The 144,179-nt window shown below is 40.5% G+C and overlaps 4 protein-coding genes across 5 annotated transcripts; 1 reads left to right on the forward strand and 3 right to left on the reverse strand.

Moving 5' to 3' along the window:
* Positions 1-4,343: 4,343 nt before the first annotated feature.
* On the reverse strand, positions 4,344-29,565 carry LOC130084340 (zinc finger MYM-type protein 4-like). Its single transcript, XM_056249706.1, has 26 exons — positions 29,266-29,565; positions 29,116-29,168; positions 28,846-29,010; positions 27,913-27,985; positions 27,576-27,795; positions 26,497-26,626; positions 20,118-20,333; positions 19,886-20,036; positions 19,685-19,800; positions 19,364-19,588; positions 15,884-16,034; positions 14,580-14,755; positions 14,307-14,472; positions 14,072-14,212; positions 13,464-13,501; positions 13,064-13,208; positions 12,870-12,976; positions 12,181-12,352; positions 11,753-11,959; positions 10,730-10,833; positions 7,230-7,383; positions 6,834-6,985; positions 6,634-6,748; positions 6,311-6,550; positions 6,100-6,226; positions 4,344-5,198 (listed from the first exon to the last, which is right to left on the reverse strand). The coding sequence occupies exons 1-26, from the start codon at positions 29,561-29,563 to the stop codon at positions 4,982-4,984; spliced, it is 4,059 nt and encodes a 1,352-aa protein (XP_056105681.1). The 5' UTR covers positions 29,564-29,565; the 3' UTR covers positions 4,344-4,981.
* A 10,868-nt stretch (positions 29,566-40,433) lies between these two features.
* Positions 40,434-46,364, forward strand: LOC130084202 (uncharacterized). Its single transcript, XM_056249434.1, has 2 exons — positions 40,434-43,993; positions 44,081-46,364. Exons 1-2 carry the CDS (start codon positions 40,434-40,436, stop codon positions 46,362-46,364), a joined length of 5,844 nt encoding a protein of 1,947 aa, XP_056105409.1.
* Positions 46,365-54,962: 8,598 nt separating this feature from the next.
* LOC130084215 (uncharacterized) lies at positions 54,963-62,851 on the reverse strand. Its single transcript, XM_056249447.1, has 2 exons — positions 62,402-62,851; positions 54,963-55,524 (listed from the first exon to the last, which is right to left on the reverse strand). The coding sequence occupies exons 1-2, from the start codon at positions 62,605-62,607 to the stop codon at positions 54,966-54,968; spliced, it is 765 nt and encodes a 254-aa protein (XP_056105422.1). The 5' UTR covers positions 62,608-62,851; the 3' UTR covers positions 54,963-54,965.
* Positions 62,852-63,608: 757 nt separating this feature from the next.
* On the reverse strand, positions 63,609-98,235 carry sfpq (splicing factor proline/glutamine-rich). 2 transcript variants are annotated; one of them, XM_056249708.1, is made up of 11 exons: positions 97,482-98,235; positions 96,800-96,988; positions 96,417-96,718; positions 96,212-96,307; positions 95,877-96,073; positions 95,675-95,759; positions 95,480-95,594; positions 95,339-95,387; positions 87,884-87,993; positions 65,261-65,476; positions 63,609-63,695 (listed from the first exon to the last, which is right to left on the reverse strand). In XM_056249708.1, exons 1-10 carry the CDS (start codon positions 98,073-98,075, stop codon positions 65,450-65,452), a joined length of 1,764 nt encoding a protein of 587 aa, XP_056105683.1. In that variant the 5' UTR covers positions 98,076-98,235; the 3' UTR covers positions 63,609-63,695; positions 65,261-65,449. The 2 variants fall into 2 exon arrangements, with proteins under 2 accessions (XP_056105683.1, XP_056105682.1); XM_056249707.1 differs by lacking the exons at positions 63,609-63,695; positions 65,261-65,476 and adding an exon at positions 82,092-82,593.
* Between the last annotated feature and the right edge of the window lie 45,944 nt (positions 98,236-144,179).

Below are 144,179 nucleotides of genomic sequence, written 5' to 3' on the forward strand. Positions count from 1 at the left end.
ACAGGGCAATGTACAGCGGCATAAATCATAACAGTGTGTAGAGTGTACATAGACACGGCGTCAGTTGCATCACACGACAACTGTGAATATGCACTGCGTAGTAATCAGAATAGCCATTTGCACTGAAGGACACAGGGCAATATATAATGGCATAAATCATTACACATAACAGTGAGATGCATGTACGTAACACAGCGTCAGTTGCATCGCGCCACAACTGTGAATACGTAGTAATCAGAATAGCTATTTTCACTGAAGGATACAGGGCAATATACAACGGCAAAATTCATAACACATAGTGTGCAGTGTGTACATAAACACAGCGTCAGTTGCATCGCACAACAACTGTGAATACGTACTGCATAGTAAGCAGAATAGCCATTTGCACTGAAAATTACAGGGCAATATATAATGGCATAAATCCCAACACATAACATTGTGTAGTGTGTACGTAACACAGCGTCAGTTGCATCCCACAACAACTGTGAATACGTAGAAATCAGAATAGCCATTTGCACTGAAGGATACAGGACAACAACAAGAAAATTCATAACGCAGTGTACAGTGTGTACGTAACACAGCGTCAGTTGCATCGCACGACTGTGAATACGTAGTAATCGGAATAGCCATTTGCACTGAAGGATACAGGAACAGGGCAATATATAATGGCATAAATCACACACAACAGTGTGTAGTGTGTACGTAACACAGCGTCCGTTGCATCGCAACAACTGTGAATACGTAGTAATCAGAATAGCCAGTTGCACTGAAGGGTACAGTACAGGGCAATATTGTGGCATAAGCATAACACACACATATCAGTGTACATAAACACAGCGTCAGTGGCATCGCACAACTGTGAATACATAGATGAATCAGAATAGCCAGTTGCACTGAAGGATACAGGGCAATTTATAGCGGCATGAATCATGAACACATATCAGTGTCTAGAGTGCACGTAAACACAGCGTCATTTCATCGCACAACAACTGTGAATACGTGGTAATCAGAATAGCCATTTGCACTGAAGAAACAGGGCAACATATAACGGCGCAAATCTTAACACATATCAGTGTGCAGTGTGAACATAAACACAGCGTCAGTGGCATAGCGACAACAACTGTGAATACGTGGTTAAATCAGAATGGCCAGTTGCACTGAAGGATACAGGGCAGCCTGAAGACAAAGCTGTAAGCTGTGCACCTCCATTACCAGACTGGGGCGTCTAAAGGCAAGCCAGGGAAGGACCCACGTCTGGCGCGGCGCTCTCCGTAGCCTGTGTCGCCACATTCCCGGTCCCGCCCTCTGCCAACGGTGAAGATCCGGTTCATTCGGGTTCGAACCGTTTTGGGGGCTGTAGCCGAATTTAGGCGGGACGAGGTACCGACGAAGAGAGACATCGAGGAAGGCTGGACCGTAATAGAGACTTCATAGCATCACACTTTCACGCCTTTAGACACAGAGCCATGGCCTTGCCTCGTCTCTCGGACACGTCTTGCGCATGACTTACCATAGGACATCGTGGAAGACGGAGTCTTTCTTGAAGTAGCCTGGCTGAGATACCGGGCTAAAGAAAAATAATAAAAGTATTCTTTTCGACGAAGCCTACGCGTCGAGTCCTTCTAGCGAGCCCGCGAAAAGGACTGGAGAGGCGACGGGCAGGTTAAAATTTATCTGCTGCGAGAGCCGGGATCGAACACGGGTCTCTCGCGCGAAGGCTTCGGGTTCCGCCACAGGGGAGAACGACTGTCAACTCGTCTTTGGGCGGGAGAGGGCCCACCAGCGGCCGCTGGCGGCAGTGGGCCTCATCCCTGCTGATGCCCGGGTTTATTCCCCTGTGGGCGCACACTGGTAGACCTGCACATGCCTGTCGACCGTGAGTGCGGCCTCGGTACGGTAGATCCTTGTTTGGGTAGAGCGAGTCAATAGGACCCGTACATATCTGGCATGTAGCAGCCATCGGATGCGGGGAGGAAACATGGTGAGTATCCTCTATTGCAACTTCCACGATGACTTCAGATAAGACTTCTAGTGTGAAGTAAGAGATTGTGACGTAATTGTCGCACCCATGCTATTTATACTGCCCGCGGACCGGTCAGCATTTGCATGTTTTGCATCAATTGGCCAGCTGTCTCCAGCTGGCATTAGCCTATAAGATTTCAGTGAAAATGGAGAAGGGAGGAGTTCCCCATATACGTCAGTATGACGTAATGTCGAAGTGACCGCCTTGAAAGGGAACTTTGCCAGTGTCCAGACAGTTTAATAAGAAGATATTTTATACATAAAGTCAACTTCGCGTATACAGGCAGAAGCCATCTTTGAAAAACAGTCTCTACCAGTCGATCAAATTCACACATTACCTCCAAATTATCAGCAACAGGTATTTCGGCTCTTGGTACAGCACTTTTCTTGAGGTGATTTCTTCTGGGAGGGTTTGAGGCTCTTCTGGATAAGATGAAGTCGTCCCTGTCGAAATGGTTACTGCAGACGCGGTAGTCCATCTCTCGAAGCGTTTCTACCGGTGTTTCGACATAAACGTGTAATACGACCAGCCACTGCTTCAACATATCACTATTGTGCAGAGGAAGTCTGTGAAAACTTTCCGGATTGTAGCGTTTCATTTTCTTATCGCAGCCGGGGAAAGCACAAACACGAACCATTTTCTTCTCTTCAGTACACGTAGCCTACTGTTCGCGCTCACCTTATCACAACTTATAGCTCGTTCACATCTCACCAGCGCACTTGGATCGGCGTTCGTAGATCGACTGGTAGAGACTGGTAAAGATGGCTTCTGCCTGTATACGCGAAGTTGACTGTATGTATAACATATCTTCTTATTAAACTGTCTGGACACTGACAAAGTTCTCAATGCTTCGGTTTGAAGGTAGGGACCCTCATTATGCTACCGTGTTAGTGTGGGGCTATTTTGAGCCTTGTTAGTGGTATTAACAAGCGATTTTTATTTGTCATTACTTTATGCCCTATACACTAGCGTTATTGGCTAAACTGTTTTTTAGAGATAAAACTATTTACATTCGATAATCATGAAAACAAATCTCAGATAACGGTTGACCAGGTAACAATGTGTAATTAGACCAAAGGTTCATGAGTTCTCCTTTAACTGGGGACGCGCGCGTGCACGCAGATAGTTTTACCTGGATTTCCAGCAGATGTTAACAGCGACAGATTCACGCCCTATTTTACGGATCACCGATTAAAAACGAATATTTCACCAGTTGTATACACGGTATGCGAATAAAGCGCTTTGTTTTTGCAGTGTATGATATTCCTTCGTATTTGACATTTAACATACTTTAGTGTCAAGCTCAGAAACAACGCCTATGTTAACATGGGTCATTCGGTTTCATTGGATGAACAGACTTGTCAGCGCACTTGTGTTGTCATGAGTTCTAATCACAAATAACAGCAGATGTAGATTAAGTTAAAGTAGCTAGGCTACCTAAAAGAAACATAAATTGCAAAGTCATTTACATTTTTTCAACAAGTTGCATTTATCGATCTGCATCTATATAGCCTAATTTTATAATGGATCTATTATTTTTATATAAAAACACTTATCAGCTTATTTTACTGCTATGATATTTAGGTCCGTATCATTTTCCCTGGATATAAAGCAGCAATGCTTATGGGTTCGATTTCCAGGGAAAGCAAGAACTGATAAGACTTTAAAATGTGTACCTTGAAATGCAATGTAAATCGCTCCAACATTGTACATTATGCTCAGTAGCATGAACTTGAATGTTGTGTATCTAATGTCTTGTATTGGACATGTAGAGAACAATTTGTCTTTAGTGATTAAAGTCCTGTGAAAAACACAGAGTGGCAAGTGCAACCACAAATTGTCTTTGAGGTGGTGATGACCATAGACCTGCATTATATGACTGACAGACAAGAACTGTTTGACCTAAAAATATAAAAATTGAAACTACTGCGGAAACAAAGACACCTACATCTTGAATGCCCTTGAGGTAAGCTAAAACATACCAAAAATTAATTTCAAAGTGAACTATCCCTTTAATTTAGTCCGGAAGAGTGCCGGATGATGGTATTGAAAGCCTATTAAAATTAATCTTACCCGTCTCAAAATTGACATTTTTTTGGTGCACTCTTAAAATTAATGTGGACATGAAATCAAGTATTGAATTGCACCTTTCCATATTGCAGAGGGAGTTAACTTCATTTTAATTTCTCTCATTTACATCTTTGTATCTCGAACCAGTTTCTTGCTTTTCTGACCTACATTTGCCATTTTGTAATGTACAGAAACAGAATATCAATGTGTACATATCTATTTTAAAATGAGACAGCAATGCACAAATGCATTTCTGTGGAAAAGGCAAGCATGTCATTCTTTATTTGAAATGTCAACTTTGTGAAGATACACCTTGAAAGCTAGTATGTTGAAACATTAAACGAGAGATTGTTTTATTGTATTTTTTTATCCAAAGAAATACAGTGTTGCCCATTGTACAGGAATTAATAAACCCTGGAATGGCAAGGTTGCAAAAAGAATGAAAACCCTCATTCATTTTTACAATGAACAAAGGGTAGATACACCAGCCACTGTTTTTAATGCCTGTTGTACAAAGATGCTGTCAATGTTATTAGTGTTTCATAATACAGAGAATGGGAAGTAATCCCTTTGAAGATCACTTGTGTATAATGTGGCACTGTATAAAATTCAGCATTGTCCTCTAAATGTAACCCATACAACCAAAAAAAAAGAAAAGAAAGAAAAACTGTACAGCCTCGTAACTACTATAACATGGAAAATACAATGACAAAACACTTCCTTTCCAGTCCTTGGAATCACTATCAATATCCTTACGCCAATTCAATGGCATTCAGGTTGTCATCTTTGTAGAATTACACAGAGCCATCTAGGAGAAACGTTTCCCCGAGACACCCCCTTCACTCTGCAATTTTGATGTGCGCTTATGGCGTGAGTCTCAGTTCAGCGTCACGGTCTGAAGTCCGTGTCGCTGTCTGAATCCGTCCCGGTGGGTGTTTTGTCCGTCTCGAGGTGCAGCTCTCTGACAGTAAGGATGCGTATGAGCATGCTGTCCAGAATCTCATCACTCAGCGAGGTGGTCGAGAACCACATGGGACTGCTGGGTACACAGGAACGCTCAGGGCTCAGGTAGAACTGGGTCGTGCACTGCCTCACACTGGGTGAGCTGGAAGAAAAATACGAGTGTATCATAGGGCAGCAACGATATTGCCTTATTTTTATTGCATTTACTTTTTTAGAAAGTTCAAAAGAACAGCATTTATCTGAAATAAAAATATTTTGTAACATTAAACCGTTCAAAAGTTTGGGGTCAGTAAGAATGATTTTTTTTTTTTCATCAAAAGTGACAGTGATGACATTTGTAGTAAAGAGAATTTCAGGGCTTGACAAATGTTTTGCTCAACAATCACTGTGGCTATAGTGGTTTTCCAAAGTTACTATACACCCAGCATTTTCACTGGCCACAATTTCAACATCGATAGCATGGGGAAAAACCACCATATAGTTATTTTTAATATCTCAATTTGGCAGCAGGTATATTATGCTGCAGTCACTTTAAGACCTGATGCACTGATCCATTATACTGTTTCACATGCGTTTTCTTTTTCAACCTTTTACGTTCACTTAAAACATAACTGTTTACGTGAATACTCGCCAAGACCGGCGTTTTGTCATTATTTTGTGTGTATTTGACTGTTTAAGCACATTAAGCAGCGAAAGAGAACTCAATTTAGGACTGAGATATCTGTCTGTGCACAAAAAGTGCAGCTGGCATCATGTATCTATTCTGGGAAAATTTAGTATTGGAAGCGTTTCAGACATTTCAGTATTGATATGTATTGAATTTTTTTTATTTTTTGATAACACTACATTGCACTTAGTTTATTTCAGGTGCATTTTAAAAGACTACAATTGAAAAATTTATATTTATATATGCCAATTCAACCCACCAAAGGAGTGACTGTTACATGCCACCGCTGAAATCCACCCGCATTTGGAGGGTGTTAATGTCAAGCCCTGTGTGTGTATGTATATATATATATATTTCACATTTCAAACAAACATACCATTTTGAGATATAGAATTCATACAGCCTGACAGGACAGCGGAGAGGATTGTCTGAATTTTCCTTTATCTCATATATAGTGTCATTGTCATCATCCTCTTCCTTTCTTTTCTTTGCAGGGACGCCATCTACATTGAGCAAAAACAAATGATACACACAACAAGAACACAAAACACACAATCAGGCTACGATGGTTATGACTGACCACTGACCAGAGCTCGTCTCATCTTTGGGGGGATAGAAACGCAAACAGGCCACTTTGGTGCTGCCCTTGCTTCGAGAGCAGCGGACGATGTGGCCGAAAGAGAGGCGACGGTGCTGCTCCACTGTCTTGTAGTTGAAGAACTTAGTGAAGAAATAGAGCAACGTGTTGAGCAGCACGCCGGGTGAAAACGCTCCCAGCTGCTTACAGTCCCACAGATACTCCTCCTCCACACGAGAATGAACGTAACCTGCACAAACACACACACACACAGGCGTTTGTAGCACAACAGAGAAACAAGCCAGTCTCGTGTCAGTTTCTGAAAATACTCACCAGTGGGCAAAATAGTTGGTTTCCATCCTTTAAGTAAGTTGGTCATTTCATGGCAGAATTTGGTGTAGAAGAGATCCGAGAAGATGTTCTCCATCCGATTGTTCTCAAACAGGAACTGTAAACATAATCGACGAGAGCCAATTAAACTAAATACAACATGACTGAATGTGTTGAGTTTGTGTGATTTCTTCTCGTTTCACCTGCTGGATGCCCAAGCAGAGGTAAAAGACGCTGTCAGGGCTGTACTTCTCTCCGTTGGGTCGACGGACTTCAGAGATGAACTTGCAGAGGCCGTAGCTCAGTTCAGCCGTGCAACACTTCAACAGGTCCTCCTTTATTGTCATAGTACGCGCTGTGGAATATTGAAGGACGTGTTTGATGCTTCAATGGCATGTTGAAGATTGTGTGGCTTAACTAGTAAAGCATGATGCAAGCAATGGTAAAGTTTATGGTTCAATCCCTCTGAATGCATATAGTCAAATAAATATATATATAACTTGTGAAACACGTTAAGCCACTTTTATGAATAATTGTTTTAAATTGTGGAACTTTCTTTTGGGGATAATATGTTGGGTATAAAGCAAACTGAGACCTACAGCCAAATTTGGCAGTCTCCATGTTGGGTTGGGCGTTCCTCCAGCGCACCCAGTCTCTCCAGGCATTGACTGCATACTCATGTTGCAGTTTGGAGAGGCTTGAGAAGTTGTCTAGAGCTGGTTTGGCTGGAACTACTGCTGCACTCTTGCGGCCCTACACACACCAATAAAACAATAATCAAACATGTAATCAGTGATGGTAATAAATAAAAGTATTATAAAAGTTAAACACTTAACCACAAATTTCATGTTATCTGTCCAATGTATTGAATTAAAGAGTATATTTTGCACATCAACTGAGTAGCACTATTTTACAGCCCTATTCCTCATGTACATACTAAATACTTTTTACAGTAATTATAATAACCGAGCAATAACTACGCACTAATCCTGAACCTATCGCTACCCCTAGCCTTTGTTATTCAAAACATTAGTAGGTAACAATAAGAACCAATAAGGTTCATTAGTTAACATTATTTAACTACCTTAGTTAACATGAACTAAGAATGAACAATACTTCTACAGCATTTCTTAGTCTTAGTTAATACTAATTTGAAAATTTACTAATACGTTAAAATCAAATGTTGTATTGTTAACATTAGTTACTGCACTGTGAACTAAAATGAACAATCAATGAACAGCTGGATTTTTATTAACTACCGTTAATAAATACTGTAACAAATGTCTTGCTCATTGCTAGTTCATGTAAGTTAATACATAAACTAATGTTAACTAATGAACCTTATTGTAAAGTGTTACCCATTAGTATAACCCTGCATTATCACTAGACTTCAAGTGCACCAGAAAAATCATGTGCAAATTAGCAGAACATCAAGAAGGCCAAACCTTATAAACTTCAAAGTTGACAAGATAAAAAGAACTGACTAAGCTCCTCAGAAGGTAGGTCTGAAAACGGATTTTAAAGCAATCACATGACGGTCTAGTTTCATAAAACTGGCTTCAGCTTTGTTTTTGACCAATTCGTCAGTCACATGCAATTTTTACATTTAAAAATATTATACACCAAGTTTGAGCTTACGCATCACATTATTAGTAATAGTAACAGTTTAAATATCTAAAGAGTTCCAAACGAAAGACAAAACCAGGTTTTCAAATTTAGCACTCAAATCTATTAAATTTACATTTTTAGATGTTGTCTACTGCTGTTGTATCGCAACATAGCCTGTCGCATCAGCGTTTCTTGGCGACCGCGAGAACTCATTGACCCCGTCCTTGATGCATTTTTGGTCACTAGGTCATGCGAGGGAACCTCTGGATCTTAATGAAGAAGCTTTGTAGGTTCACTGGCAATGCAAATATGCCCCTCGCACCATCCCAGTTTGTATTGGAGGTCCACTCTTTAGCGATTCAGCCACTTCTGACTCCTCAAAGAGAAGATCCAGCTGCACCCTCGAGGGAGGACGGAACATGAGATCGGGGTGGCAATGTGGCGTTGTTTGCCGACTTAGGGTAACACCGTCCTCACTCGTACAGTCTGCCGCTGGGGTGCGTGAACCATCAAGCCGAGTCCTCAACTTCCGTGTCGTCACACGTGCCTCTCCCAGCTGCAGCACAACAGCCCTGTGGGCCTCCACGAGCCCCTTGTGAGTGCTTCTCAAATCCGCTAGAGCTGCCTTGGCGTCGTCATATCCCTGCTCGCAGCTCCCTCTTCAGCCCTGCAATCACGACGTCCCGCCTCAGTTGCGGAGTCAAGCACCTCAACCAATTCTGTTCTTGATGTCCAGCGCTTGAGACTTGACGATTTGACAACTCCACAGATACGAATGTGCATGACGATGAAACAGCCTTAGTAGAGCAGGAGAAATGGGGCCGTCAATCGCGATTGACATTTCCTTGTGAACGCAAAAGGGTATTCGGTTTCTTTTTACGGAATGACAAGTTCTAGAAGTAAGTAATGTGCTTAAACAGTAAGTAATGTTTAAGCACCCCACACTTTACGGATTTAAAGTGCCCTTATTGGCCCAGTCTGTTGTGATTGGTTAGTCTCGCGTAGCCAGACCTTCAGACTGACGGCTGAAGGTCTGGAATTCATAGCACCTTTATTTGGCCAAGGCCCGCCCATAAGGCCGTTTGACCGACATGTCAAACAACCAATTACAGTTCGTTTCGTTCAGCGTCACGTTTCGGGGCGTGGAAATGTCCCCACAACAACAGACCGGCGTGCAACAAGTCAGTCAGCATAGAAAATCAAAGAAGGAGAAGAAAACTTCAAGAGTCTATGCCGTGAACCTCGCATACTTTTGAGAATCCTACGTTTAGCTGATCTTGATAAATGCTCATTGTCACTCATGTACACACAACAGTTTTTCTTCCGCAATCACACGTCTGCACTTTGTTTCCTGGCGGACCGAAAATAAACGCGACACTCGCGCCCCCCCGGAAATCCGTTAAAATTCAACCAATCAGATGACGACTTCGACATTCCTGAAGTGTTTCCAGTTAAGTGTACCATATGCATCAGACGTTTAGCCAACGTTCCGTGGGCGTGACGTCTGAGGCTGAGACTAGTGATTGGTCTACCGCTAACAGTGTGTCAGAAACTAAACGGCCATTAATATTAAATAATTAAATATCTGAATATCAGCTGCAGAGGCTTTATTTGAATAGTAATGTATACTTATTTATTGTAACCATTTTTGTTTTGTTTTGTTTTTTAAAGAAAAGAAAATCACTTTTTTTTTTTAAATGCTTTGGACGCAACGTTGTTAACATTCCAAAATCTTTTAAGCAGCTGTAGTTCATCCAGATATTAATACTATGAGATAATTCGCTCAATTCGCAATAAGCTTCTCATTCCATGCATCCTTTGACAGCAACAGAACAAGTGCCATATTAGGGGCTTTCAAACCGGAGGAACCTTTTCATAGTTCCAAGAACTATTGGTGGAAGTACCCGGATTTTGGTGGGTTCGCACCGCAGGTTCTAGGAGCGATTTAAGTTCTAGGATCTCCTATTGGAGGAACTAATGTAGCTCCTACTTCACAGCACTCTAGGAACTACCAGTGACGTTAGTGTACGCTGTTTGGGCGAACGCACGCGAAACACCAGCACCCGCCATTTTTAAGAAAGCTGTGTAAACCCAGATTATAGCCTATATATGTACTCCACAAACTAACTCCACGAACATGGAAAGGAGAAAATCCAACGCAACTTAAGGGGACCAAGCAAACATGATTATGTATTTCTGCTCAGCTAGCAACACTGGACATCAACCACACGCCATACGTTAATACCCTTTCATATACTGTCTACTTTCTATAACAGTTCTATCTAATACCGTATTAGACAGAACTGTTAGACAGATCATTAACTAATGAACACAGAGAATGCGAGCACAAAATGCTCTCAAAATATTGCAGTAGAAACTGATTTGTCACCCACCTCAGTATGATAAAATAAATGTTATTCTGTATTGCTATAGTTAGTGTTTGAACGTTTTGGTGAAACGTTGAGAATAATTCAACAGTAGCTGTTTTTACCCGTTTCTTCTGAGGGAGGCCATCACGTCCTCTCTTGCGATATTTGCGTTTGCCAGAATCTGTCGCCACCTTTTGTGTTTGCCCTCTGAAAAGTTCAATGCTCTCTGAAACGTGAAAGGATCAAGATTAGTGCTGTCAATGGATTACATTTTTTTTATTGCACATCTTTCTGTAATTAAAAGAGATTGATCGCACCGAACATTAACGTTTTTAATATATTTTTATATTGTAATAATTTCACATTTAATCTCCAAATTAATGTAGAAACAAAGACAGTAGGTCTATATTTTAAATATTTGATTTAAGAGGTAGAAAATTTACAGAAATTGAATAAAGTTATCAAACCCTTCACAGTCTTCACTGCATAAATAAGTTAAATATAGATGAATCCTTATTAAAACTTCAAAAGTTATTCAGTCAAGAGCAGTTAGTGATTCTGTCTTTGTCTTCTGTTCTTTGAAGACATCACAGCAGCAGGTTTGTTAGGCTGCTGTCACTAAGACGCGCGGACTGACACGCATCCGATATCCTCTTACGATCATTTAGCCCTTTATTTAATTGATTTAATACTGCTTACGAGGATACTCAACAAAGTGGGTATTTTGGCATAATGGTTTTTCTTTTGTCCATTTCAAGTGCTTAAGAACTCAATGTGGCCGGCGCGCTGTCTGAAGGCCCGGGTATATTTTCAATGTTCCACTCCATCTTACGCACAGTTGAGCAAGTGAGCCTTTCAAAAGTATACTCCTTTGGCTGTGTGGTTAGAAAGACATGTTCGGGGTGTATGCACTATTTAGTAGACTTTGTTTTCAAGCGTGCAAGTCACTTGCACATGTGCTATTGTACGTGTACAGTCCACACGATCACAACATTTTCTTAATGCAATGACACGAAAAACAAATAAATAAATGGATAAATAAATAGCATGCGTTAACGACAGCCCTAATAAAGATACATGAAACATGAATGGAAAATAAACAACTTGGATTGTGCGTTTCAACTTTAGTCCTCGGTAGCTCTTACCGACTGGGTAATCCGCCTCCAGGTCCATCTGTGGCTCTTCTACTGAGGTAGAGACAGGGGTCAATGTGGCAGATCTGGATGGAGGAGGTCTTTCAGGCTCTGGGGGTTGATCCCATGTCTGAGCAGAAGACACTGAGTCCTCCTCCCAACTCAGATTGTTGGAAAGGGCTTCCAGATCAAGGTCCTCCATTATATTTTCAGCCTGATCTGAATAACAAAACAAAAGGCTAGTGAACAAAAAGAAAACAAGCAAACAAATTTGCTTTTCGGAAAGAGGGGCTTCATATAAACAGGAACTAAACAGAGCGTTACTGACAGACTGGGAAGTGAGGAGCTGCAACAATGTAAGAAAAGTGAAAAATAAGGTGGTTTTTGAACATTCAAGCATAAAAAAAACATTAAAAACCATCAAATTGTCCCTAATTTACCAGCAGATGTGATGCATTTCTCCCTCTCTGTATCCTCAGCCACCATCTCCGCCATCATGATGAGGTCGGCCTCCAAAGGGTCATCTGGGATCTTCTCTTTGATTTCCTGAATGGTCTTCACAATGCGCTCAGCGCTGTCCAGAGTCGTGGGGAAGAACAAGGGCACTGGAACCTGCATGAACAGACAGAGACACATGATGATTCAAGTATAAACTAAGGGTGTAATCAGGAGTGGGATATAGGTCAGTATATAGGTTGCCTTCAAATTTAATCTATGATATGCAATTTACTTTAATTATAATAGTTTAGGTTTCAGTTTGTCTAGTTTTCACTATTATCTTTAGTATTTTCCCCCCTAAAGTTTTTGGTTTCAGATTTTTTTAAATAATGAGCGAACCAGAACAATAATAAAAAATAAAAAATGTTATGAGCAAACCAGAACCATAATAAAAAACAACAACAATGTTCTCAGTAGTCTAGTGATATTTTAGTCATAATACTAGTGTAAGTTTATTTGACATTTTGAGTGATAAACATTTATTTAGTTTAGAGTGCTATGTTAGTTTTTTTGTTTTATTTCAGTTAACAAAATAAATCAACATATTGATTCTGGTAGCAAAGTTAGTTTCAAAACTCAAAGATGAAGATAAGGAAAGGGAATAACGAGGGAATAACCGGAATATACTCACCGGTAGCGGTAACCCCACAGACTTTGGAGTGTATTGTGTGTAGAGATTCATGGGAACCGGAACATAGATTGGCACCGGCACAGGAATCACTATCACAGAAGGTCCATCTAGAAGACAACCGACATGCACAACATGTGAGTGTCAGCACATGCAATGCCCACTATAAACATGTCTGCAACAGTGCTTCCTAGTACCTGTTTGTGTGTTCATGTCGCAGACATTGGGTTTACAGGATGTGCCTTTGTTCTGACAAAAGGGTTTACAGAGTAGGGCCTTGTTCTTCAGGATTCGGGGTGGTGGAGCAGAAGCCTTTACACTGTCTGTCTGTGTGCTGGCCGCCTGGGATAAACACAGAGAACGACTGATCAGTGTTTGATTTTTATACACATTTCAAGAGGAACATCAGCTTTTATTTAGATTTTATTGACATGACCAATCACAGTGCTGATTGCCTACACAATTCTAGAACAAATAATAGCCCCTAACCATACCCTATACCTTAACATGAGACATTAGCTGTCGGGTGGGATTGGCACTGAACTGGTTGAGGGGGGGTAGGGGGGGCACAGTCTATTGATATTGTGAAAAACTCACATTTCCAGAACTTTTTGCAGTAGCAGCTGGAATAGAGCCTGAGGAAGCAAAAAGGTTATTGTGAGAAATAAGACAGAAAATAGTTGAATAGTTGCTTATTTGCTAAAAACAAACAAACAAACAAGGGAATTTCATGCCATAAATATCCAATGCAAATAAGTATGTAACTGGCAATGTGTTTGGCACCAATATTACAATTCTTACAGAGATAGATAATCCGATAAGTATTTTAATGTTATAAAAAAAAGAGACTAAAAATAGACATTTACAATACTACAAGTTAATTTAGCCATTGCAACATTACAGTATTGAAAATGTATATTCTTTTTAAAATTGGCTAAAGGTTACATTTAACAGTGTTATTAAAATATTAGAGCTATTTAATTAAATGACTGCAAGATGAAAAAAAATCAGGGGAATGTGCATGCACAATAAAATATCCAATTTGCATGACTTAATTTAAATTGCTAATTTAATAAAAATAAATCGATATATTTATAATTTACTAATAAAGTAAATAAATATTACTGATAAATTAACATCTCTAATGTCGACCGATAACCATTAAGGTATTGATATACTGTGCATAGGATAGTGAGGATAGTCACCTTGGATAGTAACACACGGCTGTCCATTGGATGCACTTGAGAGTGATATAACATTGGCAATGACCGGTGCGGCCTCTTTAGTGATCAGTGATGTGCGATTAACTGTAGCTTGAGGGGCTGGAGACGCCGCTGGGCTTGTCCCTGAAGAAACCAATCATCAAAAGATAAGATACAAACATCAAAAGAGAACCCACAGAGGGGAAAAAAATCCACAAATATCTACAGGCAGACATACCTTGTGTGGGCAGAGGTTTGCTTGCAGGTCTGACTGGCCCAGTGATGCCCTGCAGACTGCAAAAGAACATCAAGCATTGCAAGCTGCAGAAATGCTTAATCTCACCCAGCCATTTCACGGTCTCTTTCATCTTCTTGGCCTGCCTGCACATGGAGCACTTTATTTCCTGTCAGAAATGTACTCGCTGTTAGTTGACAGCCACAACCACGGCATAATGTCTTAAGTGTAATGTTGCAGTTCTCAAGAATAATAATAAAAGAGATCAAATATTACCTTACGCATTAATAAGGTATGTTGTTGTAAGCATACGCTCCCACAGAACTCCTGCTCTACTTTATCAAAAACTTCAGTGACTACAGTCTGAGAGGAGCCACTACAGTAGAAGCAGTTGCGACAGTGTTTCTTCCCCCAGCGCTTGACCAGGTCATGCTTATAAAGTAACTTGCATCCTGTACAGAGATGAACGAAAAATTAATTGTAACGTCACATTAGATTACACAACTTGGTATTAAGACATGCATGTAGAGGTCTTCACAGTGCACCCGAGACCCGTCGACCCGGGACACGTACGGGTTCGGGTCTATATTTTAAATGATCAGCCGGGTCGGGTCCGAATCTATTACTTCGGGTCCCGGGTCTGTTTAACATTGTGTGTAATACATTGGTAATATTCAAATCAGCAACAAAATCTGAGGTGAACTGTCACATAAATGTTTTCTACTTTGCTCAAATTGCGTTAAAAAACATATTTTAGGTTGATCCATCCAGCAAGCGCATGTGCAGTCTCAAGCGCGTCATGTTTCTATGGCAACCAGAGCTTCCGCCAAACCACGCTTTACATTTTCACCCATTTTTATAATAATATAAATGAACCGTCTTGTTTAATCTTAAAGTTTTGGTGGTCAGATTCAGACTCAATGCAGAGCACAGATATGATAGCAAATAAATAACGTCAGCGGCAATGGCACTGAACGAGCAATCGTTATTATAGTTCAAAAGGGCAAACAGTTAAAGTTATTATGCGAGTTAACTCGAGTCAGAATGTACATGTGCAAAGTTGCATTTGTCATCCATCACTGTGACATCAAGTGGACTTTTAAAGCTGAAATAATGAGTGGATAAAGCTTGGAATAACATGGATAGAACTTTCTTGTCGGTGGATTGTAATGCATCACAGTCAGTCAGGTAACGTTACAAGGAAGTGAGACGACGGCTACTAAAATTAGGTAAGACAAAAAGTTTTATTTTTCGCAACTTGTGTGAAATAATATGTGACAATCGGGTCCAGTCGGGTTTGTGTCTTCCCGCCGGATTCTGGTCCAGTTTTTAAATAATAGACGGGTGGGTCCAGGTCGGGTCCGGGCAGTACATTTATGGCATTTCTCGGATCTGCACGGGTCTGGGTCCAACTTTTGGAATAATAGACGGGTCCGGGTCGGTTCGGTGTAGCACATTACGGGTCTCTTCCGGTTCAGGCATGAATTTTTGGACCCGTGAAGACCTCTACATGCATGTACGAATCAAAAAGAAAACAAATGGTATGCAAATTATATCTTAGTTTTGCTCTTGGCACATACCCTCACTGCAGAAACAGCGGTCAATCTTGTTTATCCTTTTCACCTCCTTAACAACTTTATCGATCTTGCAGTACTCGCAGCGAGCCATGACGTTGTTGATCTGTTTGAACTCCTCAACACAAGCAGTACTGCAGAAAGCGTACATTTTCCTCTGAAAGGTCAGGAAAGCATGCAACATATTAGGTTTATGGTCACTGTCGAGTAGCAATAATACAGAAACACAAACTACTGATCAGATTGTTAACTATACACTTTACAATGCAAATGTAAATAGGAATGCATGATATGTCAGCAGTCATATCAGTTTCAGCCAATAAATGAGACTCTAGATTGTGACCTGATAAATGGCCAGTACATCAGTTATTGACTGGGCTTCTTCGTTTAGGGGTTACACTTAGCTTCCTCCTGGTCAAAAAAGACCGAAGCCTTAATTGTACTTTTTCCCCCCGAGGAAAACCAATGAAATATATTTTTGTTCAATAATATTTTTTTTATATTATTTAGAATTTTTAAAGGAGCTGTATGTAAGATTGTGGCCAAAACTGGTACTGCAATCACTTTCAAATTACTGTAGAGCGGTGTATCCCCTCCCCCTCCTCCCTGACTCGAGGTTGCCAGATAGGCTGCAGGATCCAGCAGGAATTTATCTGACACGTTTGTAGCTGCAGCTGTGGTAACTAGAGCAGAGCTGGCAACCCGGATGCCGCAACACTACTGACTTCGTGATTGGTAGATCGGTGGAGAGCGGAGCATCAGACCAAAACACAACATGACAACATCAACATCAGTTGAGGGCTGCAACTTCACTTTTTAAATGACAATATCCTGGCCGGACTACTGTTGTCAGTGATATAAGTATTTGAAATGAACATGATTTCTTAATGTCTAGTGACAAATCAGGGCCATTTTATGATTAATTGAAATACATTTCTTACATACGGCTCCTTTAAAGATTTTTTTTATACTTTGCATTAATTATATAATTTTCATGAGCTATTTTTTCCATTAGAATTAATATATATTAGTGCTGGGCAAGTTAACGCGTTATTATCGCGTTAACGCATTTATTAATTAATGGCGACAATTTTTTTATCGCGGGTTAACGCAGTTTTTTTTCTTATTATTATTTTGAAAGTCCGTTGCTCACTGGCTCTGAATACACATAGGCCTACAGTCAAACCATGATCACAGGAGGGGTGGGATGTTGGTCAGCCAGCAAATAACCCACCCAAACAAGCAGTGGAGAGGCTTTGGCAGGTTCTCTCAGGTGAACAGAAAGGGAGACAGCGCTCCGCGAGTGAATGACAGGCGCTCTATGGATAGTAACCATGCAACGGCTTCTGTGCGCTACGCAGCTGTAGCCTTTTTAACTTAAATTAAAATTATACATAACTTTACCTGATAGGCCTGCGTTTAGTTTAGCGGGGATGCTCTGCCATGTGAATTCCCTCCTGTTGATGTCCTGATAACTATTTAGATTCTGGAAACTCACAAACAGCGAGCCAAGGATCAGTCTCTCTTCCAATGATTTGTGCTGCGCGTCGTGTACAAAAAGTTAGACAATTCAACTTCGGCAACGCGCGGGCGCGTGCGTGAGGCGAGCATGACCGCAACAGTTTCACAGGAACGCACCCGCTTCGCTTGTCGCTGCACCTGTGCTCGACCACTTCACCTCACTCTAGGCTGATTTATACTTCTGCGTCGGACCAAACCCGGAGCCTCTACGCTATAGACTACGCGTTGGTTTTCATTTATATATCTGCGTCGTTGTCCGCGTTGACGCGCAATTACACATGCAGAGGGAGAGTGTGAAACACGGGGAGCGGTTCTAGCAATCACAGCGCTTGCGGTACGCGTAGAATTGACGTTACATTTTTGGAGAGATGCACGTCAGGGTACGCGCGCTACACAGCTACGGCGTGAGTTCGACGCAGAAGTATAAATTGGGCTTTACCTCTGTTTAATGTAATCTTACGTGGGAAACCATGGCATGCCATGACCAAACCTAAGCTGCTATCAGAGAAGTAACGTTGGTCGACTTATATCTGTAGTAGTGATCATGACCCTTTGACTAGACTGTTTCTGCTGCTCCCTGATACAAGATACCTGTTCAGAAAAAAAGAAAAAAAGAAAACTGGACTCTTTTTAACAAGCTAGATAAAAGGTAATGCCCTGGCAGTGGCAAATAGCTTTGTTTAAATATTTGATTTGATTACGTTAATGTTTAAGTTGAGATTTACAAGAAATATTTTATTGATACTGTGTAAAGGGAATACTGCTGGTATAAAAGCACCTTATTTGTTTTAAAGTTTTTGCAAACCACATGTTATTGCACTTTTGTAGCAGTACATTTAAATCAAAAGTGCGCAATACACTACTTTAGAATTCATTATTCAATATTGCGCGTAACAATGCGATTAATCGCGATTAAATTTTTTAATCGTTGCCCAGCACTAATATATATATATTTTTCAATAAATGCAACATTTCACAAATGTGCAGGCCTAAAAAAAATCAAATAAGAGCACTATCTAGTGGCTTTAAAAATAAAAATATATAAATGTGTGAAATGTCCCGTAACCGCCTGTAGGCTGCCTATAGCTTCCTATATAAATACATTGAAAGGCTTTTTGATTCCTATTGTTGTTTTAGACATGATTTCTCTATCTTATTCGTTTGTTTTATTTAGATATATATTTAGATATTCTAAAAGACTACTTTTTTAAAAAAAATTTTAGATAAGTATCAGGTTTTGCATTGTGATTACAATCAAACAATAACATTTGGTTAGAAAGGGAACACAATGCAAACAGTTTATCTCTCTCAGTGAGTGTGTGTGCGCGCGTGCATTTGAGCAAGTTTTTTTTTCATTTATTGATTTTATTTTTGCATATTCTAAAAATTTGCTGTTGCAGTCTTGCCAATTTATCTGTGTGTGTGTGTGTGTGTGTGTGTGTGTTTGAGTGCGTGGGGTGTCTTATTTGCACTCTTGATGTTTTAGAGTGTCACCCCTTCATTGCTGTACACTTTTTCTGCACAGTGGCTGATCTGTAGTTTGTACCACCAAAAGTTTTAAAGTTTTCCTATTTTTTCGTATTTCCCATTCATTTCCTATGGTCGGTCATTTTTGACCGGGAGGAAGCGAAGTGTGACTTTTTTTTTTACGACCCTCTAACATATCCGAATCATCTTCTTGATTTTTTGTGTGTTCACATAGGTAATACAACAACAGTCACCAAGTTTCATCCCATTCCAATGAAGTATAAAAATTAAACATTTCAAAACGTAACAGTTTTCGGTCATTTTAGACCGAAGAAGCCCAGAGGGTTAAAATAATAATTGTTGGTATATCTTGAAAAAAAATCTGTGCAAATTGTTGCATGTCATTCCAAGAATTCATTACACCTGTAAAACCATGAACTCCAATTATGTGAAATATTTGGTTAATTAGTTGCAGTCTACAGTAGTGAACAGGAGTACCTTGAACTCCAGCAGTTCTGGTCTGTGGAAGAATGAGTTCAGACACTGAGAGCAGGGGATCTTGGTGACTGTCTGCACCGGACCACTGGGAGCGCTAGTCATTGTTGATGAGCTGGACTCTGATGAAGCAGGTTTGAGAGCAGCAGGTTTTGGGGTAGATGTGGTGTTTGTGGTGGAGGTTATGGAGTTTACCTGGTTGTTAGGTTTTATCTTACTGAAGGAATCCTGAACAAAATCAAAAAAGTTACACATTCAAATATCTCTATTTCATAATGCGTCAATCATAGAAGTAGAGTGATCTGTAAAAGCACTAAACTCTACCTGATATGATACTACGCAGGAAAAGGAGCAGAAGTTCTGGATGGTTCCGTCAGACATGGCTAGATGATACTGAGGAGTTAGTTTCAGCTTGCAGCTGTTGCATTCCACTGGAGCACCTTGTTTGAATGCAAACAAAAAGGACATTTGAGTATACTTCCAAAAGAGAAGACCACTAAGAATGTGAATATGTGGTTGTGTTACCTGAAGAACTGACAGTCTGAACTTTATTTGCTGTAACACAGGAAGCGGAGCAGAAAAGCTCTCGGATTCCGTCTGCGTTCGGACCGTCCACCATTTCTGCAACCGGGCGCATGGTACGACAAATTTTGCAGGAGACAGGCTTCAGACTCTTCTACAAAAGGAAGATCAATTTATTTAATAATGACTTTTAACAAAATAACCAAGCCATATTTAGGTATTCCTTTGCAGTTACCTTTTTGAAGGCTAGGAGGCAGTTTTGTTTGCAGAACTTCATAACACTGCCCTCTATGCGCAGAGACGGACACTGACTGTCTGTGCCATAGCAGTATCCACCACAGTTCACACAGCTGTTCATGTTCAGCTTATTGGAGGAGCGGAACTGGTTGAAGCAGCTGTCGCTGCACAGCTTTTGGATAGAGCCCTTGAAGTTCACTTCATGAGTGTAAGTCTATGAGAAATGCAATTACAACATGCAACCTTTTAAAACTACTGAACTTTATTTTTATATGGATCTTATAAAGCAGCCACAGAAACGGTTACACAATTGTCACAGACAGAAAAAAAACCCCAATATAACATACTTTGTTTTTTTCAAGAGAAATATAAAGTAACAAAAATGCAATTTCAGTCTAACTATTGTTCTAATAGTGTTTTCTAGAGAAATCTAAAGTAACAAAAATGCAAATGTATCAAACAGCCAGTCAGTTATGATACAGATTTGCTTTTCATGAACCTAAAGTAAACTAAACAGTAGTTGCTGTCCTACAATGTCTGAGCAATATGTACAGTGCAAACAAAGCTTGATTTTCTAACAACTAAAAACACAGTGGATTCAGAAAGCATACAAACCCCTTAATTGTTTCATATTTTATGTTGCTGCCTTATGCTAAACGGCTTCAAATATCCCCCCTCCCCCACAACCAGCTCCATAAAGCTTGATGACAAAGCAAAAACAAGACTGAGAACTTTGCACACTGATCAATAATAAAAAACTAAAATAATTAAGGGGTCTGAATATTTCTAAATTATGTATATAAATATAGGCAGATATTGGGGCATAAAACATTGTTCACAAGCCTTTGGATTACTGGATTTTGTAGATCAGAGTCTGTTACAACATGTTGTGAAACCATCTGGTCCATTCATTCAGATAAAACAACACTTTAATTTAACTTTTGTGTGACACTTTGTCCATTCATTCAGATAAAACAACACTTTAATTTAACTTTTGTGTGGCACTTTGTATGATGTGTTTCACATTTGGGGAGATATTCAGATCTGGGGATGCCACAGTAAGGAAACCAAAAGAAATCATGTTAAGAGTAAAAGAAAGAATATATTTTAGTTTGTTTGTAGTTTATTTACAATAGTGTACAATATCATACAGAGACAGACAGAAAGATAAACAGACGGAAGGTCAAAAGCACATTTTCGAGCACACAGTCACAGAGTTTTGTGCCATTCCTGGAAACAGTTCCTGGTCAACTGAAGACACAAGTGCACGTCACATGCCTGGCATTTCCAAGGTGTTTGCTGCTTCTTGCCATGCGCCGCTTTGCAGTGCACACAGATCCGACGTCCAGCAGAGGCGATTTTCCTGGCATCTGAGCTCAGCTGAGCTCCTGGAACAGGCACATGGTCACTACAGCGCTGTTTTCGTGGTGTTTTCAGTGACATATCACAGAGCTCTGCGATAAGTTGCTCCATAAACGCTTTGTGGGTCAAGTTGCCGTATAGCTCTTTGTGCAACGTAAAGGAGTTGGTGGCAGCAATGTCCAATAAGTGTAGAAAGATCTTTCTGTACCACTTCAGGGTTTTGTGCTGTGAGGTGTAGTATTGCAACAGCTGATCGGACAGGTCAACGCCCCCCATGTGTTTGTTGTACGCAATGATGGGTGCGGGACAGGGAAAAGTCTTTAAGCTCCATGCTTCCGGTTCTTTCACCCTCCTCTGCACAGTGTCTCCGTTGTAGGCAGGATGGATAGTGGAACAGACAGACACCTCTCGTGTGTCCATCCACTTCACAAACACAAGCGGTCCATCCCGAATCCACCTAATGGATCCCCTGGTGGACTTTTTGGTCAGTGAATTATCTGCATTCTGTGGGCTGTCCTTCCTGTAGTCTCTGTAGGTCCCACAGGCACCAAACTTCAGGGCTAACAGGTCTTTTAAGAGCTTCGGACTTGTGTAGAAATTGTCCATGTACACATGGTACCCAGATCCAAAATGTTTTTTGTCCAAAAGAGACATAACTGTATCATATGGTAGTCCATGGCCAGTGGCATTGGTATTCTTTCCAGTGTACACAGAAAAGTCCACAGTGTATCCATTCGACGAGTCTGCGAGGACAAACAGCTTGAAGCCCCACTTGGTTGGCTTGGCTTTCATGTACTGTGTCATTCCCGTGTTTGCTTTGCATGCCACCATTCTTTCGTCCACGGCTAAATTTTTTCTAGGATGATAGGTGGTTTTGCATGCAAGACGGATTGTGTCTATGAGGGGTTTGACCCTGAAAAGGCGGTCATACCCATCTGTGCCCTTCTTTCTGTCATTCTCTTTGTCTCCGGCTGGGTGACTCATGTGCATATTCCATGAAATGGTGCGGTATCGGTCCCTTGACATAACTGTGGCGGGAAAAGGCACAGAGAAAAGACTGCCCTGCCGCCAGTAGTCACTGATGGAGCTCAGCTTCACCATGCCCATGTAGAATACCAGCCCAAAGTAGCGGTACATCTCGCAAACGTCGATATCAGTCCACTTGTATTTGCGACCCCTCGCAAGTGACCTGGCGGCCTGAGCGTTAGTGTTGTAGCACAAAGTTGACACAGCGCTTTCAGAGAAAAACAGTTTGAAGAGACTAAGAGGGGAGTACGAGTCAGTCGTACGCAGCTGCGGTCCAGGTTCCCGTGAGGGCAGGAATCTCAGATTCTGTGGAACCAAGTCGACTTCTTTCTCTGTTTTCCATGCCTGATTCGGCAGCCTGATTGTCTTGGCTTTCTTTGCAACCGGCATCAGGTCACTGTCATTCTCACATCTGCAAAAATAAATAAAAATAAAAATAACCTGTGAGCATGCTAATAATAGGATAATAGGATTGATCCCTAATACTGAAAAACACATGCATATATTTATAGCACTTCCGAACATTTACACCTAATTAGGTATTTGTGAACAAGCTTAACTGATAAGGTATTTTCCATTAAATATAGTATAAATAATTATATCATATTTATATTTTAATATACAATGCCATTCAAAAGGTTTGGGGTAGGTAATATGTTTAATGTTTTTGAAAGAAATCTCTAATGCTTACTGAGGCTGAATTTATTAGATTATTATTTATATCAGATTATTGTGAAATATTAAAATGACTGTTCTAAAGTAATACAATAAGAGGTAATTTATTCCTGTGATGCAAAGCTGAATTTACAGCATTAGTCTTTAGTGACACATGATCCTTCAAAAATCATTCTAATATGCCGATTTGCTGCTAAATAATCATTTATTACTATAACAGTTGAAAACGGTTAAAACATTATGGAAACTAATGTTTTTTTTTTTATCTTTGCCCCAAAAAAAGTTCTAAAGAACAAATTCATTTGAAATAGAAATATTTAGTAACGTTATAAAATGTCTTTGAATAACAGTGTTTATTTCTTTAAAAAAACACACCTTAGTGACCCCCAAACCTTTGAACGGCAGTGTATTATAGTGCATGCTTGTTTTAGAAGTCAAGGGCAACATATTTTACTATAATATAAACATTTTACTCAAAATATAACAAACCTTCTTATTTTAGTCTGGCAAACCACCCAACTAGTAAAATATGTACATGCTTCTCTAAAAATAACATGGGTAGCACTTTATTTTACAGTCCTGTTTCACGTGTAGGCTACATACTGTTTATTGCAGTCATTACAATAATAGGGTAATAACTAGAAACTAGTCCCGAACCTACCCCTAAACCTAACCCATGTAGTAACTTATTCAGTACTTTCTTGGTAAGTACACTGAAAGTGCACGTACTGTAAAATAAAGTGCAACCATAAGATGCTACCTAAAGAAAGAATAGACTTACTCTTCAGAACTGAAATCCTCTTCTGGATCAATTCGCTCTTCAAAATGCAACCATTCATCATCAGACTCGTGCTCTTCTTCTGAGGAATAGGTGAGTTCTTCCTCACTGTCCAGGGTCACGACAGGTTCCTCACACGTGCAGTGTGCCATCTTCCAAAAGCGATGAAAAGTGAATGAATCGGATGAAGCTATGCTATTTTTATCACATTGATGGGGGAGCTTTTACCATATTTGTATTGCTCGCCCAGGTCATAACCGAGTGGGAGCGCATAGAACGCGATAAATAGATCAGGCAGATTAACGGTAACGTTTTGCATCTAAGTTAACATCTTCAATAAGAGTCAAATGTTCGCATAAATATTAAATCTTGCGGGAATAAATCGAGGTGGAACGCAGAACGCTGCGTTTTAATGCGCACTCTTTTGTTGACTAACAGCACGTCTCTATTGTGTGACGCCTCACTCACTGGCGCTTCACTGACAGCGGCAACACACAGAGAGAGCGATGGAGCAAAACAGTAGTAGAACTGACGCGCTATATGAAAACGAAACTAGTGAATATTTTTATTTTTTCTTGTCAAAATGATTAACTTGGCTTATTTATTATTTTAGCCGTTCGAATCCTTCGGCAGATGGAGAATAAACAAACGGCAATCTCATTGGCTAGCGCCCACCTATCACGGTCCAAGCCAATCAGCTTGGGCGAACGCAGACAAATGTGATTAATATTCATGAGCCCAGCAGCCAGTCAGACCCAAGAGCGACAGATATTATTCAACCTACATGGATTAATAGATGAAAATGGTTTACATTTTAGCGTGTTTTTAAATTACTATTAACAATCAATCTTTACAGAAACACTGAAGGACCAATAATGAGAAAATTAAAGTGTTTGACACTTGATGCATGTAAACATGTTGTAGGAGACCTCCAAACCAAAATTAGGAACCTTTAAAATAGTATAATGGGGCACTTTAATATGAAAAACGTGCATTCGTATTTTTATTCGTATATGCTTGCCACATTTTAGTTCTAATTATTGAAGTATATCAATCTATAAAATAATGCTTGCCTTACCTAAAAGCTTAGTTATTCTTTCAAATTATATATGAATGCTTTGTTTTAAGTGTTACATTCCTAAATTGAATAAATAAAGAGATAATATAAATATCAATTTAAATAAGGCATCTAAATTAAAATTACATGAGTAAGTGTCAATTTAATTTGCATTACATAATCAGAGAATATTTGTTTTTCGAATCTTTCGATTTTGTAGAGACATCTCTCATGTCACTGCAGCAATTATATGCCGAGTTTCTGAGATCACAGACACCAAAACAGCAGAAAGCACCTTCTGAATGTTTTCTGTATTTTACCAGAGCACTTTTTTGTTGTTGTGAGTGGACACATGAAAGCAGACCCTTTACAGTTTCTTACAGTCTCTCATCTGTTTAACCATTAATAATAGAGTATTTTAAATGGTTGCCATCATTACAAGAAAGAAAAAAGACACTGGAACCTCCAGGTACACTAAACAGTGCCTGCTTAACTTTGAGTCAAATAAGACTGAAATGAAATACCTGTTGCTAAGTCTTCTTGTGTGATGTATTAAAATAATTGCAGCCAGAAAAGATAATGCAACAAAGTTTTTGTCTTGACATTATTTCACAGTACCTTTATCTCATATCATCTGAATTAAAGGCCTGTTCACACCAACACAATTTTAAAAGTCAAAATTAAATGTGATGTGCAATTTGTCGGTTCAGACATTGGTTCAATTTCACCACTGGTATTTATGAACAACAGCAGCACAGATATCTTTCTGAAATATAATAAAAATATGGTTTGTTTTTTAAAATCTATATAGTGTCTTCATGTGTGGCGAGTTGGCTCGTGCGATTTATGTTTAATGCTTTAGAATTTGCGATTTAAGGGAACATGGTGAGCTTCGAGGCGCCCTGGTTTCCAGGGTGCATTGTGGGACTTTTTAGGGAGAGAATGTTTCAGTCCAATCTAAATTTCTTCTGACAGTAGGTGGCACTTTTGGAACAGAAGAAATGGTTACCCCAAAATGGTAAACCTGGTTAGCCAGGTACCAAAAGCACAGCGCAACTTTCCTACTTGTCACAGAGAAAGAAAGTAAAACCAAAATGTACATTTTCAAAGAGCCGATAAGATTTTTGTATTCGCTGTGGTGAGATAGCCAGTTCCAGATTCTTCTTCTTGCCATTTACTGTCGCTTGGCAAAATTGTGAGCGCCTCCAAGTCAATTTTATGTAACATCAGCAGGCTCTGGGCATGTGGCCGAAAGTGCAAATGTGCGATGGAAAAGGGATTAGATCACCTCCGTAAAGAAATGTAAACGCTTGTGTCTGAACACACACAATAACAGCTGTTCGTTTAAATTAAAATGTTTATCACATTGAATATTTGTCTTGGTGTGAACAGGACCTTAGGTGTCAAAAACATGATTAATGTTGCATGCCGAAGAGTCAGTGCTCCAGTGCAGCTGAACAGATAGAGATGGAGACTCACCATTCCTGCCTTCTGACACACACTGCATTTGAACTTTAAAGCGCTGAGGCATTTCTGACTGCAAAACTCCTTCAAAGTCCCTGACATGTCCACCGGGGCATTGACTACATCTTTTGGGTCAAGAATGTCTCTGCACAGAAAGAGAAATGGTAAAAAGTTATATATGCTATATTATTTTAAAAGGTTAAATTATAATATATAACAAAGCAACATGTTATAATAATATTAAAGTGTTCAAGGGAAAGCTCACCCAAAAATAAAATTCTGTCATTTACTCAACCTTGTGTCGTTCTAAACCCGTAAGACACACAATGAAACAAATGAAAATATTTTATTGAAATCTGAGAGATTTCGGTCGCTCCATTGAAAGTCTATTTACACAAAACTCTGATGCTTCAAAACGTTCATAAAGAGATCATAAAAAAACCAAGCTGTTTAATCCAAGTGTTCTGAAGAGACATGACACTTTATATTATAAACAGAACACATTTAATTTAGGCTTTGTTAGATCAGCAAACATAAATAGAAGCTCAACCGTGCCTGCTTGAAGCGCGAGCAAAAAAAACATTTGGTTTGCGTAGTTGAGCTTCCATGACCAAATTTAAATGCTCCATGTATGTTCACTAATCAAAGCAATCAAGACTTGGATTAAACTGCTCAATTGATATGGATTTAATTCATAATAATCTCTTCATGAATGTTTTGATGGATGCAAATTTTGGGTGAATAGACTTTCAATTGAGAGACAGAAACCTCTCAGATTTCATTAAAAATATCTTCATTTGTGTTCCGAAGATGAACAAATGTCTTATGGATTTAGAATGATATGAGGGTGAGTAAATGTCAATTTTCCTTTCTGGGTGAACTAACTAAGTTTTGGTGTGGTAAAAAAAAAAGAAAAGAAAAAAAGGGGGCACAAGACACAATGCCACTTAAGACAGGCCTAGTTCATATTCAAAAACGATGTATTTGAATGCTTTGGAAGTCATTTTTGAATGCAAAAGCATAAACATCAAATGTAATGCAAATGGTATGATCATTTGAAAAAATTAAATGTAAAGGTTTTAATGTATGCATACTTGAGGCAGTGGTAACATTGCTTCTTCTGAGGTATCTTGACCACCATGGTGGAGGTGCTGCAGAGACACTGAGGTGAGCAGTAGAGTTTAGGACAGCCTTTGCGCTGGAACGCCGTCTGTCCCTTTAGCAGGACTTTGTGACATCCTGTGCAGACCACACCAATCGGATTGGCAGGGGCCAGTGGACGAAGGGATAGTGTAGGGCCTAGTGTTGCCTTTGCTGGGTCGACTGTTGGAGTTGCAGTCACATGAAGAGGAATAAGTAAGAAATATAAGATGTGACTTTCACTATTCACCCAGGTAGCAAAATATCAAAATATATTTTTAGAGTTCATACCGATGGATGTGGCATTTCCTCCAACAGAGAACACTGCGCTGATTTTGATAGCATCAGGTGTCTGGTTAAAATCCTGAAAGCAAGAACACAATGGTGTTCAAAACAAATGCATGTTTTTATCGCCTGAAAAATGTCATATGGTTTGACTTGTTGGCTTATTTCATTAATCTCATTGAGATTATTGTGCACCTTACATACCAATCACCTTTCGCTATTTGAATAAGGACATTTTCTTTAGATGACTACATTTTATTTTCTAGTGCAGTAAAGTAGCAAAATATTCAGGAAGGTTGCATTCAATTGATCAAAAGTGACAGTAAAGACGTTGCAAAAAAAAAAAAAACTATTTCAAATAAATGCTGTTCTTTTTAACTTTCTATTAATCAAAGAATCTTGAAATAAAATGCATCACTGTTTTCACAAAAATATTGAGCAGCACAAACTTTTTTCAACATTAGTGATTAGAAACGTTACAATAGCAGCAAATCAGCATATTAGAATGATTTCTGAAGAACCATGTGACACTGAAGACTGGAGTAATTACAATTTAAAATGTTTTCAAATATAAAAAACAATTTTAAATTGTAACATTTCACAACATTACGTTTATTATTGTCTTTTTGATCAAATAAATGCAGCCTTGGTGAGCATACGAGACTTCTTTTAAAAATATTTTAAAAATATGTTGTATGTGTGTATTTAGCCTTTCCCCCCATTTAAATTCAATTAAATTATTAATCACAATTATTCATATTACAATTATGTGTCAGACTAAATCATGACAGGCCTATATATAGGGTGTAACATTTATAGCACAGTAATTACCCACATAAACCCACCCTGTATTCAAATCATATATATATATATAGCTCAACCTTTGTTTCACCTTTACAAAAAAATAAATAAAAGGTGGAAATCCCTGGTGAAACTCACAGCTGCGGTGTCAGGCTCATCTTTAATGTTTCCCACTGGCTGTAGATGTGTCGACGCTTTCTCATACTCCTCATCCATTGGCTCATCCTTCACCTTCACTGGTATGGCGATGGAGGGATGGGCCACTTGAGGTTTCAACTCAGTTTTTACCACTGAAAGTGTTTGCTGGATTTAGATGAAGAGGGTTTTAGTGTAAGGAGCGTACTTCTCCATGGGTTAACAAATAAACTAAATTCAATGGTAAACATAAAATAGTGATATTTTGCTCACCATGGCAGGAGGTTCAGTTTTCTCACTTTTTATGGGTTTAGCCAACAATTTTCCTGTTAAATATAAAAATTGTGTAACATATCAATATAAATAAAAGGTTTGCAACTCATCTCAACAAAACGTTAAAGAAAGCATCTAGATCACACCAACCTGCATCTTCTGGTCGATCTACCTCCATCTTCCCATCCCGATCCTCAGTCTGGTCCAAATCTATTGCCATTTCATTCGTGAAGTCCTCAACTTTAGCAATCACAAGCTCGTGTGAAAACTGTGCCGTGTTCTCTGCGTTGTTCTTGTCTTCGTTCTTCACTAGTTCTGTAGCATCCTTCTGTTCACAGTGTCCCTGTACACAATTTTTTTCTTCACCCTGGTCGGTTGGACTGTCCTTTTCTGGACTGTTTCCTTGGTCCACATCCGGTTGTTGTCTTAAATCCAGATCTTTCTCCATCTCCTCTTGGAGCGTCTCTTCTTCCTCCTGCTCCATCAGGCTGTTTTGAGGGTTTGGCTCATTCACACCTGCTTCAGTGACTTCCAGCTTGCACGACTCCACTGGATCAGGCTTCTCTTCTGCACCAGCTGCATCTCCAGTGAGATGTCCTGTGAAATCCTCACTGGCCATAAGGACACCCGATGCAGACGTAGAGTCCAGGTGTGAAACTGCCTCTGTAGAGTGTGAGGGGCCAGACTTCGCTCCTGAATGTGAGAAATTATTACATTTATCTATATGGCAGAGTTCAACAATAAAGGCCAGGACTATAACGACAACAATAAAGATAGTTGTAAAAATCATTCTAAATTTAAAAGAATAGCAGAGTCCTCACCACGACCACCACGATAACGACACAGAGAAACAATATCGTTGAAATCACTTTCAATGTTTTTTTTACCTCCATCCTACTAAAGAATTTAAAGCGGCAGAAAACAAAACTGCAGTATAATAAACAGAACAATATTGTTCATTGGTGTGGACACTCATATATACAGGGAACTACCCTGCGACCTTTTGAAATGCCATTGCGACCCTAATTTTTAATGGGTCGCAAATGTATCACTGACTATTTTTGTACCTACCTTATGTTTTAGGCAATATGCTAGGATTTACTATGAGCATTTATTAAAACAAATGTGTAGCCTATTTTAAGTATACGTTTTTATAACGTGCTCTGAGCATTCAACACATCAAGTTGGCTTCAGCCCCGCGAGAGAGAGAGAGGCGCAATCGAACTCTGTGTGTGTGTGTGTGTGTGTGTGTGTGTGTGTGTGTGTGAGAGAGAGAGAGGAGCAATCGAACTCTGTGTGTGAGAGACGCGGGCACGATCGAACTGTGTGTGTGTGTGTGTGTGAGAGAGAGAGAGAGAGGCGCAATCGAACTCTGTGTGTGTGTGAGGGAGAGACGCGGGCGCGATCGAACTGTGTGTGTGTGAGAGAGACGCGGGCGCGATCGAACTGTGTGTGTGTGTGAGAGAGAGAGAGAGAGACGCGGGCGCGATCGAACTGTGTGTGTGTGAGAGAGAGAGAGAGAGAGAGAGAGACGCGGGCGCGATCGAACTGTGTGTGTGTGTGAGAGACGCGGGCGCGATCGAACTGTGTGTGTGTGTGAGAGAGAGACGCGGGCGCGATCGAACTATGTGTGTGTGTGTGTGTGTGTGTGAGAGAGAGAGTGGAACGATCGAACAGTGGAAACATAAAAACATACTCCGTCATTTTGTTCATACAGGACATGATTCAAACTGCAAAGTGTTTACTTATATTTGTGTACACTCGCAATAAAACACAACATTGTGCTTTTGTCACACTCTAAACTCTTGTCAAACTGTAACCTACAACTGTAACCCAACCACACACACACCGTTTTAAAAGCAAAACATATTTATCCAACCCCATTTAAAAACAGTCTGTGTGTTCCATCTTTTGGAGATTCATCATATCGCATTGGTTTTCATTTCTTGTCCTCAGAGTCGGAGCACTAATCTGTTTATTTTTAAGTTACACATTCTACATTGATTAAAAAAGAAAATCAAATGTGTTTTTAATGGTAATTATTTTATACGGAAATCATTTATTTATAATTCAGATGAGAATAAAGTTAGGGTTACTTAAAATTAAGGAAAACAATATCTACTGATCTGAAATATAGCAAATTAATTTTAAATTCATTCAGGTACAATTACCAAACATATATCAAGGTCATTTAGTCTTTATTAATTTAATTAATAAACTAATTATATAAAACTATTGTCAGTGCACTACAAATAAACTGGTTCTATGCCTTTATTAATAAAACTTATACAACTTAAAAATACAAGGCTTAAGACATTTATAAAAATGTCTTCTGCATTTTTGTTTTGCTTTTCACTCCATTGTACCGAAATCGTACCGAACCGTGATGTCTGAACCGAGGTATGAACCCAACCGTGACTTCTGTGTACCGTTCCACCCCTAATGCAGTACAGTTTCATTATTGTTCATTATTATCCAGAGAGCGGCTTACTATAAATAATTTGTGCGACCAAATCATGTTTTGCGCCAGTAACTGAAAAAGTTAATAGCGCAAGTGCCAGTGGAAAAGGTTAGTGTAGTTCCCTGAGTTATCGTTCTTGGTGTGAGGCTGAGGGCAGGCCTCAAGAAGGGCCCGGGGCTCTATCAGCCCTGTACTGCGTTTTTACATTACAAAGTCAATCCTGTAAAGTGTTTTACACCTTACAATCTTTTGAATTTATGTGACATATACCTTGAGAAATTCTGCAGATTCAAATATTTAATCTAATATTTCCTGGAAGCATAAATTAGAACGGTTTGAAAATGAAAGTATGAAACTAAGGCCCTGTTTACACCTGGAATTAAGATGCGTATGCATTATGGTCGATCAGATCACAAGTAGACGAGGGAGACACATTCCCGTTTACACCAGGTGTTTTTTTTTTTGTCCACTTTCAACCACTTCTGTCCTGATTTCTTTGAGGGGAGGCTCTATGGGTGGAAAATGTATGGGTTTTCCAGAACCTTCCATCTTATGGATGACATAAGTTCTCACAATTTAAATATGAATGCAACTGGAAATCAGGAATAGTGAGAGAACATTGTGCTTGGTATGTTTTTCGTCTTCAAATCAAAATCTCTAGCTGACAAAGTTTAAATCCCAACTGGCTAGCGCGCTTCCCATAATGTTTACATATTAGGTCAGTAGGGAGACTTTTGTGGCTGTTTAAACGCATTCGACCACATGAACGTTTACACTATGAAAGCAATCCGGTCTAATGTGTTTTCGACTACCTCTGGGAGTGGTCGAAAGTGGACAAGCTCAAAACATTTTAGACCCCGTTTACACCTGTATTTAGAAGCCATTCACTTGCGATCCAATCGACCAAAACATCTTAATACCAGGTGTAAACGGGGCATGTTTTGCACAGTGGAGTAAAAAGTCAATTCATTTTCTCTATAGGGAAATTGATTTTGAATGATAACTTTTAAACCTTTAAAGACAGGCCTGTTGTGAGCTATGAGGTTGTTAATCCAAGGTATTTGATTATGTTGAAGCCACCAGCCAGCATTATTTCAGTTCACTTTTAAAATAATCATTTTTAACAGTATAATTCCTAGTGAAAAACTACATTACCCATGATACTTATTCATTTGTGTACACTAAAAATGTTGATATATAAAAAACAATTTCAGTTTATTGCAATATATATATATATGCATATTTTGCAATAAACTGAAAATGTAATGCATAATATATATATATATATATATTTTAAATGGTTAGTTCACACAATAATGACATTTATCTCACTAATTAGCCTACTAATCCCTCATGTCGATCCAAACCCGTAAGACCTTCGTTCATCTTCGGAACACAAATTATGATATTTTTGATGAAATCCGAGAGCTTTCTGACCCCCCATAGACAGCAACGCAACTATATTGATTGTGTTTTAGGTCTTGGTTAAGTGTTTAAAATGATGTTTAAGTGTGCAGTTCCTGGATGCCCAAACCATGAGAAACCAGCGAGAGTAAAAGTGCCAAACGGTTCAGGCATCCAGGAACTGAACACTTTTTAACCATTTTAAACACTTCACCAAGACCTAAAACACAATCAATGTGGAATTCAATAGCTTACATACAGCATGCGTCTTCTGCTTGTAAACAGTACAGAGCTTCCAGGTTCTATGTAAGAAAGCCACAGGCATGCGCTGTGGTGCCCTCGTGAACGCGCGTCGGAGACTTAAACAGAAGAGAAGGAACTGTTGAATAAAGTCGTTTTTGCACATAAAAATTATTCTTGTCGCTTCATAAAATTAAGGTCATACCACTGTAGTCAAATTGACTATTTAACGATGTCTTTACAGAAAGCACTCAGATTTCATCAAAAATATCTTAATTTGTGTTCCAAAGTTGAACGAAGGTCTTAAGGGTTTGGAACAACATGAGGATGAGTATTAATGACAGAAATGTGATTTTTGGGTGAACTAACCTTTCGATTAAGCTTTTCGCAATGCTTCATGGGATTGTGATAGAATAAATAACTTTATTCTAGAGCTGCTGTAAAAGCCAAAACAATCCTATTATCACTGTAAAGTTTGACTTGACGTTCGTTCTCTCACTTAAGCCGTTAAGTAAACAAATAGTCTTAGTTGATGTACCTTTGTCATTTTGTCAGATTTTCATAAACTTTTCAAAATCAAAGTTTGTAATATTATGATTCACGGCTTATTACTCTTTAACGAAGTTTTTTATTAAATCCCTATGGAAAAAAAAATACTTCTGGAACCAGCGCTGCTGAAAAGGGGGACGGGAACTGGTGAACTCATAGCGGTAACATTGAGTATTTTCACTTTACATGGAAAACCAAATACATATTTTTTTTATGAAAATACATTATATCATTAATATATTGTGTATTATTATTCTATCATTCTATTTTATTTAAAATCATACAATTAACGTTACCACGCAAACATTGTTGCAAATAACTTTAATCGCATGTGTGGCAACAAAAAAAAACAACTAATAGATATATCCTTATATATCCACAGTTTTACGGATGAAAATATCCACTTTCCTGCAATATTCTATATAATTCAGATAGCCTAGAATTATTTTTTACAAAGATTTCATAACTAAACTCCTATTTCAAAACATCAGCCTCCACAATGGATTTTAGTCTACAGCTGCACATAACATGGAGTCTCGGGATTATAAACATGCATCTTTAGCTAATAACAATACTGGCTGATCATACTTACTCAGTTTCTTCAAAATTGCATTAATGCCCTTTTTTATTATAACGTTACAGGCGCCGTTCTTTTGTCCTTAGCTCACTATTCGATAAGAACGCAAAAATGAAATACTCTATCACGTGGCTTTAAAATATGCATACAAAGAAAGTTGCAGCCCGAAAGGAGCGTATAAGGTAAAATACTGCAGGGCATGCATGTTTCTGTAGCGGATCTCTGCACAGACGATAAACAACACGCGGGCCACCTTTCCAAACAGTTAAAATACTCACGTTAGAGGGCTCGACGTATTCTTTCAACAATCCCTCTCGCGTCACAGCCGATATACAACTCCAGTGTAATGCACGGTGGGTCGCTTCTGTTTTAAAACATCAAAATAATGGAAAAAGTCGCTAGAACAGGATCACCTAGCTGGATGAACTAGCTGGATCGACTAGCTGGCTCTCCCGCGAAAGCACTTCCCTTTCTGCGTGCAGCAGTGCATTGTGGGAGATGCGCACAACTAGCGGTGGGCGGGCGCGTGATCGATTTGAGCACTTCGTTACAATAAAACATTCAACAGTTCATATTGATTCTTTGTCTTCATACTGATTAAGACTGTTTTTTTTTTTGTGAACAGATTTATTAAAAAATAGCTGAGTTAAAAAAAGAACCTTGAGGTTCACAAAAAAAAAAAAACAGTCTAACAAATCAGTTTTATTTGACGACTACTAGCTGCTTTTAATTTCAGCTGTGATTGTATAATGTTATAATACCATCATGCAAACACAAATTGCAGGCATTTTTTTCCCTTAAAGGCCCACTAAAGTGCCATGAAACCTGTCTATGCATGAAACGCGCAGCATTATTCAGTGTGTTGTTGATTTCCACTGATACCTACAGGGCGGGACATAACGAACAGCTCCTTCTCTTTTTTAAATTAGCCAATAGAGTTTCGTTTACATATTGAACTCAGCAAAGCCTCAGTGTCCTCCTAATCTCGCAGTGTTTCTCCTCCTGGCTCCATATCACTAGTTTAAAATAAAGCATTCTGTGCAGAATTCAAATGGGTCAGATTATCTGTTTTCTGGTCTGCGTCGACTCGGTCGAGCTCGCGCATATGTGACAGATTGAAATATGTATTTTATAAATCCCTAAATCTGTTAAACATTGACAGCACTATAGTAACGCTATTTTGAATGTGTGTGAAAAGGTTTATAAAATGTAAATAATTAATTTGTATGTAATTGTGGTGGGTTCATCAACACTAGGGGGAGAACTCGCGGGGTATTTCCATTCCACATAAAGTTTGTAGTGGTGAAACATCAGCGAGTTTTGTGTTTAATCTTCTCCCCCTCTTCAGGGGTACAACACATATGATCCACTCTGTGCTATCTTGTCTCTGGACCGGAGCAGACTTCATTCATCCCAATGGAAAGCATATTACACTGTCTGAATCGTCCCCTATATAGTGCACTATGGGCCATTCACCATGTAGAAAATAGTAAAAGTGTGAACAAGTGACTGATTTTAGCTGCAGCTTCAGAGTCTATTTATAAGGGGCCCGAGCATTAAATTGGACAGAAAATCTGATGAGAAGTCAAAGTGCAGAGTGATGTCATTGTAAGACTGGAATAACTGAAAGAGAGAGCAACTCTCCGAGAAAACAAAGGAAATTAACATTTGAACTCTCTTGTGAAATTACTTTAGTATCACCATTTGAGGCGCAAATCTCACCTCAGTATAATCCTAATCCTAATCTACACCCCCACCCCCACTCTGAAGGTGTTTACAAAAAGGTGTAAACTCTGGAGACAGTGATTAATGCAAATTCCCATAGTTAGCATATGTTTAGGTTTCTTTCTTGGTCTGAGTATATAAAAAAATGTCTTAAGTGGCTCGGGGCAATTTGTAATGAGATTATTTGGGGCCAGTTATGTATTTCCTGAGTCAGGTACATCTTTTACTCTATCTCTGAGCATTTGATGTTATTGTATTGATTATCTTTGAGCTGATTATGTAATTGGCATGATACATTTACTTGACATGATAACTTGTTTACATTTGGATTTAATCTGACTTACTCTGAAATTATTCACTTTATTAATTACGTTGTATCCATTGTTAAAGCAAATCTGTGTCAGATTAGTGATGGACTAGAGTCCAGTTTTGAGCGGAGCATAGGGCACGCCAACTGTGATTTTAGAGTTCCAGCTAATATTTGGCACTAATTCAAGTGTACCTGGTTTGTAAAGACTAAAAGGGAATTTCCGTTTAGGACAGCAAAATGTTGTTCGACCAACCTAAATAGGGTGAGTCTTACCTCTGTTTGATGTAATGTTACTTTATTTAAGTGTACGTAAGAAACCATGCCATGACCAAACCAAAGCTACTATCAGAGAAGTAATATTGGTCGGCTTATATCTGTAGTAGTGGTCATGACCTCTGTCTAAAGAAAACGTTACTTTTATTCAGGTGTATACAACCAAGGGGGCTATACAAAATATCTTAAGATTGAGTAAGCGTGAATGCGAACGTCTAAGATATTAGCCAATTACCTCTGTTTAGTGACCCACTACTGGCGAGTTTGTGATCGTGGGCCCACATTATATGAACGGCTGGTGTGAGGACTCTGTGCGACTCTGCCAGTGAACAAGGATAATAAGAGTAAAAAGTTAAATAGAATAATCAAATGTGCTGCTAAAGTGCAGAAATGACCAATAACCAATTGGCATTTTAACCTAAATTCAAGGTTGTGATAAAATGGGAGTCAGATGAAAGCTTAAAGCTGCAATCCGTAGTTTTTCCTCTTTGTCGCTATCTCTGTTCGAAATCTGCAATTGCAGTTATTCGCGGAATTATCAACTTTGCATGGGTTGTGCCTTGACAAGGCTAACCCGTTCTCATTCCCAGAGCATCATATACTTACACTTTTGTCACGTCCGTTGGCGTCTACTACCAACGTCAATATGAGACGCACAGAGCTTTCCACTAACTCCAATGTAAACCCATCCGCGGTACTATTGGACGCCCAAGGCAACTTCGTCAGTCATCAACTCATTCCAATATAAACCGGATGATGGATAATGATATCCTTAATAAAAAATGCGCTTGATAATTCTACAAAACATTATGATAATGTTATGGACATTATTTTCTTTTTTATTATTTACCTTTTGAGGCAGAGAAATAAAGGGATTTGTTCACAGTTTTCGACAGATTTTAATGTATTTTGTTTTAATATCCTCAACATTTTATAACTTAACACGAAAGTGTGCTTAATAATTCAACAATGCAATAGGATAATATAACAGTTATTATCTTCGATCATGTAGGCTAGACCTATCCTTTGATTCTGAAAAATAAAGGCGGACGAAAGAAAGAAAATTGATTGGTTAAAAGTGCGGATGTTTTTTATTAGATTATGTCTACAAATTGCCATATTTATCTTCAGCCCACCAATAGTGATAGATCAGTAGTAGATCTTAAGATCGGTGATTGTATGCTTTATGCCGTAGGCACTGGTCAAATATAGCCAGGGGTGCCACACGGTTCCCGCGTGATCAGAACCGAGGAGGAGCCACGGATCTACCTCTGAAGTGATAAGTAAGTTAGTTATAAACTCTCCAGATGATTTGTATGTCGTTAAAAAATATTTATCAAACATGAAATATTTTCAGAAAGCCGTCTGTTTACCCAGAGAGAACTAATACCACTGCAACAAATTTTTCTTTTGCAACATATTTTGTTTTATTAACTGATGGTATTGCTGCTGAGACTGCAACCCCTTCAACATGACATAAAGAGAGAAGAAAGACAATCTGGAACTTTGAAACTCCTTTTCACAGACTTTAATAAGGTTATGGAGATTAAAACCATGTTAATATCAATCTTTATTAGTTTTTGATTAATCACAAAATGTGTTTTTGCTTTACCTGTGCGTTGATGTTGCTTGGTAGTTGACGCTGAAAATGACATTGAGACAAATTTAGTACTGGAAATTGTTACGTAAACCGAAAGGAGAAATATAAGTAGGACTACTAACCAGATGACATTCCACTGGTTTTCCAACTGGATGAAGGCCTTTTAGGAATAACAAACCCATGCCTGTCACGCTTCTTCCATTGGACAGGGGTTGGGTTGTGTTCCCTCTGTGCCTCACTCTGTGTAATTCAACACGACACAAAAACACAACACTCCAAATAATGAGTCAATAATTTAGGTGTAAAATAATTTTCTTCAACGTTTTGCCATAATGCAAAAGGAACTCCGGGCAATTTTTAAGTTAATCTTGATCGTTATACCTTTGAGTACTGTCAATAGAAGAAGAAAAAAAACGAACCGGATTGGTGCTTGCAACACGGAGCAGCTACAGCTAATGCCCAGAGCTCCCACTCAGCTAAAACGACAGTTATGGGGGCATATACTGTACTGTCTTTGTGCCTCACAGACACAAAATGCAATTAAACAATGGCTAAGTTGCTAAACGCATCTTGTTGTCATGTAAGGGCCCTGTTCATGTTGGACAGACATTTTAAATTCACCTAAATAGTGTTTTAGACAGCTAGCTGTAGTGTCGCGCTGAAGTCCCGTGGGAACTCAGTTGTAGCCGGAAAAAGGTAAATAGCAGTGTGCAGGTTGGAGTTATTCACCTGCATAACACAGTAACATTTGCTATTTGTATGTATATCTATCATTTAGTGTGGTAATTCGGACAGTATTTTCCCAGAGAGGTCGTAGCCTGTGTTATCATCACACACCTCCCCTGTAGGAGCCATACACTGGGTTTGTTTGGGCTTTTATTATGTTTTCTCTTTTCTTTGCACTACTTGTGTACATGCACGCGCTTCATGACGTCATCGGTTACTGTGGGCGTGACCGGGGGTGTGGTGTCTGTATTAATGTGTGTGTGTGTGTGTGCTCACCTGTGGGCAAGCTTGGGTTTGGATTATGGCTGCAGGGTGAGCATGGGGAGAAACTTTCTGTTGACCGTTACCACTGTTGTTCCCATCGATACTAACATCTATCACTGATGTCTCTGAGGTACCGTTGCACTGCTTACAACATGCATCACTCAAAGTAAGTGATTGGTTTTCTATGTATGTGAAATCGCGTAATAAAGAGACTTAATACGTACAATGGTTCAGCGTGACGCGTCTTCAGTGTAAATCCTCATGTTTCAGCCTGCTGCGGCGTTCGAGTTGTTTTGGTTGGTTTTGTTTTTGTTTTAGTAATATACGCCGCAATATTTGTCAACAGAAACTTGTTTGTTGCGCGGATTTAAACGTATTGTCGGGACAACACTGGATGTTTGCGATCGTTTCCAATGTTGAATGCGATCGACGAGCCAGCGCATTAGGACTCGCGTAAGCCCATTCATTCACAAATTGGCTGTTACTATGCTTAGTTTGTCAGCACAGTTGTCTTTTATTACAAGGTCTAAACATTGAACATTGTGGATTGTCTTTTAGGAATCAATTGCATTCCCTGTTAGGCTCAGCGGTACTTTCGCATAAGGTGATTGGACTGTTTGTTTGTTTTGGGACTTTTTTGCAGTGTTTTTGTTCGTGTGTCAAGCGGGTGAAGCATTGCGCTTGGGAGTGCCGCCGTAGTTCTGGTTCTAAGACGATCAGTCTGGTTCAAGACTATCGGTATTTAGGTACATAAATACCCACCGCTAGTATGCACAGAAGACTAGGGTTGAGTTAGTTTAGCTTCAGTGAATAAGTTAGAGGGAATCAATGACAACGCATTGTACCTTGTTCATATGGAAACGTAAGTTATAAAAAGGGTGCTGTTTTTAGCATTTTATTAGCAGATATTTCTGGTCATTATTGGATTATTTTGTAAACGAAAATGGAGTCGACTGGTACCAGGTCAACTGAGAAAAGACAAGTAAAACTTACACCCAAGGCTTTTGAATATAAATTGGAACGGCTCCAAGAAGAACGCCAAGCAAAGGTAAGAAAAATTAAAGATGCAATAAGAGAAATTAAAGACCTAATGCAAAGTGTTGGAAATGCTGAAAAAATACGGTCTTGTCTTGAAAGTTTGTCGAGTTTGTTCACAGAAGCAAGTTATATTCATGGTGTTGTGGTTCCTATGCTCCCACCTGAGGAACAAGAAAAACAAAATGCTTGGTTTTACAGTGTTGAAGACCATAAAACTGCTTTTGTGGAGGAGACAAATAAATGGCTGCTGGAGGCGCCAGAGGCACCAGCAGAGGGCGTTGTTGCACCATGTTTAGGATCTGCTGTTTTCGACGATGAGGCATGTATAGGTAAACCTGTGGAAAATGTAGATGACGACGTTAGGCCAAGTGATAGTGTGTCTAATGTGTCATTGAGGTCAAAGAGATTCAGTACAGTAGTGAGTAAACCCATGTCTACTACATCATCAGCCAGAATAAGAGCTGAGGCTGAGACGGCTGCTCTTATGGCTCGTCAAAAGCTGCTGAGCAAGAAGCATGCCCTGGAGGAACAGCAGGAAGTGTTGAGGAGAAAGAAGGAGGTGCTGGAGATGGATATGGAGCTGGCAGCGTCTATGGCTAAAATGAGTGTGTTTAAGGTTTCAGAAGGATCTCGTGCGTCTCATGTTTCTGTGGAATTAGATGGGATGAACTCTTATGTGGAAAGAGGGAAAAGCACACAGTTGAGCCATGAAGCTGCAATCTTTGTGCCTGAGTTTAATACTCAACCATTGGTGTCAGAGTTGGTAGATGACGTTTCGTGTCCAAGTTATGCTTCTGTGAGGTCCAAAACATATAACACAAGCCAGTTGCCTACTGCTGCGACCTCGGCCGGTCGGTTAACTTTGCCTACTTTGCCTGCTGCTGTGACTAGAGTTGATCAGCACACTTTGCCAGAAGGTGTTTCTAATCCACCCATTACTCACCTTCAGTATGGAGCTGCACCTGTAACCGTGAGTGATTCCGATCAGCGTTTTCTCACAGTTTTAGAAAGGCAAAATCAAATCACGTCTTTATTGGTTGGACAACAGTCACTTTTTCTCTTGCCTAAGCGAGATCTACAAGTTTTTGATGGAGATCCACTGCAGTATCAAACTTTCATAAGAGGATTTGAACACAACATTGAAGCGAGAACACAAAGTCAGACGGATTGTTTGTATTACCTCGAACAGTATACGAGAGGTCAGCCCAGGGATTTGATCCGGAGTTGTCAACATCTGCCTCCGTCCCATGGTTATAGTAAGGCAAAATCACTACTTCAGGAGCATTTTGGGGATCCATTTAAGGTAGCTTCTGCCTATATGGACAAGGTGCTTTCCTGGCCGATGCTTAAGGCCGAAGATGTCAAGGCTTTACGGGCCTACAGTTTATTGTTGCGGGAATGCTGCAACTCTATGGGAGTTTCTGCAAGTGACCTGAACGTACCTACGAATATGCAAATCATTGTGAAAAAACTGCCTTATAAGCTGAGGGATTATTGGAGAAGTGTGGCCTGCGATATTTATGAGAAGTTTCATCGTAGAGCTACGTTCTCAGATATTGTAGAGTTTGTTGAGAGGCAAGTCAAGATGGCGAGTGACCCTCTTTTTGGAAATATACAAGAGACATTTGCGAGTGGAAGAAATGAAGTAAAAATGGTTCGGTCTCAACCTAGTTCAAAGGTTAGAGGCAGTAGTTTTGCTACTACTGTAGCACCTGCTGAGAATAATATGGAGCCTGGGTTTAAAAGGGAGAAGAACTCGCTAGCGAAGTTTTGTTTGTTTTGTGGGGCTGGGCATTCGTTAGATGCTTGTTTCAGTTTGGATAAAAGAACACAAGATGAGAAAATTTCCTTTTTGAAGGAGAACCGTATGTGTTTTGGATGTCTGTGCGTCGGACACATGAGTAAAGACTGCCGAAAACGTATGACATGTAAAGTATGCAATAATAGGCATCCCACGTTGTTGCATATCCACCCCACAGCAAAACCAACGAGTCCGACTCAGGCCAATGGTGGCTTGAATATGGCCAGAGACGGTGCTGTGGTGTCTGTTCAGTCTAGTGGCTTGACTGGGGCCGGTAAGCAGGATTGTACGCTCTCTATCTTACCTGTTCAAGTGAAATCTAAGAGGGGGCAAGAGACCGTGGTCACGTATGCGTTTTTGGACCCAGGGAGTACCGCCTCGTTTTGTACAGAGCGACTCATGACTCGACTCAATCTTACAGGGAAGAAGTTGGGAATTCTCCTTAGGACTATGGGACAAGAGAAAGTGGTTGACAGTTACAAGTTGTCAGACTTGGAGGTCGCCGGGCTGGACTCGAACAACTTCTGTGGCCTGTCTGAGATTTTTACTCAACAGAACATGCCGGTTCATCGAGGTAACATTCCAAGCTCAAAGGACCTTCAAAGATGGCCGCACCTAAGACACATAAAGATACCAGAGATCAATTCTGATGTGGATCTTCTGATTGGCACTAACGTTCCTCAAGCTCTGGAACCGTGGGAGGTGGTTCGTGCAGAGAATGGGGGCCCTTATGCGATTAAAACCATCCTGGGTTGGACGGTGAATGGCCCGCTTCATGGAGATTGTCATATCAATGAACAATGTTTGCAGCCTGACATTACAGTTAATCGGATCTCAGTGGCGAGGCTTGATGAGCTTTGGGAGAAGCAGCTGAAGGTGGATTTCCCTGAAACTCTGCAGGATGAACAACCTGGTCTGTCAGTGGAGGATAAGCGCTTCAATGAGTTGGTCTCAGAGTCTACTAAGCTCATTGATGGTCATTATAATATTGGTTTGCCGGTGAAGCAAAGACACTTAAAAATGCCAAACAATAAGACAGTGGCAGAACAGCGTGCATTGAGTCTTAAAAGACGTTTGAATAAGGATCCATCTTTTAGCAACGATTACATCGCATTCATGTCCAAGATGTTGGTTAACGGCTATGCAGAGAGAGTTCCAACCGAGCAGTCGACCCGTTGTGATGGAAGGGTATGGTATATACCTCATCATGGGGTGTATCATCCTAAGAAAAAAAAACTGCGGGTAGTCTTTGATTGTGGAGTGACGTTTCAGGGGACATCGTTGAACTCACAGCTTCTTCAGGGACCTGATCTCACAAACTTGTTAGTGGGAGTGCTTACACGATTCCGTAAAGAACCTGTAGTGCTCATAGGAGATATTGAGGCCATGTATCATCAGGTCCGAGTGCCGGCTGAAGACTCTGATCTGTTAAGGTTCTTGTGGTGGCCTGATGGAGATTGCAGTCGGGAGCTGGTGGAGTATAGAATGACGGTACACCTGTTTGGTGCTACTTCCTCTCCTAGTTGTGCCTGTTTCGCCCTGAGGAAGTGTGCTGAAGACAATCAAAGGTTCTTTAGTTCTAATGCAGTTAACACGGTCTTGCATCATTTCTACGTTGATGATTGTTTGGTGTCCATTGGCTCTGAAGAGGAAGCAGTCTTTCTACGTCGAGAGCTTAGTGCCTTGTGTGCGGAAGGTGGGTTTAAGCTCACAAAATGGGTTAGCAACCGACGCACTGTTCTCGCTACTATTCCTCAGGATGAGCGCGCTAAGGAGGTGAAAGATTTGGATTTGAATAGTGATGCTCTGCCCATAGAGTATGTCTTGGGTGTACAGTGGTGTGTTCAATCTGACTCATTCAAGTTTAAAATCACACTCAAAACTCATCCACTCACAAGAAGAGGAATCTTGTCTGTGACGAGTTCGATCTATGACCCTCTTGGTTTCTTGGCACCTGTTGTTTTGTCCGCCAAGAAAATCCTCCAAGACCTCTGTAGGAGAAGTTTGGGATGGGACGAACCTTTGCCCTCTTCAGTGACTAAAGAATGGACGGCTTGGCTGGAAGAGCTTCACGAGCTTGAAAGTTGGGAAGTTAGTAGATGTTTAAAACCTTTGGACTTTGGTTTTCTTGTCTCTGCTCAACTTCATCACTTTGCAGACGCAAGTGAGGAAGGGTTTGGGACTGTGACTTACCTGTTGCTCCATGATGATAGAGGTCGAACCCACAGTGTATTTATAATGGGAAAGGCACGAGTAGCTCCTTTAAAACTTGTCACCATTCCCCGGATGGAGCTGACTGCCGCGGTGATGGCTAGCAGAATGGACAAGTTGTGGAGGAAGGAGCTGCAAATGGACCTTCAAGAGTCGGTTTTTTGGACGGACAGCACTTCTGTTCTGAAATATATAAACAACGTGACGTCCAGATTTAAAATCTTCATATCAAACAGAGTGTCTGAAATATTGAAAATATCCAATGCATCCCAATGGAGGTATGTGAATACGTTAACCAACCCTGCAGATCTAGCCTCCAGAGGTGTTAAAGTTCAGTCATTGCTAAAGACTGGTGCATGGCTCTGTGGTCCTGATTTCCTTCATGAGCCTGAGAGTAGTTGGCCCCAAAATCCTGAGACCTTGGAAAACACTCTGATTGGAGACCCGGAGGTCAAGGCTGTGATGGTGAATGCGGCTCAGGTTGAGCAGGTCAGTCCAGTGGAGAAGCTCATTGATTACTTTTCCTCCTGGCTCCGTCTTAAAAGGGCTGTTGGTTGGCTTCTCAAGGTTAAGACCTTACTTTTGTCTCTGGTACGACATCGAAAGCTGCTGAGAGGAAACCTTTCTGAATTGGACCAAAGTTCTGAGCAGTTGGAAAAAGAGCTACAGGTCCAGATGGAAGGATTTAAGGCTCAAGTGCCAAAGGGTGTTCTGTCTATGGAGGATATGGTTGTAGCGGAGTCAAGTATTATCTGTTTTTGTCAAAAAACAATGTTTCCGGAGGAACTGGCCAATTTGAAGAAAGGAGAGTGCGTAAGGAGGACGAGCCACCTCTACAAGCTCAACCCGATCCTGGATGGTGATCTCATTAGGGTTGGAGGACGGCTTAGTAGAGCAGCTATGCCAGCTGAAGCAAAACATCCAGTTATACTGGCTAAAGATAAACACATCTCCAATCTTATTCTCCGTCATGTACACCAAGTAACAGGCCATGGTGGACGAAACCACATGCTTTCTCATCTGCGTCAGAAATATTGGATTCCTGGTGCTTGTGCCGCCATCAGAAAGGTTTTGGCTAAGTGTGTCATCTGTCGTAGATTGTCTGCTTCACCTGGACATCAGAAAATGGCTGACCTTCCTTACAACAGAATAACTCCTGATGAGCCTCCCTTCAGTCGAGTTGGTTTGGACTGTTTTGGACCATTTGAAGTTAAACGTGGAAGAGCTGTGGTCAAGAGGTATGGACTCATTTTCACGTGCTTAGCGATGCGAGCCATACATCTTGAAGTTCTGTCTTCTTTGGACACAGACTCCTTCATTAATGGTTTCAGAAGGTTTTTGGCGAGACGTGGTCAAGTCTTGGAAATCCATTCGGATAATGGCACTAACTTTGTGGGCGCTGAGCGTGAATTGAGGAATGCCATTGAGAATCTGAATCATAACCTCATCAATGACGTGCTGTTACAAAAGAATGTGAAATGGGTTTTTAATCCCCCAACAGCATCCCACCATGGAGGTGCTTGGGAAAGGCTAATTCGGTCAGTCCGTAAGGTGCTAAACTCTATTTTGAAGACTCAGACACTGGATGAAGAAGGCTTGGTGACAGTGTTCTGTGAGGCTGAAGCTATTGTTAATAGCCGCCCTTTAACCAAGGCATCAACAGATCCTCAAGACTTGGAGGCCTTGACTCCTAACCATCTACTTCTGCTTAAGTCGCAATCGCTGTTGCCACCAGGATTGTTCGAGAAGGAGGATGTTTATGCTCGCCGTCGCTGGAAGCAAGTGCAGTATATGTCGGATTTGTTCTGGAAGCGCTGGGTGAAGGAATACCTTCCTGGACTTCAGGAGCGCCAAAAGTGGAATACTGCCAAAAGAAACTTTGCCCCAGGGGATCTCGTGGTGCTGGTGGACGATATGGCACCTCGCAATGCTTGGATTACAGGAAGAATTGTGGATACTGTTCCGGACAAAAATGGACTGGTGCGAAGTGTACGGATTAAAACTAAGACAACGTATCTGACAAGGCCAATAACCAAAGTCTGCCTTCTGCAGGAAGCAGAGGAGCAGTGAAGATATTTGGATATGGCGGACATGAACTTTGACATTAACAGGACCTTTAAAGGACTAACATTTCACTTTGCATTTCTAACTGGTGTTTGTCTCCCACAAGAGGGTTGTAGTGGTGGTCAATTATTACTATAAAATAATTGGGGGCCGGAATGTAGGAGCCATACACTGGGTTTGTTTGGGCTTTTATTATGTTTTCTCTTTTCTTTGCACTACTTGTGTACATGCACGCGCTTCATGACGTCATCGGTTACTGTGGGCGTGACCGGGGGTGTGGTGTCTGTATTAATGTGTGTGTGTGTGTGCTCACCTGTGGGCAAGCTTGGGTTTGGATTATGGCTGCAGGGTGAGCATGGGGAGAAACTTTCTGTTGACCGTTACCACTGTTGTTCCCATCGATACTAACATCTATCACTGATGTCTCTGAGGTACCGTTGCACTGCTTACAACATGCATCACTCAAAGTAAGTGATTGGTTTTCTATGTATGTGAAATCGCGTAATAAAGAGACTTAATACGTACAATGGTTCAGCGTGACGCGTCTTCAGTGTAAATCCTCATGTTTCAGCCTGCTGCGGCGTTCGAGTTGTTTTGGTTGGTTTTGTTTTTGTTTTAGTAATATACGCCGCAATATCCCCCTCCCCCATACTGCACCCTCCCACATACTGCATCATCCCACACACTTTATTCTCTCTAGCAAGTCCATTGTATTCTCATAGAAATTAGCACAACACAAATAATTAAAGTCATAGAGGCTAGTGAAATAATTAAAGGTTTGCAAATAAGACTACAACAACATATACTGCACATCTCTCCTTAAGCCGCGTGTGCCCACATGAAAGGATAAATAGTTTACATTACATCCACAGTGGTTGCACCCGACTTCGTCCACGGAATGGCATTTTTCTTCAACCGGCCCCGGTGTGTTGTGTCTGTGTAGTCATCCTTGTCAAAGTGTTCGCTGCAAATGCGGTAATCTTTAGCGCGTAGTACTTGTATGGGAGTTAGCACATCAAGTTGAAGTAAAACTAGCCACAACTGCAGAATCTCGAGGTCACGGAAAGGAAGACGATGAAAATTTAAGTTATTGTATTTCCGCATTCTGTTGCCACAATTCGGAACGGCACAAACGCGAACCATTTCTTCTTCACTTCACTCCGATCTTCACTCTTCATACACTACGCTCCTCCCACCTGCACACTGCTATTTACCTTTTTCCAGCTACAGTACAACTGAGTTCCCAAGGGACTTCTTCAGCACGAGACTACAGCTAGCCGTCTAAAACACTATTTATGTGAATTTAAACAATGGCTAAGTTGCTAAACGCATCTTGTCATGTAAGAGCCCTGTTCATGTTGGACAGACATTTTAATTGCATTTTGTGTCTGTTAAGAGGCACAAATACACTCTTTATGTACATGCCCCCATACCTGCCGTTTTAGCTGAGTGGGAGCTCTGGGCATTAGCTGTTAGCAGCTCCGTGTTGCAAGCACCAATCCGGTTCGTTTTTTTTCTTCTTCAATAGACAGTACTCACAAAGGTATAACGATCAAGATTAACTTCAAAATTACCAGGAGTTCTCCTTTAACTTACCTCCAAAACCGCAAGAAATATGTTAACATCCTGAAGCACTTCCTCTAACTCCAAATCTTCAGCATCAAAATCCAAACCACTCATTTTTCAACAAACTAAACAGGAGAGATAATATTGACAGAACATGTCTGTAACATTAAAATAAACATATAGCTTACAGACAGATAGCATCTTTTAGTTTGTACTCTAGTAGGGAGGTTAAGCCCAAAAAATAGGCCTTTGACTTCAAGTCATGATGCAAAGGTCTCCTTTGGTATGGAAGTACCTTAGGGTCATACAAATAAATTTATCCTAAGACACAAGTGAGATCACACTTTGTATCAGAAATAAACATGTTTTTTAAAAAATGGCCGCCAATGCGCCGAAAATACTCTAGAGCCCATATCTTTGCTTCTGTTATCGCTATAATGACAAATTTGGTGTCAAAGTGTACATTCTTGGAGTCAAGGAATCCAATAAAATTGGTTTCAAGTTTAAAAAAATAATAATTTTCCCCATACCATGACAATTGGGGGTAAATATGCACATTTCACATAAAAATTGTCATCAGAGTGACTTTACTTATCTTTTCGTTCAAAAACTTTAATTTTGTATTTAAGCAGTGCAGCTACTTCTGTACATTACATTTGTCCTAAGTAGCATGAGATTTCGACCAGTCAGGAGTAGCCTATAGCATATCAGTTCCTGCAACAACACATCCCATCTGCACCAGGAGCTGTGACAGCTGTTGAAGGTCAGAGGTGACAGGTTAACACTTTGAGGTTCGTATGACTTTCTCATTAAATAATTTTTTTTAATGTTAGATAACTAATAAATAGCTAGCTAGTTGACTATGGAAAAAAAAACCTTAGAGGGAAAACCTCTTTTCTCGAGAATACTGAAGCCAAAAATTATCCTTATAATTTGTATTAATTTAAAACACACTTGCTGCAGCTAGCAGACCTAGGCGAGGCAGCTCGCGCGCCTATTGGATGCTATGCGGCAACTGCTGCAACCTATCGAGGCACTGCTCGTGACGTAAGCACCAATGAGTGGGCGAATGGGCGTGGCTTATGCCTATATAAGCCAGAGCTCGATAAGATGCTCCTTGGTTTTCATCGACTGAAGCGAAACCAGATGGTAGCACAAGCACGGCAGGGTTACGCAACACTCATTCCCTCTTCTAGAGAGAACCGAGGTTACGTTAGTAACCGTGACGTTCTCTTACGAGAGTACTCTCGTGTTGCGTAAGCTAGCTTACGCTACGGGAATCCAATTTAAAACGCCGTGCGTGCTAAATCTACCACAACACTGACCCAAGGGCGAGCGCCCTGAGTTCATATGATATGGGGATATAAAAAGCCGACATTGGGAATGGGCTTAATAAGAATGATATAAGGTAAACGTGGTTACCTTAAATGCATAGAGGGTGCTTAACACGGTATAACAGTCAGGGGAGGCAATAGCCTGCCTGAACTGAAAACTTTGCAGTCCGCGGAACCGAGTCCGGCAGAACTGAGCGGATAAACTAAACTGACAACAGTCTAGCTTGGAGCGCGGGAACTTCCAGGTTATAGAACCCTATAAATGTAGACAGAGAGGCCCAGCCTGCCGCCATACAGATATCGTGAAGGGAAATCCCAGTGGACCAGGCCCATGAAGAGGCATGCCTTTAGTGGAATGAGCTCTGACGCCCAGAGGGCAACGAAGGCTCTTAGATGTATAAGCCAGTGAGATAGCGTCCACTTTCCACCTGGAAAGGCTATGTTTCGAGGCAGCTAGACCTTTAGATCGGCCACCAAACGAAACAAATAGCTGTCCTGACCGTCTGAAAGCAGCCGAACGTTCCAAGGGCCCTAACCAGGCAAAGGAGATTCACGTCAGACTCGCTGTCAGATCCGAAGAGAGAATGTCAGATTGAAGAGGCGGTGGTACCAGTACCAGTCGGTCGCCTTCCAAGGTTTCAGAGCTGCGACGCATTTCTGATTGACCCTGAGGCGAAACAGATCGGAGGCCCAAGCTTGAGACGGCACTCGTGCTTTCAGCCACCACTGCAGTGGGCGCATGCGAAGCAGACCCAGCTGGAGTACTGATGATGATGAGGCCATGAGGCCCAGCATCTTCTGAAATCTCTTGAGCGGGACTATAGTGCCGCAATGTTCAGTATGCGCTCTGGCGATAGTCGCGCTGTCATTGACAGCGAGTTCAGCTCTGTGCCCAGAAAGGATATTTCCTGGCTCTTCGCCCAATTGACTGTGAGACCAAGATTCTCGAGGTGTTCGAGTAATATGGTCCTGTGTTCTATGAGCTCTGAATGAGATCGAGCTAGAATCAGCCAATCGTCCAAATAGTTCAAAGCTGGCATTCCCTGAAGTTTCAGGGGCGCGAGAGCCGCGTCCATGTACATCAAATGCCAGGGACAGGCCGAACGGTAGGACTGTGTATTGATATGCCTGGCCCTCTAAGGTGAATCTCAAAAATCGCCTGTGACGAGTGAATGTCAGACTCGCTGTCAGATCCACAGAGACTTGTGCTCTGAAAGGAGTGGCAAGTACTTTGGGGACATAATCATGTCTTGGTTTGAGGATGACCTTGGAGTCATTAGGCCCAAACTCAAGGCACGACGCACTAACAGAAAGTGCGTGTAAGTCACCCACCAGCTTGACTGAGGCGATAGCCACCAGAAAGGCGGTTTTCAATGAGAGATACTTAAGGTCCACAGACTGTAGAGGTTCGAAAGGGGCACCCTTCATGGCCTCCAGGACCAAGGAAAGGTCCGAGGGGGGGCGAGGAGGGTTCATCCTTCTAGCTCCCCTGAGCAAGCGGACTACAAGGTCGTTCCTACCCAGTGACTGGCCATGCGAATGTTTGACAAACGCAGCAATAGCCGCCACATATACCTTGAGCATGGATGGGGATCTACCCTTATCCAAGAGCTCCTGTAGGAAGGAGAGAACCTCCGACACCCCACAATCTTGTGGATCCAGGTTGCGAGCTGAGCACCAACCTGAGAACACTGACCACTTGGAACCATAAAGCCATCTAGTAGAGGGCGCTCTAGCTTGCGTAATCGTGTTTAACACTCCGTCGGGGAGACTGATGGGTACCCGTTGATGGCCCACACATGCAGAGCCCAAAGCTCGGGTCGTGGGTGCCAAATCGTACCCCCGGCCTGTGAGAGGAGATCTCTCCTCAATGGGACAGGCCACGGAGGCAAGCTCTGAAGCTGCATCAGCTCCAGAAACCAAACTTGGTTCGGCCAGAACGGAGCTACTAGAAGTACACAGGAACCGTTCTCCCTTATAGGCTTGATTACCTGTGGTAACAGCATGATCAGAGGGAAAGCATAGAGAGGGCGGCTGGGCCAGTGATGGGCAGCCCAGCCGCCAGTGATGGGCTGGGCCAGTGATGGGCTGGGCCAGTGATGGGTGCTGAACCCACACAAGGATGCGTTCTGCCAGTGCATGAAGGTTCCGTGATCTCAGACTGCCCTGGCGATTTATGTAGGAAACCACCAACATGTTGTCCGTGCGGACAAGGACATGGTGGCCCTTTAGAAGGGGAAGGAAGAACCGCAAGGCGTTCTCGACCGCCTTCATCTCTAGACAGTTTATGTGCAAGCTCTTTTCTTGGCTTGACCACAGGCCAAAAGTCGGTCTGCCCTCATAGAGGGCGCCCCAGCCCGAATTGGAGGCGTCTGTCGAAACCACTATCAGTTTAGAGATTACTCCCAGGTTTACACCTGTCTGATACCAGTCGACCGCCTTCCAGGGCTCCAGAGCTGTGACACAGTTCTGAGTTACCTTGAGACGTAAACGACCGGATGCCCATGCTCGACGCAGGACCCACGTCTTCAGCCAGTGCTGTAAAGGGCGCATGCGAAGCAGACCTAAACGAAGAAATTATTAAGTTGTGAATGGACTGTGTGTTTGGCATGCGTTTTTTAATAAAAAATTGCATACTTCACCTCCAATTGTCATGTTAAGGACAACATTATTGTTTTTTAGTCTTGGAACCTATTTTATTGGACTCCTTGACCACAAAAATGTACCCGTTGATACCAAATTTGTCATTATAGCTATGACAGAAGCAAAGATATGGGCCTCTCAAGTATGGTCGGCGGCCATTTTTAAAAAATGTGTGTATATAAGATACAAAATGTGATCTCACTTGTGTCTTAGGATAAATTTATTTCTATGGCCCTAAGGTACTTCCATACCAAAGGGGACCTTTGCATCATGACTTGAAGTCAAAAGTCACTTAACCTCCCTACTATCGGGTGAATATGTAAAGTAAAACAAATATGAAAATACATGTTATGTTATAATGTCATAAGCCACGTTGGCATTTTTTTTACATTAATGTTACCTGAATTTTCATTTTACACACTCCCTTTAATAACGTTACAATCATATTGTAATGCTTGTTTTGTGGCCCGTACAATTAATTAATTTTGCCCAAACTTCATAGATTGCAACAGTCTTCTCAACAGATTAACCTGCAGCCATGTGTTTCCCTTACGGTAGAATTTAGCTAGCAAGCCCATTAGCTAGTTTACATTTACATTTAAACTTTTTACTTCTTGAAAAAGGTTTGCGAGATTTTAGCAAATCAAGCCAGACACGTTGTCTTTCTAAAAGATCTGTATATCACCTTCAGATCTTAAATAATAACAAAGAATGATAATAGCCAAAGTTTGACTCACAGCTGTCTCAGAAAATGCTCACGAAGAAAAAACTCCCATCAAACTCTGGTGCATTGGTTGCAATTGATTGGGTGAATCTACTGACCCCGTCACTATCAGTGTCTCCATAGCAACGGATTATGGGTAGTTCTCTTCTGCCAAATATTTTATCGATTACTAATGGTGAAATGGTAACGTTTGTGGCTAATGGTAGGCTGAATATAAATATTAATAATAAAATAATCTTTAAACGCTTCATGACGCTGTTGTAAAGTTAAAAAAAATAATGACCATAACATTTTAATTTTTTATTGTAGAATTATCAATCACATTTTTGTGTTGAAATATATCAAAATAAAATGATATATGTATATATATATAATATATATAAATTTAAAAAAAAAATGTAATTGACAGTTCCGCGGTTACGTCAATACTCTGGGCGTCCAGTACCGCGGATGGTTTTACATGGTTTAGCCTACATTGGAGTATTAGTGGAAAGCTCTGTGCGTCTCATATTGAGGGTGCCATGTGCGTTGGTAGTAGATGTGACATAAGCGATATGACGCCCTGGGAATGAGAACGGGTTGGCATGGCACAGAGCGGATGAATCCAATGTTTTGAGGAGAATGTGCGGCTGTCAGTCACCGCGCAGGTGTGGATACTGGCATTCAGAATCACAGATTGTACGTTTTGGAAGTATGACCAACATAAGAATTTTCACCAGAAAATGTCATCTGAACAAGTAGTAACATCCACTTTTGTTCTGACCAACTAAAGGAAAAAAAGCATTGCAGTAAATCGCGCCGATTAAATCTAACGATCGCTTCATATCATGTCAAACCGTGCAAATTATACTTTGTTCTCAAATTGTTAATGTTAACAACATCAGCATTGCGTGACTACATTTAAAGCCTTCCCGATATGTATCCTTGTTTTCGCATGGGCCTGCTTGCGATCTCTTTTTTTCTGTAGCCACTCCGAAGTCTGAAGTCTTTTGCATTTTACAGCGGGTGAATCTACTGGTGATTGTCGTTTGAACCTTTCTGGACCCGCCATCACATTGATAAGTTTAATTATATCAAGTGCTGTGAGAAAAGGCTATATATCTCCACCTCCAACATCCTCACACGCAATATAGCCTACTAGCCGAGACTCCTTCTTTATGTGTACAGATGTGACCTAATGACGCAAAGACATGCTCGAATTTCCCGCGGAAATCCACCAGTAGGCCTACCACTGGAATTAAAAACATTATTACAAGCTTAACGTTTTAAATCGAGCTAAGGCAAGCAGATAGTTTTGAACCCTTTCCCACTCAACAGATAAAGCGTTGTTGAAAATCCGGTTTGCGTACCCCGAAGTGATAAAATAAAACAAAATTCTTTATCAAATGCATAGGCAAGACAAGTAGTTTGTTTATGGTTTGTATGGAAATTACAAACCTGCGCACATATATTCAAACGAATATAACTATAGAATAAATTTTTAATGCGCATGTGAACGCCATCAGGTCACAGGTTCGCGTTTAAAGTCTGTTTAGAGAGAACGCCGTCGTCTTAGTGGCCCCTAATGTAATAACAAATGATAATTTTGCTGGAAGTGAATCAATCAAAACTAACTTTAGCTGGAAATAACATTATTCAAAAATCGCTATAAAGCCAAAACAATCTCTGTTACCGTAAATTGTATGTTTATCTCTGTAAAGCTGCTTTGAAACAATCTCCATTGTTAAAAGCGCTATATAAATGAAGATGACTTGACTTGACGGCTGGTACGCACTAGATCAAAAAATTATTTTGGAGAATTTTTAACAGCTTTAATTTTAATCAAATTACTTTGCCACGCTGAAAAGACAGTAACACGCAGTAAACCTTCACCCACTTATCGGAAACTTTCGTTGGACCGATTGGGCAGGCCTTACATCATCAAAATCATTGATCCATAATTTGGCAAAACAAAAGTGACAGACTGAACGTTTTGAATGCTTATTTCTTCAAGTGTGAATTTGTCATTGTTTTGGAGCACAAGATAACAGTAAGGTAAGGCTAACAAAGCCACAAAAAAATAAATATTTAATGGGGACTTTAAATGTAGCAGCATCAAATCACTATCTTCTGTTTTATAGTTTATCTTTAAAGTTTTCGTCCTTGGTGTTATAAGGCCTGTATTGTAGATATAACAACCTGTATTAAATTTCCTTCTTTTTATACATCAACACACAACATATTTTATCATAATTTTGTTTTATTATAATGACATAAATGATAATTTTCACACATTGCTTGAGAGTAAACATTTGTAATTTCTAGTTATCTATCAGATATAGCAAAATATGAAATGCTACACTAAGATGTTAATTGTACCATTTCACCAGTCAGTGATTTTTCTAAATCACACTGCTTGGGTTTCTTTGGATATTGTTGAAGCCTCGCCCTCAGTGTGTTAACTTTGCTATCCAGCTCATCCATGAAACCCTCATCAACCGACTCACTGTCCCGGTCTTCCCCCGGCCCAGCGCCCTCTGCAGGGAGGAACACATGCAGCTGGTGTGTGTGAGACCGAGACGTGGCAGATGAAGCGCCGTCGAGGGAATGGCGGGTGGGGAGGAAAGTCTTTCCCCTGACAGATAACGCCTCGAGGTTTACGGGCTGCTTGCACTGCCTCTCTCTGCTCTCCGTGGGCCGCCGCTGACTGCGAGGAAGGGTTTGTCCAGGCTTTAGTACAGGCCTGAGAGGCTGAGAGAAATGCATGTACACTTGATGACTCTGCTGAGGTGTCTTTGTGTTCTCAGGGGTCTTGCAGGAGGGAAGAGATGGGCCACCACGTTTGCGTAAAAGGTGGTTTTTTGAAAGCCCCTCGAAAACAGCCCTCTGGCTTGGGGTGAACAGGGAAGGCTCACTGATACTGGGAGGGAGACCAAAAACAGACACATATGAGGTTAATCAGAAAAATATTAATGTAAGCGGAAGGAATGGAAAGATGAAGACCTACCGTTCAAAATAATATTTTTTTTGGGAAAGTTGTTTATAAGTTATTTTATTAAGTTTCATAAAGACACATTAAAAGGATCAAAGGTGACAGTAAACACATTTATAATGTGAAAAAAAGAAAAGAAAAAAGATTTCAATATTACGAAATGTTTCTTGAGATGAGCAGCACAGAAGTGTGTTCGAATTGAAGCAGCGCTGCGCAGACCGATCATTGTAAGACATCAAAGTACCGCGAGAGTTCTTCATGCTTTCGCATCGCTCTCGCGGTACTTTGATGTAGGCTAATACACCGATCAGTCTGCGCAGCGTCGCTGTTGAACAAACGACCTACTGATTTTCTGAATGATCATGTGACCATGAATGAAGACTGGACTGAAGATGCTGCAAATTCAGCTATGATATCTCCTGAATAAATTGAATTTTAATATATGTTCAAATAGAAAACAGTTGTTTTAAATATGTATTTTTCACAATATTACTGTTTTGACTACATTTTAATCAACTAGATGCAGCCCTGGGGCTCGTTCTTCGTACGTCACTTAAAACATCCGAGATCAAATGAGACATCTAATGCCGAGTTCAGACTGCACGATTTTAGCCCCGATTTTGGCTCGCCGACAGGTTTTGAGAAATCGCCGACAAATGCCCGAAATCACAGGCAAATCGGTGCTCGTTCATGCGAGTGATAATCACGCAGTGTGAATGAGCAAAGACGCGATCTGAGAGAATCGCCGACGAGTCGCCGACGCCCGTGAGATATTTGGCATGCTAAATATCTGGACCTGTCGGCGATTCACAATCCTGCTGTGTGAATGTGTTCTGACTGAAAACTACATCGGCGATGACCGACAGCCAATGAGAGAGCAAGATACAGGGAGGAGGAGTTATAGACCAGAATGTCAGTATTTTAATAGATAGGCCTATATTTACAATTATATCAAACAGAAACAAAGCACAAACATTTGCATGACCAGCAGCAACAGCAGGACATTTGCAAAACTATTTATTTACCCCCAACTCTCTTTGCAAAACACAGTCCTTGCTCCCCTCGTCTTCCCAACCATTTCCTGCATAAACTTTTTTCTTTCTTTTCATTTTCGCTACAAATCAGTGCACAGACAATTTGTAGTCTATCATTTTTAATAACAAATTCAGTGTCGCGCGAGAACTCCGGTCTCACGCACGCGTGATCTTCCGTTATTTCCTATCACTTCTCGCGTTTGTTTGGTTGTGAAACGTAGTTTGCGGTAGTAGTGGGAAGTTCGGATCATTTTACTGACTCGGATCTTTGAGTCTCGTTCAGCAAAATGAACGAATCTTTTTTCGAGTCATTTCGTTCATTTCGTTCATTTCAGCATAATATAATTAAAATGGCATGTTAAATATCCCAACACATCTAGAACTTACGAAAATGTTGATTACATTTGTAAAAATAATAAAAATAAATTATAGGGTAATGCAGCCAAAGCCAAATTATAAGAAACCGACATTTTTATGAATTGATTACTTGTTGGGTTTTAAGTTCAGGCTATTGCAGTCTGATTCTGTTAGTTCACCTCACCTCCTCATCCGAGACGTTCTTTCCTTTGCAACTTCATATTTATCAGGTTTGTTCTCCTCCTCTTGTGTCTCGAGACGTTAGTTGTCGACTCGTCAGTGTCTGACTCTGATCTGCGCTGTCTGCTGGGCCGTGCCGTGTGTGATACAGCAGGGCCGGAAAGAGTAATGATTAGTTCATCTTTCGAGTCTCGAGTTCGGGTTCGGCCGGGTCCGAGTCTTTCGTTCTTCCTGTCAGTCCCATAGAGGTTATGCTGTCAGTACCGGAAAGAGTAATGATTAGTTCATCTTTCGAGTCTCGAGTTCGGGTTCGGCCGGGTCCGAGTCTTTCGTTCTTCCTGTCAGTCCCATAGAGGCTATGCTGTCAGTACCGGAAAGAGTAATGATTAGTTCATTTTCTTCGAGTCTTTGGGTTTGAGTCCTTCGTTCTTTTGTCACGTGACCGCTGGTATCTCGCATCAAATACAATATTAGATTCGTATTATTGACTGCGTCTGAATGTATATTGTTTTATATTTAGGAATTAAAATACAAAATATGTGAAATAAACATTATCTGAAAAATAAAAGTTCCATCTTATTATTGTCCCTGTCCGTTTCTTTAAATGTTTCTTGTGCATCTGTGGTGTGTTTTATTATATATTATACATTAATTAACTACTATTATATTATACATTAACTACGTGCTTGTTTGTAAAAAAGGTTGTGAATTAGTAGGCTATTCAATACGGTGACAAGTCACGTGACAAAAGAACGAAGGACTCAAACCCGAAGACTCAGAAGATGAACTAATCATTACTCTTTCCGGTACTGACAGCATAGCCTCTATGGGACTGACAGGAAGAACGAAAGACTCGGACCCGGCCGAACCCGAACTCGAGACTCGAAAGATGAACTAATCATTACTCTTTCCGGTACTGACAGCATAGCCTCTATGGGACTGACAGGAAGAACGAAAGACTCGGACCCGGCCGAACCCGAACTCGAGACTCGAAAGATGAACTAATCATTACTCTTTCCGGTACTGACAGCATAGCCTCTATGGGACTGACAGGAAGAACGAAAGACTCGGACCCGGCCGAACCCGAACTCGAGACTCGAAAGATGAACTAATCATTACTCTTTCCGGTACTGACAGCATAGCCTCTATGGGACTGACAGGAAGAACGAAAGACTCGGACCCGTCCCGAACCCGAACTCGAGAGAGATGAACTAATCATTTCCAGTACAGATTCAGAAACCATATGTTGCGCAATGCGCATGCGCGATCAACACAAAATGAACGAATCACTCTCTGAGACAAGTAACTCGGTAGTCCCGAGTCATATTAAAGATTCGTTCAAAATGAACGAATCGTTCATGAACGACACATCACTAGTTTGCGGACCAGGCAGAAGTTGTCGGCGATTCTTTCTTTTGTAAAGTCATGCAGTGTGAAACCTCCTGTCGCCGATCCATCGTGCAGTGTGAACACAGCAGCAACTGAATGTTACCCCAGATAGTCATGCAGTGTGAAAACAACAGTGACCCGATTATTTAGAAAATCGTGCAGTCTGAACTCGGCATAAGATGATCATCGTGCTAATCATGATCCGGCTAATTGGGTTCTTTGAACACACCTGTTGTTTATGATTAGTATCGCTGGATTGAGTTATCTGAGATAATTGCGCGTTCATGCGCTGGGTTAAAAGGGGATATGTATCGATAGTAGAAACATTGATCAGCAACGCTGCTATTGGCTGCTCACCGTGGCCAAAGAGCGCGCTCAGTTTTACTCTGCAGCAGAGCAAGAGCTATTGCTAGAAGGTTATGCTGAATTTGAAAACTTAATTACAAGTTTTCACCTAAAATGTGCAAAGCCAGGAGAGAGGGCTGGCAAAAAGTAGCCAATTAAGTTTGTAGTGAGTTTGTAGTTTAGATGTTTTTATCACTTATTACAGTATATATATTTTTTATTTTAATAATTTCTAAATAATTAATAACTTTGTTCATTGTAATGTCAGTCACCACCCACTACTAGAACATGGGAACAAGTAAAAGTGAAGTACTAGAATATTCTACATAATGGTAATTTGTACTATAGGCTACTATAGTCTCTTTTAAAAAGGCACTGTTAATAAATGTTTGCTTGTTTATAAAAGCAACCAAGAAAAAGGCTGAGAAAAAAAGAAAAGAAAAACAAACAGGTGGTGGTCCTGCACCCCCACATTATACCCCGGCAGAAGAGCTGGCCCTTGGGTTGAATGTGAACCGACCCGTCCTGGGTTCAGCTCTTCCTCAGACACACAGCAGGGACCAGTAGCAGCAACTCCTTCATTACTGGTAAATGAACTTTAAATGATCTTACACTGGAAAATATTTTTTTGCTGCACTATAGGCCTATAATCCCAATGGCTGGTCCAGCCATATCAACTGTTAAACCTTGAGTAGGCCTAGTGATGAATTGCTTACTTGTGAAAGTGTGCATGTGTGAAACTACATGTAGCCTAGTTAATGTAAAAAAATATGTTGCCATGAGTTATTGATCACATTTCCCCCAGTGGACTTCATTGTAATGAAATTGTGTTTTCCTCTTTTGTGCAGTTTTAAATACCAACACATTTATCTGTTCCAAGTGGCTGAACCATGTGCAGTAAGTGGACTTTTCCAAACTTTACATCAAAAGGGAAGAAAGTACAACACTTTGTAATGCCCATTTCCCCACCAATGCACAGGACAGTGAAGAAACTCTCTCAGATGACTGTCTTTTGGAGAAAGTATCTTTAAATAACTTAACTTAATTTACACTTGAGTACCTATTATTTCTGAATGCAATATGTGTTGCAGGAGTCCACATCTACAGAAAGGCCTACAGAAGAGTCTGCACAAAGCAGTTATACAGAGGTGGGCAGTGTATACTTTTCCTTTTATTTTTTGTTGCATAAGGCTTGTGTTGAAAGGTTTAACCCAAGCCCCCCTGCCCCTAGAAAATAGAGTATTTTGGGGGGGACAACTTAAAGAAAAAAAAACTGGCACTATAGAGTTAGAGATAGAGTTACTTCAAAGGAACTTCAGAGTAAGTGCTAATATATTATTTCACACAGAGTACTATTGCTGACCTTGCATAGTATCTCTTATTGCAGGCAAAATATGACTTGATCACTGGCTTTTCTTTACAAAGAACAATTTAAATAAAAAATCAAAGAACTAAGCATATTTGTCTTGTCTTTTATTAAACATTTAATGAAATGTTTTATATTTTTGCTGATGGTGGAAATGTTGTGTAAATGGCACATGTAATGTCACAGGCCCTGTCAAGTGCAACCCTCAGGCTTTTCAGACACTGAAATCTTCCCTTTAGTTGGCCAAAGTTCATTTCATTGTGTGACCATCTCTTGGCTAGAGCTGCATTGTAACTGTGTATGTAATACAGTGAGCTTGATATTTATACTTTTCCTTACCATGTTCAAGTAATGTGGATAAATGTGAATCTCTGTGCTTCCACATTTGTGATATGGAACAGTCACACACCATCTAGAGATTTTAGTCTGTCAACTGCCTTTTTTTAAATGTGATATAATATTACTAATCTGGAATATTAAGAATTGTAATAGTAACTTGGCTGCACATTTACATTGTGATCCCCCTTTCTGTTCACAAAATCCCCTTCATAGAGGCCTTGATGGGAACATGTGTGCAGTCTATTGACCAATCACATTAGTGAAGCCTGAGGGACATATCTGTGTCATATTAATCGGCATGTTCATGATTGCATGATCTTCATTAAAAATTATAATACCTGCGTTGGCTAAAAAAGAAGAAAAAAAAACCTGCTATAGCCTACAACCTTGGGTCTAAACTGGCTTGGAAATGCCACAAAAAAAAAAAACACCCTAAAAACTGCTTGAGCGCCAGGGTAAACTTTGTGAATGACACGACAGACAGCACTTATCAAGTTCTCCGCATCTCCAATAGTTTAAAGGAAAAGAGCCACTCGCAAATAATATCAGGACAATGCACACAGTTTGTGCTGTTATTAAAGGCCGACTCCGACGAGTCGAACAATTAATGTACGTTTCCAAAAAATAATTGATGTAAATGACATCCTCACGAGTCATGAGAAAAATTATATCTCTCAAAAAGTACACTATCGCGCTGCGTTAAAGACTTCTCGTTTCACCTCCGCTTATAAAGCCGCGATCTAATCCTGTTTACATGAAATAAGCCTGCTCACGAGCAGGTTCAAGCTAGCGGGCACCTGTTGCTATGACAGCAAGTCTAGGATGAGCTTCGAAGAACCAAACGATCCAAAATCATGCCAAATCGTCAACAATCAAATCCAGCTAACTTGACGCACGAAGAACGAGCCCCTGGTCAGCAAAGATTCTTAAAAAAAATCGTATTGACATCAAACTTGAAAAGTAGTGAACATTTTCACTTTAAGATGTTAGAATTTTGATAACTACGAAATAGGCCTACCAACTACTCCCAAACAATACAAAGATATTTTTTGAACGAATAATTTATGATATTTGTAAAAAAAACATTAATAATAATTCACACCTTCCATTTCCTCTGCTGCTTTTAATAAAAATATGGCCATTATACAGGTGTACTGCTTGAGAACCCCTTGGAACATTTAGCTGCTGTCATTGGATAATCAGTGTAATTTAGCTGTTGTTTTGTGCGAGCTGTTTGGGTGTGTTGCCACGCAAGAGGAACGTTTCTCAGGTTTCTAGAGCGTTCTCCACCTGGTTCTCCATGGTGTATAGCAGTTTTTGACACTTCCTGTTACTGGCTGATGAAGACGCGTCTACAACAGCATTGAAGTTGAATGCAGACCCCAACAAACTACTAATTCTGGGTATTGCATTGCTGTAGGCATTACACTTACTCTGAATTTTAAAAATAATTAAAATTATTTGCAACATTTAGATGAAAATTAATTTTACAAATATTGTATTGAAATACTAGATTAACCTAAATTTCAATTTCATGTGCCTTCAATTTTCTTAAGGATATTAATATCGTTAAAAATTAGACATAATACATAGATCCTGTTATTCAATGATTTTTTGATGTATTAAAATTCCACTGTATTTCCTCCTGATTTAATGCATTCAAAATAGTTTTGTTGGTCTAAACCAATGTATTTAGATGGATTCAGTGATGTTAAAAGTTTTAATTAAGGACTTTTCTAAAATTGTTCCCTGGAGTCCCAGCCAATAGACTTCGAGGCGCCAGGTATCAGCTTACCTGAGAGGCACCATGGTGTTCCGACCATGTGTTGATCTGGACAATGATGGAAGCCTGAAATCATCTCTGCTCCATGAGCCAGGAAGAGGGATCGCGGAGCTGGAGAGCAGGTACGTCCGGACCAGAGTGCGGTTTCTCTGCATTGCCCACTGATGCTTTAACTCCACAGTGTTCACGCTCAGTGCAGAAGGTCTGGCTGCACTCATGTCTGCACCGACAGCACCAGACGGACTGCAGCCGCCCCTCGGGGGAGCATGTGTCTACATACAGTGATCAATCATTCATGCACATTAAAAATACATCAGGCAAGCCCATTGGTCGCACTCCACCAAATTCTCCCTTTCTTTCGTTCCGTTGTCATCCTACAGCACAAAGAAAGACTTGAGCGTTTCTGAGACATCATGGCACATGGAGATATCTGATGGCAGGGTTGTCTTTGAATCATCTTCAGTTTAATAAAACCCAACGTTGGCAAATTAATTCTGACATGTACCTCAGAAGAACCATTTAAAATACACTAGAACGCATGTAGTAGTACATGATTTAAAATGAGCACATCCCAAGCTAAATACACACAAAACCTAGTCTTAGATTTGTGCATCACATTAAAGTTAACTTTAGCTGCTAACTGCCATGTCAGTAAATATTTTTGGTGATTCAGTAAATATATAGCGAGTGACTGTCAAATTTATTAATCTAAAAGGATGTGAGTTTAATAGTTACTAAATCACAACACTAACAATCCCTGAGAAAATCCTCAAAACATGGTCTAAAAAGCCTAACCCACATTTACCCCACCGCACTTCTCAGACTGCAGGTTTATTTTTCTTTTTGAACTACTTCCAGCAGTAGCTGTCAGCCAATAGAACAACAGTGATAAAACAAGAGAAACATAGCACCTTGACCTTAATGGATACTGGACATCAGCCTGGGTGCTACTGGGTTACAGAGGTCTGTCTGCGTTTATAGACCGCTCAAACATGTCTGAGTTTGTTTTAAAGAAATCTTGCCAGTAAGTTTAATAAACGGACATTAGATTTATATGATAAAACCAAACTGGTAATATACTAGCAACACCTCTAAAACATCAATTTTAAAGTCCGCTAGGGTCTGCACGCACAGTTAAAACTTGCAATGGTTTCATCTAAAAAAAAATATATATTCACAAAACTAGACAAAGGTATCTTGACAGTTTATTAAAAGAAATAAAAAAAACATTGGATATAATCATGATGCATCCAGTGCTGCACTAAAGATTTCCCAGCTCTCATCTGTGCGTCACACTCCCACAGGACTATACAGGACAAAGAAAAATAAGGTAAAAATTAGTAATTTGGTTACATAACAGTATTCTCTCATCTTGGATTAAAACCAGTACGATTTAACGCCAAGTAAAAGGATGTTTTTACACTATTACATGCACACAGGAGAGAGAAAGAAATATGAAATATAACAAATAAAACATTTTTTTTTTGTAAATGTAAACCTTATTAAAAAGGTGCTCTAAGCGATCTCAGGTTTTTTTTTTTAGGCAGAATTTTTTTTTGTCAAATACAGCAAATATCTCCTCACTATCCGCTAGCTGCCTGTCCCCTGAACACACTAAAAAAAAACACGGTCTCTGTAGACAGCTCAGGCTCCACAAATGGTAACAAAAACAAACTAGTCCAACCTGGACCACAAAACAAACAGTGTTCCAGCCAATAACCAACAAGAATGATTTGGGGGTGGGGGGTTAGTGAGGGTCGAGCTAGCCTCCGTTTTGTTTGACTAAACTTCGAACGTCAACAAGAAGTGACGTCGCCCAACATCACTAGAGCACCTTTAAAATACACAGGTCAGTAAATGTGATATTTATAATGGGTTTGTGAAGATAGTTTTAAATTTACTTAATCTAAAAGTTAATTTAAAAAATGATAGCTTTCAATTATACTGTAATGTTGAATGACTATAATTACTTTGTACTTAAAAAAACACATTACGGAAATTTGGAGATGTGAAATTATTTACTACCTAAATTTTGTATCGATTGACAGCACTACACACTAGTGATGTATGTCTCGAGACCGGTCTTGGTCTCGAGACCACTTTTACATGGTCTCGGTCTTGTCACGGCCTTGACGGTCTTTGGTCTTGGTCTTGTCTTGGTCTCGGACCTCTCGGTCTTGTCTAGATCTCGTTGTCTCAGACCGACGGGGTCAGGGGATTTAGCAATATCAATATCCACGACGATATCCGCAACGGATTGAAGCGCGCGTCCGAGTGAAGACAGTGCGGTGCGCGAGCCGTATCCGCGCCACTGATCGCAGCGGCAACGAGCACTTTGATCACTTGATTTAAAAAACACATATCATGTACAGTTTTTGATGTATTAATATTTAGTAAAACACATATCAGTGACATGATGGGTTTTAACTTCATTCAGGAGATTTTGGGTAACTGCACAACTGACAGATGACTTTGAGCGCACCGCCAACGGTGTGTGTGTGTAACCATAGCGACAAAACAACCAACTTTTGGATCCTGGACTTTAGCTTATAATTTTGTTTTTAAAAATATAATTATGTATTTAAAAGTTGCAGAATGTATTCATTTGGAGACTTCGAAATCGGCAGAGATAGGCAGGCAATGCAAAACAAAATCTTACAAGTTATTGCTTAGCTTCAACAACACTAGTCTGTTTTTTTCCCCCCTCCGGTCTCGGTCTTGGTCTCGACTTGGTCTTGGTCTTGGTCTTGTCTTGGTCTCGATACCCTCTGGTCTTGGTAGTGTCTTGGTCTCGGTTTAGGCGGTCTTGACTACAAGTCTACTACACACACTCATATATAAAATATACTTTTCCATTACAACATCACAGACCTGCACATTATTGTCCACTGCGCAGGTACATCTCGTGCCGAACAAGTCGATAGTTCCGAGAACAGGTTCCTCGGTTGATCTAAAAGACAAGACCTTTTTACTCCATCACGCAAACACAAGCGGGATCATCACTTGCTTGTCATCGTCTTCGGTGAATGCTTACCCATTCCTGAAACGGTATGATGCTTCTTAACCTCCTTCAATCACCTGAGGCCCCTGCAGTAAGAGAAAGACAGTGAGGATACAGAAATACACAGGCTTTTATCATTAACAATAATATCTAATACTACATATATGAAATGGAAGACAAAAGGTATTAAAGCTACTTTAGTTCTTTCCAAAATCAAAATTCCCTCTTAATGAAAAAAATAAAGCACATAACGTGCAAGTAAGTGGTTAGGCATATTCAAGTTAAACATAGCCAAGTCACTTTTTTTTTATTTTTTTTATATATATATACTGCTGAAGAGCAAATATGACTTCATGCAAAAACACAGTTGCTGTATAGATCACTAACTGACATGGTAAATGACATTTGGACTCATTTCAATACAGACGACACCACCTCAAACACGATTGCCGATTTCTAAAAGATAAGGATGTTGGGTTACAGATCTGCCTCTCTGAGGCAGCCACTAGGTCAAAAGGGCAGTTCTGGCATCACACTCCATAGAGATGAAAACTCAAGGTCCATACTAGGGTTATCAAAATGACAGATTGGGACCAAGGCGAATGGATCACAGTGTAGATAAACAGACACCTACACATACATCCAGACAGTCAAAATGCTGATCCAGCATTATACATATGATGTAAAGATCTGCCCCTATCATCCGCAGTAGGAATACGCACACACACACACACTCACCAGAGTGAATTTAGGGCACCATTAATAGAGTCTGCACAGTGTTCAGTAACATGGCTGCGATACACTGCTGGAGAATGAGTCACTGACATGAGTGCAATACTTTTGTGAAGAATATAAGAACACAATAGATTTGGGAAAACACCAAAGAAATGCACTTTCATTACCCAGAGTATGTCCCACCCCAGTCCACATAGAAAAAGTTCATAAAGAGTGGAGGCAGCATGTTTCTGTGATATAAATATACCAAATAGTTATGAATATATATACACACCAAATAGTTATGAAGTAAACAGGCTGGAAAGACTGCCAGGTTTGAGGAGAAGAGAGAGAGAGAAAGAAAAACTACTTAAACTGACAGATGCATTTTTGCAACAAGGCAAAAAAAAAAAAACTTAGACTACCCAATATAGTGATTTGTTGCACACTACTACAGATCATGTTGATAGACAAGGTTTAAGCACTCAAGAGATTGGAGAGAATATGAGTGGGAAAAGTCTGCCGGATATATATAAGTCTGCTTATATTGTGGAATCTAATATGCTTGGCATCAGAAAATAAAGCTGAATTAATAGTTCATACTAAGCTGATCCAAACATCGCCCAAAATCAGTCATCATAAGGGAAACTACTAAGTACAGACAACTAATAAATACAATTATAAAATTTACTGACAAGATTTTTATATTATTAAAAAATCTATTAAAAAAAGTTCTTATGAACTATTTCAAAGAATCCTGAAAGTAGTATCATGGTTTCCACAAAAATATTAAGCAGCAAAATGTTTTAGCATTAAGAAATATTTCTTCAGCAGCAAATCAGCATACTAAAATGATTTCTGAAGGATCTTGTGAAACTAATGACTGGAGTAATGCTGCTGAAAATGTAGCTTTGTTATCAGGAATAAATGACATTTACAAATACATTAGAATATAAGAATCATTTTAAATTGTAATCTCACAATATTACTGTTTTCACTGCCTTTTGATCAAATAAATGCAGCCTCAGTGAGACTAAAATATATATATATATAAACAGACACCGAACTTCAGAAGGATGGGAGTGTATGTATGTGTATATACAAGCAATGAACAGGCAATTGTGTCGGATTTTGCCGCTTGACCGCTAGAGCTTCCAAATTTCTATATGAAAACAAATAGTATGATTTCTCCATGTACTCATCTATTCTGAAATCTGTTCAACAAGGCAAAAACCATGTTGCTATTTTTCATTAATTAAAAAAATAGGAAAAAAAAAAAGTGAAATCTAGTATACAAAAAGGAAAATAAAGGCAATTACTCTTGAAATTGAGTTTATTTTTTTTCTGAGTCTGTTCATGTTTAGAAAGACCCCACACACAACAGTGAAATTTGTTGTGCCTTTTAACTAAACTCAAAAGTGAACTGAAAATAAGAGCTTTATCTGAACATTTCTATTCAGATTATAGTTCTCAGCACCTTAACCATCATAAACGGACCACATTTTGTATCGCCCCTGCATAAGCAGAAAGAAAATATTGCTTCTCACAGTACCTCGAGTCAACAGAATGCCACCACCCCCTCGATCGTGAGGTTCTTGATATTTCATTAGTGTGCAGTGCTTAAATGCATGATGCCTGGTGAAGCAGAGATGCTTGCTGCTGTCCCTGAAGACAGCTACTGTGTGGAAGACATTACAGAGCAGCTGAAATACACACAGAGGGAGCCAAAGTACCAAACACATTTCAAATAGTGCTTACAAAAACAATTTCTGCACTGTGAATCCATTTTCAGGAGTGTGATGCCAGAACCCTGGAAGTATTTCAACACAGCTGATGAAAGTAGTACTTTATTTTCATGGAACAAAGACAAGATCACTTACCTTTTCCGGTGATATGCAAGCACACCTCTTGATGCAAATAAGTCCAGGCTCAACTGTCCACTGATCTGTAGAACTAATCCTCAATGTTACCAACTGCTGGAGTCTGTGGGTAAGCTGGACACTGGCCCCTAATGCTCAGCTATAGCACCACCATTCACTCAATACACAGTACAGACAGAGACAAGCTCTTGTCATGTTGCTAAAGTCTCAGGAGCCTGAAAAAGGCAAGTATCCACTGTATTCTGCCATGGGGGAAAACAGTCTTAACCACAGAGTCTGAATCACACTATAAATAGTATATGGAAATTCATGGTCCCAGTCTACAGTGCTAACTACATGCAGGGGATGTCAAAAAACTGGAGAAAGTTGACATACTCTGTGTGAATTCCAGCTAGCCTAACCAAAATTTAAGGAATTTATTCACTTTTAAAGTGTGTCTTGAATTAAGGCCCATTTACACCAAGGATGATAACTATAAATATATAGTTCTAAAAACCGTTAAAGAATATTAAAAATACTCAATATTAAAAAATAGTAGTCCACACCACAGCTATAACGATAACGGCATGTTGTTGGAATCACTTTCGGAACAATTTTATCCTGCTGATGAACGATAGAAACATTGACAGCCAATCAGAATCAATACGGCTATAACGAGCTTGAACATTTAAAGCAACAGACATGTTAACACTTCGAATAAACAGAACAATATTGTTCGGTGGTGTGGACGGTAATATCGTTATAGGTGTGAACGGGCCTTTAAACACTATATAAAAAGTAATTCCAATGGCTCAAAAGTTGGATGTGTCAAATATTTACCCAGTAGTTTACAATCCCTTGTGTCACTCCAAACCAATGTGACTTTCTTCTGACTAAGCCTGTTTACGCCTAAGATGCGATTTGGTGGTCTCACAAGTAGACGAGGGAGACACGTTCCAGTTTACACCTGGTTTTAGGGGGAATCGCACGACATTGTTTTCAACTAAAAACAGAAAACACGACAATGGCGTTTTGGGGGGGCTGAAGACGCAAACTTTTGAAAGGGGGTTTCAAAGTCAAGTTTTTGAAAACGACACCATTATTGTCTCCATGTAAACTACAAAAACTCAAATGTGTGAAAACTGTGACGTTATGCGCATCGGTTTTTATGCGCGCCGTTTCTTCACAAAATTACAATTTAGTAGTTTTCGTGGATCCCTGTCAACGACGAGCTTTTTGAAAACGTCGTCTTCTGCAGAAGAAAAACGCAAAGGAAACACTTTTTTGTTTTTAGTGCATCGTTGATGTGTAAACGTAAACTTAAACCGTCTCCTTTGTCCACTTTAAATCACTTCTGTCCTGATTTCTTAGAGAGGAGAGTCTATGTGCGGGTAAATCTATGGGCTTACGACGGAAACATACACAGAGCAGCTTTCATTTCTGCTCTGACAGCCGCAAGATCGTGCTGAACTCAGTGAGTGCATGTTAGAAATCAGGAATGTTGAGAGAACTTTGTGCTTGGTACATATTCGTCTACAAACCAAACTTGGGTCTTCAGCCAACAAAGTTTAAATCTTGTCTGGCTTACGTGCTTCCCATTATGTTTAGGCATTAAGTCAGTAGGCGGAGAGTAGGCAGCTTTTGTGCCTGTTCAAAGGAATTCGTCTACATGAGCATCTACACTACGAAAGCAACCCAGTCTAATGCATTCAATTACTTCTGGAAGAGGTTGAAAGTGGACAAACTCAAAACCCTTTTGACCCAATTTACACCTGTATTTAGATTTGTCCACTTGTGATCTGATCGCCCAAAACATCTTAATACCAGGTGTAAATGGGACCTAAAGGTGCGGTCACATTTATCGTTGATCTGTGAAGTTTCACACATTTGTCTTTAGTCAAGCCTTTTTGGAGTCATCTGAACAAATTATATTGAGGCGACTCTGAGAGGGGTATGGAATCATGATTGGCCATTCCACTCATTCATTCTTTATTTTATTATTTGAGATACATAACCAGTGAAAAGATAATTCCCTTTTTTCTTTTAAATAAATGCTTTTTTAAAAACTTTCTATTCAAAGAACCCTGAAAAACTTCTATCACGATTTCCAAAAAATCATCAAGAAATACAACTGTTCAACAAATCATCATACTGGAATGATTTCTGAAGGATCAAGGGACACTGAAGACTGGAGTAATGATGCTGAAAATTCAGATTTGATCACAGGATCAGGAAAAATCAACCTTAAATAAATTTGCACAATCGGAAATCCTCCCCTCCCTCACACAAATTCACCTCTTGATTTGAAAATTGAAATTTTGCTAGTGTGACCATGCCTTAACACAAAGGCATGGATTATATTGTACATTTCCTATGGACTAATATTGGAGCTTTTTGATGAGCTTGAAAAATGCTTTCCCACTATTTATTTGTGCAACTCAGAAGAAAATCATACAGGTTTGGAATGACACAAGGGTGAGTAATTTTAATTGAATGACCCATCACTTTAAATATGGTCTGAAGTTGATTAGTGATTCCCCTCCCTGATCCCTCTTCGCCCGGTGTGAATCAGGACTAAAAATATAATAAATAAAAAAATCCACCTTATTCTTCAACGCGGAAGTAAGCTATTTTCTGTGAATGTGCTGAGACTTCAGATTAATTTGCCGCTATAGAGAAACTACAAGAATAACAAAATGCTGCAAATTGTAAAATAATTTTAAATTAAAATAATAACAAGTATCAGTTTGCAATATCAAGCAGCATAACAGCCAGTTTTTGTACAGCTAAAATAACTGAAACTGGATGAGAACAGAAACCGACACATTCAAGTTACAATGGCCGCGTCCGCTCTTACGTTAAAAATAAGGTGGATAGATGTAAACTGTAGAGCTAAATTGATTAAAAATAAAATAAATAAATCCCTATTAACTATCAAACAGCCACAATTAAAATGGTTTGATTGCAGGACTTGGCAGACTGTGAAATAATCATGCGTTTTGCACTTACCAAGCCTGGAGGTGGTGTAGTGTTCTTGAAAAATGAGAAGCCAGTTTATTTTTATCTTTCTCTTCCTGCTAATATCCAAGAAACTAGCTACAAAAGCTTCAGGTGGGAATTTGAAAACTCTTCACCTTCTCAAATACTTTTGGCCTTGAATGTATGGGAAAATGCAGGAGAATATTCAGATTAATTAATTTCCTGATGCTTCTAAACAGCCCTCCTGTCATTGTTCAAACACAGAATACTCAAAATAATATAGTCTACAGAAAAATATTAGATTATGTTTTTTGACAATGCATAGTAGTGATGCACGGTTCGCGGTTATATACCCGAGGACACTGAGGTCAAGTAATAAAAGGATTCCAAAAATTGCAGTTGGATGACAAATAAATCATTAATGCGTTGATTTTAAAGACCTGGAACTATCGTTTCACAGTAAAACGCAAGATGTTTCACTCTTTTACTTTTTCAACAACAATGTATATCTCTTCAGGGAAAACCAATAAAAGAATACAATATGCCTAGAGCTCCTCTTAGTGGTCATTATATAAAACAAAGGAACCTACATGAGGCATTGCTTAATAACTTGACAGCTTTAACTAAAAAATAAAGTGAAAATTCTGAAGTGTTTTCCTACATAATGATGGAAGCAATTTTCCATAAAATTTGTTTTAATGTGCAAATTCCATGGAGTTCATGTCAAAGTCTTTTTTATTAATCATCAGCTAATTTCACAATCAAAGACCATAATGGGAGAGAGAGCGGCATCAGCACTGGTCATATAATTTAGTCTCGCTAAGTCAACTGTGTGTTCAGGATGCAACACTGAACATTGAAGTTTCATTTGTGTCAGCTTGCTGAAGAAACACGGAGCTACTTGAAACACATGAAGAGACCAGCAGTAACGGAGTTTGCACATGCAGCACCATCATCATGTGGAATGTGTGTAATTTTTAACAGGACTTTATATACTTCATAGCTCTGGGGCCGTATTCCCAAAGAAGTTTAAGGCTAAAAGTAGCTCCTAACTGGCGAATTTAGGAGCAACTCCTAAAAATAATGGGCGTGTCACTCCTAACTTTAGGACTCCTAATTTTTTTCACACATACCCCTTTTCCACCAAATCGAACTGGTTCGGAACTGGTGCTGGTTCAAAGTTGGTTCAACTTGCAAACCTTCTCAGAACCTGTTTGTTTTTCCACTAGAGCGCCCAACGAACGACGTCGTTACGTCACTGTGTACGTCGTCATACATCTTAGCTAGAAACGCTTGCAAGTACAACATTACTTTGGGATTATCTCTAACTCGTGAACCAAGAAGGCTTTAAAAACAATTGAAATATGTAAGTATTTTAATCTTTTCCTTTGATATGTAATCTTTTCTGATTAGTTATGTACCCCTGTCTTGTGTCTTTTTTTCTTTCCAATTATTTGTTGTATATTGTGACTGTTTTCTCCTTTGCTTACATAAAAAAAAAAAAAAAAAATAGAAACGCTTGCGCCAACTTCAAGCATAACAATTACAATGGCGGACTACATCGTGTTTCTGCAAATGTTTCTCCTGGCTTTGCGATCCTATATTATGTCAGAAATTATGTTATCTAAACCAGCCCCCGACGTAAGCATGACGTGGTAAAAGAACGGTGCTAGTCTAGCAAAGAGTTGGTGCCGCTTTGGAACCAGTTTTCCTGGCCGAGAACCGGTTCTTTGGCTGTCGAAACACAAAGAACTGGTTCGCGCGCAGGCACCGGCTCCGAACCGGCTCTCAAAATGCGTTGGTGGAAAAGGGGTATAAGAGTAATTCACGAAGCATTTTAGCCCTAAAAGTAGCACCTAAGTCTGAGACAGCTTAAAAGAAGTCGAGAGGACTCCTAACTCACTAAGACCTATTCACAAAGGATTGTAGCGCATACCACCGCCTCTCGCAGTCGTCCGGGGTCCGCGACACAAGCGGGAATGCTGCATTGATCTGCAAACAAATCCTCTCCCATGTCTCACGCTTAGTTTTGCTTGATATCCCAGTGCCGAATTTCCCTTTTATTATGTTTTTTTTTTTTTTCAGCACCAACTGGGCCAGCAGCAGTAACTGATCCTGCGCCCAGTTGGGCTTCATTTTGCGTTTTGGCGATTTCATAATCCACCGTCATTCAACTATTACATTACTTCAATAGGAGCAACATTTCCTTGTTTTAAGTTTATTTTTCTATTTAGGCTAATATGATGTCAATTAACCAAGCAAGTGTTAATGCAAGTGTCGTTTTTCATTATTAGGCAAGTGGCGGTTTTCATTAGGGTATTAGGCTACCTTGATTTAATTTAATTTACGACTTTTCTTTCTCTCTCTGCCTTTTTAGAATTACACTTCACTGGGGCCTGCACAACATGTCATTATGCATTTCGATGACATTACTATTATTATTTTGTGTAGGACACAGACATATTTAGATGTCGTAATTCCATGATTTGTTGCGTCTGTGTTGCGTTCCGCATGATGGCCCTGTCATCTAACAACCAATCACCGTGATCATTGCGAGGAAGCTCGTGCATGAGAATTGACGTCATCTATAGCAACGAAGACTCACTCTTAGTTTAGGAGTTGTCATTTTTCCTTACTAAGTGTAGGTCTGAATGGCGTTGTGAATAACTTTTAAGAGAAAACTCCTAGCTAAAATATTTTAGTGCGATTTAGGAGTACTCCTAGTGGTAAGATAAAATTCTTTGTGAATACGGCCCCTGAAATGTATACCATTAACGTTGTTTTTCCCCCCCTCAAAGCTAAGTGGAACAAATAGCGGAACAAGCTGTCAGTCAGTAACTTCAGTGTGTGTAAAGCGCTGCTCATGCTTTCAGAGCTGCACGCTTTCATTGCTTTATCTGAATTAAATGCACATATCTCGCGTTTGCTCACGTACCAGCAACTACCCCTCCACGTGCCATATAGGTTGCAGACTCCTGGTTTAGGCGATTATAGAAATATAATTTCGGCAAAGAATAACTTTTGCTTTAAATAAATGTTGATTTAAAAGCAGCCTACTTTAGTGTAATATGTTACCATATCACGCTTAATGTAATTGTAATGTAACGATTGGGTGCTGATATCTAAATCAGAGAAAAAAAACATAGGTGTGGTGGGTAACGGGTGGATGATTTGTTTATAACAGTGGATTCGAGTGATGTTAGGGCTGATCCGCGCATCGCAAATGCATAGCAATTTGAAAGCAATTTATCTCTCAAAGCTTACAAATTCAAGTATTATGCAAATGTGAATTTACGCCTCAAACAAGACAAAACAAAATCCCCAAACTGCCTAATTAAATTAAGGGCAATCCTTAGCAGTTCTCATATGGTTCATCGCTTGTTTCTTGAAGAAATCAGCTTCTGCAATTTGATGGTTTGATTAGATTTAGAAGTTTTAGCCCTTTTAATTCCATACTCATTTTGAATTACTCAAAGATCATCTCAATTAACTAACATTACCTAAAATAAAAAAACCGGTATGTCAAAAATATCTTGATCCTCAACAATGCAGTCAAGGAAATGTAGTAAGAAAAAAGTTGCTCAAAAAGGAACCACATAATAGAACAAGTTCAATATCACAAATAATAATAGTTGCTATCTAACAACTATGGACTAGAATATTTTAATTCTAAAATTAATAACTATGGCCGGATAAAAGATCATAAGTTAAAACAATTTAAGAACATTCTTGCAAACTCCTTGGAATTTATGTTGTGTAATTCTTGAAAAATTTCAGTATTTATTTCCAGTATCAATATTTAAGAGCGGTATATTTGTAATTTTTTAAAGAGCCTGTCTCAAGATGGAAATAATTGGCTATAATTAATTTTAATTGGTTTAGAAAGCGGTATAAAGCGTGCCAGTGGTCAGCTTCAGCGCATGCAGCTCAAACGGCAATGCGCGACTAATAACTACGATTGGGACTGTCATATTGCATAACATTATACAGAACAAAATTGTTATAAAACGTTATGAATTCTTTGGGTTTGCTGTGTTTTAGCGTGTTGCTCCAGGATAAGCATATCCACAACAGGAGTTGCACGTTCTGACTAGCATGTAACTTTGCTCAAATTCACTTGTACATTCGCATCATGGTGTGCAGATATAATTTGTAATATGTTTATTTTGTACATCCGATTAATCTCATATGGGATGCGTTTCGTTGAGTTAAAATAACCCACTATCAAAAGCTCTTCAGTTTACCGATGTCCATTCAGCGCATGCAGCTCAAACAGTAATGCATGACTAATTAACTATGATTGGGGCTGTCATTCCATAACATTATAATGAGAACAATGAGAATTGTTGTGAATTAATTGGGTTGAGTTACCATGTTTCAGTGCATTGTTATAGAAGCATCCACAAAAGGAGTTATACATTCTGACTAGCACGCATCTGAGGCGGCGTTGTTGACACGTTGTAGGCTATTGGTCGTTATATTTGATTACATAATTTAATTAAATGATCAATCTCAGACTCATTTTACAATTCTACTAGGCCTTTATTAGACTAAAACCCTTCTCATTCATTTGGTGGGGAACATGTTTTGATCAGCATTTGCACACACTGTCATCCAGTTGGGTATTTGCCACGGCTGTAGATGCATCAGGGCTCGAATTTCGGCGCGGGATTGCGGGTATTGCGCATAATTCGAATCATTCCCGCAGATCTCCCATTTATAATGCGGGAAATTCCCGCAATCGTAATCCACACAGATAATAAAATCAAATCATTCTTTTAACAACTATCTTCCAGACGCAATTTCACAAACAGCGTGAGTGTTCAGCGGTGCCGCGCGTCTTCTATCTCTTCTCATAATGTGTTGTGCAAGGCAGGCATCAAGCGCTGCGGCGGCGATAATACACACTCGCGTTTTGGAGTCGGGACCATAGACTGTAAGGTCGGGACATGACGGAATATTCACTTGCACAATCGGGCCAGCAGTGCATCGTGACTGAAGTCTTTTTAAGTCTTACCAGTTTAAACATTCAAGCGATTTTAAACTAATCAGTGCTCGCGCGCTCTCTGAGATTATTTTCTATGCGCACATTCATAGAAAATCCGCCTCAAAAACAGCTGGCCAGTAACTATTTTTCGCGGATTATATTGCTTTAACACGCAAAATTGTCAATTTCGGTCTTTGTGAGTAGGCTATACTCTAAATATAGTCGGTTTTGTCTTTAATAAGCATAAAACGCATGCCAGTATAATGAACACGATCCGTGCACTAGCTCTTAAAGTGACGGCAGCCATATGTGTCTGTCATTAATTTTGTCGTCAAAACAACAAAAGATGGCTTTAAGTTAAAGGAATCAGGATTAATAGCCTATGTATTTAATTTATTCAGGACTAAAATACCACCCAGTGTTATTTTCCATTTGATTACTTTATTCAGTATCTGTATATGAATGTGTTAGACCTATTCAAAAACTTTTCTCTTTAATTGTCTTTATTTGTATCTTTATTCTATTGTATTTATTTGTGATACTTTTTTCAATTTAATCAAACAATTTGTGATACTTTTTTCAATTTAATCAAACAATTTAAATCAAGCTTCCTTGTGATGTGTAAATTCTTAACAACAATATTACCCCATTGTAAAAATGCAATGAGCGCAAACATTTAGGCAAGATAAATGTAATAATTTTGTTTGGAAAAAATGCATTAATTCATTTAAACGATGATTGATCATGGGAACATGTGTAACATCCCTAATGCATCCATTTCGATTGTGTAATCAATCGAGCCAATTACAATTCCGTCAACTGACTCGAGCATCTCACGCTGGCCTCGGGTAGTCTTTAAAGTCAAGCCCTGGAACACATCCTGTATCTGTGTGTGTGCTGTCTTACCTTTGGGGATTTAAGACAAGTAGAAGTTATCCTAACATTAAGAGTTTGTTTAAATTACTTTAAGGCCTTTTTCCCCCCCCAGATGTTTTTTTGTAATACAAAATGTTTAAAATTTTATTTTTAAAGTTTGAAAACAACATTTTTATTAAATGTTTCATGAATTCTGCCCAAGAACTTTAAAATTACTACCAATACTCTAAATTTGGGACACAAAGATGTAAGGTGCCACACTAATAATTGTAATGCAGCAAAATAAACTTGGTTGTTCCAAATAGGACAAACAAGCCAACATGGATTTGGTCAATGATAAATAAATGGTTACATACCATAATGTCATATTTTGTAGTGGATTAGGCTCACATATTCATTCTGCCCAAAAACAGATGACCTAGAGCAAAAGAGGTGACAAACTGACCAAGCATGGTCTGTTTTAACACATGGTGCTTATGAGATAAAACTCTAAGAACAAGACGTAACATATTGTGGTGTGGTCAATGATGACTTGTGTACTTGCTACCAAGTGTCTTGAACAAAGCTCTTGAAGTTTTAATGCCTCGAACCTCAATCTTTGGCAAATCCAGCGACTAGTTCTTCCCTTGAAGTGCTCATTGAAGAAGCTTGGGAAATCGTAAATATTTCCAGGTAGACTGACAAAATCCTAAGCATCCTGAAAATTAAAAAGCCAGCCAATCAGACTAGAGCCTGGTGTTCTGAAAAATCTCCAGCCATTTTGTGAGCATTATGCATTAGACAGCTGGTGAACAGTCCATGGGCATGCCGTATGAGGCTTAGATTAATGGTGGATAAATGGCTAAAATCCAAAAGAGTTCCAAACTCGAAGATACTTCGGAAGTCACGAACAAACCTGTTAAGGAAAAAAATGTGTAGAAAACCAACACAATAGACAATACATTTTACCACAATGTATCTTGTAAAATCTGTAAGTGAAGTTACCTTTTTCCAGCTCCATTCTTGATGTTAAAATTACCGTAATTACATAAGCCATGTGATTTAAATACAAAATGTTACATTAAAATGTTCACTAGCAACAAAATGTCATCTCATATTGCACATGGCGTTCAAATTAAGAAATATTTGTTTTAATAATTATAGTACCATTAATTTTTTTTAAATGTAGAAGGAAATGAAGAATGTAGAAGAAATCAAGCTAATTGGTAGCGGTGTCCTTGCTCCAATATCAAAATAGAGTTACAGAATAATGTCAAATCATATTGCACGTGTCATTCAAATTAAGAAATATTTGTATAAATTAAACTACCATTACCTTTTTTTTTTAAATGAACAATGTAGAAGTAAGCAAGCTAATTGGTAGCTGTGCCCTCGCTCCAAACGGCAATAGCAAAATAGAGTGACTTGTAAATGACCAATGGCATGGGTCAGGAATAAGGACCTTTTACACACAGAAATCTGGTCCATTTAACAAATGCCCAATATATAGGTGTCATATCATGCAAAGTGAAATTAAATGAATTTAGCAATTACATTAATAACTTCTAGATATAAATTTAATAGTAAGATAATTGTCAAATTAATTGCTTCTGTCTCCAGCTTTGACAGCAGCAGAACATGTGTTAGAAGAAAAGCTTGACAGTGTTAACAGTTACTTGGAGAAGACAGACAATTTAAATTGGTATATCACTCATTCCAAAATAACGGCTTGGTGGGATGTTAATCCCAATGTGTTTTTCCAAAAAAAATATATAAATTTTAAATTAATCAATGATATTACAATATAGAAGTCAAGCTTTAATCTGAAAAAATGCACCGTTATAATTATTCTAATAGAGAATTATTAACTTTTATTGTCTAACTGACCTAGAGAGTTTTACAAAGTTAAAAAAGGTGTAAACTATTTCTAGAAACAGTGTTTCCTCCAACACAAGCCTTGCTTCTTGTTTATTTTGATTTGTAGTTTGCATTATTCTTCAAATCATTTTTGTTTTTTTTCTAATCGTTAACAAGCTAATCTGCAATTGGGTCTTACTCCAATGCTTACTAATGGTTGCCATTAAGGTGTTGCAAATTTACAGAAATAACATTTTATGCAGCACCTCTCAAATCATACAAAGACATGAAGGGTAAAGCAAAGCAAGCAATTTCGTTGTCTTGGCACATTGAAAAATGCTACCAACTATGCAAATTGATTTTGGTTTGACTGGCAAAACGTAATACAATCCACTGAAACATTGAGGTGGTGCTGTGGATACTACACAAGCTAAATTTAACCATTTAAACTGTGCTTTCAAGAATAGATAAGTAGCAGTATTTTGAAGATTTTATTTTGAGTCATCCATCCTAACTAGAAAAGGATAAAATGGTAGAAATTAAAAATCACAACAAGTAACATGCTACTTGGTGAACAAGTATGTGTGTCCCTGTAACCACTGCACAAATAGTCGACTTTTACTAGTTCTACTAGTATAATAACTAGTGCTGGGTGATTTTTTTTTTTTTATATATATAAAAATAAGCTATTTCATATCCTGCAAAATGTTGTTCTCCAAACAATGTGCAAATTGAAGGCTATGAAAACATACAGTGGATGAATCCATGTAGGCTAGGCTGTAAATTGTGCAAAATAAGTTTAAGAAGCAATTTTAGAACGTAATATTTATATTTTAAAGTAATTAAAATCAAATAAAGGTTAATCTAATTAAAAAATAAAATAAAACAAAAGCACAGACTAATGTTAATTGGCAAGCGGTTGAAAGGAACATTCTCATCTTATAGTAATTATAATACATTTGTTGTATCTAGTACAATAGTCCCTTAACAGTTACTACTTGCCTGTACCATATGTACAACTTTAAAGAGTCTAAAAAATATCTTTGTAAAATGTATCTAAAATATTTCAGAATTATTGCAAGCAATCTGTTGGACATTCGTGCACACACACCGGTGCTCGTTCAGAGAAGTTTAGTGAAGACTTTCTTGCTGTCAGGATAAGCCTTAATGCAAAACAGAAATACTTGTGTAACTTTCTAACATTTCCAGCTGAGAATATACCCGCGAAACGCAAGTCATGTAGTGAGGAAAACATCTCGAACATCAGAGCAACTTAATATGAAGCATGTTTCATTTTGAAGACAAATTGGATCTTGCACTTTCCCACAGCAGCTCACTCTGGGAATAAATGGTAACGTCTTGTCACGTAAGACTTTTTGTGAAAATATATCTATATACCTTACAAAGTCTATACAACACCCAGACCTAACAAGATCATGTCAAATATAATGTTATAGTTTGAGTAATTAACCTATAATGACAGCAGTATACTTTTTAAATGGATACTTGTAAATCATGTAAACAAAATCAGATTTGTAATGTTTGTGAAAGTCAAGATTGCCATCCAAGAACAAACTCGGATTAGTTTGCTTTTCCAATCCCTTTTGGTTTCATAAAACTTAACAGGCATTGCTTGTGAATCAACCGTCCGCAGTCCCGCACATGGCAGGCATTAATGATTTGTTCCAAAAAGTAAATTTAATCAATGTTTTCCCATTCTTTCGCAAAGAAATTGAAGTGCAACAAATATTAATCAGAATATTTCCATTCAAGTTTCCAAGGATTCTGTCAAGAGCCAAAATGTTGTATGTCCATGACATTTTATATATTTATAAAAAAGACAGTAAAATGGTGATGTCCCAAAACAGCAATCACTATGGTTATATCAAAACATTGATCAGTATAAGCATTCCAACTGGTCCACAGCTTAACCAATGGTGAGTTTGGGGTGGGTTTATCCAACCATTGGAAGATGATGGTGGGAGTACACTGGAAAAATGTTTGAAGTAGTTTTTTCCTCAATACCACTTGGTGCCAATGATCCAACTAAACTATAGGTGGCAGCAAAAAAAAAAAAAACAACCTCAAACTACTGGTTTGCCAGTATAAACTTAAGAGAGAGAGAGAAAAAAAAAAACTTACTATAAAATAGATTAGTAGAATACTTTTTTCTGCGATTACGATCCACAGTTAACCTGTTTTGTCATTTAATTTTTTACTATAATTTATGATTGAAATCAATGCAATGTGTGTTCTTGCTGTAGAACTGGGGTCTAATTTGAAATGAAACCAAGTCATCTTGTTTAAACTATAATTCCAAACAATAAAAGAAAAGTAAATTGATACCACACCAGCAATCCATATTTAACTTAATAGCCAAGTTGTACAATGGCAATGCTAAATCTAAACTTTTAACTAATATAAAAATATCTAGGGCTGCCCCCTAATAGTCGACAAATTGTATTAATCTGTTAGCCAAAAAAAACACAAAAAAAGTGGCGAAGTCCGTGAGGGACAGATCGTTAACTGTGGGTGCTTGTGGTAATCCAAAGGTTTGCCCATCATCCATCAACCTCAAATATGGCATTTGAAACATGCAAGTAGTAGCTACTTTACATGGTTGCTCACTCTAACGTTAACCTAGATAAACGTGCGCTATTAACCGCGTATCCAAGTGCTTGTGCGGAGTGTGAAAGCTCAAGTATTATGGCGCTTACTGCATGCCTTTATCAGGGAAACTTAACACCATTTTTGGTCATACAGATAAGAGTAAAATATCAAAACTGTAAGAGTCTACTTAACAAAACGTCGTGCCTTTTTAAAATAAAGAAAACAAACATGATGTGCTTTCTGCCCTCTCGGTTTCCGCGAACTGGAGCGCGTCACAAAAATAAACCGAAACTCAGTATATAGGCTACTTGCATCACAGACATGAGAAATATATCTATAGAAAGCTTGAAATGTCTACTTTGAAATGAGCCAATTCAAATTTAAAACAAATACTCTGAAACATAATCTATATGAAAGGTGCATTTCTCTCTAAAGGCGCATCCAGCCACTAAACTGCAGAGATGGCGAGTCAGCATAGTCAACCTCATCTTTACAGATGACACGGACTTAGAACACACTAGTTTATTAATAAATTAAAATGTCTCGTTGCTATGAGCACGGAATAGAATAGGTAATATATTACGTCCATATATTAAATGCTCAGTATATACTCAAATTAATATAAAAGCCAGATTAGTCAACCAATGCCTCAATGAACGAATACTAGTCGATTAGAAAAATCTTTAGTCGGGGGCAGCCCTAAAGGTTTCATTAAGTACAACTCCAAGCAACAACCTTTAAGATGAAGAAAATGTCCTAGATGCCTATAGGTGTATGATGTGTCAGGTGTTAGATGCCTGACACATCACAAAATTAAACATTGTGCCAACAACACCTGAATGGGGTTTGGGAGAACCAACTGCACTCTTTATTGAAAAATGTACATGTAGTATTTTAAATGTGAATGGCACAGAACACAGCCATTGAAAGATCAGAACAAATTTACAATATTCACCAGCATAACACAAGTAACATGACAAGATAAAGACTAATTAGAAAGTGGATTACATGTTAGCAGCACTAAGCCAGCGCTGACTTCAATGGTTTTATTTAACCTATTAAGAATACAAAATAAAAATAGGACGAAAAGATCTTGCCACAAATGGGATGAGTTTTCAGGCTAAAATTGCAAGAAAATTCTTTAAACTTAAATACATCAATTGTGACTCCAGAACTGAGCCTCTGGAATTCCACATACAAACTTTGCTTTTAAAGTGCCAGATCAGAAGCGAGGCTTCTTGGCAGCTCCATCATATTCCTCACGGACCCTGCCAAATCCTGGGTTTCCAGCACCCATGCCCCTTGGACCACCAGGCCCACCTTGTGGGAAACGCTCATTGCGCTACACGGACCGTTTTCAGTTATGTATCAGTTGGGGATTTAGTTTTGTAGAAATTATGGAGTTTACATCCATGGGAATGGGAGAAAAGCAATAAAGGGTAACGAGTTCCATGAGTTCATATTTTGAGCAAAAGTATTATTTAAGTGGGATCCAAGGAAAACAATCGGCGAAACAGTTCCAACACGCAGATCCACAGGTGCCAGAGGTGACATAGGAAAAGGAAGAGAGGGTAATGTATTCATTAGTCAAATACCATTACATTGCATTCCAATAGCGCTGCTAAGATAAAAAAAAAAACTGCAGGATTCAAATATTAGATCGAGGCAGAATTGTCTCAAAGTTGAGCTTACTGTTGGATGCCCTAAACTTACGATTATGGCAAAGGGGTTTGTACTTCATTATTAGACAAAAACCCTCCTAGCCCAATGGGCAATTACAAATTCTTACATTATGAATAGAAAATTATATTTAATCAAAATGATTGTAAATCTTTTTGAAAATTAAGTTCTGAACATATGCGTTAAGTATTTATGAGTAGTTTTACTTTATTATACAAATCACATTTGAAAAAGTGGTTTTTACATTCAAAGAGATCTGATTTCAGATTTTTTTTTAAATGCTATTTTTGCTAACTATTTAGCCATCACTGATCAATTTTAGACATTTTTCTTAAATTTATTGTAATTATGATGTTCATCAGATATAGGCTAAGACACTTGTCAGAACATGCAGTGTGATAGTTAATTGGATGAAATAGAGGCAGTGCCTGAATGAGCAATCAGCATTTTCCTATTTGATCTTTTTTTCAAAGTTCAACTGAAAAGTTCAGCTCATGGAGACTACCGGTAACAAAAAGTAATGCAGTGAATCGAAATGTTACAGATTTCAGATTATCATAATTCTTTTAATACTGTGAAAGCATAAGGTTGTTAAAGTTTTATATTAAACATTGCCAATCTGCGAAAAGAACTGCCACTATAACCATTTGTTGCGAGTTTTTTTTCTTCAAAAATGGTTGACCGCTTAAAGTCAACATGAAACTAATTGCAAACCATTTTTGTTCTGTAAAGCAACATTTCCAAGCCAAACAATATTTAACATAGAAAAAAAATATATATTCTAAGGCAGGACTTGAAGGCGAGTTGAGGACTAGGCCTATTCTTCTCTTTAAACACAACCAGCACTCATAGACCTAAATTTAGGTGGTGTTGGTGAAATCAGCCAACAAAGAAAATAGTTTGAGGTGGAGCAAGTTATAACATTTTTTAAAATAAAAAAGCACAAAAACAGTAACTTGCATTGAAGAAAGTACATGGGGTCCATTTTGATTTCATGTTGACTTTAAAAGTTAAAAATATGAGATTCTTACCTACTAAAAGTTCATTCAGGTATACAACTAAACATTTTAAGACAAAATACTTGCCTTCAGAGTGACACTTAAAAAGATCATACAGTTTCAATACAGAATAAAGCCTCTTTCTGCTTTGCTAATCGCAAATTCCAGGGGTGAGTTCCACTTATGTTCAAATGAAACCACTAGCGAGTTTTATATCTGACAACAGGTCAGGATGAGATCATGCTCATAAGGTTTCACTTACAGATTCTACTCCTTAAATGCCTCTTTGAAATGTGGAGATATTTTATTCCTACTTGCTGAATCATATCGGACGGAAACCCCAATTCCCCCATTTCTAGCAACACTGCCTGTTAACTGGGGAAATCAAAAGGTTCAGCTATAAAAATACTGAGGTGAAAGTAGCACACAGGCAACCAGCTCAACAATCCAACAATTTGTAAAGCACTGGCCTTCCTGCTGAATTACTTTCCTGCAACACAGAGCTTCTCAGCAAAAGCTTGGGCAAGTAAAAATGTAATAGAAATTCACAGGTCTGTGATAATATGCATCATAGGGGTGTGCGATATATCATCTACGATAATATAGTAATTGTTGTTTTAACAATGTGCAATGTGACATTGAGTATGTCCCTCACTTTACAAAAACCAAACAAAAACATGGCTAGAGAGCACACTCACTGCGTGACTTACACTATTAAAATGCCGTAAAATCCCCATGTATTGAGTATTTGTCTTAGGCTTTATTTATACCTAGGGGCAGGGCTCCAGACTAACTTTTCCACTGGTTGCACTGGTGCTACCAACTTTCTCAGTTGGTCGCACCAGCATATGATTTGGTCGCACTTTGTTTTTTTTTTGCTACATGCCCTGGGATTAATCAATGCATGCTGAGCTGATGAATAGTGGTTTTAAATGGACCAAGGCTAGCAAAGGCTTTCTGGGTTGCAGCAGAAATACCTGTAATATATTAATTATCATTGTCAAATTTCAGGATTTTGGACAGTAATTTTAATCTGTAATTTTAAGCATTTTACATTTGAATTATATACAATCTATCTATTTACATTTGAATCATATTCTATCTATCTGTCTATTATCATCTTTCTATCTTTTAAAAATCATTAAACATTCAAATGTATGCATTACATTTTAAAAGATTAGAGTATTATAATAAACTGATACAGATTTTTCATTATCAAAGTTTATAGTTGTAACAAAAAGCAGAAATCTCACACTCCTTACCTTCTGCATTTTATAATAATTTCCTTTTCCTCTGTCGAGCGATCATGAGTAATCGCTCGACAGAGGAAAATATAACCGCTGAAAAGACGTAGGAGGAAGGGACTCCTTCGTGAGACCATTTTTATATGCCTTAATTCGTGAATTCGTAATTGGCGCGTTTCACCATCAGTGTGCAATGCGCGTGACGTCTACGTTCGTCAATAAATAAACTGCAAGTGTCTTGCGGAAGAACATTGTAGACGGAACTTCTCTCCGTTAATGTCTATGGCGAGTCACGCAGGCACTGGGCTACTCCGCAGCCGAGACGACCCCGGGATAAAATAGTCAGAATATAAACACTTATTATAGGCGTACCGTAGTGATTCAGAATAAGTCAAAAACACAGTTTGGAAAATGGATTCATGATGTAGCCTACTCGTTCATTTTGAACATAAGTTACGGACTGCAGCAGCTGATACAACGGCGTTCTGTTGCTCAAGCGTCCACTCGCACAAATGCGACCACATAACATTTTAACTCGCACATTCTCAAAAAATGGTCGCAGTCTGGAACCCTGCCTAGGGGTGTAACAGTTCACAAAATTCACGGTTCGGTTCGATACAGCGGTGTCACGGTTCGGTACGTTTTCGATAAAGCAAAAAGAAAGAAATGCCAGAGAAATTTCCTATTTATTAAAAGAAAAAATATTTTTAAATAGGTGTGAGTTTTCCTACATCTTGAAACTTTTAGTTTTATAAATGGGGGTATATCTTTGAAGGATGAACAAATAATGTTTTGGTGATCACATTTAAAATAACATTTAAATATGATAATATTTGAGTTTTGAAGTGCTGGAAAAAGATGCGTGACGTACTTGAAAGCATTTTACTATTTTTGCCAAACTTACATGGGTACAAGTTAGTGTTACTACATTAAATCCATGGTGGATGTTGCTGATCTGTGGACTTAAAACATAACCATTTCATTCATGGCACAATGTTTCTCCTGGTTTCCACGTCAGCGCTGTTTGGTCCGTTAATAAAGGAGAAATGTGAATGCTTCTCACTAGATCTCAATGCAGTGTTCCCACCACCTACTGGTGATTTAGTTTCATATTTAAAGTATCTATTCAATTTGAAAATCATTTCATATCAAGGTTTCATTTTTAAAACAACATTTTTGCAGTTGCAACTGTAGGTTAAGTGCATTTGTCATCCCTGAACAGCATTTAACAGTCTGTGTAAATACATCTAAATGCCACTTCAGACGCAACTTCTGCATTTCCTTTGCATTGCAAAGAGGGATTTAGTTGATACCAAGTTCATTTGATAACCTAGTTTATTTGATAGGGTCCAATAGTGTCTAATTCTAATTGAATATTGATCAAATGTAATATTTGACAAATGATGCATTGGCTACATTTAATTTGGTAAGAAAAATTGCCCTCATAAAAAGGTAAAAATTAAGATATTGAAAAATTCAAATTAAGCTTATATGATTTTTTTTTTATTTCTGTCACTTCTGCGAACGGACCACTGCACAGAACATGAAAAATAACAAACACTTTAGGACTCAGCAGTCCATGGCCGTCCTAAATCTGCCAAGGTACCAGCACAACACACTAAGCAAAGTCATTATTAGCAAAATCCCAAAAAATATTGAGATATTTTGTCAATATCGCACACCCCTAAATTATGGTCTTAAAAGGTTTAAATGGTAAGTTTCATAGTGTAGCTAGTAGCTACATAATACAAACTGCTGTTGTACTTGTTTCGAGACCTAAATGCTTAAACTCTTGAATTGAAATAGTAGAAATATCCAAAGCACACCAGAAAAAAACTGAATTATTTCTTGACAATTAAAGAATGTGTGCCATCGTGTTTAAGCAGACACCTTATCTATTTACTTTACAGCAAATGTGGGTCAAACCCAACTCCAATCTCACCATCCAATGAATTGCCAACCAGGACACCTCCAACCAGCTACTCAAAAGCTCAGCCACAGTCACTATAACTTAATTTCATCTTCATTTTGTGATTAAGTTGCTCAAGTTTATCTGCACTAAATGCCCAGTCTCTCAAAATGACAAAAAAAGAGCTCCAAGCATGGAAATAGCATTTCCATGCGATTACCATCGCAGCACTGACATGGATTTGCAACAGTTAAAAAAATAATAATAATAAAAAAAAACCTACAAAAGTATTTCACCACAAAAACAGGCACAGCATTTTATAGGGTATTGTTTCACCACATACGGTTTCACCGACCAGGACTTGTGTTTGAAAAGATGGCACATTGCTAATTCAAAGGCTACACATCAAACAGAGCGCAAACATGCCTGTCTTTATTTGCAATTTAGACAGGACTTACAAGTACATGTTGCAAGCAGGTGTATAAAAATTCATGGGCCTTAGTGCAGACAGACTTGCAAAAGCAACAAGAGAAGCAACCTGTGAGGGGAGCTGAGCTTGAGTGCTGACAACTTCTGCCACTAGATGGAGGGACTAATAAAAATCACAAAAGGGATCAAAAACACACTTCCCACTGACGGGTCTACAAATAATCCATCCACACCTAACTTGTAAACCTTCAAACACAAAATGGCCTCAGTTCCTATGAACCACAATAGCTCAACTCAAAGATTAGCAAGCATTCAATACACGCACATACTCCCGCCACATTCACTCCAGCTTTCAACTCAGTAATACATTACCATTTCGTTGGACGCCATGCCCCCTGGTGCAGATCCCCCCATTCCTTGGTGTCCTTCAAAATTCATTCCTGCCAATGGGAACTTCTGGCCAGGTGACCCAAACGGCATATCTGTTTATATTTTTAAAAAGGCATACATTAGTTTCATTAACCCTTAAAAGCATGCAAAGATCTCACAGCAATTTAGGTTTAAGTTCCACAACCTGAAGGTAAATATCTATCAATTAAATAAAAAATAAATATCAATAGGGAAGGCATGTGGTAGATTGTGCAACAGGTTTTTCGGCAACGTTTTGATCATGCTGATAATTTGGAAGTTATCAGTTATAAATTGTATGAATTTTCAAACAATAAATAAGACTTTCATATAAAAAGTAACAGTATTGAGATTTGATGTGAGGCGTGCTACAATGTTCTGATCATTTATCAACTGAAACCAGCATAGACTGAAGATCGATTCTTGAATCCCAAGAATTGATATCGGTTCATAAAAATGAGAATAGATTAAAATTTAGAAAATCAATATTTTACCCAGTCCTAGTATAAAATATATCATCATATATACTGAGGTGCAATATGCATGGTTTTAACTGTGGTTATGACCTAAATGTATGGTACTATGGAAGACCAATGGTTAATTTTAATAATAATGCTGTCACGATTCCACAATTAAAGTCAAGTATTCAATTTAAAAAAATCCTCCAATGCAATTTACCAGTGTCGAGTAAAAATACCGGAAATACCATTCCACAGACGTACAACCAAGAAGCTTTGCGCAATATCCAGGGATGGAAATTAACTTTTTTGTCCACCTGCCACTGTGGCTGGTGGATTCCACAATCTACCAGCCACTCAAAGTTTTACCAGCCACTTTCTTGTTTTTAACTGACAATGTAGTGCTGGGCGGTTTGACAAATTTATATCATTTTTTTTATTTTTTTTTATTATGCCAGTTTTCTGGTTTATGACAGTTTTTTTTTAGAATGCATAATCAGGTGTTCAAAGCATTTTCTACTGGTTGAGAGAGGAATTACTGCAGTAAATTGACTTAGGATAGTCTATTTTACTGTCATTAGTGAATATTGTAGAACAATTCCACACCTATAGTGATATAGGTTTGCATGGCCCTAGAAAATTATGCTGTTGTTTACAAATAAGAGGCAGTCATGATTCTAATGAAGTGAGGAATCAGAATCCAAAGACAATTGCAGTCAAAATACAGAACTTTTTAGTTTCGGGTTGTATTTAATATAATAAAACCCGTCAAATCGTCCGCTTTTTGGCAGTGGCCAAAGCAAATTTTGTCAAAGCGTAATGAAAATATAAACCGGTTTTCGGTTTGAACCGGTTTACCACCAAGCACTATGACAAAGCCTTTTTTTGATCGGTGAGTGTTGGAGAATAGAATGACTGCTGCGCTTGACAGGGCGCATAACGAGCAGAGAAAGAGAGAGCGCTCCGGCCGCGCACGCGCACTCTAACGTCTTCAAACAACATGAGCGCTGTCTTGCTCTCTCTCCCCACAGTTTCACGTGGAGATTTTTAGAGATTGGAGACACTAGGCCTACACTCAAAGAACAACATCTCAACACTAAATTATAAAGGCCTGTCTCATATAGACGCCTTTGGGAAAATAAAAGCCCAGGCTTTTATTTGAAGTTTTATGCTAGTTCTGCAGCATCCATCTTCCCTGTAACGGAACACCAGAGCACTGCTGTTTACTTTTACTGTCTATGGTTTACCCTCGCATCGCAGTCGCTGCTTAGAAGTGCAACATTGTAAAGGGTCCGTCTGAAACAGTGTCGCGTAACGTTCGTTCCGCCGTTGTAATTAAATACACCGGTATGGCGGTTTATTAAAAATCAATATCGTAATGAAAATATAAACCGGTTTTCGGTTTGAACCGGTTTACCACCAAGCACTATGACAATGTGTAAAAAATTAAATACTACAAGATCTACAATATTTAAGCCGTTTATTCCATAGGGTAAAGTCTCAAGGTGTGCCTCCTCTAAAACTGTCCGGGTGAAACAGCATGCTACTTTTATTTACCCGCCACGTTGGCTGGTAGGTGAAGCGAGTTTACCAGCCACAACACAAAATCACCAGCATTTGGCTGGTGCTAAGGCCATCCTTAAAAATATTCTTGTTTGCCGTAACCCGACCGACCCTGTCGAATTAGGACCGACCCAATTATTTATTTTTTTCCCCTTTTAGTCCGACCGACTTGCCGGTTGTAAACTTGCATTAAGACCGACCGATTTTTTTTTACTCTTCAAACAACTAACACAAATGCAATAAAATAATATAAATTATATTATAGTAAGTATTGTGAATATAAATTGCGTAGGCTATGTTCTTTCTTTTAAATAAAACCCCGTGGCGTCATCTATTATGATTATGTTTACACCATTGGTTTATGCATGTCACATGGCCTGTGCGTTCGCTTCGTTTCATTCAATGTCAATGGTTCGCGCTCGGTGATGATGGCTGCGGCGCGGCTGCTTGTGAAATACGTCTGTATATGAGCCTACATTTAGTCGCTCATTATTCGAAATTCTTAATGGTCAAATAGGAGAATAGGGAATCGATGTTAACGGCCTTTTCTCGGAGCGCGTCCAGCTCGTCATGATATGCCCACCGCGAACGCGCGTCACACAGCAACTGCAGGCTCTGACAAACAAACACACATAAGAGTGGGAAGCCAAACACACCGAAAGTGGGACAAACGGCACGGTGTTACAGAGTTCGCGCTGCGCTGACTTGTAATCTGCGTGGCTCAATGGACCGAGCCGCGACAGACTCGACAGCGCAGAGAGAAGTGTTTGCTTGCACCAGCCAATGGTCAGCGCGGCGCAAACTAATCTCACCAGCGCCGCGCTGACCAATAAAACAGCACATCCCATACCGAAATGTACTAAATAGCACAAAAGAAAATCGACCATTCCATAATATGTCAGGACTACTTAATAGGCCTATAGTTTCTACAATGCGCCTAGCCATTTGACCTCACTGATTTCCGTTAATAGCAGATGTTTATGGGTCAAATCTCTCACCCTGCAACTTTTTGTTACCCTCCTTTCCTGCCCCTAGACCAGAAAGGGGGCTTGTAATAGTATGGGTCAAATGTAAACGAATGGTGCCAAACGCGCTGTTTTATTGGTCGGCGTGGCGCTGGTGAGATTAGTCATTTTAATTTATTTGTTTCCCTCTGAAAATCCACTTTCATGGAAATCTAGTGGCTCCTTTTTTTTCTTCTTTTTTTGATTCAGCCTATTTTTTTTTCCAAATGAATGCAGCTGGAATTAATGCAATAAATATGTTTTTTTGACAAAGATTTCAAATTGTTTGTGGTCTATAACCTGTATCAGAATGAGGTTCGCAATGGTGGGCCCGAAGGCATGGGTTGAAGACCCAGTCAGTGACGTCACGATATGTAAATTTGTTTAGATTCATACCGACGTAATCACCATGACCAAAATTATCCTTTTTTTTTTTACATTGAATCTTGAAAAAAAAAATATATAGACCTACCGACCCTTTTTTTTTTTTTTTATTGCTGTTACTGCAAACCAAAATATTTTTAAGGATGGCCTAATTTCCATCCCTAAATATCACTACGTAAAATCTCGAGGCCAACAGAGAAGGAAATGAATAGTTGAATAAAGTCGTTATTTTTGTTTGTTTTTTGCGGACAAAGTATTCTCGTCGCTTGATAAACTTAAGATTGAGTCAGTGTAGTCCCTTGGACTATTTTAACGATGTCTTTAACTTTTGGGCCGGCCAGTTTCGATCCCTTAAGAAGCCTATGGAGGAGTGATCCAGCTCTCAGATTTAATCAAAGATATCTTGATTTGTGTTCCGAAGATGAACGAAAGTCTTACGGGGTTGGAACAACATGAGGGTGAGTAATACTGACAGAATTTTCATTTTGGGGTTAACTAACCCTTTAAAATGTTCTTTTGGGAACGCAAAATTCACCATTTCACCAGATTTGCAAGGAAAATCAACACAGGAGAATATGTAAGTGTTTATAAATATGTGAACTGTTGTTCATCGTGATTTTAAAGTAAGCTTAAAACCTTGCTCTGAGTTTGAATGTCCACAGCTTACTTGTTTAAGACATTACAGTGGTTGTAGCATTTCTATCATAAAGTGGCCAAATATTAAAGATTAGGTAAACATTTGAATTAAAATGTCATTTGGCCAATATTAAACCATTTTATCTGCAGTTGTTGCTGTCTATTCTATGCTGCTGCTTATTCATGATCAATTTTGTTAATCTTACATGAGTTACACAGGTTTCCTTAAATGATACTTGCATACCTTTTTAATAATGAGAAAATGTAATTTGTTTTTTGACAGGTGTGTGTAACCATTGCATGTATTGAAAACAGATTTTCTACCATTATTGTTTTTTTTAAACATGTTTCTGAAAGAGGGAGTAGTGAAGGACAAAAGTAATGGTTTCAAAAGAGTGTTAACCAATTAGGAATGTAAGGTGACAAACCGAAGGTTTTAAGCAGGTTGCTTCCCAATGGAGGTTATGCCGTACATGTAAGGGCTAGGTTTTGATTGATGAGCATGGAGATTATATATATTTCACCCTTTTTAATTTTATTACTGAGCATTGGGCCACTCTCTCTGTCATACACTAGGAGAAAAACTCAGATATATTGCCTTTTGTGTTTCTCTCTCTCTGTGAGCCATTTTTTAAAGCTAATCAACAAATGCTGTGAGAAGCAACTTGGGAATAATGAGTTTAGTGAGTCAGGTGAGATTATCTTCACGAACATCCGGTGGGTATGCATATTATGGGATGTCGATGAACCAGAAAATTTACTTATATGATAAAAGTAGGAGGCCCTATGATAATCTGCTCATTTGTTTATCCAATCAACTTTGAAAGTCTTTGTTCAATGAAAAATGTATATGTATGATTTGACTGAATTAATACTGTTTTGCTTGGAGCTCTCTAGTTATGTTTCGGCTTAAGAGAGACTACCCTGAATTTCAATTTTCAGAAATAAATTTGGCTCAATATTTTTACTATTGAGTGGCCTGTAGGGGTGTAACGGTACATGTATTCGTATTGAACCGTTTCGGTTCGAGGCTTCCGGTTCGGTACGCATACAAACCGAACGATTCCTTGGACCATTTTTCCTGCCGACAAAATTTGCGCTGGCGCGACCACCACAACGTTGCGCAACATCAAATGGCAAGCGTAATGAAAGCGGAACGAAACTGCGCTATTGTGCTTCACGGATCGTTTATCAGTTCGGAGCAGCAACATCTGTGCAGCGCGAGCCGATCTCGATCAAGCGACACTGTTACAACACAGCGCTAAGAGATCCAGTAAAGAAAACATTTGAATTCGCCACTGAAGTAATAACATCGCTGCGAGATCTAGTGAGAAGCATTCAAATTTCTCCGTTATTAACCGTAGATCTCTATTAGATCAAACAGCGCTGACGTGGACACCAGGAGAAACATTGTGCCGTGAATGAACTAGTAATACTTTACGTCCACAGACCAGCAACATTCACCATGGATTTAATATAGTAACTCTAACTGTAACCAGTTTGGCTGGAATAGTGAAATACTTTCAAGTACTTCACACATCTTTTTCCAGCACTTCAAAACTCAAATATTATATAAATAAATAGCCTATATGAATAGTTCAGATGCAAAAGCCTCTATAAGTGCCATTTGAAATTTTCTTCTAGAATGATCATTTTTATGAAGCTTGTACATTTAAGTTCAGTAATTTCACTCAAATGACAATTAATAGGCAATCTTCATTGCCATTTAAGTGAAATTACTGAACTTAAATATACAAGCTTGATAAAAATGATCATTCTAGAAGAAAATTTCAAATGGCTTTTGCATCTAAACTCTTCATATATTTAAATGTTATTTTTAATGTGATGACCAAAACATTATTTGTTCATCCTTCAAAGATGGTTCATTTATAAATCTGAAAGTTTCAAGATGAAGGAAAACTCACACTTATTTAAAAAATATTTTTTCTTTTAAAGGGATACTCCACTTTTTTTGGAAATAGGCTCATTTTACAACTCCCTCAGAGTTAAACTGTTGAGTTTTACCGTTTTTGAATCCATTCAGCCGATCTCCGGTTCTGACGGTACCACTTTTAGCATAGCTTAGCATACATCATTGAAGTGGACAAGACCATTAGCATTTCTCAAACAAAAATCACCAAAGAGCAGCAGGCGTAATGATATGACGCAGCGCCTGAAAATAGGCCACCTTCCGTCAACACAACGGAACTATTTTCAGGCGCTGTGTCATATCATTACGCCTGCTGCTCTCATGGTGCGGCAGTGAAGTTTCTTGATTATTACGCAGGAATGAGAGTATAGTTCCTAGCCATATCAGCCTAGAAAATCGCAACTTTACATCTTCCGTCGGTCTTAGTGCACGATGTAACTACAGAAGAGTCAAGTTTTAAATAGGAAAAATATCTAAACTCTTTGGTGATTTTTGTTTGAGAACTGCTAATGGTCTTGTCCACTTCAATGATGTATGCTAAGCTATGCTAAAAGTGGTACCGCCAGAACCGGAGATCGGCTGAATGGATTCAAAAACGGTCAAACTCAACAGTTTAACTCTGGGGGAGTTGTAAAATGAGCCTATTTCCAAAAAAGTGGAGTATCCCTTTAACAAATGGGAAATTTCTCTGGCATTTCTTACTTTTTGCTGTATGGAAAACGTACCGAACCGTGACTTTAAAACCGAGGTACGTACCGAACCGTGATTTTTGTGTACCGTTACACCCCTAGTGGCCTGAATTTAATCTTAACTTCCACCACACTACTACGGTCAACTCAAGCTTCTGCCAAATGTGCATTTCTAAGAGACAAAACATGTAGTATTATTTATATTGCAGACTGAACTGCAAACTGTGCCGAAGACGCACGTAAAAGTCAGGCAACATGTGTCATGATTTGAAACCGTATCACCTGTTATAACATGCAAAAACTAAGAAATTAATTTTTCTATTAAGATGTTTATTTTGTTAAGGAAAAATGACTGGAAAAAAAGTGTAATGAATTCAAAAATGAGAGATGTTTGTCATGTTCTGACAAAGAGTAGTTTAAAACCAAATTTCAGGTTTGTACAACTTTCACATAAGAGCAAAAATCTGCCTTTAAAAGACTTTACATTGATCCTGATAATTATAGATCGTGACGGATATGAAAAACTTACACGATAACCCAGCCCTACAATACAACAGGCTTTATAGGGTTAACAGACAATGGAGTGTTGGAATACTGAATTTTTAGACAGTGAACCACAGAGGAATGCTAAAAATATTGAATTGTTTATTACACTTGTTATCCACATATATATATATATATATATATATTTGAATTATATCAGCAGACAACAGCATGTTCATTTTATGAGTTTTTAGATCTAGAATGCATCTTACCAGCCAACCCCAGGCCTCCACTAGAATTCATTCTCATCTCCCTTTCTCTCTGTAAAAAAAAAGGGAGGAAATGGTTTTATTTAAAAGGTTTCAACAAATATGGCATTTAAATGCTAAGAGCTTTCTAACTGCATTACTTACATTATCCATGAAGCCACCCATTCTGTAAGACTCCTCACGTTTACGCCTCATCTGTTCTTCAAGTTCCCTCTGCCGCATCATCTCCTCCTCTCTCCTACGGCGTTCCTCTTCCTGCCTGTGGGTGGCAACAATTACTCAGTTAACTACTATCACAGCAAGGGTTTCCAGCACCACAATACACAACATGAGACATACCTGAGTTGCATCTCTTTACGTTTCTGCATCTCCTGACTGTGCATTTCTTCCATCCGACGAAGTTCCTCTTGACGTCTAAGAAGGTCTTTAAACAAAATATACCACACAAACAATCATTCATCCCATAATCTTAATTAATTTTTCTTTTAAACGCAGTAAAAATGCCAAAAACAAATACACTGACTCAAGAGACAATACTCACCCTGTCTGAGCATGTTCGCTTGATGCTCATGATAGGCATCTTCCATCTCCCCTTCCAGCTTTTCACGGGCCTCACGTATGTTTTTTTCCACTTGCTGCCTCTGTTGTTTCTCCATCTCATCAAGGGACTTCCATCGCTGTGAGTATTCAAACTCAAAGGTGCCAGGACGGGCAAACCGAGGAGGTTGATCTCGCTCTCTGAGGACAAATCAAAGCCAATTAACAAACGTATATTATTATGACCACAACACAAAACAACATATTAACTACTAATCACAAGAGACTTTGAATCTGGTCACAGAATGTAAAATAAACATGATTTTTTTTGGAACTTACTTCTGATAACTGGGGTTCTTCTGTGCAAGTTTCTCTGGCAAACCATCCTCATCATCGTACTGCTCTAACAATTCAACCACAATCGGACGGGGTGACCTATAAAAATAATAAAATGATGTAAAGATATTTTCTACAAGTCTATCCAGTAAAAAGAATGATCATTTTATGAGACCATATGGTCATTGTACATATTATAATAACTTACGATGTGAGAAGGAACACTCCATCACTGATACGATCAATAGCCTTCCGTGCAGCTGGTTTGGAAGAAAACTCAACAATGCCCTTCCCCGTTGAGCGGCCACGGTCATCTACGATAACTACAGCCCTCTCCACCACTCCAAACTGAGAGAAGGCCTCCTCCAGCAGCTCATTGGACACAAATGGAGATAAGTTGCGCACAGAAAGTGCAGCAGAATGAGTGGCAAAACGAACTCTGAGAGGCCTGCCTTTCATCGGAATATCATCCAGCTCAGCTTTTGCAACCTCTGCCAAAGCACGGGATTCCTTAAAATACACAAAGACTAAATTAGGCATATTTAAAAATAGGCTACTTAACACCTACAAGGAATTAGTTATAAGTCTCACCAGCCTGATGAATCCAAAACCTTTGCTTTGATTGATGAAAATCTCACTGGGTTCCCCATACTTTGCAAACAATTTCCTGAATTCGGTTTCAGTGATGTCGTTCGGTAGGTTCCCAATAAACAGACGGCAGCGTTGAGTGTAGGTTTTCTCCCCAGGCTTGCGCAGCAAAGATAGCGTTGCCTTCAATTCCTAAATCCCAAAAAAAAAAAAAAAAAAAAAATCACAATAAAAGTCAACATCTGCTGGTAAACCTATCGTGGGGCTAAATTTGAGCGCCATATTGCAAATCAATAAATGTTACTTCACAATGCTTGCGAACGTATTCATCTACAATGCAAACACAAACATGACCTATATTTATCAAACAACTAACGTCAGGCCACACTAAAACATCGAAATTATAGCAAAACGCGTTCTTAACGTTCGTAAAGCGAAATAAACGTCAAAAAGTCACACTTAATGCACTTTATACAGACAGAGCGACCGAAACATCGGGGGACCAGTAATGAGTCCAACCTTTGTTTCAACGTCTACAAAATGGCGGATCTGACTCTGTACCCCGCACTACTGAAAATGTTTTAAAACGACAAATTTATAAATCTAACGTACACCAATCCCTCAAATTATCAATAAAAACGACTAACGTTATTTTACGTTTTATCCAAGAATTAAGTTATTTTACCTGAGGCTGAGAGCCTTCGTTGCTCGTGTTACTCTGTTGTTGCGGTGGTAGCATCTTTTCCGGTTCTTTCTGCATGGGAACAGGCTGTTTTTGACCATTCCCCACTCCACCTTTTGGCTGGTTCTTTCTGATCTGGTTCTGTGGGGAACCGAGATCTGGGGTTTTCGCGTTATTCTGTGGCGGTGGAGACTGGATTTGTGGTGAAGACTGGATCTTCTGTGGCGGTGGAGACTGGATCTGCGGCGGAGACTGGATCTGCGGCGGAGACTGGATCTTCGGCGGAGCGGCGATGGCGGTCTGTTGAGGCGAAGGGCCTTTGTTGTTGCTTTGCTGGGCCAGACCAGGGCCTTGTGCTGGAGGTGACTGGACCACTGGCTTGGATTCCTGCGGCTTCGGTGTTATAGGGGCCTGGTTGGGCTGGTTTCCCTGATTCGGCTTAAACCCACCACCCATATGGTGTCCTCGGTTTTGATAAGGATGCTGGTTTTGATTTCGAAAGTTAGGGTTTCCCATCCCACCACGCATTCCCATTCCCATTCCTCCGCGGCCTCGATGCTGGAATCCTCCACGGTTACGGGAGCGGTCACGAGACATTTTCTCACAAGCGGGAAGGAAAAACCGTTAAAAAACCTTTCGAGAGTAATAGATTAGGCTAAATAGCGCACTATATTCAAAACTAACGCTTAGATGCCGACGAGGAGTGGATAACAGGCTCTCTAAATGCTGGCTTTGTAAAATGGCCGTTGGTTGCGTGAGAGGATCGTAGAAATGGGAGGCATGACGTGCTCAAGAGCCTCCGCCCCAAATCAGTTCCTACGGTCCAAATGGTTAATGGCGCGCTCTAGTGGCGCTCGTGGGTTCAACCATTACTTTGTGTACTAAAAGTAGGCCACTTGGCTTTTTCAGTTTTTACCATAGACTGTATAAAACTGTGTTTTACATGTAGGGAATGTATTTCGAGGTAGCCGACTTTTTATCGGACGATGGTAAACTACCCAAATATAGGCTACAATGAGTAAAAGCAATTAAATATACTATTTTAAACTATAGCTTACTACTTTAGTCCCCATAAAGTAAATGAAATGAATGAAGTAAATAAAAAAAATAAAAAATTGGGCTTTTATTGTGAATATGTTATGAATGAGGCATTTATATAGCGCTTTCATATGTACTACTGTACACCCAAAGCGCTTTACAATCATATCAGGGGTTCTCTCCTCAACCAGCACCAGTGTGCAGCATCCACTTGGATGATGCGACGGCACGTCAGCCACAGTACAACGGCGCCAGTGCGCTCACCACACACCAGCTATAGGTGGAGAGGAGAGAGAGTGATAGAGCCAATTCAGTGGATGGGGATTAGGAGGATTGGCAGGGGCCAATGGGTGGAATGTGGCCAGGACACCGGGGTTACACCCCTACTCTTTACGAGTAGTGCCATGGGATTTTTAATGACCACAGAGAGTCAGGGCCTCAGTTTAACGTCTCATCCGAAGGATGAATTTGCCTAACTAATATGGTTATGAATATGCCTTACTGTTATAAGTGTGCTCCAAAACAATTTGCACATTTAGAAGAAATAAGCATTTAAAACTTAAAATCATTGATCCATATTGGCAGACATGAGAGGCTGATGACATCACTCTGCACTTCAGCTACTCATCAGATTTATGTCCAATCAAATGCTCTCTAGAATCTAAAGTGTCCCTCCCGGCCCATACATTATAGATGCTGAAGCTGCAGCTAAAAGTCACTTCTTCATACATTTACTATATTCTACATGGTGAATGGCACATAGTGCACTTGGGGATAGGGAACAATTCAGATGGTGTAAATATGATTTCCATTGGGGCAAATTAAGTCTGGTTTCATGTTAGTATCAGGCGAACCGCCGCAGCTCTGGTCCAGAGACACGACAGCACAGAGCGGATCATGCGTGAGTCAGCGCAGGCCAGAAAATGTATCGGACCCATTTGAATTCTACACAGAATGCTTTATTTAAAAGCGATATGGAGGAGATTAGGAGGAAACTGTGGCTTTACAGAGCTCAATGGCTCTGGCTGAGCTGGGATTATACACTATTGGCTATTTTAATAAAAAGGGGAGGAGCTGTTCGATATGTCCCGCCCTGTCTTCCTGTTTCAGTTGAAATTATAGGTCAACACACTGTGCATTTCAAGGCACTTCAGTGGGCCTTTAATAATATGCTAACACTGCATTGCATGTACATATGAAATGAAATTGTACATTTTAATGTGTTTGAAAGACAAAAGCCAAAGACATATTTAAATGTCTCACTGAGTAATAATTTAAATAGCCTATTAATTAATGTGTTTGTCAGAAGTTGATTAAGCAATGTTGCAATGTTGAGAAAACACTTCTTCCTCCAGTGATCCAGTGATCAAATGCTGTGTGGGGTTTCAGTTTTCAGTGACAGGCACATAGTGACTAGTAACTGGTCTGTGTTTGCAATTCCACAAACCTGGAAGACCTTCTGAATGTATAGAAGCAGTAGGCGTTTTAAGAAAGGAAAAAGATAAAAAAAGAAGTATATGGAGAATAAATGCATTTTGTATAATTTACTGCCATTGTGAGAATGGCATGTAATCAATTAATAAAAAAGTAACATGTTGTACCTTCCTGCCTGGTCTCTATAAGAAGAGATGAAGCAAAAGTAGCCAGGTTTATTATTATTACTAATATTTGCAGTTAAATGCAGATAAAATTAGCATCCCAATTCGCACACCATTCATCCTATTTGATGCAAGAGACGTTTTCTCATGCTAAAAGATAAGCAGATGTTTGTAAGGAAATATAGGCTCATCATATATTGTGTTAAAAAATAATTACAACACACAACAACTGTTCCTAGTCTCGGTTTTAATTTGAGCTCCATCGGATGTGGCCTACTAGAAACATTATCTTGCGGTTTACTGTCAATGTCAGGGACTATTTTTAGCAGAAGGATGGCATTTAATGATTTTACTTTTTTTTTTAAAGGTAGCATTATGCATATATTTATGGCTTTAATGTTTGTATTGTGTGGTAACCATTTAATAAAAGCAATAAGGTACTCAACATGTGCTGTAGCCCACATGTTCCGATCCACGCTGTGCTATAACGCTCTTTTTTCCGTGACTGTAACAATATAGCATGGCCTCTTACCTTATTATTTACAGATAATCAATTTTCGTGATGTAAAAAATATAGAGATGTATAATACAGTACAGCCCCATGTAATCTTGGTACCTATCAGCCTGAACCACTTCAGTTTAGTACATAGTTGCCCAGTGCATTCTCAAAATTAAATGTACATGCAATGCCACAAAAAAGCCAGAATAAATTGTGCCTAGTATCAAATAATACTGTTGTAATTGCTGTGCTAATGCATTATGCCATCTTTGAGCACCATTAAGCAGACTGTGTACTAAATGCCACTTCAGAAGCACTTCTGTGTCACTGTCCCAGTTCCACTGTTCCAGTGCCAGTTTTGGACGGACTACTCTTGACTTGAACAAAGACGAGATGTTGTGTTCTGTGTGGTTTTCTCTTTGTGGTTTGACAAAAACGCAAAGAGTCATTTCAATTCATACCGTTTCTTTCAGGGCCGTCGCTAGTGGGGCTAAAGGTGGTGACGTTTCTAGGGGCCCCGACCTCAGAGGCCGACACTTTTGACAGAAGTCTATGTTCTTGCATTATTCAGCCTGTGTGATGAGAACACATTCATTTGTTGCTTCAGAGCGAAACCACTCAACTTAAAAAGAGGGTTTCAGCATCTTTAAGTCTCAGCACTGTCAATTTAAATGATCTTTTTTTTTGTTAATTACTTCAGTGTGACAAGAGAAAATTTAGTTTAGCTCATTATTATGGGTTGAATTGCCTCAACAGTCCAATTATTTTTGACACAACTTCAAACAATAGTTTATTGGCCTGAAGCTAGACATGCCCTGAAGCTTTTCAACTTTAGGTTTTTGACTCCAACTACTTTAAACTGCAAGTGTGTGATGTCTAGTTGCTGACCCTCAGTGTGACATTGTCTGTTTCCATTTGAATGTACTCTCAGTGCACACTCAAAACACTCGCTTGTACACTTGTACTGAGCACTACATTTCATGTATACACTGTCTGCTTTTCAACTCTTAAAGTTATACCTTCTTCTGACACACATTTCAAGGACAGGCAAGTACATTATAACATTAATGAACATTTACAATATCCATTCCCTTCCCTAAAACACTACTTTCTTTCATTCAGTTACATCTGGATCACTTCCATTTCCAAAAGTATGTTCACATTTAGACTGGTTACATTTCCAAGCTCCCCACGATTTCAATCAAGGGGCCCACCCCCCAGAACACGATAACAAATGGGTATTAGTGTGGTATTTGGACAGGCCACATGGACATTATCAAGTGCCCTCATTCAATCCCATAATGCACCGCAATAACGAGTGTAGCCTGCAACCTGTCCAAAAACTTAGGGCTGAGTTGTTGCTGCGCTGCCTTATCAGGCAATGTCTTTGTAGGCGGCATTTGCGCACAAATATCATGAAACTGATTTTGGAAAGACTTCTGAGGCAGCGTAACGGTTTAATGATCTACAACAAAATAGAGAAAGCTTTAAGCATATATTTAATTAATAAAATTATTTCTCTCAAGAAATTACATCAGAAGTATAATACATTGGTCAAAAACGTGCATTTGCACAAACTGACCACCAACTACAACTTTCAGATGCCATATTTTTTTTTTTAGCTCAACTGTCACAGAATGGAAAGCACAGGATTGTGGGATATCAGAGGCAGCAAAGAATACATGCTGCCTTCAAAAATCAGATGATGGTATCTAAGGAGACAGGAAGTGAAGCTAACATTGGATTCAGACGTGCCTTGATGCCTTCTTCCCTTCCATCCTCCGAAGGCAACATTTTTAAGTTTTCGGACGTAGCCGTACACTCACCGGCTAGATAATACCCATAATGCACTGTGAGGGTCGTGCCAAATGAATTCCCGCATCTGACCAGAAGATGGCACCCACAGCTGAATCATCCATAACTGGAGCTACCAACATTATCATGAACCATATTAAAATCTTTGCCATTGGAAATTTAGTTGAGAGAATTTTGACATTTTCTTCTATTGTGTCTAACAAATCACAATTCAAAGAAGAAGAGTTGTATCCATAAACATTGCATAATATAAACAAATTACTGTCAGTTTCAATAACTATAATTACCCAATGCCCTTACACATCACATTTGTTACAAAGAACTTTCCCTCTAAAGCTGCCTTTCAAAGTGCTCACACCAGCTGAATGATTATTTCCATGTGCTAACCAGATATCTGCACTTCTGCACTTGAGTGGGATTCTTGTAAAAAAAAAAAATCTGCCTTCATTTCTTTGCAAAACAAAAATATTGCTTTTCTTTTAACAATATCTCGAATGCCCTTTACATTAGGCCTAGGTGAGATAAGTGATAACTCCGTTATAAAATAACAACAACAGGAGAAAAAATAACAGAAGTGTGAGGAGGGTTTGGTCTATCCTCAATTTCAATAGTAGAACAAACTTGAGAAAAAAAAAAAAAAACACTTGATAAATTATAGCTAGGCCACAATATGACCTCAATATATGAACATAAATTATGAACTAAGAAATGTTGTTAGGTTTGAAAAAAAAAAAAAAAAAACATGCATGTGTTTGTGGCCATGCATCTAAAAGGTCTGAGGATCATCTTAATCGTAGTACTGTTCGGTTCATCTTTTGGCCTTCTGCATTCAGTTTGAATTCGATATCTTCAATGAATGCCTTGAACCCGACATAGGCTTTTCTGTTGTCTTCGTGTGCTTTCTTCACATGGGCCCATAAAAGCGATCGTCTGTCCTTTTCCTCTTTGGTCAGATCTTCCACGAAACGAAGCTTGTGTTGTTTCAGGAATTCGTTGTTTTTGGCATTCTTCCAAACGGCATCTCGCACAGATCGTAAAGCGAACAGAACAATGATGGCACGAATCCTGCCCGATTGCGGGTTCTCAAGTCTCACGCATTGGCCGTGAGACACACGCAATTCAACCAGTTCACACGCTCACACGCCACACCGTGTATTTCTCACGCTGAAAAGGCAATGCCAACCAAGTTGTCCTGCAAGCTTTATATATAACGTTGTATACGAGGCGCATGCACACAAAGATAAGTTTCCTGCCGCCAGCGCGTCCGCATCTCGGCCAGATTGCGTTCGTTACTAGGCAACTTATAGACGCGCGAAGTCCGCGAACACACACGGAAGTTCGGCCACCGCGACATCGCGCGAACACACGTCGTGATGGAGAAAGTAAGTTGGAAGAAAGCTCGCCTAACATTTTTAGACTAGAAGTTCTAGAACATTTAATATATAGCCCATCGTATACATTATTGATGCAGTCAAAAACTCTACAACTGCTTTGCAACCAGGCCAAAAGCTTTGGCTCAGTTTGGCTAAGGAAATGTTATTGGGTATGGGAAGGAATGAAGATGTATTTCTTCAGTTTATTTTAAATTCTATATTATACTGTATTAATAGTATTTCTAGTTAGGCTACATTAAGGCTAAAGCAGAGTGCTCTTGGTAATATTGTATATCCTGTCAAAACATACTGTAATGTCAGTATAAATAGAAGACACTAGTTAGTATTATGTTGTTCGACAGTGTTAGACTCATAAGTGGTTCTATCTGTTAGTCCCTGGTTCTTTAAGGGGCGGGGTTTAGCGGGGTCGAGTGACTAGAGCGAGTGAGAGCTGGAAGCGGGGAGTCAGACAGAGTTTAACAGCAGAGCAGAGACAGCACGTTATATCTCTCCTTTCATGTTGTACGGCGTGGGTTACGGCCATAACAGTAATCCTGCAGTTCTTGAATAAAGCCTTAGAAGGAGGAAGAATCCGTCTGTTTACTTCTTAGTAGCGAAACGCTACATTTGGTGTCAGAAGTGACGGACTTCAACGCACGAGCTGAGCATTCGCCGCCGAGATGGACTACGGGGCGCGGCCGAAAGTGAAGCAAGAGATGCAGGAGACAGTAAGGGGGAAAAGCGAGTGCTTGTGGACACACGGGCCGCCGGCAGATCCGCGCTGGGTTTCGAGCGAGGCGGCTAGGATGAGAGAGGCTATCATGTTACAAGCTGCTGAAGCTGGCTTCGCGCCTCCCTTTACCCCGCACAGTGAGTTTGCACATCAGCAGATTGGCGCCGACATGACAGCGCATGTGCGGCGCGGCAAGACACACTCTCGCGATGACGTGAAGCCGCGGGATGTAAACAAACATGGCAGCGCCCAGGCCAGCAGCGAATACATCAGAGACTCAAACACGATCGCTATTAAAACACCGCGGTTCTCTGGTAAGACGGATTGGGATGCATTCAAAGCCCAGTTTGAACTGTTAGCTACTGCTGCAGGCTGGCCTGAAAATCATAAAGCCTTGCAGTTAGCGCTGTGCCTGACTGATGATGCGGCTGCCTGTCTGTTGTTGTTGAGTCCTGCAGAAAGAAATGATTATAATGCATTGGTTGGGGCTCTTCATAGGCGGTTTGGACATTGTAGCCAGCCTGTCCTTTTAAGGACAGAATTTCATAACAGACGTAGAAGACAAGGTGAACCGCTCCGCATTTTGGCCAATGACATTGAATGCTTATGTAAACGCGCCTATGCTGAAATGCCACCGTCAGTCCAGAATGAGCTCACTAGAGATAGATTTATCCAGGCGCTCAGCCCAAGAGAGCTCCGTGTACAAACGCAGCTAGCTCACCCGACCACACTGAGTGAAGCGCTGGAACTGGCTATTGAAAGGGAGATACTGGGGACTGAAATGGATGCAGTTGAAGTTACTCCAATAGTGAGGGCCGTGGAAATGACTGAAATGTGTCCCAGGACACCCATGTGGGTGGATAATTATGCAAATGCTGTGACGATACGCCCGGGCCGCTCCGCCTCAGTGCCCCGTCCACGCCACCGACCTTCAGTTTGCTGGGGCTGTGGCCAGCCAGGTCATCTGATCAGACATTGCCCTAGGATCGGTCAAATGCAGGGAAACGCCCAGGGGCCCGTGTAGACAGGGGGACACGGGCCCGTGATAACATTTCCCATACCTCGCCCCAAGCTGAGGATGAGGAACAGCGGGTGGAAAAAGGGGTTAAACTGCAGCCTGAAGAGACTGTTATGGTAGTGGGCTGGTCTTATGTTGGAAATTTTTGCCACATACCCATTGTAGTGGCGGGAGTCGCTTGCACAGCCCTTGTTGACACTGGATCGAATGCAACCCTTGTTCGTCCGGATCTGGTCCCAGTGGGGACAACTTTGGAATCGACGTCTGCTCGTCTGAAAACCGTGACTGGTGATTTTGCGCCAATAAAAGGGAAAGGTCTCTTCCTGTTTGACATAGGGGGTCTATCTGTGTCGTTCCAGGCGTGGGTGGCTAAAGTGCAGGACCCATGCATCCTGGGACTGGATTTCTTGAGGGCCGTTGGCTGTGTGCTGGACCTATGTAGAGACTCGCTTACCCTCCCTGATGGACGTTCGGTGCAACTGACCCATCCTACTCCAAACTTGACACAGGTTTCCCTATCTGTGTTTTCAGCAGACACATCCAGGCATGCCCTTGGCGCAGAATGCCCAGCCCTTGGGGCACCACCTCACTCAGTGAAATCGCCTGCCATTAGTTCAAATTGTCACACACGCTACAGCCCCGATTGTGACGCCACATCCCCTTCCCCCATTTTTCCGTTAGCACGGAATAGCTATTGTGTGAACAATGGGGTGTGCGATGATGAGAGAGAGACTCGGATATCGGCTGTGAGAGACATTTGGTCCAGAAACTGTGAGGGCTTAAGTGAGCAACAAAAAGAGTGCTTGTGGGAAGTCATGGAGGACTTCATCGACATTTTTGCTCTCAATGAGAAGGAAGTGGGCCTAACCCACTTGATGCACCATGTTATTGACACTGCAGATGCCCGCCCGATAAGAGTAAGGCCACGTCGTCTCCCCCTGGCCCGACAGGAAGCGGCGGATAAGGAGTTGGAAGAAATGCTGCAGGCGGGTATAGTTGAGCCCTCAGAGAGCCCATGGGCTTCAGCAGTCGTCATGGTACCACGGAAAAACAGTTCCAGATGGCGGTTCTGCATAGACTATAGGCAGCTCAACAAAGTCACGAAAAAGGATTCATACCCCCTTCCTAGAGTGGATGAGTGTCTCGACTTGGTAGCTGGTTCATCGTGGTTCTCCACCCTTGACTTGAGGAGCGGCTACTGGCAAGTGCCATTATCCCCTGAGTCTGCTCCCAAAACCGCGTTCCGCTCAAATGGAGGCCTCTGGCAGTTCAAGGTCCTTCCGTTCGGACTCTGCAACGCTCCTACCACGTTCGAACGGCTCATGGACAAAGTATTAGCAGGAGTGCCTCGCCATGAATGTCTTGTATACCTGGATGATCTCTTAGTCCATGGTGATTCGTTTGAGGTAGCACTCGATTCCCTCCGACGGGTGCTGGGAAGAGTGGCAGCAGCAGGCCTGAAACTGCATCTAGATAAATGCCACTTTATGAGGCGGGAGGTTGAGTTCCTTGGACACAAGTTGGGGAGGGAGGGCATAGGCACCCTGGAGGACAAAATACACACCATTAGAGACTGGCCAATCCCTACAGACCTGAGACAACTGAAGAGTTTCCTGGGGCTCGCCTCTTACTATAGGAGGTTTGTAAGGGGATTTTCATGCATAGGGGCGCCGCTCTTCCGCCTCCAACAGAAAGACCATGTTTTCGTCTGGACTGACGAGTGCCAGAAGGCATTCGATACCCTACGGCAAGCATTGATTGAAGCTCCAGTCCTTGTTCCACCTGACACCTCGCTGCCTTTTGTTTTAGACACGGACGCAAGCAACGTCGGCATGGGGGCAGTGTTATCACAGAACAGACCAGATGGGGAGAAGGTGGTGGCATACTTTAGCAGGGTCTTTAACAAGTGTGAGAAACGCTATTGCGTAACCAGACGCGAGCTCCTTGCAGTGGTAATGGCAGTGAGACACTTCAAATACTACCTGTGTGGCACGCCATTCACGATAAGGACAGACCATGCTGCTCTTCAATGGTTGATGTCCTTCAAAGAGCCTGAAGGTCAAGTGGCCCGATGGCTGGAAGAACTCCAGTCATACGACTTCTCAGTAGTTCATAGACCCGGGTCTAACCACGCCAACGCTGATGCCTTGTCTCGTCGCCCCTGTGCCGCCGAGGGCTGCCGCCACTGTGAGAAGAGAGAGACGCAGGAGAGGGAACTGTGTCTGGGGAACGAGCCAGCGCAGCCTGCATGTGGAGCATTAAGGGTGTTTGATACACCAGAGTGGAAGTTGGAGCAGGAGAAAGATGAGGATCTGAGGCCTGTTCTACGTTGGTTGGAGGCACAGCAGAGACCCGATTGGGGGAATATTACGGGCTGCTCGCTGGGCACAAAAGGACTGTGGTCCAAATTTAACACACTGAGGCTGAGTGAGGGGGTGCTCCAGCGAGCATGGAAGGAGCCTGCCACTGGGGAGGACAGATGGCAAGTAATAGTGCCCAAAGCACTGAGGGAAGCAGTGTTAACCGCTTGTCATGGGAGTACGGGGTCTGGCCATTTCGGGGTGTCCAAAACGCTCCGCCGCCTTCGCCAGGGGTTCTACTGGGGCCAGCATAGAAGGGACGTGGAGGATTTCTGCCGCAGATGTGATGCCTGTGCAGCTTATAAGGGCCCTCTCGATCAATCTCATGCCAGACTTCAACAGCAGGCTGTAGGAGCACCAATGGAAAGAGTAGCTGTGGACATCATGGGTCCCTTCCCTGTCACTGTAAGAGGTAACCGGTTCGTCCTCACTGCTATGGACTACTTCACAAAATGGCCTGAGGCCTATGCAATACCGAACCAGGAAGCAGAGACGGTGTCTGATGCACTGGTGGAGGGGATGTTCAGCAGGTTCGGTGTGGCAGAGGTCATTCATAGTGATCAGGGGAGAAATTTTGAATCCAAGCTGTTTGCAGCCCTGTGTGAACGGCTTGGCATGGAAAAAACTCGCACAACTCCCCTGCACCCCCAAAGCGATGGCCTGGTTGAAAGATTTAATAGGACCTTGGGTCAACAGCTAGCTATCCTTACAGCTGACCATCAGCGGGATTGGGACACTCACCTCCCTTTCATTCTCATGGCCTACAGATCTGCAGTACAGGACTCCACACTGTGTACCCCTGCTTTGCTTATGTTGGGGCGTGAGCTTCGGACCCCCACAGAGTTGTTGTTCGGGAAGCCCCCGGACATGCCGGCTATACCTGCCGGACCAGAGTATGCAAGGAGGTTGCAGGATCGAATGGAGACAGCCCATGTGTTTGCCAGGGATCAATTGGAAAAGGCTGGCATGAGGCAGAAAAGGAACTATGATGTTAGGAGCAAGGGAAGAGACTTCCAGGCTGATGAGTCAGTTTGGGTGTACAGCCCGAGGAGGAAAAGAGGACGCTCCCCGAAGCTTGACTGCCACTGGGTGGGCCCCTGCTTGGTTCTAGAGAAGGTGGGAGAGGTAGTGTATAGGGTGCAGATGCCGCCTAGAGGCAGGAAGGTAGCCTTGCATAGAGACAGGCTGGCCCCGTACAGAGGTAACTTGGCCGTCTCTTTTGAAAAGAGAAAGACCACCCCCCCTGCCTCTCAAAACAACATTGACCCCAGGCCCGGGCCCCACACCCCAGTGGCTCCTGAATCCCCTGCCCTAAACAGCCCACATGCAGCCACTTTCCGGGGACTTTCAGCTGATCCCCATGCCCCAACCCCTCATTCCCTTGCAAGCTCAGACATTCAACCTGCTATGCGGCCAAGGAGGCAGAGACGTCGGCCTGGGCACCTTAAAGACTTTGTTTGCCCCCTCGTGGACGAGGGTTCTTCTTATTAAAGGGGGGGCAGTGTAATGTCAGTATAAATAGAAGACACTAGTTAGTATTATGTTGTTCGACAGTGTTAGACTCATAAGTGGTTCTATCTGTTAGTCCCTGGTTCTTTAAGGGGCGGGGTTTAGCGGGGTCGAGTGACTAGAGCGAGTGAGAGCTGGAAGCGGGGAGTCAGACAGAGTTTAACAGCAGAGCAGAGACAGCACGTTATATCTCTCCTTTCATGTTGTACGGCGTGGGTTACGGCCATAACAGTAATCCTGCAGTTCTTGAATAAAGCCTTAGAAGGAGGAAGAATCCGTCTGTTTACTTCTTAGTAGCGAAACGCTACAATACATTAGCCTAATCATTGCCATTGCATTTGTATTTTTCAAAGATGTCAGGGAAAAATGCAAAAATATTTGTTTTTCCAAACATTTTGGAGCAATTTGTTATATATTTGTAGCCTAATTTTGAAATATAACATTCGAGAGTAGGCCTATATTTGATGTGATGAATTGCTCTGTCACTTATCAGATTTACCAATTGTTATAATTTCAATTTTTGCTGGTTAATTATGAACAATGGGTAAACTTGGGGGCGTGGCTAGGCGGGGGGCGGGGCTCCATTTAGGCTCCTCCCCTAACAGCATGTGATCTCACTCCAAGCTTTTGATAAAACTTGAGAACCCACCAAGCCATGTGAGCAATGTCAGTGACTTCAAAACCTTTTTTTGCAAGACTCAGGGGCAACCACGTTACAAATTCCGACAACTTTTGCTTTTACATCTTCGTTTGGTTGCTCAGAAAGGCCATAGAGACGTAGGCACCAGCGTCTTTTGTAACGTTCAGCATCGGCGCCTCGTTCTTCCAGATTGACGAGAGATTCCAACGCATTCTCATCCCAAAGCATAGATTTGTCATCCTTAAGATCCTGAATCTCATCGTAAAGGTAATTTAAGGATGTTTTGAAGTCCTCAATTGGAATTGGTAATTATCATCTTCTCAAGTGAGTCTGCTCTTTGATTAATTTTCAGGGTGAGGGCCGTGATGATATTTTCCTGCAGCTCAGATAAGGCTCACCTCTGTTTTTCTTCGGCATGGGGCTGCTCAGTGAAGTGTCAGGACCGGGAAGAAGAATTACTGGTGGGTCTCCTGAAGATGAATCAGTTGGAGAGGTGGGATCAGCTGTGTAGAAGTGGTCTGAGATCGCTTTCTTTCGTTTGTCTTTGCCGCTCATTTTAATCGCTTGTTGTGAGCCACGCGGCTACGGCTAGCAACTTATTCTTAGTGCTTTTTGCAAGGAAAAAATAAAGTTTTGCTATGATACACTATGGTTTCAATTTAGCTTTTTAAAAAGATTTAACACATAACAAGTCTTTTCAAAGAGGATAGAATCAAAACCCTGCAGAGTGTTTCAACATCGTCTTGGTCGCCATCTTGTCTCAACCCTTTCTCATCTTGTTTTGTTGTACTTTTTTGGATAAAATCTGTCCTGTTGAACCTGTCTGTGGGGTTTGTGGTGCATTTATTTAGTCTGACAGAATTTTAAACCTTCTGCAGCTGCTTTATTATTATTATAATTTTTTTACACTAGAGGACAGTATCAGACCATATAAAAACTTCAGTTTTCTCTTGCCTCTGCTTTTCAGTGAGGATCTATTATACATAATTGTTACTTAAAAAAAAAATTGGACAGTTTTCCATTTCATCAGGTTATGGTTTATGCTTTAACGGAGCAACATGTTTTCACCTAGTTAAATGGCGCATTTACGAATAAAACAAAAAAGACCAGATAATATGAAGCATGAGGTGATCTTTTCTTTTCCTTTCCTTTTTTTTTCTAAAAGAAAAATTATTATGCAGGATTTTGTATGGATCACAGCATTATGCTTGTCATTTCATTCCATTGCATTTTTCATGAGATACGAAACCTATATGAAATGAAGGCAACATTAAGTCTTGCCATTTAAAAATGACACAAGTGCGCTCTAGTTTGTTAGTACTAATGAGTTTTGCCTGAAACATTTGATTGCTTCTGACACATTTGAGAAAATCAAACAAATATGATTACTGCCATTAGTAACTAATACAGGAATAAATATATGTTAAACACATACATCAATTAGTCTGTTTTGAACAATTGTTTCTGCTCAGTGCACTCTGAGTTAATTCCCAGGGTGATGAGAACACATTCATTTGATGGTGCTTCAGAGCAAAACCACTCAATTTAAAAGAGGGTTTCAGCATCTTTAAGTCTCAGCACTGTCAATTTAAATGATCATTTTTTTGTTAATTACTTCAGTGTGACAAGAGAAAATTTAGTTTAGCTTATTATTATGGGTTGCATTGTCTCGTCAGTCCAATATTTTGACACATCTTCAAACAATAGTTTGTTAGCCTGAAGCTAGACATGCCCTGAAGATATACTTTAAACTGCAAGTGTGTGATGTCTAGTTGCTGACCCTCAGTGTGGCATTGTCTGTTTCAATTTAAATGTACTCTTAGTGCACACTTAATACACTTGCTAAATACACTTGTACTGAGCACTACCAATACATTTCATGTATACACAGTCTGCTTTTCAAATACCTACTAGTAAGTAACCCACTCTTCTGATATACAGATACATTTCAAGGACACACAAGTACATTATACCAAACATTAATGAACACACACACTTAAATTCAACTTCAAGTGCCTTCCTTGCCCTAAAACACTTACTCTCACTCAGTTACATCTGGATCACTTCAATTACTATAAGTGCGTTCACATTATATGGTTACAGTCCCAGACAGCCAGCTGATACATTAAAAAGATTTTGTCCCGAATATTAATGTAAAAATGAATGCACATGATACAGACATTGCAGGTGTTTCCACAAGACAGGTAAGGGAAAAAGGGAGATTCTTGAGATTTCTTTATTCATTCAGATCAATTGAAAAAAGATATCCCCATCGTTTGAAGGAGCTGAAAGGGTGCAGGGTGAAGATCAGTAGTCCTCACTCTCAGAAGAAAAGGTTCTACTGTAGATCCTTAAAGGGTTCTGTCAGGCGCTTCATAGAACCTTTCAGGGGTTCCATCATGGGATCATTTTATGGATTTTTAAAATTCATTATTCATTTTAATGAAATTTTATGAATTAAACAGCTCATAAACATAATTTGTCACTAATTTTTTTTTAATAACCTGTTAAACATGGACTTATTTTGCAATTTTAAGACATTTTTCTTTAAACCTTTTTGGCAAGTCAAGAACCCTGGGGTTCTATATATAATATATATATATATATATATATATATATATATATATAAAATATATATATATATATATATATATATATATATATATATATATATATATATATATATATATATATATATATATATATATATATACATACATACATACATACATACATATTCTATATAGAACCCCAGGGTTCTTGACTTGGCAAAAAGGATGGCAAGTCATATATATATATACATACATACATACATACATACATACATACATACATACATACATACATACATACATACATACATACATACATACATACATACATACAGAGAGAGAGAGAGTAAAATGATCAGGAATTAAATGTTGAGTTAAAGATATGTTTATCAGCCACTTGATGGCTCTAGTGCTGCAACATCGAGGAGAGATTTAGGGCCAGATATAATGAGTCACTGCTTCAAGGAGACACTAAATGAACGTAGCATGTAAAATACCACCATTTCAGAGCCATCAAATTGGATGTATTCAGTTTCCTATGTAATTATATAAATGTGTGATGATGTGGTTGTTTTGTTACCGTATGTTCTCATGTTATTTGATGCCTCTCTTTGGTAACTATTGTAATATAGTATAGTCATTGTCTTGTAGTTGTGCTTGATGGTGGTGACTGGCACAAAACAAATTTCTAAGAGACAGGCAATAAAGAATTATGATAATTGTGATTAATCCGACTATTAGGTCTTTGAACTAATAACACTGAATAACACAGCGAATGTAGGTTAATTTATATATACTGCAGGGAACAAGTCAATTTTACTGTCTTTGTTTTTTTTTGGCAAGGCAGTGACAAAACCAACTGCAGTAGGAAACCTTGGAGCAAACATTTAGCATTTAGAAACACTATTCTAAACAACAGACAGATAGACATGAGGGACATACAGACTAACAATAGACCAATAAGCATAAATCAGCTAGAGCAATATCCTGTAACAATATAAAAATCAATTGCTTGTCTTTTATAGTGAGTGTAATAATTGCCTGAAAGATAATTTTTTTAAAATGTGACATGCAATTTATTGGCCCAAATAATCCAGATAAGTATGCAGGTATGTCATGCAGTCAGAAAAAAAGAAATAATTCTGAAGAAACTGCCTGTCAAAAGAATTTTTTTTGTGGTGTTTGGATGGATCCTTACCCTCCATCCTGAGGGTTGAGCGCACAAGCGTGAAGGATGAGTGAGGTTCTTCCTGATGATAGTAGACTTCCTTGTGCTCCATACAGTGTAGTGGAAGGGAGGTGGTCGCCAGTCATAGGAAAAACTGCCCACTGGGCACTTTTTAACATGCTCCTCAAGACCTTTCTGTCAGAGCATCTATAGCAGACAGTAATGTTGTTTGCCAGAACACTCTTTATGACACATATTTTAGAAGCTGACAAGGATGGGGGTCTTCTGGTCAGTTAATTTTACACGGCTGTCTGGAACTTTATTCTGATTGATTGGTCAATCATGGTCAGACATGCAGTAGCCAGATATTCTCCATCATCAATGGCAACGTTGAAGCTCAAACTTGCACTACTTTCATGTCTCACTTATCACACTGCGGACTCGCGCTCTTTTGTTTCATTTCGACCAGTTCTGGTGCCATCTTGGGTCTTAGTTATCCAATGTAAAAAACGACCTCAGTATTAGTATTACTGTAAGAGCCCTTCACATTGAATGCGTTTTTTTTCCATTCCACTGCACCAATTTTCCATTGTTTTTCAATGTAAACACATTTGGAGGAACATCTTTGGGGCCGTGTTTTTCCATTCTTTTGCGCTACTGTTCATTGTTTTTTAATGTAAATGTAACGGAGGCCATTGCTGTGCGAGTAAACCTCACTCCTCTGATCTCAAAAGGCTCTCTAGCGACAAATGCTAGGGGCTGCAGTCTTTGGCCTCCTTGTTAGAGCACCGGACTCTCATACCGGAGACCCGGGTTCGAGGCCCGCTCGGAGCAGGTCGAGTGGGACCCGGGTGGAGGGGTTACACCCGGGTCCCACTCGACAGTTTAAGACGTGCTAGACGTCTTTAACTGCTGCGTTCACATCTCGCGTCGTTTGGAGCGTCTCGCAAATGACACAACATTCTAAAAATGCGACGCTCAAGTTAAAAGAAGTCAACTTTTAAAAAATGCTTAGAACTTGTGCTAGAAAGAACTTGTTTTTTCTAAGAGGCTTCTTAGTTTTTAACAGCAAAAGTGCATTCTGTGTGAACCGGCCCTAGCACACAATGCTCAAGTTAAAGGTAGGACAGGCAATTTTTTTATTAATGCTTTTTGTTATAATGGTTGAAACTCTCTTCACATCCTATATTCCCACAGTGAACGTCTTGTTGCTGATGCGACTGTAATGGTGATTTCTGAATAGGCCATGCACAGAATGCATTTTTGCATTTAAAAACGGGAGACACACGGCAGTGGAATACAGAATAAAAGCAAGGCACTTTTTCAAGTTGAGCTTTTTTTAACTAGGCTACACGTAATGCCAAAAACTTGAATAACTGCCGACAGAAATCAGTTGTTACAGTAAATAGCTTTCTATTGAGAAAATTAGTGGTTGTCATTTTAATCACCTTGAGATACTAGGGTATCGGTTACAGGACACAGCTGAGGTACTTGGAATATTTTTAAGACTTGTTTTTTAGAATGTGGCAGCCAAAGCTTTTGAGGCTGAGTGCACAATCCTATCCAGTTCCTTTGTGGCAGAGTTGAGTAACCAATCATGCATTGATGGAGGGGAAAAGCATGTAGCACACTTTCTTGTCCGCTCGGTAGAACTACAGAACTCCTCTCTTCTACACCCCACCATTTTGAGCTAAAATAGGAATAAGAGTCTCTATTGGATGTTCTTTACAGTCTTGGTACAGTCTTGGTGTTTTTTGTTTTAGAGGAAGAAGAAACTTAAATAGTTCACCCAAAAATGAAGTTTCTCGCCATTGTACTCAGCCTCATATCTATTACAAACCTATAAGACTTTATTCTGTTCATGAAACACAAAGTGAGAAATTTATAGCAAAAAGTCTACAACAAAAGTAAGTGGTAACAAAGGCTATCAAACAAGTTTCGGTGACCGTTCTTGGGTGAACTATCCCTTCAAGATATGCTGCCATCATTCTTTGAAAATTAAACCTCAACTTTGTTGTTTTGGAGACACTGTGTTAATTGCTAACCTTAACTAAGGTCAAATCCCAAATGACACAGGAAGTGATTAACTCTGCAGGCACTGAAATAATGACAACAAACCTAACATGTTGGGATTTGCATTGCAATTAAAAATATCAGCAAAGACTGAGTCAAGGTCATCTATAATTTTTGGGGTTGCAGAAGATATCAAACCAAGGTCTGTTAGCCTAGAAATCTAGACGCACCCTAGCGGCAGCAAAAATTATTTTGCAGCAAAGTGTGGTCTAGCAACTCTCCATAGACTTTTGAGCTGGAAAAACCAAAAACTGGTCCGGCCAATCACATCGTGTATAGAGTCGGCGGGCGGGCTTAACATAATGACGACAGAGTTATGACGGTTCCGCGTGATTTCCATAGGTGATTTCCCTCTGCTTGAAAACAAACAAGATGCTGCTGGCGAACAGCGGTCTTTCGAATCGGCTTTGGCCGCGACTCTGGATGACTTGGAGTTAAGAGAACGTCACTTAAGCCATTCCTAAAACAGGAAGATGAGTTTTGACGACCGGATACGGCAAAAGTTTAATATACCAACTAGCTGGTTCACTGGTGGAAAAATGCATGGGACTCACTCAGCCACAGCCGTTCGTTGCTCTGGTTGGTTGTAGCGCTATCCTATTGCGTGCCGAGGGATATTAAAAGCCAACCGTTTATCCCGCCCCTCAGATTGAGGTATGCCAATTGTGAGTTCCCAAACCTAACATCTAGCTGTAGGTCTGGCTTGCCAGGCAAAAGGTCTGTTGCTTTGCTGCTGTTCTGATCATTGTGATGTAGATATGTTTGCATGAGCTCTGCAATTCAGCATTCCAGTCAAGTCATGTCACATTTATTTATATACCAATTTATACAATTTAAGATTTTTTAAACCAAACAGCTTTACAGTATTAAACACGAAAAAAAAAAAAAAAAACAGAAAAAAAAGTTACACTTTGATTTCAACTGTAAAGCAGCTCTCTAGTGTTTCACACAAGCGGATGTCTGACCTTGACCTCGAAATGAACCAGAGAATATTTCCATGTCAAAGAGGGCGGAGACCCAGAGCCACACCTACCTATTACGTAACCGCCACAAACCGATGGTAGTTCGAAGGTGTTAACCACTCAGAGCAAAGCTTTCCGGAAAGATCGCTTTGGCAAGCTGTTTCGAACTCCTAAAACGAACTCCAAAAAAAGATCGTTTGGCCTGATTTTATTCTAAATGATGTCACATCAGCTCGTTGTTTGCTTGCTTTAGTTAAACTAGGTGTCTAAACTAAGTGGTGCAGGACAGTTGTTAAGGGTTGTACAGTGTAGCTTACACTTAGCTCATGCAAATTAGACGTTGCTTAAACGATTTGAAATGATTTTGCTCTTGATAAATAGTCTATGATGTATTGATCAAAGTCTGAAGAAAGATTATTTGCTCATCTCCGAGTCAAAACTGAAATATAAACAGTAGCTTTGTGATTAGAAATGTCCAAAAATCAGCACAATTTTAACAGCCCATTTACTTACTATTTTCACCATAAATATAATAACCTACAGTTCTGACTTTATGTACAGTAGATGTATGTAATTTTGACAAACTAGATTTGTTTGCATTTAGCTGGAAATGCAATTTTTTGGGAAACATTATTGTGACATGTCGGTGTACACATACATTTCCATCCACAAGGGTTTGTAGTTTTGTCATATTAGCAGTAAATATTCGTGTGTAATTTCATCGGCTTGAACCTCATGTCCCTGAAGTTTACAAAATCGAATAGTTTGGTCTCTGGAGGTTATACTAGGTCTGCAAACAGTCTCAGTGTCTAGAGCTAAGCTTTAAATTAACATCTGCTTAATCAAAGTGCACTTCCACTGGACACTGTGAAGGAATCCTTTTGAATAGCTCCTTTTACATTTTACAGATAGCTAATCTACAGTGTATTGAGAGATGTACAAAGTAAGCAGTCAGACGTCAATGATTATGCACTGGTTGAAGGTCATTGGCTTCGAGCACCCACAGTACTCCAGTGTGCCCACATAGTAGAGTGGGTATCTTTAGAGAAAAAGAGGAGATGATCGAGCTGAATGATGGGTGCATTATCCTCAAGATCATGGGCTCATTGTTGGGGGATCAAAGTACTATTTATTCCTGCAGTTGAATAACGCAACAGGGCCCTTAAGTGAGTCAATTAGGGGATAAAAGGGAGTGAGCAGAGAACGATAACAGGAGATCAGAGCAGTCATTACTTCAAGAGCCATCTAACCTTGGATATTAAAACACACAAGCGTTGAGAGAGATGGATATGCCTTATTCTTGGTCTCGACGCTTTAGCATTGACTTTATTATATTAGATTACATCTTCATGGTCATATTTGAGCATTGTATGTTGATCGTCTATGCTGCAACTTGGGCACTATGTAAAGTCTCAATGAACTTTTAATTGAAATTATTCAAAAGAGCAGATTAAATACTGCATTAATGGAGCACCGCTCGGTAAATGTGCACACAGAAGCATGATACTAATGCGCACTCCTCCGAAATCTTATGAAATGCAGAATTCTGAAAGATTAAAGTGGTTTTGATCACTGTTTATTTCTTGATGAAATGTGTACATTCACCCAAAGGAAAATAATTAATGTCTCAAGGGGTGTTATTTCCGTCTTCCTACAAACTTTTCAGAATTTATTGAGATTTATTGAAATGCTTTACTGAACCGCCCTGCACCCTTCACTGGGAAGGCAAGCATTTCTCCCACTTCCCTAATTCTGATCAATCAGAAATTGTTGGAGAGCTTGACAAGTTTAGTTCACAAATGAATCAGTTTTCTTATGCTGTAAGCTGCTCATAAAAACTTTAAAGCTGTCCTAGATGCAGTCATCACATTAAACTGAAATATACAGTACATTCCAAAAAAAGTGGGGCTTTGGGCAATATTAACATGAATCCTTATAATTTCTTGTCATAAATGCATTCAAATATTTTATTTTATAAGTTTAATTCTATGGAGCCACTAAAGCGACATGGTGAAGGAAAAAATATGAGATGGGAAGAAAAATTATACGTCTCTACTTTTGCATTCGCTCGCAAAACTTTTCTATTCTCTTGGAAAGGTTTTGCTTTCCCCTGAGAAATGTTGTGAGAAACTAATGAAATAAGTTCTGAAAAACAAAAAAAAACAGAGAAAAAGATTTATGCTGATACCATACAAAACCTGAATTGCCATTTCCAATATTCTGGAGGGCACTGACTAAAAGTCATGTCCGGCCTCGAAAAATTAGAGCATTAATTCAGTTTCAAATGGATTCACTAAAATAAGTTATTACTCTGCCATGTGAGTGACAAATAACTTACTCAACCAATGTGGTTGAATGACAAATTTGCGACAATATGGTTTTGGAAAACAGTCGTGACTAGTTGATTTCTTCAATGATCAACCTATCAGTAGTTTACATATTACTGTGTGTCCATATTAAGCCGAACGTTTAACACACAAGCAAACTTCTAGATCCTAAATTCTTTCATTTTCATTCATGTATTCAGTGATTGTTGATAGCTAAGACAGCAATCAATGGCTTGAGAAGACCCTTCAAAAGAGGAACTGTAGCAGGTGTGGCTGCATGCATCAGTCAGACATCTCAGTCATTCCCTTTTCCTTTTCAAATTCCGCAAATGTCTTTGGGGTAATACAGTCCCACCCTGTGGCTCACCCTGCCTCTCATATGGCATGAACAGCGAGGATTAGTTCTAAGGTGGTGGGGAAAGATAAACGGTGGCAGTCATGCAGATGTACTCTCATATAAACGTTGTGCATTTCCCCTTGAGTCTGACCTTCCCTGCATGGCAACTGGCATAGACGATAATAATGTAGGAGGCAATTTTCTTTCTGAGGTCACAGGGGGAAGAATTTAAGATATTTGAAACTCTAGAGGAGCACGGGGACCATGTAGGAGATGCTAATGGGTGTTTGTAAGTGTGTGTGTGTCTCATATGAACTGAGGTTTTGTGCTTGGTTTAACTTTATTAACTCATTTTTAATCTTATAAACTCCTTGTAGCTTCTTTTTTAGGTTGATGGCAACTCAATTGAATTTTTCTTATCACTTCAGTTAATTTGCTCTATTGATACACGCTTTACACAAAGCAATATTATTGTCTTTTTAGGCCATAGAATATTCATATCAGTGAGGAACATTTTTTAATTAGACTTTTTGAGAACTGCTTGCAAATCAAGGCAAGAGCTCCGCACAAAAAATTAACCTTTTTGTATCTTTGACAAACTATTTGCCTTTTTTTGTTCACTGATTGTGCTTAATTTATTTATTTTTACCACAGAAAAACTAATATATTAAGAAATAATAAAATATACAGACAATTTATTTTAATTCTTGATGAACTTTCATTGTGCTTTAACCAAACACTCACTGCACCATCTTTTTCTCAGGGGAAATGCTAATGGGTATCATTATATGTATATATGTATCATATATGATATATCTCATTATTAGCTGCATTTGAAAATGTATCCTTTTGTTGGTTTAAATGCAAGTAAATTACAAAGAAACGGCAAGTAACTCATTTAATTAAAGGGGATGTATGTGAGAATTTTCATGTATTAATCCCTTTTTTGTATTGCCAATTTGTGAACACCTTGTAACAAAACTTAAAAAAAGAAACCCTGGCTTCCCAGGTTGTCTATGAAAGCCTGACTGATTTTAATGTGAAGGATTCGGGCCGGTTTCTCTGGGAAAATCCAATGGATGTGACGGTTAAGCGCACCCGAGCCTCTCTTCCATTCAGTGACACATGAAATGAATGCTTATACAATAGGATAATGCCGAAAGAGCTATTCTGTACTGTAATGTCAATGTGTCATGCTAAGAATAGGGATTAATTCAAACTATAGCCAGATCTATACAGTCTAAACTCTAAAGTCTCAAATATCAAGTATCATAGCGGTGTAATTTTAATTAGGCCTACCTCATCTGTCGACATGATGAATCGTAGTGTTTGTGCAAACATATCCACATCACTATGATCATATGCTTTCGTTGTTTTCTCATCGCTTTTTGTGTTTATTTTGTTATTGAGAGGAAAGTGCGCTGCATACATTTACATAATCAACTAAACATTGCTCTCAGCAGCGTGGGCGGCGTCAGGATGTTCGCTGCAAAAAGGTATTTCCAACTTTTTATGTCTAAGTAGAGAAGGAAATCTAACTTTGTAGTGAGTGTATCGGGGCCTTGAATCACATTCAGTCTCTTGTATTGGGATGGACTCCATCAGGCATCTACATTGTACTGCTGCTGTCTGACGAAAAACAAATAGCAAACTAGTCTGTGATATTTATTGACTGGGGATGCTGTCTCTAATATTTTTCTTCTCTTTCTCTTAACATTAAACTTTTGTGCTCTGCAGATTTTATAAAACTGTATACACCGTGGATACAAGGTGTTTTCCTTTAGTTGAGATGATGTTGCAGAACAAGCATGAATCAAAATTGATCACTTGGGACAGTGTGTTCAGGCAGAAGGAGTTTGGTTCAAGCAAGGTCATGGTTTCCCACCGCTTCTAACAACAGCCGAGATCTGTTCCTTATCTTGTGTTCCAAAAAGGATTTAAAGACTTATTTCTCTCTTTCTTTGTTCAGCACTTCACTGAATGAACAGATGACCTGCTATTTTTTTTTTTAACTTGTCTGTTGGGCTATAAATCATGCAGTCCAGACTTTTTGGACTGGAATGCAGCACAGATTGATTCAAACTATTTCTATAAGTAATAAATAATAATAATTATTATTAGTAGTAGTATTGCTGTTAAATAAAATATTACATTTAATAAATATATAAAGCTAGCCCTATTTAGACCTTTATCTATTAATGAGAATATATACAGTGCACTTCAGAATGCCACGGTAAAAGTTTAGATAAAGCAGAATGTATTTATAGAAAAGTAGAGAAAGTAAGATTTTTACATTTTAATATTTGATTGTGTGACGATCTGCGGCTGGAGTGCCCGCTTGAGCCTCTGGAGGGCACTCCTTCCTAGTTTATTGTTTCCTTTATGTTTTACCCTGGACTAATTATGGTTTATTTGTTGCACCTGTTTTAGATTTAGCGTCCCTGATTTAAGCCTGAGGTTTCCCTTTGTTCGGGGCTCAGTATTGTATGTGTCTGACTGCATTACCTAGCCTTGTTCCAGTTTCCGAGTATTCCAGTGTTTCGATTCATCTGCCTGTTCCTGGTTTCCCGTTTGCCTTATCCCTGCATTGATTTGATGTTTGTTTGGACTGCTTACCTGGTTTTGACTTCTGCCTGTTCTCTCGTACCTGTTTCTAGATCTTCCTCTCAATAAAGCCTGCATTTGGATCACCTCTGTCCATGTTCCATGTGCAGTTTCATGACAGATTGATTAAGCCTCATTTTAGACATGAGACCCAATAGTTATAGGTGTTGACCAAGAAAATGTTGCAATTGTGAATTTTATGAAAGCAACACACACCTTTTATAAAATCCCAAGGCTGACACTGTTCAGTGGTATTTCAACATAAAGAAAATAAATGAAAAGGTGATTTGCATAATGTTCCCAAATGCATTGTTTATTTGCTTTCGCCACAGGCAGCGCTAACAAACAGCCTCTCGTAAATTCGTCCATTAATTTGTATCCAAACAATCAGCATCTGCAATTATACGTCGATTGTTTCACTGACCCTCAAGCACTCCATCACGGATAATCCGGATTTCTTTTAGCAAACAGACAGATGGACATCCAGAAGGCAGATTGATGCTGTGAAAGAACTATGCTGAAGAAGCATCAGTGCTACGAGTTTCGCTTTGTCTCAATGACAGGATTTAGTCTTTCAAATGAATGCTGACACGATGCTCCAGAGCCACCTGCTGCCATCTCATGTTTGCCTTCCTCAATGGCGACAAACAAAACAGCTTGAGTTGGGTGATACATCTGCCTCTTTTTGTACTCTGAGACATATTGGTCTTCCTGGTCCAATGTAAATACAATTCCAATGTAAATATATTCATTTTTACCTCAACCTGTGGCCCAGCATGGTCAATTTTTGGTGCAGTGCTGGATGACATGTGTGAAAGTCATCAGGTTTGCATTCCCACGCATCAGTCCACTGGATACACCACAACCCGAGTTAATGCAAAGCATATGATAATGATTTCTCAGCGCCAGATATTCGATTATACATTCAGAAATTCTTCCATAATTTAATCCTAATGCGTGACTAATAGCATCTTCCTCCATCTCTATCACCAGGGCTCTTGTTTTTAATAGCCTTCTATTGTGCAGATTTCAAGAGTTTGTTACAAGTTTAGAAGATAGAGAGAGAAAAAAGCAACCAAAAGATGGAATTCATGCTGTCGTTCAGCCAAAGGAAGATTTAATTGGTGCCCTGGGGAGATGCACTCTTTACATTTGCAAATTTCTGCCTTTGTAGCGGAGACGAAGACTTGAGCGCCCATTGGGGACGACGAACAGTTATGTTGACAAAAAGTTAAAAGGGCTTAGCTGGTATATACCGAACGTGTTTCTTTGCAAGTATTACAAGGCTGAACATTTCCTCTGAATGTTAAAGGATAAGGTGTTGTAGCCTTTATACATTTCCTTTTCTTTTTAACTGTACATGTAAACTCTATTTGCATTAGTTGCATTTGTCTACATGAATGAATGAATGAATGAATGAGGCATTTATATAGCTGTTTATACATGACCCTCCTAAAGGGAGCCGGTACGTTTTTTGATAGCATTGAGCTGTTGTCTGCGAACAGGACAAGGGACCGGGATTGCAGACCTTAAAGAAATGTATACATCAAGGAAGGTACATGAAGTGCAATGGGCTGAAATAACAATGGCTTAGGGAGACAAGATTGACAGGCAGCCATCACACATGAGTAATTACCTGCCACTTCACATTTCGCTTCGCAGTCAAATCCTCGAAAGGTCACCGGTGCCATTTGTGGATGTACAAAAATGGAAGTAGAGGTTCATGCTTAAGGGCGCGTATGGAGCTCTTGCACCAGTGTAAAAGTAAAAGCCTGTAGAAACATTTGCATTTCAATAGAGCTCGTCAGCCAGCACTTGTGAAAAAAGGTCTGATCATAAGGTCTGGTCCCACTCTTTTAGTTCCCTTACCATACCTCAGAGGCATCATACACATATGTTTATTAATGTCCTACCTTTTTGACTAAAACGATTAATCGCCTAAACAAACTAAAACACAGTTCATTGTGAGATTTCAAGATAAGTTTTTGTTTAGTGTGCAAGTTTTATTTAAAAAAATTTTTTTGTTCATTTAAATGTATAAATGTCATTTAGATATGTATAATGTTTCTATACAGAGATATGTTTATGTATAGGTTTATATCTATTTATTTACCCTAAAGAAAATGTACATAAAACATAAAAAAACAACTTTACAAAAAGGTTACATTTCTTAAGGTGTTTAATTTGTTGGTTAATATTTTAGGTATCACAAACTAAATGAATCTAAAATATATTTTAAAAAAAAATTCTGAGTAAAAAAGAATATATAATCTGTACATGTATTATTGCTGTTCATTAAAAAATGTACTAAATATGTATAGCTATAGAGTAGTGGCCAAAAGGGATGTCCTATAGGAAAATTGACAATTCAACCTTTATTCAAATATTATTAAAAATATGTTAAAGATTTTGTAAGCACATTGCGTAGTTGAGCTTGGAGTCAATTGTTTTATTTGTGATAACGCAATAAACATGCCAAATTGTACGGACATAATTTTTGGCCAGGCTGTCATGTGCAAAGAAATTATGAACACATGCAAAAAAAAACTTATTATGTTGTAGTCAATGTATGCTTTTCCTGTTTTTCTATGCATTTTTTTTTTTTTTGCTTAGTAAAATAAAACCTATAGCTGTCAGTGTTTTGTTCTTCCCTAATATTTCAAATATTTAAAAACAAATCTAAAATATTATTCTCATATTTTGATGGTTTAATCGAAATTGTAGGGTCATTAAAAACAAATATCGCCCCCAGACGTTACCTTTGGCCACTACTGAATATATATATATATATATATAAATATATATATATATATATAAATATGTATAGTTAGAATGTATGGTTGGTTTTGACCTCATAATACACAAAGTGATATTGACACAACAAAGTTTTTTTTTTTTGCCTATACATTAATTGTGCCACATAGTTCTCAAGACACAATACAATTTTATTTATTTATTTATGCTGCTGAAGACCCCCCCCCCCCCAAAAAAAAACCAAAAAAAAAACCAGGTTGTGTTTTCTTGCACTCCTAACCTTTTCTTTCAGTCAAGCTGAGTACTGCACCCCAAATACCTCTGCGCTAACCCCCTCCCTGTGGGTTTCCATGCTGGGTTTAATAATGGATACTGCACAAGGATGGCTCCGCACACAGATCGGGCAGCATAGACTGTGGAAGTGTAATACAGTTGTGATGAAAGATTCATGGCCGACAGTGGGTCAGCTAGTGCTTAACTAAGCCCATGCTGTCTCACGGCCCTGCCGAAGTGGTGCGTTTTGTGCAAATGTGGATAACTAACCTCATTTATAACCTCAAGTAACCCCGCAGACTTCCATCTTGATGTTAACTCAGTGTGATGCTATTCATGGCCGCACAAGTTTTGTTGAAATTTAGCAGAGAAAAAGTGCTAAAAAAAAAATGTGGTTATTGATCTGACCTTGTTATGTAGAGATTTGTTTATGATTAATTCCTTTATGTTAATGACTTTTTGTTTCTATTGTGCACGCTGCCTACAGAAAAAAAGAGAGTGAGGGGAAATATTTTGAATGGCATTGGCTGATGCTCCATGATACTGTAAGCTACCTCTCCAGGCATGAGCACATAATGTCTTGAGGCTGAAAATGATGATGTATCAGCTAATATAATTCTTGGCAAGGGTTTTGCTTGATGGCAGCACATGGATTTTTTTTTTCCGTCTCCTGAAAGCACAAAGAAAATGTCATGCAGTCCTCACAGAACGTTGGCATGACTGACTACATTAAGTTTCAAGGCTTTTAAAATTTTTATATATTTTTCCAGCAAGAACAGGGCTAAAATTAACATTAAATTGTAAAAAGTTTACTCGTTTGACTATTAAATGATCAGATTCTTGTAATTGTCCAGCAAGTTTCACTGGTTGAAATAGCATATATCTTGAACTGGCTAGTCACACCTAAGCAACGTTTTTTTTTTTTTATCTGGTGAAAATTATCAAATGGGCTGGTCATGTGATCTCAACATGTCTGCCCCTATGAATGATCCTGCCCCATGTAAATAAATCAGCTCTATTAGATGTCTTTATTGAGTCTTCATCTCATGTAAGTGTAGATTATATTCCATATATTATTTAAAAAGCCCTATTCATTTCATTATGTATAAAACTTACTTAAAACACAAAAATATACATAACTCCTCAATAAGGTGTTCTTTGGTTATACTAATAATTTTTTTTAACATTTTAATTTTTTTTTAAATGAATGTTATTTAGTTAGTGTATTTTGAATAAAAAATATATTTATAAATTTACATTAACCTAGATTAATACTGGTAAAATTATTGCATTGATGTTGCAAAGATGCATTAATATTAACGAATTGAACTTAATAAGAGACACAATTTCATGCTAAAAAAAAAAACAGCGTTTACTCCTTCCTCAATATTTGAATGTACTTTTTTAAGTTATACACTTCCTTTGTTCTAGTTCTGCAATCTTATATATTTATTTGCTTGTTTTGTTGTCACATGCATGTGTCTGTTCTCAGCTTCCCTAAATCCTGAGTCATAAGCACATCTGCATAATTCCTCTCTGCATCTGTCAGCTTCGATTTACACTGGATTCTGTTCCTTTAGCCTGTGGCCATGTACCAATTCCATTAGTCACAATGTTTATATCTTTTTCTTTTCTTTGTCCCTTATTGGATTGCTATGAATGAGAATGGCAGAGGTTGGGGCAGTGCTCTCGTTCTCTCTAAGTATTATTTCTGCACCAAGAGCCCTAGACTGGACATTATTCTTATGTCACCTGCGCCCGAAACAAAACTAATAGACACATCCTCTTGTCTGCTGTATCTGACAGTCATTCACTCTCAGACTATGATCATTTACAAAACAACAGTCGAGATAAAACAAAGGAAAAAATAGTGTGCAAAGTTTTACTTTTTTCTTTTTGTAATTAGAATGCACACAGAAAGGTCACAAAAGTTAGGGAACTTGAGTAAAGTAAGATAGAGTTTGTGTAACCTGGGTAACGTCTCGGTTACTAATGTAACCCTCGTTCCCTGAAGGAGGGAACAGGAGACGTAACGTCGACGTGACAACGTAATTGGGATCACTTCAGGGAGCCCTATCATCTTCGAGTATCTACAGAACGAGCCAATGAACCTTGGCCTGCGTGAATCGCGTCACACGACGAGCCCCCCCACCCCGCAGCGCGGGTATAAATAGGAAGCGGGCGCACGCACACATTGGTTTTTTGCTGAGGAGCCGAGATTGTGACGGCCGTACAGCGATGGTCAGCAACGGTGGCGACGGGACGTTACGTCTCCCATTCCCTCCTTCAGGGAACGAGGGTTACATTAGTCGCTCGCGTTCGACGTAATGTCGATGTGACGACGAACCTAGCAAAGTACAGACCCATCTCAAATCTTCCATTCATGTCAAAAATATTAGAAAAAGTTGTGTCCGCTCAACTCGGCTCTTTCTTGCAAGAAAACGATATCTATGAAAAGTTTCAGTCTGGATTCAGGCCACATCATAGCACTGAAACTGCGCTTGTTAGAATCACAAATTATTTACTTTTAGCTTCGGACCAAGGCTGTATCTCAGTTCTAGTTTTACTTGATCTTAGTGCTGCGTTCGATACTATAGATCACACAATACTCTTAGATCGACTACAAAAATACATTGGTGTTCAAGGACAACCATTAAGCTGGTTCAGGTCATACTTATCTGACCGCTACCATTTCGTCTACTTAAATGGTGAAAAATCAATCATAACTTCGGCAAACTATGGAGTGCCGCAGGGATCTGTGTTAGGCCCTTTATTATTCTCAATATATATGCTGCCACTTGGTAATATTGTAAGGAAACATGGAATTAATTTCCATTGTTATGCCGATGACACTCAAATATATATTTCATCACGGCCAGATGAATACGCTAAATTATCCAAATTGACAGATTGTGTTAAAGATATAAAAGATTGGATGACGCGTAATTTTCTTTTAATAAATCCAGAGAAGACAGAGGTAATACTTATCGGTTCTAAAAACCGTCCACAAAACCTTTCACAGCACGACTTTAACATATTAGGATGCCCTGTTACTTTATCCCCTACAATAAAAGACCTGGGTGTTACATTAGACTGCAACCTGTCTTTTGAAAAGCATATTTCATATGTTACAAAAACAGCCTTTTTCCACCTTAGAAACATTGCTAAGCTACGTAATATGCTATCAGTCTCTGATGCAGAAAATTAGTTCATGCATTCATGACCTCGAGACTAGATTACTGTAATGCTTTATTAGCTGGTTGTCCTCCATCTTCAATAAACAAGCTACAGTTAGTCCAAAATGCAGCCGCTAGAGTTCTTACTAGATCAAGAAAATATGATCATATAACACCGATTCTATCATCACTTCATTGGTTACCTATAAAGTTCCGTATTGATTACAAGGTATTGCTTTTGACTTATAAAGCTCTAAATGGTTTAGCTCAAGTCTATTTAACGGATCTTCTATCGCCATATAATCCATCGCGCTCTTTAAGATCACTAAATTCAAGGCTTCTGGTCATTCCTAGGATATCCAGATCCACCAAAGGAGGGAGAGCATTTTCACATTTAGCTCCGAAGCTCTGGAATAGCCTTGCTGATATTGTTCGTTGCTCAGACTCGTTCTCCCAGTTTAAAACTAGACTAAAGACGCATCTATTTAACCAGGCATTCATATAAAATTTTTAATCTTACAGTTACTGTAAATTCGGCCTCTACTTCATAAACGCCAGAGGAGAACTGGCCCCGACTGAGCCTGGGTTCTCCCAAGTTTTTTTTTTCTCCATTGGGTCATCTGATGGAGTTTTAGGACACCATCGGGTCACTTGATGGAGTTTTTCGGTTCCTTGCCACTGTAGCCTTTGGCTTGCTCAGTTGGGGATATTCAAATTAAATGACCCATCATACCACTGATCAGCTCTACCAAACTTGGATGTCTTTTCCAGTAATAAACAAACACTGTTAAGTTGTTTTGATTGATACTGTGAAGCAGCTTTGATACAATCTGTATTGTGAAAAGCGCTATATAAATATATTTGACCTGACTTGACTTAATTGGGATCCCTATGGAAAACGCCACGGTTGCTGCCACATCCAGCACCCTACGCAAGTCTCTCAGACTCTAAGAGAGGTAACCTGTGGAGAATACACATATGGACTGGCCGGTAAGGGGCAGTGCAACATATAGAATGTCACTGGGGTGGCTCCAGCCTGAGAAGGGGAGACTACACCAGACAGATGACGGCAGAGCGGACTCTGCCAAGGGAAAGACACAGGCTCACCACAGGGAGCTGGTCGTGGAAGAATACGCATATGGGATCGCCGCAGGGATCACCACATATGGAACCCAGCATAGCACAAGTTACACAAGCATACGAGCACTAGGCCTGGCGCCAGACGTCTGACTGCCGAAGGGGTGCGGAGATACTCAACAGGGTTTGCCTAAGTGGGGAACTCGACTAAAGCAAAAAGCGCACGTATCCGCTCCATGTGGAGGGGAGTGGTGCAGCAAGCCGACACTAGAGCGGGAACTTCGGTGTTACCAGCTGGTTGAAGCGAGCACACAGGAAGAAACTGGCTCGACACGTAGGCTATAAAACCTAGCGAACGTGTTAGGTGTCGCCAGCCCGCAGCTCTACAGATGCCTGTCAGCGAGGCGCCCGGGGGCCAGTGGCGGAACAAAAACAAAAGGAAACAAAAGATTCTCCGCCCGGCCCTCCACCGGGGGAAGGAGCGGCGCGTTCACCATCTCCTGAAGAGCAGTCTGACCCACCTCTGGGTCGCCTGTCTCAGGGTCGTTTGCACCTTTGCTTGCCTCCTGGTCTGGCAGCGGCCTGGATGGGAGGGGTCGACTTCCTGCGGCTTGCTCCACGCTGAGGTCTGGGTGGTGGCTGCTGCTGAGGCTTTGCGGAAGCGGAGGACACCGCAGGAGGTCGACCTCGGCGACGAGCAGACGGAGGGTCTGCGGCCGGGTGGAGGCAGCAGCGGTCCGCTGGGGAAGGATGTGCCGGATGGCCGAAGAACTGCTGGGCAAAGCTCTCGACCGCATCACCGAATAACCCAACTTGGGAAAGAGGGGCATCCATGAACCGATATTTATAGGTGTCCCTCATATCCGCCAGGTTGAGCCAGAGGTGGCGTTCCTGGACCACAAAGGTGGACATCGCCTGACCGACGGAACGTGCGGTTTCTTTCGTCGCCCGGAGGGCGAGGTCAGTTGCCACACGGAGCTCCCGGAGGAACCACCCTCGTGCATGTCCATGAGCGCCTGGGCCTGGTGGACCTGCAGGAGCGCCATGGCATGGAGGGTGGAAGCAGCCTGTCCACAGGCTCTATAAGCTTTCGCCGTAAGACCGGACAAAAACTTACATGCCTTGGACGGGAGGCGTGGATTGCCCCACCAGGAGGAAGCGGACGCTGGACACAGTTGCATCGCAACGGCACGCTCCACCGGCGGGACATCCACATACACCTTAGCCGCTCAACCATCTAGGGTGGTTGAGGAGGGAGAATCCACTAGGACGGCTTATGGCAGTATACGGTGCCGTCCACATCCTAGTGAGCTCCTCATGCACCTCCGGAAAGAATGGGACCGGGGAGGCATGCTGAGAACCAGCACGGCTCGCCCCGAGAAACCAATCATCCAACCGAGAAGGTTCGGGAAGTGGTGGAGGATTCCACACAAGCCGAACCTTCTCGGCGGCCCGGGAAAGCATAGCCGCCCATTCTGGTTCGGACTCGGGCAACATACACTCCCTGAAGGGGGTAATGCAGCCAAATCCTCATCTCTAGAGGACTCCAAAAGACACGACTGGTCGTCCATGAGAAGGACCAGCACGCTCTTTTGAAGGCTCCGTCGGCGGCAGCGTTAGTGAGGCGTGAAGGGCCCACGGAGATTGCCTCCTGAGGGAAGCCCTCATGGTAACCCTCAGATCACCCTGGCTAAGCACCGAAGTAGGCCTATTCTGAGCTCCAGAATAAGCACTATCGGGGCATAGGCGAGGGGACTGCACCTCCCTTAAGGTAAATGAGTCTCGATCTCAACACTGCCATAGTCATATTCCCGCAATGGGAACATGAGCTATTCACAAAAGCTGCCTCACCGTGCTGAATGCCCAAACACGAGAGGCAACTATTGTGGCCGTCTGCTGGCGCCAGGGAACGATCGCATCCAGAAACACATAAGCGGAATGACATCCTGAAAAGGACGCAGGGTCAACCTTGTGTATCTCTTTTTGTGTAGAAATAACTCTTTCTGTGATCTCTCACACAGTGCTGAGGCACCCAGGAAATGGCCGCGGTGTACAGCGGTGAAAGTGCAGACCGCTGTACACTCTTTGGGAAACGCCCACCGAAACCAACACAAGAGTGCTCTTGCTGTGAGAACAGAAGTTTGTTTGAGCTATAATGCTTGCGGCCACTCGCTGATTGCTCCGTCACGCCAACACTGAAGAGGAGAGAGAAGAGTCTTCAAAAGCTCCGAAGTGAAAGACAATGTGTGCGTGCGCCCGATTCCTGTTTATACCCGCGCTGCGGGGCGTGTGACGCGATTCACGCACGCCAACGTTCATTGGCTAGTTCTGTAGATACTCAAAGATGATAGGGCTCCCTGAGGTGATCCCAATTACGTCGTCACGTCGAACGTGAGTGACTAATAGGTAACTAGATCGGTTTAATATAAATGCGATGATAATAGCATTTTATGACACCTTTATCCTCATACATGTACATGTACATTGCGTTACAAAGCTGCATTCATTTATTCTTACATTTGCACAAAGGCCAACTGAAGAAGACGATCAAGATCAATCCTGCGGGTAATTGACAGGCAATTTGCAGGCGTCAAAGGCCTAACATCAAACGTATGTTTGGCCGAACATATATACTTCTCAAAATAAATAAAATGTATAGTATGTCCATGTATAATATTGATGAAATCTGTTGCAGTACATGCATTTTTTCTCAGAAAGTTTTCAAATAGATTTCTTTTTCAAATAGATGAAGAAAATAATTTGATGAAGAGAGATGTCTTTTTGGCGAGAACATTCGTTCCCTTTCGAGAGGTTCCTCCTATTGCGTAATAGCTTACGCTATGGGAAAACTCCTTTTCTCGAGAAATATTGAAGTCTTTATGTAAAACGCATTGCAGCTGCACAGCATACAGCAATGAGCGAGGCAGCTCGGTCACTGGCTGTGCTGCGGCAACTTGCACGAACCAATGACGGGGCGACTCTGAACCCGCTTCCAATGAGCGCGCTTCGCGTCCACGCGCGTCAGAGCCCGCCAAGATGGGCGTGGCCAAGGGATATATATTGGGCGCCCCGTCGTCTGAGTTCTTTAGATTTAATCTCCTTCAGCAAAGAACCTTCTCTTCGCTGGATCCTCCGGATTTGTTGGAGTCTTTTTGCCGCCGCCGTCGACAAGCCTACAGCAGGACTGCTTCGAGGACGCCGGCGCCTTCAATCGCCCTTCTGCTAAGCCATCCGGCGCGCATCATCTATATCCTTTTTCAAAAGCTTTCAGTGTTCGCCCCCGCGACACTTTTCTAAAAGAGCAAATTTAACAAGGCGTTGTTTCAAATGCCTTCCTGCGCCTCGTGTCGAGGCCCTCTTCAGGACGGGGATCGTCACATCATTTGCGCCCGCTGCTTGGGACCGGACCACGCAGAGGCTGCCCTTACTCGAGGCGGATGTCCCGAGTGTGACGCCCTGGGCCTCACCGAGCTGCGCGCTCGCTTCGCCGTTTTCACCGCGAAAGAGCCCACCTCTTCCGTGCTGCCATCTCCTCTAGTCGACCCGCGAAAGAAAAAACGCCGCTCACAGAGGCCGCCGGAGCACGCGGTTTGCAGTGATGTCACGCCGGGCCAATCCCCGCGTGCTTCACCACCACCCGAAGACTCCCCGCCGCCAGTCCAGTTCACACAGGCGGACCAGCACCCCTCCAGCGGAGCGATGGGGCTCGTCTCGTTTGGCGCGTCAGGGGATGATGATGATAAGGATGACAGTTTTTCCTGTGATGCTGCATCCGACGACTGGCCGGGCTCGTCCTTCGACCCCGCGCCATCGACATTAGCGGGCACGAGCGCGGGCTCCAGCATGGACTCGGAGATCGTCCGCATTCTCTCTAAGGCCGTGGAAGACCTCGGGCTCGATTGGTCTTCCCCGGAAGAACCCGCCCGCAGCCGACTGGACGAGTGGTTCCTGCAGGGGCGCCGACAGGCCCCTCGACAAAGACCCTCCCCCTTCTTCCCGGAAGTTCACGACGAACTCACGAAGTCGTGGAAAGCCCCGCACTCCGCTCGCCTGAAGCCTTCTTTTTCTTTGTCGCTCTCCTCTGTGGACGGCGCGAAAGAAAGAGGCTATGAGGGGACTCCGCCCCTCGAGGAGGCTGTGGCCAATCATCTGTGTCCACCCTCCAACGCTGGATGGAAAGCTAAAGCTTCTCATCCCTCGAAGCCTTGCCGGTCTACTTCAGCTCTCGCCGGTCGCGCATACGCCGCCGCCGGCCAAGCTGCATCAGCGCTTCACTCTATGGCTGTCCTCCAGGTGTTTGAAGCCAAACTTCTCCGCAGTATGGACGAGTCTGGAACCGATCCTGAGGCATTTAAGGACCTACGCAGCGCCACTGACATAGCGCTGCGAGCTACAAAAGCCACCGCCCAATCCATCGGCCGTGCTATGGCTAACCTGACTGTCCTTGAGCGCCATCTGTGGCTGACGCTAACAGAGATGAAGGATGCAGATAAGGCGTCATTTCTCGACGCGCCTATCTCCCAAAGCGGCCTGTTTGGACCAGCGGTGAAGGAGTTCGCCAAGCGCTTCACCGAAGCCCGTAAGGACTCACAGGCTATGCGTCACTTCCTGCCCAAGCGATCTAGCTCATCGCAGAGCCGCCAACGGCCGCCTCAGCAGCAGCGAGCTAAGACGGCGCCCCCCGTCTCTCAGCCCAAACCTGAAACGGATTTTCGACGCCGCTCGCGCTCTGCCAACAGGAGACAACCGCCCGAGCGACGGGGACCTCGGCCCAAGATTGTGCTGAACCCAGAGCCTCGTAAGTCCTCCTAGCTACAGGGAGGAAAAGGGAGAGCGCGTGTCTCGCAAGAGCCGGACCGTTCTCTCCAAAACGTTTAAAGCATTACCCAGTCCCCTTACAGGCGGCTGGAAATGTCTGTACAGCAGCCAATGTGCCAGCCACACAGCTCGCCCACCTGCAAACAAACGCCGTTTTTACGGCGACACACAGAAATCACATAAAGAGCTATTTTCTGCCTGTGTCATTAAAGGGTCACGTGTCCACACCAAAGTGCACATTCCCACATATCAAAACTGTAAACACAGTGCCAAATGTTTTACCAGCTCAGGCTGGACGCCCCATAAATGTAGATTGTGTGCCAACTGTCACGTATGCACCACTACACACAAGCACTGTTCCCACAGTTATAAACACTTCCCCAGTAAAAGCGGGAAGTTGTATAAGAGTAGCGCGTGTGCCCGCTGTTATGCACGCACCCCAACTCACAAACACTGTTTATATGGCCAAAAACCTCCCGCCACGAGCGGGAAGTTTTATGAAAGTGGCGCGCGTGCCTACCACAGTCTATGCACCCCCACCCATAAGCACTATACACACAGTGTTAAACATTTCCCCATCTCACTCTGTGAGCATTACAGCGAGCGTGCCTGTAATCTCACACGCACCCCTGCACTCGGCATTCAACAGAGCTGCTCAGCGCGCGCCCGCGCCGCTGAGAGCTGTGAGCTCGGTATTAACACAGAACGATTCGCTGGCGGGAGCCATACGTCACTGCGACACGCCCCTGGCCAGCATTCAGCCCATATCTGTGCGAGCGAAAGCTTGGGAAAATATCCCCGACATGCCGAAATGGGTTTTGAACATAATAAAACACGGTTACTCGCTCCAATTCGCTCGCAGACCGCCCCGCTTCACAGCAGTGGTAGAGACGAAAGTGAGAAAAGATGTTTCACATGTTCTACGCACCGAGATGCTCAAACTGATAGAGAAAGGCGCTATAGAAACAGTTCCCCCCTCTATGAGCGAGGCAGGTTTTTACAGCCGCTATTTTCTCGTCCCGAAAAAGGATGGCGGTCTCCGCCCCATTCTAGATCTCAGACATCTGAACAAAGCTTTAATGATTCGCTCATTCAGAATGATAACAACCAAGCATATCCTCGCGCAAGTTCGCCCGGGAGATTGGTTTCTGTCAGTGGATCTGAAAGACGCTTACTTTCACATTCCAATAGCGCCTCATCACAGGCCATTTCTGAGATTCGCTTTCGAGGGACAGTCATACCAGTACACAGTACTACCATTCGGCCTGTCACTGGCACCCCGTACATTTACTAAATGTATGGATGCAGCACTTTCCCCCCTGAGACAGCGGGGAGTGCGAATACTAAATTATCTCGACGATTGGCTAATACTAGCACAATCAGAGAGCCAGTTAGTGACACACAGGTCTTGGATTATCAGTCATCTAGAGTGCCTAGGTCTAAAAATCAATTTTGCAAAGAGCATGCTATCCCCCAGCCAGAATATTTCTTTTCTGGGAATAGTGCTAGACTCAGTGCAGATGACAGCGCGCCTCTCATCAGAGCGCGCGCTCACTATCCGGCGCCTTGCAACATCGTTCAGAGCGGGTGCGCGCGCCCCCGTCAAGCGATTTCAGAGGATGCTCGGTCTCATGGCCTCAGCATCAGCTGTACTCCAGCTAGGATTGTTGCACATGCGTCCTCTCCAACGCTGGCTCAAAAGCCGTGTCCCCACTCACGCGTGGCGCTCGGGCCACTTTTTAATCAGAGCAAATCACGGCTGCATAAAAGCCCTGACGCCCTGGAAAGCTGTCGACTGGTATCAGTCCGGCGTGAGTTTGGGCGTGAACACAAGGAGAAAAATGATCCCGACAGATGCCTCCAAAATAGGTTGGGGGGCCCTTTACGAGGGCAGGCCTGTCTCCGGTTTGTGGTCAAACCCGGAGAAGCGCCTACATATAAACTGTCTGGAATTGAAAGCGGTCGCTTTGGCTCTCAGAGCCCTGCTCCCGTACCTGAAGGACGAGCACGTCCTAGTCCGAACGGACAACATGACGGTAGTCTCGCATATAAATCGTCAGGGTGGACTCAGATCGAGCTCCCTGCACTCGATGGCCAGGGAGCTCCTCCTATGGTCCCAGCGCAACCTGCGCTCGCTGAGAGCAGCGCATGTGCCAGGTGTTCTGAACCAGGGAGCGGACATGCTGTCCAGAGACAAAGTTCTCCCAGGAGAATGGTCTCTCCACCCCCTGACGATTCAGTGGTTATGGCAAACCTTTGGCAGAGCAGAGGTCGACCTCTTTGCCTCCAAGGAAAATGCGCACTGCCCTCTCTTCTTTTCAAAGAGCACAGACGCGCTCGCCCAAGTCTGGCCGAGCCGCCCGCTGTATGCCTTCCCTCCGGTCGCGATGCTACCTCAGGTCATCAGTCGGATCAGGGAGGAAAAATGTGCAGTGCTCCTGGTAGCCCCACTCTGGAAGAACCAGACGTGGTTTCCAGAACTGATGCAGATGATGCAATCTGCCCCATGGCCGATTCCACTGAGGCTAGATCTCCTCAGGCAGGCCAACGGGATGATCCTCCATCCCCGCCCCGATCTGTGGGCCCTCCATGCGTGGCCCCTCAACGGATTCCCGGGAACCTCCCCAGTGGAGTGTTGAGAACCATCACTGAGGCGCGAGCGCCCTCTACGAGGCGCTTATATGCCCAGAAATGGAAGGTGTTCAGTGACTGGTGTAAATCCAGGAACCTGAATCCTGAGACATGCGAAGTACCGAGTGTGCTCGTTTTCTTACAAGAGCTGTTGGAGGCAGGCCGCACACCCTCCACGCTCAAAGTATATGTGGCTGCCATAGCGGCATCACATGAACCGGTCGAAGGACGCACACTAGGGAAAAACTACCTAGTTGTTCGTTTCCTGAGGGGCGCCAGGAGGCTAAATCCCCCACGCCCCCCCTCGGTGCCGATTTGGGACCTGGCCACGGTCCTGGACGCACTTAAGCATGCCCCGTTCGAACCCCTCCGAACTGTGCACCTTAAACAGCTTTCGCTCAAAACTGCTCTCTTGCTGGCTCTCGCCTCGGTCAAGAGAGTGGGCGACCTGCACGCGCTGTCATCAAGCGCTACCTGCCTGGAGTTTGGACCTAACGACAGCAGGGTTGTCCTCAGGCCAAAACACGGGTATATTCCTAAGGTGCTCTCTACTCCTTTCAGAGCACAGGTGATATCTTTGGCCGCGCTATCGTCCCCAGCAGACGAAAGTGACGCTAATTTACTCTGCCCGGTCAGGGCACTCAGAGTATATTTGGAACGTTCTGCCCTGTTCAGACAGACAGAGCAGTTGTTCGTATGCTTTGGCGGCCGCACTAAAGGTCTGGCTGTGTCAAAGCAAAGAATATCGCGCTGGATAGTTGATGCTATAGCGCTGGCTTATGAAGCCAAGGGCCTTCAGTGCCCCTTGGGCATCAGAGCTCACTCTACGAGAGAGGCATGGCCTCCTCGTGGGATACCCATTCAAGATATTTGTGCGGCTGCAGGCTGGGCCTCACCGTCCACATTTATCAGGTTTTATAACCTACAGGTCCCCTCATTGCACTCTAACATACTGTCGGTCTAACTATGCATAGGCTGGGGTGTGTACATGCTGAGCATTGTCTCCTCCCTCATAGAATCCGTCTTTGACTGATGTAGAGGATTTTTCATACATGACAGTACATAAAAATGTGCTTGTGTGTGTCTCTGGACGCCCATCGGGCCGTTCCAAGTTGTCCTTTTATAAAGCCCGCCTTCGGCTGGCTCGTTGGATAATTACTTTGCTCGAAGGCTCAGACATCTGCCTCCGGCTTAATAGAGCGAAGTCAGCACGCACGGTGTTTTACATGGCGTTCCCATAGCGTAAGCTATTACGCAATAGGAGGAACCTCTCGAAAGGGAACGACTCGGTTACTAACGTAACCCCGGTTCCCTGAGAGGAGGGAACGAGTATTGCGTAATCTGCTGTGCTTGTGCTTGGTCAGTTTGCTTCAGTCGATTGAACCTAAAGAACTCAGACGACGGGGCGCCCAATATATAGCCCTTGGCCACGCCCATCTTGGCGGGCTCTGATGCGCGTGGGCGCGAAGCGCGCTCATTGGAAGCGGGTTCAGAGTCGCCCCGTCATTGGTTCGTGCAAGTTGCCGCAGCACAGCCAATGACCGAGCTGCCTCGCTCATTGCTGTATGCTGTGCAGCTGCAATGCGTTTTACATAAAGACTTCAATATTTCTCGAGAAAAGGAGTTTTCCCATAGCGTAAGCTATTACGCAATACTCGTTCCCTCCTCTCAGGGAACCGAGGTTACGTTAGTAACCGAGTTGTTTTCTTGTCATTGTGCCAACTTTTTCCCCCACACTTTTTGCTTTTAACATCTATGTTTCTTGCCTTCCAAAAGAAGTAAATATGGGGATAGTCATGTTACAACTCTCCCCATATGCTCAAACAAATTTCTTAATCTAGGTGAACATTTGAGTAAATGTTATATCTGAAATTAAACAAGTGATTCTCCTAATGTAGTTAATGCCAGCAAATCTAATTATAACCCATTAAGTGAAATTATGTTTTACCTTAATTTAAAACAAAAAAACAAAAACATTTTAAATAAAGACTCTTGCATTGACAATAAAGGCCTTGATATATTCTGCATTCGAGACAAAGTTGGAAGTGGTAACATCCAAATTGAAATGTCCCACTTCAGACCTCAGTGAGTTCTAGTCAATCACACATCACGTTCACAAGACAACCAGAGCATTTCGTGTTTTTGTGTCAAAAAATAACACAAAATGCCGGTGTTCGCTTTGTGTAGCTGACGAAAAGCAAAAATTAAGGTATCATTATATAAACTTAATGATAAAGTTGTTGTTTTTTTACCTTTGGCTCTACACTCATTCAGAGCAGGACTTGCTGCCATCTTGGAAGTGATGTCAAATGTGGTCGTGTTTGATCAATCTGCCCCAACTTCACAGGTCGGATGCCCAACTTCGAGCGGCATTCCAGATCTCACTTCCAAGTAGGAGGTAGGGAAGAACTGATTCCGAGTTGTCTGGAATGCAGCAATACTTCAAGTGAAACTGGTGTGATGTCATTTCAAACTAAATCAGGCCAAAATAAAGTTCATTTGAAGTTTGTTTCAGGAGTTCAAAACAGCTTTTTCATTTTTTGTTTTATGTTTTATACTGTAAAGCTGCTTGCTTTTTAAACAATCTACTGTATAAAGTGCTATATAAATAAACGGGATGTGACTTGACCGGAGAGCCTAATTGCAGAGCTCGTACAAACATCCACATCTCACAGATTATGCTCAGATTCAGATGCTTTTTTATACCTTTAAGAGATCATGTGATGAAATCCCAAGTGAACATATATACTGCTAAAAAAGGTAGTGCATGTCATTTTAGGTTTCCTTTAAAACCCTTTAAAGCCATCTCATGTTTTTCGTTTAGTGTTTTTATTTTTTAACGAGAATGATGCATCTGATGCCTTTCTTTAAATTTCTGTAATATAGGTTCTCGTAATTTATTCAGATCCTCTGTGTATATAAACCGCACAATGAGTGGAAAATGCTATGGAAATTATTCAGCCGTAATGAGCTGCCAAGAGAAACGTTCATATTTTACCAACTTATTCGGCCCATCTCTATCCTCCATTCCCATCAATGACTCCGTTTGATGCCGAGGCTGAATGTGCTTCTCAGGGCAGCTTTAATAAAGGCTGTGTGCTCGACAGAAGTGTTTCATGGGGTGAGGAATGGGACCGAACATAGACTTACCTCTGCTCTGCTTTTGCGTCTTTCCAGCTCACCACTGACTTATGCTGACGGGCTGTTTGTCAAAATGTCTAAATATTTAGCGGACTGTGGAAAATATGAGCCCTTGGAATGAAAGCAGCGTTGATCTTGTGCTCTCTCACTGTATTTTGCTTTAACCTGATTTGAACTAGGGGTGGGCGATATGAGCAAAAATTCATATCACGATATTTTTCACTGTCTGGACGATATCGATATTATATCGCGATATGAGAAAAAAAATTGGAATCACATTTTAGTACACCTTAGTTTTATTACAGGCAAGATATGCATTTTAACACTAGCTAACTAGAAAAAGGTGAGGCATTTCAGCCCGTTCTCATCCTTTGGCGTCATACATGTGACGCTTGTACATTTCGTTGAAATCTTACGCACATGGCATCCTTTAGCATCAATATGAGACGCAGAACCCAAGGCGGCATACAGGTGACGCGCGTCTGAATCCAACGCACATGGCATCGTTTAGCGTGAATATGAGACGCAGATCCCAAGGCGTCATAACCGTAACCCGACCCCAGACCTAAACCTACCCATAACAGTGCGTGTTATATTGACGCTAAAGGATGCCATGTGCGTAAGATTTCAACGAAATGTCACCTATATGACGCCAAAGGATGAGAATGCGTTGGGCATTTCATTGGACATAGACCTGAAATGGTTTTTTGTTTTTTTATTGTGCCATTTTTTTCCCCTCAAAAAGTGCAAATGTGCAACATGAGGTAGGCCTGAATGCACTTGTTATGTCTTTCCACTTTTTGCTCGTCTTGTTATAATGAGAACCGGCAGCGAATGAAGACTTTATTGATTTCTGAGTGAGAGCCGTCTTTGGGTGTGCTCTGTCTCCGGGAATATCTGTTGTTATAGTTTTACTTTTTTAAATTAGTTTTTATTTTAATATCGTTTTAAATTTTGCTTTAAATTTCAGTATAGTTTTAGCTAGTTTCATTAATGGTTTTGTTAGTTTTTATTTAGTTTTTATTTTGCAAACACATTTCTATATAGTTTTTATTTTATTTAGTTTCAGCTTTAGTAATTATAGTTTAGCTTTAGCAGGGCGAGCAGAACACTTCCAGTGTAGACCAAAGCGAGACGTTTAATTTAAGTTTAATGTTTGCACAGATTACAGTTAACTCTTGTGCAGACATCTTAATAATAAAAATAAAATAATGGTTTGAGATTGAACAAAGCACCAAATAAATAGAACTTAAAAGTATACAAGAAAAAAACAATGAACATTTTCATACAAACTAATTCATTAGTGTCAGGAGACAGAATAAAGGCCTACAGTTTGTACAGTATAAAACCCATTACGTCTATGGAGAGTCCCCACAAAGATAGTGGACCAGTGTGTGTGTATGCGCGCGCTTATGTGTGTGTCGTGTCCTGTTATTCATAGCCTAACGTTACATTGCGGGGAAATGTCTCCACGTGGATAATATTATTAGCAGTAAATGTTTTGTAAAAACAAAGATAATAATAGCAGCTTTCAGCCTTTCAACCTTCATGAAAACATGACATCTCAAACATACAGTAGCCTAGAACTTTAACGTTTTTTTGTGCTTGACGAACTTGTTTTGGTGTTGCACCCGCGTCTCGCAAATGAAACGGCATTCTAAAAATGCTCGCTCAAGTTAAAAGTCAAACTTGCGTCTCATTACCTTGTTATTTCGCAATCCACCGCAAAAGATGCATTCTTTACGAACAGTCGCATAGCACTAGCGATGTGTTCTACGGTCCTTCATTGAACGCGTCACAGGACAGCGGTTAATCGCCTCAGCAACTTCATGCGTATGAAGCGCCAAATCAGCCATTTCCTTAAACAGCGTATTCGATTCTGTATCGTCATTAGTGTTAACAGTTGTAAAGAGTACCAAATTGAACAAAACAATATACCTGCAAAATTTGAATTTATGAATACGGTATCCTCGGTATCGCAAAATCCATATCATGGCACAACATAATACCGGTATTCACGTTCCGGTATAGCGCCCACCCCTAATTTGAACCCAGTGCTGTACAACCCCCAAAAGGGGACCTTAGTTGTGTTTAAAACAAATGGCATCTTATGCCTGGTGCTTGATTGAATGTCTGTCAGAGATTAATAGCGTCTTTTTGTACCTGATAGATATAACCTATTTTTTCTTTCATCCTCCATTATGTGTGTCACGATAAAGCAACAAGCAATTAAAACGAGTTTATTTTTTCACGACACTACAAACATATGTTTGAATGTGAATTTAGATTGTAGTTCAAATGTTTGGTTTGAATGTAGTTAACTGTAGTTAAATGCTCACCAAAGCTGCATTTATTAGTACATTCTAATATGCTGATTTGCTGCTCAAGAATTTCTTATTAATATCAATGTTGAAAACAGTTGTGCTGCTTAATATTTTTGTGGAAACGGTGGTAAAAAAAAAAAAAAATCAGGACTCTTTGATAAATAGAAAGTTAAAAATAACAGTAGCCTATTAATTTGAAATATAAAATACTTTGTGACATTATAAATGTCTTTGTGACATTATAAATGTCTTTACTGACACTTTTGATCAGTTTAATGCATCCTTGCTGAATTAAAGTATTCATTTCTTTCAGAATTGACCCCAAACTTAGTGTATGTCTCATGTAAAGCACTTTATAAACTCTGTTTTGGCATCCCGGTCCAAAATCACCGTAGCTGTACATTTTACATGTTCTGATTGGCTGTGATTGTGTCACATGAAGCTAAATGAGAAGAGAACCATTATCTTAATGTTCATGATTTAAACCAATTAAACTACAGAAAGGCTCCCGAAGAATATTTTGACAATAGAAAGGTTTTTGAGAACTCCATAGTCACAACATTACTTGCATGTTCTTTCATCATATTCTTTACAAAAAGACTAATTAAAGTGTTAAATTGACATAAACAATCTGAAAATTTCCTCAGTTTCAAATGCATTTAGAAATCATTTTATTAGCTGAATGTTTTTTTTAGTTGCTATTTACTGAGAAAATAGTACTTGTAGAATGTTATATGGTTCAGATGAGTGTTTTTGTGCTTGATGAAATAGGCAAGACACAAAAGTAAATGATTATCTTGCAGCAATCATGAACATATTGTTTGCCTTTGTACTGATGTCTAATATCATCCATTTTGTCACCCTAAACTCATCACATATCTTATCATCACACATATTTACCACTAAACATTACTAAACGTCATATTGGCAAAATATTCTGACACAGTTCATGCTGTTTCCCATATACGTAGTATAAGTTATTGCAATCTTGCAAGACTTGCAATCAATCTTTTCTGTCAATGTATTATTGCTGTACTGACTACAGTCTTAGAAGAAAAGGTTTAGAACCTCAAAGGATTCTGTCAGGCGCTTCTTATATAACCTTTATATAGAAAGGTGTCAGGTTGACCGGGTGCAGGTAGCCGAAGACGAGGACATGAGAACTTCAATATAGTTGATTTATTAACAAAACTCAACTTACAGAAATAAACAGGAACAAAAGAACAAATGCCAGGACTTCAGAGAACACACAACCATACATCGACGACGACCAAGAAACACTGAGGAAAAACACAGGGCTTAAATGAACAGGGACTAATGGGATAATTAACTGAACACAGGTGAAGAAACTGAACACAAAATCACAAAGACTGGGGAAAACAAGATCACAAAACTGAACTAAACACACTGAAAACGTGACAGAACCTCCCCCTCCCCGAAGGCGCATCCTCGCGCCGTATAACATCCAAAGGGGTGGGCCAGGGCGGAGCGGGCTGTGGGCGTGGCCAGGGCGGAGCAGAACGTGGTGAGAGCCAGCGAAGGGCCTTGGGCAGATGATTGATGGAAGGTGCCCAGGCAACAGCCAAAATGGTACCCCACGGTGGCGTCGACGAAGGGAGGAGCCATGGAGAAGCAGTGAAGGCTGGTATTTTTACCAGCTGAGAACTTGTAAAAGAAATGTGTAGCTCCTGTAACAAAAGAACCAGGTGAGTGTTCTGTTCTTTTTAGGGCCACATCTTGTGACATCATGTCCTATTTTTGGTTAATTTAGATGTCTTTATTGCGTTCACACCATGTCGTAATTACCGTAATTTTGAGCTTGTAGAAAGCATTAATGTCCCCATAGTGCTCGTAATTACAACTAGTTAACTGGGAATTTTTTGAGAGCCATCTATACTTGT

This window comes from Rhinichthys klamathensis, unplaced genomic scaffold (assembly GCF_029890125.1).
Source record: "Rhinichthys klamathensis goyatoka isolate OS25496 unplaced genomic scaffold, OSU_Roscu_1.1 h1tg000060l_1, whole genome shotgun sequence".
NCBI classification, from domain to species: domain Eukaryota; kingdom Metazoa; phylum Chordata; class Actinopteri; order Cypriniformes; family Leuciscidae; genus Rhinichthys; species Rhinichthys klamathensis.

What these genes read in the sequence shown, in the direction of transcription:
- LOC130084340 (XM_056249706.1), bottom strand. Translation starts at nt 29,563, where the DNA reads ATGGAGAAAGATCTGGATTTAAGACAACAACCGGATGTGGACCAAGGA. An exon ending in CCGCTGTTTCTGCAGTGAGG is followed by an intron (nt 14,756 to 15,883) that starts GTATGTGCCAAG and finishes ATCTCTGTACAG; the next exon opens with GATGCAAGTTACTTTATAAG. An exon ending in GAATTCTATATCTCAAAATG is followed by an intron (nt 5,199 to 6,099) that starts GTATGTTTGTTT and finishes TTTTTCTTCCAG; the next exon opens with CTCACCCAGTGTGAGGCAGT.
- LOC130084202 (XM_056249434.1), top strand. Translation starts at nt 40,434, where the DNA reads ATGCTCCCACCTGAGGAACAAGAAAAACAAAATGCTTGGTTTTACAGT. An exon ending in CTCACAAGAAGAGGAATCTT is followed by an intron (nt 43,994 to 44,080) that starts GTCTGTGACGAG and finishes AGACCTCTGTAG; the next exon opens with GAGAAGTTTGGGATGGGACG.
- LOC130084215 (XM_056249447.1), bottom strand. Translation starts at nt 62,607, where the DNA reads ATGAGTGCAGCCAGACCTTCTGCACTGAGCGTGAACACTGTGGAGTTA. An exon ending in AACACCATGGTGCCTCTCAG is followed by an intron (nt 55,525 to 62,401) that starts GTAAGCTGATAC and finishes TCTCCCTCCCAG; the next exon opens with TATCAGTGAGCCTTCCCTGT.
- sfpq (XM_056249707.1), bottom strand. Translation starts at nt 98,075, where the DNA reads ATGTCTCGTGACCGCTCCCGTAACCGTGGAGGATTCCAGCATCGAGGC. An exon ending in ACGAAGGCTCTCAGCCTCAG is followed by an intron (nt 96,989 to 97,481) that starts GTAAAATAACTT and finishes TTTGGGATTTAG; the next exon opens with GAATTGAAGGCAACGCTATC. An exon ending in AGCGAACATGCTCAGACAGG is followed by an intron (nt 95,760 to 95,876) that starts GTGAGTATTGTC and finishes TTTTGTTTAAAG; the next exon opens with ACCTTCTTAGACGTCAAGAG.